The sequence below is a fragment of the Dermochelys coriacea genome, chromosome 22 (genome assembly GCF_009764565.3).
Source record: "Dermochelys coriacea isolate rDerCor1 chromosome 22, rDerCor1.pri.v4, whole genome shotgun sequence".
In the NCBI taxonomy this organism is placed as follows: Eukaryota; Metazoa; Chordata; order Testudines; family Dermochelyidae; genus Dermochelys; species Dermochelys coriacea.
In genome coordinates, this window is record NC_050089.1 from 5,964,539 (window position 1) to 6,082,415 (window position 117,877).

Below are 117,877 nucleotides of genomic sequence, written 5' to 3' on the forward strand. Positions count from 1 at the left end.
CAAATGGAAAGCATGGGCTCGCATGGCCCAGCTAGATTCTGAGCCGAAGGGCTGTGACGGGGGAGGCTGGAAAGTTAGGGTGTAAAGTATCACATTCTAAATTACCCTCTGCATGTGTCAGGGCCAAACTCCCATTAAGATTGACAGAAACAGGATCACATCCCAAAAAAAGTGACATTTTCTCCTAACTTACGATCTCTCCTCACTTGGTTAATCATATATTCAGCTGGATTCTCCATCTGTTTCCCTGCCAGGGAGCTTCATCTTCTAGGTATTTATACTGTGTCTATAACCAGGGTATCTGAACGTGAGCTTACCTGCTGTGCCACTCAATGCATCACTAAGGCAGAAGTTCCTCCTCAGGACACAGCACTAATTTGCTTAAATAGAGGTTTGAGCTGTCTCTGCCTCTGAAGTGACTGCAGTGGTCCCACATCAGGACCCTAACCGGCCCCTAGATTTTCCAGAGCCCTATCTCACTTGGTATGCATGCCAGGTCCAATACAGCTTCCTCCTCAGCTATCACCTGGCTCCCCTATCACCCATCATGCATACTGAATAATTAATGTCTGAGTATGGACACTGTCTCCCAGGCTATGCCATCCCCTGCTTTGCTTGCTCTGCTTCCTTCTGTTAATGTTTCAGGTCCTGCCAGCTGGGTAATAACATGGTCCTGCCTCAGCTCAGGGGGCTGGACTTGATAACCTCTTACGGTCCCTTCCAGTCTTAAATTTCTTTGAGTCTATGAAAGGACTCCATGACTGTAAAACTAAATGGGCTCTTTATTAAGAGAAATACAAGATACCACCACTGCAGCCAGCATTCTAGCCATGTGCACACAGAATGACTTTCTGGTGCCACCTCCAAACGCCCCCCTCCTGCAACTTGTGCTCCTCCCTCCAAGTTCCATGCAGGTTGTTACAGTGAAACCTCTGCATTATTAGTAGTAATTTTTATTTTATGGATATGGTGCCAGAGATGTCCTTGGAACTGCAGAGAGAGATGAGACATGGTCCTTGTCCTACATCATGAATATGCAAGGGAGAGCTGGAGTTTCCCCTTTCCATTCAGAAGAGGAACAAAGCAGGTAGGGCCAGACGGCATCTGACATTGCAAACCAGCCCCAAACTCAGACAGAACCATGTGATAGGAAGACAGGTTAGCACTCTGACTGGTGAGTTGTAAGTGATGTGAGAGTTCTGGTAGGGCCTTATTGGGTAGCAAAGGTTATGTAGGTTTATAGCCTTGAGAACAACAAAACGTAGACCTAAAAGAGGGCAATAAAACCAATGAATGTGAAGACACCCCTTTAATTCAGGGTTTATTAATAGATTAATATATACATTCATATGTTCATGGAGTTTAAGGCCGGAAGGAACCATTATGATCATCTAGCCTGACCTCCATAATACAGGCCAGAGAATTTTATCCTGTGATTTCTGCATTAAGCTCCTGGTTGAATAAGAGCATACCTTTTAGAAAGAGATGTCCAATCTGGATGTAAAGACTTCAAGTGATGGAGAATGCACCACATCCCTCAGTAAGGTGTTGCAATGATTAATCACCTTCTCTGTTAAAAATGTGCACCTGGTTTTTAGTCTGAATTTGTCTAGCTTCAGCTTGCAGACATTGGATATTAAGGTGCTACGAGCTCAATCCTGTATCATTAATTAAAGCCAACAGGACTGTCTACATGGATGCAACCAATGCTAGCATTACCCAGTTCAGGATAGGGCCCCATAACATTATCCCACTGGTCTTCAGAGCTTCTTTGCAATGCAAACCTCACAGTGGTGTCCTGGTAATTGTCTTTTGGAAATTAATATGCAGCAGAAGTGAGAGGAAAGTGCAAAACCATTGCATTACTCATTGGACTTCGCTTTGTGAATTTTTCTTCAATTATTAATTATTATTATTATTGATGAGTTTCCATTTAATTAAAATTCCACTAATGAACCCCCCTCCCCTTTTTCCCTGGCTCCATGCTAATGAGGGCTCTGGACTTCACAGTCATTGAAGAGGATGAACGAATTTGAGAACTGCCATTTGTTTTTCTCATTAATAAAGAGCCATCCATGGAAAGAAACCCCAAAATACCATCAAAATCTTCCTTTCTGCTTTTTACTCAAAACAAAATGGATTGTGAAACACCCTTTGGAATGGCACACACAAATGACACAGCCACAGGGCATCCAGCTTGGTGGATGAGTGCCAAATGACATTATGTCATGGATTTTTTTTTCTCTCCCAAATTCACCCTGGCTCTTTTCTAGCACTTATCAAAAGTCACTTTTATCGAGAGAATGTCTGTAGAGCAGGCAAACAGAACAATTCCCAGATTTACTTCACTTGGCTCAGCTCTTCTTTTGATTGTGGAGCATTCGTTTTATTTATTTATTTTCCATTAAGGTGGAACAGTTCTAAACGTGGGGGCCCAGAGACACATTTTTACTCACTCCAGTGTAAATCAGGAGTAATGCCATTGAATCCAATGGGTCTGATACTCCTCTCACTCTGGTTTAAATCAGGAGTGAGTCCACTGAAGACAGTGAGGTTCCCAGGAGCGGCCCTTGCTGTTTGCTGACCAAGGCAGAAAACATTTTTGTCTCCCCCGCCAAAACCAGCCAGCCAGTAAGTGGAGCAAAAACAGCCAGCCAAAGACAAAGGGTGTGGACGGGGAAAGGAGCAGTGCAGTGGTAGATGGTAGATGATGCCCAGGGCAACCACCCTGCTTGCCTGCCCCAGAAGGTCCACCAGTGCAAACTACTCTTAAGGAGAGGAGAATAGAGCCTTGGGTTTGTTTGATTTGTATTGGATTTGGCTTTAGTGTTGTCTCTGTCATTTCTGACTCGTTTTCTATTGACATTATGCAAGCTGAATAGTAAGAGGGATGAACGTTTTATTTTTTTAATTAAATAATTACATTGCATTAAAAGCAAGTGCCCAATAAACAGTAACGACAGCAAAATATCTGTGTGTAACTAACAATACATTCTGAAAACGTACATAGTGCATTACTCATCCTGCTCTCTTTTATGCCAGTGCAGATTCAGAGTAATGCCACTGACTTCAGCTGAGGTACTCCACATTTAACACTGCACTATTTGGCCCAATAACTAACCTTCTTGAGAGGTAGAATTTCTGCCTCATTTTCCACATCTGTAAAACAAGGAGAAAGAAGTGAAGTCAGGAAAGGAACCAAAGAGTGTTCAGTATGCTGTTCTAACCTTTGAACAACACTGCACACCTCATAGGAACATAGATACTATAATCTTGTCTCAGTCTGTGGGAGCTGCTTAGGCCAGGGACCTCATCATAGTTTCTGGAACTAGGCGTGCGGCGGCAGCACCCCCTGGCTTGAAGTGGTTTCCATTATAGACGGGGTTTACAGTTTGGTTCAATGGCTCTCAGGACCCCCACTATACAAATTGTTCCAGCATCCCTGCACCTCATCTTACTGTCCGTCAAGTGTCCTGACACAATTGGCACTGTGTAAATAACAATCAGGTGGCCCTTTACATGAAGCTCATTTGCTTTGTGTCTGTTATTTAGGTCATTAGATTTCAAATCTTTGTCCAAATTCAAGTTAAGTGTTACCAGCAGAATCGGCAGAATAAGGATAGACAGAACCCAGGCTTCCTGGCTCTGAATCCCTGCTCTGGCCACTAGGCAACATTCCTGAAAGCATCCTGGAAGTTCTCAAACTACCAAACAACCCTCCTTTAAGGATTAATATATGGAAAACAGAGATGCTTATTCATTAGGAGCTTGATCTTACTACCATTGAAGTCAACGGGGCAGCTGCCCCTGACATCACTGCTGTAGGATCACTTATTTAGACCCTGACTTAGCAAATTACTTAGGGTATGTCTACGCTACGAAATTAGGTCGAATTTATAGAAGTTGGTTTTGTAGAAAGCATACAGTCGAGTGTGTGTGTCCCCACACAAATGCTCTAAGTGCATGTAGTCGGCGGACTGTGTCCACAGTACCGAGGCAACCGTCGACTTCCGGAGCTTTGCACTGTGGGTAGCTATCCCACAGTTCCCGCAGTCTCCACCGCCCATTTGAATTCTGGGTAGAAATCCCAATGCCTGATGGGGCTAAAACATTGTCGCGGGTGGTTCTGGGTACATATCGTCAGGCCCCCGTTCCCTCCCTCCCACCATAAAAGCAAGGGCAGACAATCGTTTTGTGCCTTTTTTCTTGAGTTACCTGTGCAGACGCCATACCATGGCAAGCATGGAGCCCGCTCAGCTAACCATTACCATATGTCTCCTGGGTGCTGGCGGATGTGGTACTGCATTGCTACACAGCAGCAGTTTATTGCCTTTTGGCAGCAGACAGTGCAGTATGACTGGTAGCCGTCGTCGACGTAGTCCTGGGTGCTCTTTTAACCGGGCACCTGGGCAAACATGGGAGTGACTCAGCTAGGTCATTTCCCTTGTTTTGTCTCATGGCGATTGAGTCCTACCAGCAGTGCACTGTCTTTTAATCTGCAGCCAGCAGAAGATGATGGCCAGCAGTCATACTGCACCATCTTCTGCTGAGCATCCAGAAGGTGATGATAGCTAGCGGTCGTACTGCACAGTCTGCTGCCAGCAAGATGTATAAAGATAGATGAAGTGTCTCAAAACAAGAAATAGACCAGATTTGTTTTGTATTCATTTTCTCCTCCCTCCCTCCCTCTGTGAAATCAACAGCCTGCTAAACCCAGTTTTGAGTTCTATCCTTGAGGCAGCCATTCAGTTTCTCGCAAAGCCACCCCCTTTGTTGATTTTAATTCCCGGTAAGCCAACCCTGTAAGCCATGTCATCAGTCGCCCCTCCCTCCATCAGGGCAACAGCAGACAATTGTTCTGCGCCTTTTTTCTGTGAAGACGCCACACCATGGCAAGCATGGAGCCCGCTCAGATCACTTTGGCAATTAGGAGCACATTAAACACATTATCCAGCAGTATATGCAGCACCAGAACCTGGCAAAGTGAAACCGGGTGAGTAGGCGACATCAGCGCGGTTATGAGAGTGATGAGGACATGGACACAGACTTCTCTCAAAGCATGTGCCCTGACAAAGTGGGCATCATGGTGCTAATGGGGCAGGCTCATGCAATGGAACGCCGATTCTGGGCCCGAGAAACAAGCACAGACTGGTGGGACCGCATAGTGTTGCAGGTCTGGGATGATTCCCAGTGGCTGCGAAATTTTCACATGCGTAAGGGCACTTTCATGGAACTTTGTGACTTGCTTTCCCCTGCCCTGAGGTGCAAGAATACCAAGATGAGAGCAGCCCTCACAGTTGAGAAGTGAGTGGGAATAGCCCTGTGGAAGCTTGCAATGCCAGACAGCTACCAGTCAGTCGGGAATCAATTTGGAGTGGGCAAATCTACTGTGGGGGCTGCTGTGATGCAAGTAGCCAACGCAATCAAAGATCTGCTGATATCAAGGGTAGTGACCCTGGGAAATGTGCAGGTCATAGTGGATGGCTTTGCTGCAATGGGATTCCATAACTGTGGTGGGGCCATAGACGGAACCCATATCCCTATCTTGGCACCAGAGCACCAAGCCAGTGAGTACAAAAACCGCAAGGGGTACTTTTCAATAGTGCTGCAAGCACTGGTGGATCACAAGGGATTTTCACCAATATCAACATGGGATGGCCAGGAAAGATACATGATGCTTGCACCTTCAGGAACTCTGGTCTGTTTCAAAAGCTGCAGGAAGGGACTTTCTGCCCAGACCAGAAAATAACCACTGGGGATGTTGAAATGCCTATAGTTATCTTTGGGGACCCAGCCTACCCCTTAATGCCATGGCTCATGAAGCCATACATAGGCAGCCTGGAGAGTAGTCAAGAGCTGTTCAACTATAGGCTGAGCAAGTGCAGAATGGTGGTAGAATGTGCATTTGGATGTTTAAAAGCGTGCTGGCGCAGTTTACTGACTCGGTTAGACCTCAGCGAAACCAATATTCCCACTATTATTACTGCTTGCTGTGTGCTCCACAATATCTGTGACAGTAAGGGGGAGATGTTTATGGCGGGGTGGGAGGTTGAGGCAAATCGCCTGGCTGCTGGTTATGCACAGCCAGACACCAGGGTGGTTAGAAGAGCACAGGAGGGTGCGGTGCGCATCAGAGAAGCTTTGAAAACCAATTTCATGACTGGCCAGGCTACGGTGTGAAAGTTCTGTTTGTTTCTCCTTGATGAAACCCCTCGCCCCTTGGTTCACTCTACTTCCCTGTAAGCTAACCACCCTCCGTACCTCCCTTCGATCACCACTTACAGAGACAATAAAGTCATTGTTGCTTCACATTCATGCATTCTTTATTAATTCATCACACAAATAGGGGGATAATTACCAAGGTAGCCCAGGAGGGGTGGTGGAAGAGGATAGGACAAGACCACACAGCACTTTAAAAGTTTAAAACTTATTGAATGCCAGCCTTCTGTTACTTGGGCAATCCTCTGGGGTGGAGTGACTGGGTGGCCGGAGACCCCCCTACCACGTTCTTGGGTGTCTGGGTGAGGAGGCTATGGAACTTGGGGAGGAAAGTGGTTGGTTACACAGGGGCTGTAGCGGCGGTCTGTGCTCCTGCTGCCTTTCCTGCAGCTCAACCATACGCTAGAGCATATTAGTTTGATCCTCCAGCAGCCTCAGCATTGAATCCTGCCTCCTCTCATCACGCTGCCACCACCTTTCAGCTTCAGCCCTCTCTTCAGCCCACCACTTACTCTCTTCAGCCCGCCACCTCTCCTCCTGGTCATTTTGTGCTTTCCTGCACTCTGACATTGTCTGCCTCCATGCATTCGTCTGTGCTCTGTCAGTGTGGGAGGACAGCATGAGCTCAGAGAACATTTCATTGTGAGTGCATTTTTTTTGCCTTCTAATCTTCACGAGCCTCTGGGAAGGAGAAGATCCTGTGATCCTTGAAATACATGCAGCTGGTGGAGAAAAAAAAAGGGACAGTGGTATTTGAAAAGACACATTTTATAGAACAGTGGGTACACTCTTTCACGGTAAACCTTGCTGTTAACATTACATACATAGCACTTGTGCTTTCTTTACAAGGTTGCATTTTGCCTCCACCCACCGCGTGGCTAACAGCGGGGAACATTTCTGTTCCGCCATAGGCAAACAGGCCAGCAGGAATGGGCACCTCTGAATGTCCCCTTAAGAAAAGCACCCTATTTCAACCAGGTGACCATGAATGATATCAGTCTCCTGAGGATAATACAGCAAGATAAAGAACGGATGTTGTTTGAACACCAGCAAACATACACTGCAATGCTTTGTTCTACAATGATTCCCGAGTATGTGCTACTGGCCTGTAGTGGTAAAGTGTCCTACTATGGTGGATGGAATAAGGCTGCCCTCCCCAGAAACCTTTTGCAAAGGCTTTGGGAGAATATGCAGGAGAGCCACGAATGCCAGGGCAAATTAATCATTAAACATGCTGGCTTTTAAACCTTGTATAGTATTTTAAAAGGTACACTCACCAGAGGTCCCTTCTCCGCCTGGTGGGTCCGGGAGGCAGTCTTGGGTGGGTTCCGGGGGTACTGGCTCCAGGTCCAGGGTGAGAAACAGTTCCTGGCTATCGGGAAAACCGGTTTCTCCGCTTGTGTGCTGTGAGCTATCTACAACCTCATGATCATCATCTTCCTTGTCCCCAAAACCTGCTTCCGTGTTGCCTCCATCTCCATTGAAGGAGTCAAACAACACGGCTGGGGTAATGGTGGCTGAACCCCCTAAAATAGCATGCAGCTTATCATAGAAGCGGCATGTTTGGGGCTCTGACCCGGAGCAGCCGTTCGCCTCTCTGGTTTTCTGGTAGGCTTGCCTCAGCTCCTTAAGTTTCAGATCTCCTGTTCTATCCATGCTGGAGCTCTTTTGCGATTCTGGGACTCCATCATGGTCACCTCTGCTGATGAGCTCTGCATGGTCACCTCTGCTGATGAGCTCTGCATGGTCACCTGCAGCTTGCCGCACTGGCCAAACAGGAAATTGAAATTCAAAAGTTCACGGGCCTTTTCCTGTCTACTCGGTAGTGCAACTGAGTTGAGAGTGCTGTCCAGAGCGGTAACAATGGAGCAGTCTGGGATAGCTCCTGGAGGCCAATACCATCTAATTGCATCCACAGTACCCCAAATTCGACTCAGCAAAAACGATTTCAGCGCTAATCCCCTTGTCGGGGGTGGAGTAAGGAAATCGATTTTAAGAGCCCTTTAAGTCAAAAAAGGGGCTTCGTCATGTGGATGGGTGCAGGGTTACATCGATTTAATGCTGCTAAATGCTCAACACCTACTGTAGACCAGGGCTTAGGATTTAACTACACTTGAAAGCTAATTTGGATTAAGGGCGGGTCTGAATTAAATGTGCAAGAATTATTCTGGAATAACTCCCTGAATGGACACACTTACTCCAGAATGAGTACATTCACACATGGAGTTGTTCGGAATAGTTGTTTTGGAATAGCTATTCCAGAAGAACTCCATATGTAGACAAGCCCTTAGGCACATGCTTAATGAAGTCAATGGGACTTAATGTCCTTACGTTCTTTGCTGAATTGCCTTAGCTTGTCTTATCAAGGAAGCAAACAGGAATCTAAAATTGGGTACTGGTGATATTGACAGAAGCAAAGAACAACAGAGGCTAGTAAAGCAAAAGGATTATAATGTATAAATGATCCTGAAACACTTTCATTAGAATTCTCTGCAACCTGCCACAGGAAAAATAGCCAGCAGTTTAAACTGTGCAGTTTTCTCTGCTTAGTGACTGCGTCTAAATTCCATTAAGGGTAGCAGGTATTACACGAATCAAAGAGACATGTATACCTACTCCTAAGTGTTCTCAATTTACAAAATCCTCTCATTTAAATTTAAATAATGTAGTTATTGCTTGTTGGATAATATCACTGGAGTATCTCACCAATTAACTATCTTATTACTAGGTTTCAGAGTAGCAGCTGTGTTAGTCTGTATTCGCAAAAAGAAAAGCAGTACTTGTGGCACCTTAGAAACTAACAAATTTATTAGAGCATAAGCTTTCGCATCCGATGAAGTGAGCTGTAGCTCACGAAAGCTTATGCTCTAATAAATTTGTTAGTCTCTAAGGTGCCACAGGTACTGCTTTTCTTTTTATCTTATTACTACTCTCTCTCTCTCTGGTGACCAGATTTCATAGAATCATAGAATCATAGAATCATAGAATATCAGGGTTGGAAGGGACCCCAGAAGGTCATAAAAGGCGATTAGATTAGTCAGGCATGACCTTCCCTTGGTGAATCCATGCTGACTGTTCCTGATCACTTTCCTCTCCTCTAAGTGCTTCAGGATTGATTCTTTGAGGACCTGCTCCATGATTTTTCCAGGGACTGAGGTGAGGCTGACCGGCCTGTAGTTCCCAGGATCCTCCTTCTTCCCTTTTTTAAAGATGGGCACTACATTAGCCTTTTTCCAGTCATCCGGGACTTCCCCCGTTCGCCACGAGTTTTCAAAGATAATGGCCAAGGGCTCTGCAATCACAGCCGCCAATTCCCTCAGCACTCTCGGATGCAATTCGTCCGGCCCCATGGACTTGTGCACGTCCAGCTTTTCTAAATAGTCCCTAACCACCTCTATCTCTACAGAGGGCTGGCCATCTCTTCCCCATTTTGTGATGCCCAGCACAGCAGTCTGGGAGCTGACCTTGTTAGTGAAAACAGAGGCAAAAAAAGCATTGAGTACATTAGCTTTTTCCACATCCTCTGTCACTAGCTTGCCTCCCTCATTCAGTAAGGGGCCCACACTTTCCTTGGCTTTCTTCTTGTTGCCAACATACCTGAAGAAACCCTTCTTGTTACTCTTGACATCTCTTGCTAGCTGCAGCTCCAGGTGCGATTTGGCCCTCCTGATATCTTTCCTACATGCCCGAGCAATATTTTTATACTCTTCCCTGGTCATATGTCCAACCTTCCACTTCTTGTAAGCTTCTTTTTATGTTTAAGATCCGCTAGGATTTCACCATTAAGCCAAGCTGGTCGCCTGCCATATTTACTATTCTTTCGACTCATCGGGATGGTTTGTCCCTGTAACCTCAACAGGGATTCCTTGAAATACAGCCAGCTCTCCTGGACTCCCTTCCCTTTCATGTTAGTCCCCCAGGGGATCCTGGCCATCTGTTCCCTGAGGGAGTCAAAGTCTGCTTTCCTGAAGTCCAGGGTCCGTATCCTGCTGCTTACCTTTCTTCCCTGCGTCAGGATCCTGAACTCAACCAACTCATGGTCACTGCCTCCCAGATTCCCATCCACTTTTGCTTCCCCCACTAATTCTACCCGGTTTGTGAGCAGCAGGTCAAGAAAAGCGCTCCCCCTAGTTGGCTCCCCTAGCACTTGCACCAGGAAATTGTCCCCTACGCTTTCCAAAAACTTCCTGGATTGTCTATGCACCGCTGTATTGCTCTCCCAGCAGATATCAGGAAAATTAAAGTCACCCATGAGAATCAGGGCATGCGATCTAGTAGCTTCCGTGAGTTGCCGGAAGAAAGCCTCATCCACCTCATCCCCCTGGTCCGGTGGTCTATAGCAGACTCCCACCATGACATCACTCTTGTTGCACACACTTCTAAACTTAATCCAGAGACACTCAGGTTTTTCCACAGTTTCGTACCGGAGCTCTGAGCAGTCATACTGCTCCCTTACATACAGTGCTACTCCCCCACCTTTTCTGCCCTGCCTGTCCTTCCTGAACAGTTTATAACCATCCATGACTGTACTCCAGTCATGTGAGTTATCCCACCAAGTCTCTGTTATTCCAATCACGTCATAATTCCTTGACATCACCAGGACCTCCAGTTCTCCCTGCTTGTTTCCAAGGCTTTCATTTCATTCTGGCCTTGCAATATTTTACACACAGATCATTTGCACATGTAATATTTGCTCATTATCATTTGTGCATAAACTGTTGTGTGATCCGCATCTTGCCCAACATAGGAAAATGAACCAAGAACTAGAAGCACAAGACTTTAGGGTAAAGACCGAATCTCTGTAGCAGGAGGCTGTAATACTCACATCCTCTACGGTTTGGATACATACACACTGACTAGTGGGTTACATACAGTATTGCACACGTATAGATGGCATGCTAATCATTGACAGATGGCAACATGTAAGGGAGAGCCCTGTATATATTAGCTAAGGGCAGTCACTCCAGAGATTTGATTTGCTGAGAGATTGTGGGTTTGGGTTTTTTTGGATGCATTTGCAAGATTTTTAAGTTCTTGAGTGCTCCAGTTTATAAGGTGCCTGCAGCATTAAGGCCCCTAGTGCAAGTTCTCTTAATAACAGTTCCCACAAAGAAAAGGGCATTGATTTGCCAAGTCCAGGTAAGGTGTCTTCATAGACTTTCAGGATGTTGACTCTGATTCAGCGATTCTAAGTAAATAACTTACAAAGCTTAGGGTAATAAATAAGTACACTCAGATGAGCCAGGCTTGGAGGCTTGAAGAGCATGGAAAAGCTCTCCTCCGTCAGAGATCAGACGCATGATTCAGAGGAGTATTACATTACCAAATCATGCATAGAAGCTCAGGAGGGTAATTATCTCACATTTACGTAAGATCTCAAAGCCCTCAACAAACTCTATGCCCAGGAAGCACTTTATCCATTACTGAAGGGTAGCCACCACTGGGGTGAAATGCACCAACAGTTCACAGCAATACTACGCAAAATTGAAAGTGCAAGAGGATTTTAGGTAGACAAAACATAGGCTATGTCTACACTTGAAGCTGGGGGGGTGATTCTCAGCTCGTCTAGGCATACTTGTGCAAGCGCTCATCAGGTCTGGGTGGGTTTGTGCTCACAGCCTGGGGACTCCATGCCTCCACTCACCAAGGCCCAGGAAAGCTACTATTTTTAGCACATTGGTCCAATGACAGCTAGCATGAGTATGTCTATGCAAACTGGGAATCACACACCCTGAGCGCCAAATGTAGACATGGCTGTAAATTGCTTGAGAAGTACAAAAGAGTTTTCATTATAATGATTGATTTTCTGATCAAAATATGCAACATCATCAATTTTTGCATCTTTTGATGCAAAATGAAGCCCATTCACAACATTTTGTGGACACAGATTTTCACAGAATAAGAGAATGGCCACAGTTTTAACAGTCCTCTTGTGCACTTTGAAGCCATTGGTTGATTCATTTTACCGTAGTCCAGTCAGCTTCAATGATTCAATTTGATCTTTAGACTTTATTTTTTAAATTTTCCCCCCACTATTGATTTCAATGAGAATTAGGCACCTATCTCACTTAGGCACTTCGAAAATCCCACTGGATGCTTATCTGCATCTTTAGGCAGCTAGGCCCAGATCTTCAAAGTTATTTGGTTGCCTAGCTCCCATTGATTGTGAATCGATGGCAATTAGTCACCTAAATGCTTTGAAAATCTGGTCCCAAGTCCCTTTGACTTGCAAAGAATGTTAGGCTTTTAAGGCCCTAAATCAAATTTGAAAATGGAATTTAGACTCCTAAATCACTTAGACTTTTGAAAATTTTACCCCAGGGGACTTGCCTATGATCATATAAGAAATCAGTAGCAGGGCCAGGAATTGAACCCAAATGTCCCCAGTCTGAGTCTACCATTTTAGGCAGGGATTTTCAAATCGGGCTAAGTGAGTTAGGCACCCAATGGCCATTGAATTTCAGTGGGATTTAGGTATGGTTAGATTCCTATGAAAATCCTAGTTCTAACCACAAAACCCTATTGGTTTCAGTGCTATTAAATTCTATGGGACTTTTCCATAAAGGATTGGCTCTAAGCTTTGGCATTTGAAACAACTAGCTCCTAAGTAACGCGGTGAAATGGGAAAGTGGGACTACCTTAAGTGGCAGAGACCAGCATGTGTGTGTGGAGAAACCTTTGGGCTCTGACTGCTAATCAAATAGTCTGGAATATGAATTATACAATGACACAGAATTTTAAAAAAATAATTTTAACACACAAAATATTAAGTCATTCATATTCTCTGCAGTTAATTTATCTGTCATTAATAGACTCATAAACTATTTGACTCAGTGACAGCTTGAAAGGAGAGAATGCCAACTTTTCCTGCAGGTGTGCATCTGTGTGGAAGAGAGGAGCATTTGTACGTGCAGCAAGGGAGGTAAAAGAGAGACTCACAAAGGTTGTGAAATTGGAGATGGGAGTGAGAGGTTTGGCCAGCAGTGCTAGAACAATTTTTATAGTGGGGGAGCTGATGATGGAAACCATGTATTTGTTGTTTGTTATTACTACTTCAAGCCAGGGGGTGCGCAGCAGCACCCCCATCACTTCTACTTCCAGCACCACTAGGTTTGGCAAAGAAAGACTAGCCAGAATTTGTAATTCTTAAAGATGGGAGGAAATGTTTCAGAAGATCCTGCTGTCAAAAATGCCTGCTATCCCAGTCATGAGTCAGGTAGCCTTCTCAGACCGATGCTAATAAATGGCTCCGATTCAGCACACCGTCACTATTCAGCAGAGCATATCCTTAATTTTAATCATGAACTTCTAAAGTCCCATTGAGCTCAAGTGCTTAAGTGCTGTGTTGAAAGTCCTGGAGTCCAAAAGTCCACTGACACTCACAATTACGACCCCAGACTGAGTCCATCTAATGGCCATGAGTCACTGGGCCTTGGAGCTCAGAATACTTGGAAACTGACCTGGGTGAAGACAGATCTGTTAAGTCCTTTTAAAGGTCAAAGGGGGTTATAAAAACCAGACTGAATTACAAGCAAACTCCTTGTCTCCTATTATGTCAGCCTGGCCAGGTATCAGAATAATCCAAGAATGTTAGAAGTCTTATTAGATATCAGCTGTTTCCTTTGTTCTTTCCTCTCAGCCCAAGCTGTGCAGCCTCAGATTGGGTATCATGCTCTTCTGAAGGGGAATGGGAGAAGTGCTGCCTGGAGAAGCAGATGCTGGGATTTGGATTGGACTTTCATGGGAGTGAATCAAGCACAGCAAACAAACTGGGTGTGAGGCAGTTCCACTCAGTGCTGGGGACCAAATTCATTTCTGATGTTGACTTCACTGGAGTCAATGGACTTACAGCAGGAATGAATTTAGGCCAGCAAGCAGCATTTTGGGCCTAATTTGTAGATGGCCTGTGGCCCATTTGCCCCTGTGTATCCCAGAATTGCCCAGTGGTTAGGATGCCACTTTGGGGAACTTGAGTTCATTCCCTGTTTTGCCACAGGCTTCCTATGTGTCCTTGGGCAAGTCATTTAGTTTCTCTGTGCCTCAGTTCCCCATCTGTACAATGGGGACAACAGCACTTCCCTACCTCATAGGGGTGTTGTCAGGGTAAATGCAGTAGAGATTGTGATGCGGGCCATATAATAACAACATGGAGCTCTTATAAAGGAGGTTAGCATGATTAACCCCATTTCACAGATGGGGAAAACTGAGACACTGGAAGGGAAGTGACTTGCCCAAGGTCACCCAGCACCAGAGCCAGGAACAGAACCCAGCTTTCCTGAGTACTAGGCCAGTGCCCTTAATCACTAGCTGTACTATCTCAATCTAAGTACTATACATAATAGCTGGTGCAAAGGGACTGTGTGATAATGGCATGTCTCCCCCCCCCCCACGCCCCAGAAGGTGCAGAGCCCCTGGAGAAGGAGTCATTGGAGGGCATGCTGAGATGTGGAAGGTGTGGTTAGGATGGTCCTAACCCCAGGCTCTTCCACAGCTGTCACAAGGCCCATGAGGAGTTTGGGCAGCTGGGCACAAGCTAGGGTAGCCCTCAAGGGCAGAGCCTGATTTAAGGACTGAAGGGATGTGAGTGGAGGCTCTTGCTCTTTGGGGTCCCTGCCCCAGAGGGGCAATTCTCAGAGGGGCGTGCAGGCCAGTCAGAGCCTCTGTTTGGAGACCTGCCCAGACCGCTTTCCCTTGAGATCCTTGCAGCTGACAACACCTTTGATCTTCCCGATCTGCACTGGAGAACCTCCCCCCACTTCCCCTGGTCAGGGTGTTTTCCACGAAGCGAAGCGTTGGCAAGTAAAATTGCCCTCTCTTCCCTGTCGATTTAAGACAGCCTCCTCTTAAAGCCTGGGAGCCCATTCTGGCCGCAAGGCTCAAATGCTTTGACTCTTTTGGGCTCATTAAGGAAACAGACAAAACTCTGGCTGGGTCACTTATCCCAGACAGAATTTAGCTTGACAAAGCATATTACAAGGGAAATATTTCAAAACAGGGTTCACTGCTGCTTTAAATGATTTTTTTTTTTTTGGCTCACATAATCCAGCTGTTTCCATTAGGGAGTGAGACAAAAGTATGTCAACTTGGCAGGGGGAATCAAGTGGGTCTTTCTGAGCCTGAAATTCACATGCTATGGGCTACAATTTCCAGCTTAAAAGAACCTGGCTCATTGTTCAGCATTATCCCTCTCATATAATCCCTCCAGGGCTTGTGGGCCTGCAACATCTTTGGAGGTATTTGGATTTCACTCCAAAGGATGCTTTTCTGCAGAGGAGGGGAAACCGATAGGGCAAACTTTTCAATAGCAGCCACCACTGGGTCTTGGTATTTCAGTGTTCATGCGGCCAACTTGTGTCATCTTGGATATGGTTTTCAAACATACTAAGCACCCACCCAGATGAAGAGCGTGGGAGCTGTCGGTAGTTATGAGGCCCACCGAATAGAAGGAATGAAAAGGTGGTATAAGGCTACCTTCCCCTTCCCACAGTTCTATTTTTGATTCAAGTGCAGGGATGGAAGCACTGAGAATCAGGCCCAAAGTATCTAGGAAATTAGAGGAAATTCATTTGCTATGTCACTTGTTAGGACATTGGATTTCAAGGGACTGATTCTCCTCTCACTTACTTCAGTGTTAATTAGAAGTAATTCTACTGAAATCAGGGAGAGGAAAACCAGGTCTCCAAAATTTAGATGACTGATCTGTGCAGGCAGGTTCTAGAACAAGCATCTAACTAATACAACAGGCCAAAGCTGTCTCTGATGTAATTCTATTTAAATAGATCCCAGCCTCGAAGCGCTGCAAGAACTAGCCCCCGTTGTATGGAATTCCATGTCCAGGACAGATCTCAGTACAGCAACACAGACTGCCACTGTATACACACTGCACACATCACACTAGTGCAGACTGAAGTGGGACAAATCCCTGTCTAATTTCATTACAGCACCATGGCAGACTCCAAAATTATTACTGCAGTGCAGCCTAGTGGCACTGCAGCAGTACACACCAAAATGGTGTTGAGCTGTTGCAGTGGTACAGATCGGTGTATTACTAGGATAAAGGTCCCAGAGCAGTATTTGTCCACTGATACACATCTCTGTGTAATTCACCCAAGGAGATAAAAGAGTCAGGGATTGGAGTGGTCAGGTCTCAGTCCTTATCGTCAAAACGCTCCCTGGCTTGGCCCCAGGATATGTAAAAGATATTTTAAATCTCCAGGACAAAGACCATGGCAACAGCTACATGGTCAGATGAACTAAGGACCATCACAAACCTCACTATTTCCAATCCAAGTGCAAGGTGCATTTCTTTGACCTTGCCTTCTCTAACAACACGTAACAGGTATATTTATATTTATTAAAAAAAACCAAAGGCACACATTACCAAAACAAGACGCTCCGCTGCACATGCTTCTCCCTCTGGGGAGAGGATGACAGAACAAATGACACAGGACAGAGGTATAGTCACGCTGCCTTATGCACAACCGGCAGGCACTCAGATACTATGCTGATGAGCACAGTTCAAAAGCCTCTATAGAATAGAATAGAATAAAATACAGTGGTCAGCAGGCATGGGTGCCTCTCTTTTTGAAGTGAAGCTCATTTCTCTCAACCCCTTCAGCCCATTCTTTCCCCCAAGTTCTCCCCCAGCACAGCAAGAAGGGAATAGAGGGCCTGGAGACAGAAATAATTGAGAGACCTTGAGCCACTAGGTGTGTGGGGTCAGAGGGACAGGGGTTAGAATTCCAGTGTTTCCTATCCAAGGGATTCACACCCTGGTTGGTGCATTCCAGGAATGAGAGGCAGGCTGGTATGTGTCTCTAAGTCAATGCTCAGAAGGTCTTGGCCCAGGGCTGGAACACTTGAGACAACACGGAAGTTCAATGGAGCAAGAAGACATAGCACCAAGAACCCTAGGGGAGATCATTAATATAGGGCAGCAGCTCACACAATGTTTTAGGTAACTCTATTCCCTCCCAGGCCCTTGTGCATACACAGCTCAGGAGTCTCTGTTTTGTTCTTATTGCCCACAGGGTTTGGCAGAACCCAAAGGGCAGATAGTAAAGGGCTGGACCATCATGGGGTTGTAATATTCAAAACCTGCACCTATCCCATAACAAGCTGACTCGTGGAAATGAGATCTGAGGAATGTCTGCTAGGTCATCTAGCCCTTAATGTGCCAGCTCAGCATTGTTCCCTATGGGTCTATCTACACTGCAACTAGGTGCAAGCCTCCCAGCCTGGGTAGTGCACTAAAAATATCCATGTGGATGTTGTGGCTTGTGCTGGAGCTCAGGCTGTCAAGCCTGCCCAACCCCCTAGGCTTGAGACCTCCAACCTCCACCCTGAACCACAATGTCCACACTATTTTCAGTGTGTTATCTTGAGCCTTGCTAGTGCTACTCTGTCTACTTGGGGCTGCTAATATGAAATCAGTGGTGCTGCAATGAAGATAATTGAAACCACTAGCAAAAAGGCTGTAGGCACTGTTAGATCAAGACAGTGAAAGGCAGGTTCTCTGCATTTAAAGGTGAGCAAAGCAATTACAGGCATAGAGGCAGAAAGAGGCAGGGAAGTGAGCCAAAATTCAAGGGCACGGCCAGCTGGGCAAGAGCAGATAATCAGGTCTTATTCTCAAAGCCTCACGATAATGAAAACCAAAAACTGTGGCTTGGCTCCATTCCCATCCGCTTTTGGAAAGCAGATAAAGGGTAGAGGGGAAAGCAGCAAACATAGCTAAGGCTTGGGTGCCAGAACCGGGAGAGAAAAGGAAGCAAAAGATACAAACAAACAAAGTTTAGGACCTGGTCCTGTGAGGCATGCTCAAGTGAAAGTGGAGGGCACTCTGCAATCTACATGTGTAGGCTTTTGATGATCTGCCTTAGTTCATGCAGGGAGCTATCACTCCAACATATATTTAATTATGGATGCATTTGTAGGTTTGTTACATACATCAATTGCCCTCCTAATTTAGGGTTTTTTAGTTAATTTGTTATTGGTGAAAAGTACCAGTAACAAAGCAGACCTCCTGCATGTCATGATATATGGGATCACAGACCTTCTTAAACAGAAAACAGTGATAATTATGGACAGCCACCAGGCTTCCACACAGCTTGAGTTCCATCTTTGTTTCCCTTGTTTACCAGGGACCATATCCTGTCTGGAATGCTGTACAGCACACAGAGACATCTAATGGCTGAGTAATATACTGCAAGTAAAATATTATTGAAACTAATGTTTAAAATCAAATTTACACAAGTTAAGAGGGAAGGCATTGTACATTTGGAGTCAGGCTTGAGTTATGAGAAGTTATAAGTATCGGTTACAAGGTTCATAGGATACACACATAGCACATAATCAGCATAGACCCAGATTGGGGTGTGGGAGTTTTTAAAGTGTCAGTGAATAAGTGATCTCAGTTATGCCACCCACAGAATGTAGTATTACACTGCATACCATCCTGTCAATGTACCTTAACGATGACTGGATCAACCACCTTTATAGGAAAGAATGGCAATCAGTCTCTGTGGCCAATTTAATTCTTGGCCTCTTGACTGAAAGTGCCAGTAAGGTGAGAGCCACTTAGCATCAGCGGAGATGATGCATTTTATGACTAATTAACTTTTTCATTGGTCACAGATGAATTTGAACCAACACACCTTGGAGACACTTCTAAAATTTGCAGCGAGTTCAGACCAAATCCCTGGTGGAAGGAGCTTACATTTTAACTGTGACCTTAATATCTGTTTACAGGGAGCCACCAATTCATCTGGTCATGGGTCTGGCCTAGCAGCATGTCCCGTGCAGGTTGGGTGGTGAATTCTATTTTCTTCGAGTCCCATGCGGTTCCCTGTGCAAAGCCCATTTGCTGTGTCTTTGTGCTGGGGTATCTTTGTGTGTGTTCCACACACTGACTGCACAAATGCTTAAGCAAAGAGCAGTGCTCTTCTGTATTCAACTGTAATGTTTCATTTTGTGCCTAAAATTGAATAAATGAAAGCTAGAAGGGGAGTGAGGGAAATGAGCGCAGGACAGATAAAAGGAATTTCACTTTACAAATATGTAAATGTCTCAAACGTGCCATTGGCATGTTGCAGCAGACAGCTTAAGCCGAGAGAAAATTCTTTGGCAGTGACATCAATTCAACAGTAAGTAATGCATTTTCTAGCATTGAGATTCGATTTAAGGTCTCTCTTCATTGAGTGGAATGATTGAACGGTATATTAAAACATCAGCAAATTAAACTCCTTTTGCTAAAGTCCTGTCTGTTTATAATTTGAAAGTTTCTTTTATTTTGCCTTTAACTGCTGGTTCCTTCCCATATCCACAAGTCTGATAGAACCACTGGTTTAAAGTTTAATCCCTGTCTCTTATTGGAATTAGCCACCACTTCTGCTTTAGAAAGTGAGTTAGGGCTCAGTCCTGTTAGGGTATTTAGGCCCAGATCCTCAAAAAGTATTAAGGTGACTAATTTTCACTGATTTCAATGGGAGTTAGACAGCTACCTTTAAGGATCTAGGCCTAAATGGCTCCTGCAAAGTATTGAGCACCCACCACTTCCATATTGGGTAATCGGCACTTAACAGGATCGGGCTCTTATATTTGGAACAAGCAGAAGTCTCATATGGACTGGATTCCAGAGCATTAAAGTAAGAAAAGGACAGTTTAGTGTAAGTATCTCTGTGAGCTTCCTACAACGAGAGATATTAGGAAGAGGAGTGGAGGCAGCCCCATCACGCGGCACATTTAAAACTAGCCCAGACAATAGGGCACAATCCTAGACTAGCCAGGATAGGGGCTAAAAGATCTTTCTCAACAAGGAATCTGGGAATGACTGAGTCAGGTAGAACAGCACTGGATGTGCTCAGCTTTGGTGATGCAGTTGTAGACATGCCCCAATCTGTGCCCACGCAGAGGACTAGTTGTCTAAAAGTAGAGTAAATCAGACAATTAACTCTGTCTCTCTGTAGCAGGGTAGACACCTGCTCCTGCCGAGGGGTTTAGAACAGCCCCGGAGAGGGCTGGGGCTGTGGCTTAGAAGCTGGGCTGACTGGGGAAGTGGTCGCAGCTGGGTCATGCCCCAATCAGGCCGCAGCTGGCCTGTGTAAGAAGGCCTGGGCAACCAGGAGTAGTCTCTCTCTCTCTCTGCCTTTCGAGGGAGAAGGGTCTGGCTGCTGGGGAGCTTGAGAGAATACCTGAGGTACAGCAGGGCTGGGGGGAGGCTGGGAAGCTCCAGCCTGGAAACCCCCCAGGCTGCAAGCCAAGAGTAAGGCCAAGTAGGTTCTGGGGTTGTAGGGGGTAGCCCATGGGTAGGCAGAGGCAGCAGGTCCAAACCCCTTCGCCTGTGATGAGTGGCTGATACACTGCAGTCTGCCCAGAGAGCGGGGCTAAGTGATGACTGACAGTAGCCAAGACTGAGGTGAAGGGGGGATAGTGGGTGGGGGGTTCCCCTGGGTGGAGAGACCCTGAGACTGAGGGGCAGCACCCCAGACAAAAGGGAACTGGGTCTGGGAGGGACATGGGGGCCAGTGATAGGGGGATCACCAGACGGCAGAGAGTGCTCCAGAGGCTGGTGAGCTAATTCCCAAGGATGACCAGCAGGAGGTGCCACCGGGTGAGTCCACTCTCCAAATCAAAATAAGATTTTCAGCTGGTGTAAATTGTCGTAGCTCCATTGAACACAGTGCAGCTATGATAATTTATGCCACATGAAGATCTGCTCCATGATAGCTAAATTGCCACAAGAAATTGGAAGACTCCAGAATAAGAATCCTGAAGAAGAGCTCTGCATAAATTTGAGTCTCTGACCAACAGAAGTTGGTCCAATAAAAGATATTACCTCCCCCACCTTGTGTATCTAATGCCCCGTGGGTCTCAGGGCTACATCACTACTGCAGATCCAGAATAAATAGCATCTCTCCAGGTTGCATGGGTGGGTGAAGGTGCCGGATTTTACTTTTTGGGTTTTGTTCCTGGGATTACACCTCCATCTGAACACCACTAATCAGATCTCTTTCAGCAAGAATTTCCACACCCTGGGTCCCACGTCTGAGAGCATTCTGCCCAGCACTTAATAGTCTGTGAAGTACAGCTGACTTGGAGGCTAGTTCAGGGTGATGAGGACCCAGAGATAGCCAGGTCCCAGTCCTCTAAATGCTTTTTCAGATTAGGACCAAGACTCAGAATTTCATTCTGAAGTGAAAAGAGGCAGCGGAGTTCACAATCTGCGGGTGTGACAGGTTTGCATTGACCTTTGCTCTGCTGCCGGCTGCACCAGCTTCAACCATCTCATGGCAAATGAAGTCAGTCCCAGACAGAGGGAGTTGCAATGTCTCACCTGGAGAAGGCTAAAACATAGATCACCATGGCTGGGCCTCATCCTGGAAGAAAGGGCTGAAATGTCTAGCCAGCTGAAGATGGAAGAAGGCATTCCATTTACTTAATCCTGCATGACAAGGGCCAGGTGGGTGGGGTTTGAATCAGATGACCGCTTGAGGTCCTTTCCAGCCCTACATTTCTGTGGCAATCTGCCTGTCCATTAATATTTTAACTAACTGACAGAAATCAGACATGGTTTCTGAAGGTCAGAAGCACATTAGCTAGAGCTGGATGATCCCATTTGGTTGAAATAAGAATGGGAGGAATGGACCTGAACTTTTCTGCAAATCTTAAAGCAAACAGAATGTTTTCTTTAAAGACGGATAAATGTTTGGATTCTAAATGTTGTGAAGAGCGAAGGAGACATAGTTTAAGCCAGATGGAAAGTAAATTGTGGTTTGCTTCTCTCTGCATGTTTTTAACCTTAACAGATGGGCTGAAATGTTTTTTCATGAGACTTCCAGAAGGGAGAAGTTATAGAAGCTGCTGGAGAATTTATGGCTCCCGGTCTTCAGCTCCTTGCTCTGAAGTGTAGTTATAAATAAAGTTTAAGTTGGTATTTCAGAACCACTTCCTGCTGCTCAAGGCTGTGGATTTGGTGAAAAGCGAAGTTAGAGCTGATGGGTTTTGGGAGATAGGTCTGGGTGGGAGCTGGAGGGATGGAGTCATCCCCCACCATGGATCCAAGCTGCAAAGCAGCTAATTAGCTGCTAGAGAAGTTTCCCCTAACTTGTGATTTTGGCTGATAAACTCCTTAACCATGCTCCCTGAGTGGCCATTAAAATGCCCTCTTATGCTGCCATGAGTCACCACAATACACTGTAGCACATGGTCTTTCCCTGGCCTTCCTAAACAGATGTTGATTGGTAACACAGTGGTTCTCCTGCTGCTTCTGGGGCCTTGTGTGTCCTGGCACTCTAAGACTAGAGATGCAAGGTTTCAGACTAAGTAAAGCTTTGTAGCAAATTACAAGCAGATGAAATTTAGGGATTCTTTAAAGACACTGGATTATTCCAGGGGGTTGATAACAGCAATATAGATCCTCTAGTTCCTTGATTCTATTGCAGGCCCTTATAGCACAGGGATTATGAGCAATTCCCATCTTACAGGGCTTCAATGGCTTAGTGGTCTCAGTCCATTTTCCAATGGTTCGGTATACTCATCACAAAACCCACCCCTAAAACTGGCACCATGGTGGTCCATCTCAGTGGAATGGTCAAGGATTGACATGACTCTTCTAGACACAGTCTCTCCCATTCAGGACTGAGACATCAATAAGGCAGTGTGTAGGGAAAACTTCCATTCCTGCTACCCAAATGGTCACCTGTTCTATCTGGATTCTCATTCTGACACACAGCATCCCTGCAAGGAAATGGTCTAGGGGTGTAAGTATTTTAGCTATGGTTGTTTATCCTCTTTTGCCAACAGGAAAAGAGAGCTTTTGGTGGCTGTAATGTCAAGGATGTCACATTTGCATGCTGTGCCAGATCCTCGCTTGACAAATGGGCAAACCAAGGAACAGAGAAATAGCATTCCCCAAGTTCGCACAGCTCACCCAGGAGTAAAACCCAGGTCTCTAGACTCCTAGCCCAATGCCTTATTCACTAAAACTAGGCCACCTTTCAGAAAATCAAAGCCCAAGAAATGGAATTGCCAAAAAATTGTACAATAATACTACTTGGATTAGATCAAATTCAAATAAGCTCCAAAAGAAAACTCCTTTTTAGAAATCAACTAACCCTAAATAATTCAGTTCTGCTAACACAAACCATTTTTCTGCCTTATTCTTGAATTAGTTCAAATTCTTATCAGTGTTTTATAGAATCATTTCAAAAGGAGAGGGGGAAAAGTTACTTAAAAACAAAGTCAAAGGCTCCAACATATGTTCTTGGCTGGTAGAATTCAAGATGAGGGTTTTAAACCTCCCGTGAGAGTTCCCTTTCACAGCTCTCCCCTAATCCTCTGGAAATCGCCTGTTCTCTACAGCTGTTGGTTATCCAGATAAACTATTTGTTCAATTATTCTTGGCCTAGATGGTGCGGCCTACCTCAAAGGCTCTCAGCTTCATAGCTCAGCCTAATTCAATAGCCCCAGCCCCTCACAGAACAGCCTAGAGCAGATGGGGCCTGTTTCAAGCCCACTGTGTTCCGTACAAGACTGCCCCCCCTCATCATCCCCAAGGCTTTTAATCTCTACAAGGATAGTACTGAGGTGTCTGAAGTGCCCTCGTGGTGGAGGGCTGGGACGGGAGGGAACCGTTGTAGTGTCGGAGTGCCTGGGTGATAAAATAATTACAAATGAAAGAGAGATTATCAGAAGCTGTTGGGACAAATGCTTCCAAAATGGTTTCTGAAGTGCTGGCGGTTCCTTCTAACAGGAGAAGTCAGCTGCAGCTGCTGTCTCCATAGCAATCCAAAGAAACACAGGCCCCACTGGGAGCCTGTTATGAAAATGTGAGACCCGACAAACAGCTACTCAGGGGGAAGAGATGACAGACCGGGTCAGCTTTGCATCATATAAATGGACTGGTAATTAACACAATTTTTTTCCACATTTGTCTTTCCCCCACAACTTGGCTTTTGCAGAAACATTAAAACCCGACTAATAAATGGCTTACAGCTGTTGAAAGATGAATCCTGCCTGGCTCTGACTCCAGGGATCACTGGGTTGATCTTCCAAGGGTCCCAGTGTCAAGCTCTTCTCAGACAGACACCACCTTCCCCTTGCTACAATTTCCCTGGTGGGCTGCCATCATTTCTCCCCACTTTGACCTTACTGTGATTTCCAAAGGCCCCCCATTCTGCAAAAGTGCAAGGAAAATGCATGGACAATCGAGATGCCAGGACAGTACATAGAACATGCAAAAGTGTCCTTGATTATGCATAGTCCTTGTATGAAACCCTGAATGAGTTGATCTTTGCATCACATATGCATGTTCCTTGCATTTTTGCCAGTATGAGTCTCAAGTCTTTGCATTAAGTTCAGGCTTGTGGCTCTGTTCTGACAGCAAGGCTAGGTCGCCCCCACATAGACCTGCCAATGTTGCTTTCCGCTCCACAGAAGGGTTTGTTGGAGCTCTTCTACCCAAGTACTAATTCAGCCTAGCTGCCTTGACAGAATCAAAACACAAGGTGCCATAGCTTTATTCTCACAAGGTGGCATGGTGGGTTATATTACATTACATTTTCTATATCCACAGGGCAGTAGTGGAGTGGAGTCAGTCTTGGTGCATGACTATAAAAAGCTCGAGCTGAAATGTTACAAGCAAATAAAAAAAATGCCTCCCCTGTTTATTTATAGCTATGAGGTAAACAATTACTGGGTGTTGTGAAAGGTGACAATCCCCAGCTCCGGTCAGGCTGTCCAGGGCAGCATATTTTTATTGAGGCTGAGGGTTAAATATAGTGCCTAATGTTTTTTGGATTTCTCTGAGACATAAGAAATGCATGGATGAGTGATTGGTCTCCTGTGTTGGTTGAATTAGGGGCTAGTCCACAGAGATGGGATGTGTTTCGGATGTGGGTAGAAAGCAGCCAGGCTGGGATATGCTGCCAGCAATAAGTGGGAGGCTAAACAGATGCAATATGTGGAACAACTGCAGCCTCGGTGGAATGAAATGGTGGCTCAGAGAGAAAGTGTGAGCAATGTAATCATAGAGATGTAGGGTTGGAAGGGACGTCAAGAGGTTATCTTGTCCATCCTGCCCATTCTGAGGCAGCAACAAGTATACCTAGAGCATCTCTGACAGGTGTTTGTCTAACCAGTTCCTAAAAACTTCCAAGGATGGGGATTCCACAAACTCCCTAGCTAACATGTTATAGTGCTTATAGTTGAAAGACTTTCCTAATATCCAATCTAAATCTTCCTTGTTGCAATGAGCGAACCTCAGACGTTTCAGCGAGTGAGTCCAGAAAAGTACCCAACATTTCAGATCTCTTTGTTGTTGTGATTTATTTTGTATTATGGTAGCCCGCAGGGCCCCATGTCTTGGATCAGGGCCTCATTGTGCTACGTGCTGAGCAAACACAGAACTAAAAGATGGTCCCTGCCCCAAAGAGATCTGTCCTGGGGTCTGTATACCCCTTGCTGGCTCGGCGGCCAAAGGACTAACAAATCAGCTGCCTGGATGCTCAGCCAGAGCTGATTGGCAGCCCCACAGCAGCGGTGAGATTAAAAGGGGTGCAAGGCAGGAGGGTGGGGCAGTTGTCAGAGAGACTGAGGGACTGCAGGTTGAGGATCCCTCCAGCAGGCTGGTGAAAAGCTGCCAAGCCAATCGACCCAGCAAGGGAGGGGGGAAAGGAGAAGAAGCTGGGGACACTACAGAGAAGTAGGAAGTAGCTCAGGGAACAGCAAGGGATGGAGAAAGACTGGTTCTGGCTGTCGCAAACAAGCGCCCTGAGCTGGAACCCAGTCACATGGGTGGACCTGAGTTCCCCTACCTACTCCAGCCAGTGGGCTCTTAAAGACGACACTCGTTAACCCTGAAGAACTAGGACTGATTAGCCCTTAAAGCTTCCCCATTACACTAGAAGAGACAGACTATTGAGGACCAGGCCAGGACGGGGTTCTGTCCTTGACATTGACTTGGCAAAGCAGAGTTGGGTATGATGGCATAAGGGAGCACAGAACCAGGCTGCTGTAGCTCCCTGCCCCACCACAAGAGGATGCTAAAAGATAAGGAGCCTGTATTACAAGATCACAGTCCAAGACAAGAGACAACAGGTGCATACAACAGACAGAGATAGCACAAGAATACGACACAGCAGTGGTCACACTGTCTAACACACAAAGTGCTCAGTCACCTTGCTACCCAGGTGATAATTCATGCCTGGCCTAACCCTCATTCGAACTGTCAAGAGAACAGGCTCTCTGATGAGATTTCCTTCCAGTATGTTCTGCTCACTGTTGAGCCAGATGCAGCACAAACAGCCTTTCCTGGTCTTCTGAATCTGATGCCCAAGAGCAGCTGTTGGTGCAGAGGCAAGCAGAAGAAAAATAAATTATCCCGACCTTTTCAAATTTAGGGGGGGAGGAGTAGGGTGCAAAAAAGGGGGGGGAGCTGAAGGAGAGGTTTTGGCTTGAATTTTGGAAGATTTTTGGATTATTCTTAACTTGTCTGATTTGATTAATCTTTTCTCTAATTACCAGCTGAAAAGAGGAAAGCTTCAGAAGGCAGATCAGCAGATGCAACATGGAGATACAAACTATTGGGTACCCAAACTATGTGAGAATAAAGATGGGCTAAAGTCCAGATCCAACCCCTCCCATCCAAATGTCTGGGAGCGTTTCAGATCTGGATCTGAACTTTGAGACACTCGCCTGCAGTTCTGCCCCTGCTTTGTGTGTGAAGAAGAAGACATCTCCTGTAGAGACAGAGTCCCATGCTGCAATGATACACGCGAGTTGGGGTTGTCCTGTGTTCATTCCTTTTTTAACTACAGAACTGTTAAGGTTACTTTCCACAGCAAGACAATGGGAAACAGGCCCCTACCCCAGCCCCTTAACCCTGCCCCTAAAAGAACCCCTGATCCCTGACTGATTCCACGTCTTCACCCAGCATTTTCAAAATACCCTTGGACACAGTTTGTGAAGCCAGGTGAACAAAATCTATAGATGGTACAATAGCCACACTGCAGATCCCATTTCAATGCCCCCCGCGGGGCCCGATAGCACCCTGGCTTATTTGAAGCATCCCCCACGACCTCCTCTCCTATCCCACTTTTAAACATGTCCTGCTCCTCTGTGTGCATTTAAAATAAAGCAAAACTCACTCATGCCAAGTTTGTGGCATTTGCTGATGGGAGAGCAGGAATCAGATCAGACAGAGTCAGCTGACGCCACTCTGTCGCATGCTGGGGATAGCTTCCAGGCTTGCTGTGCAGGGCTCCACCTGGCAAGCTGAGTTACTGAGTACTCGACTCTCTGTGACCTCTGCAAAGCACAAAAATATTCAGAGAACCTCTTGCTTGTAAGTAATTGGAAGATCACTTTTTCTTTAGCGGGCATGTATATCCCCACCTTCCACTCCAAATACACACACATTCCAAAGCTCCTGGTGACCACCTCCTAGTCAAGTACCCTGCTTTGGGCTTTGCTTACTTTCTGTTCCCCAGGCGAGATCCAGTGATACTTAAAATAGGAGGAAAAGCCTTGAAAAGGGAAGGTGGGAGGGGAAGGAAAACCAACGTGTTTATCTTTAGGCAAAAGACTGAAGGAATTATAGCTGAGATTATCAGAGATGCCTAAAGGATTTTGAAGCCCACTAAAATGAATGGGAATCAGGCCTCTAAATTGCCCATAAGGCTTTGACAATATCAGCCTACAGACTTAAAGGGTTTTTTTATTTATAGTATGCGCCATGTTCCTGGAAAGATGCATAACCGTGAAAGACAAGGGCTCATATTCCCATCTCACTTCCACCAGTGTAACTCTACTAGGTAACATTTTCAAAGGCACTTAAATGACTTGCATGCTTTTGAAAATTTTACCCACTGACTTCACTAGTGGTGCTCTGGACTCACACCAGCTGTAGCAGAGAGCAGAATCTGGCCCACTGTTATTAAAAACCGTTGCTAAAATTGATTTGAAGATGCCCCCATTTCGGGCATCAATCTACACATGCTCATCCCCATTTCAGCCATCTCTGAGTTGTGTCCATGTGAATCCAGAGTAAACTCCACTGACTGGTAAAGTTTTCAAAAGTACCTGTGTGACTGCAGGCTTGTCTACATGGGACGTTACTATGCAGCAAGCTGGTGTGTTGTAGATTCACACCCTGGCTTGCCATGCACTAACCCCCCAGGTAGATAAGCCTTTAGAAGCCAAGTCCCATTTTCCAGAAGTGACTGAGGCACTTGTGTCTAATTAGTATTGCAAGTCAATCTTTGCGCGCAGCAAACACCTGACTAGGGTTGTGCGGTAACAGATAGCACTAGAATCAAGGACGATGACCAGTGCAGCTACAGAAACATTGCTCATGGCCATTCCTGAAGAGAAGCCTGCTTGGGGAGGAGGTAGGGTTAAACCATGGGTACTTTCAAGGGAAGGGACAGAGCTGCTGGCTCTCTGTGGCCCTGAAGTACTCTCACTGCTCTGTCTAGGATCAGCCAGGGAGATCATAGATTCAGTTAGATATTTTAAGGTCAGAAGGCAACATTAGTTCATCCACTCTGTCCTTCTGTATAACACAGGCCAGAGAATTTCCTCTCTGTATTGAGCCCAATACCTTGTGTTTGGCTAAAGCATCTTCCAGAAAGGCATCCATGCTTAATTTAAAGTCATCTGGTCCTAGGTGGAGCTGGTGAAAAAATGGTAAACGTGTCATGAAGAGTTCATTAGTTTCATTAATTCTTGGATGTTAGAGACCACCTAGTAGATCCCTGGCCAATGCAGAACTTTTCTTCCCTTCTCACATCTGCTTCACCTGCAAATCTGACTGTTGTGATGCAGCAAAATGGTGGCTTGAGGCAATGTGCTGCTAACTTGATAAAGGGGCTTTGGTCTTTCTCTCCAGTTAAACTCTTACCATGAAAGCTAGTGAAGTGAAACTCTGTGGGTTCACTTTCTTTTTCCTCTTACATGTCCAGGGTATCTTGACAGGAGGATGTGGAGGTCAGAGCCCAAGTGAACATGTCTGTAGGGGGCTCCCCTGGGCTGAGTGAGACTTTCTTAAGGATGTCTCCTTCCAGCAATGTCCTGTCCCCTTACAATAAGTCCCTCCCTTACCTACATTCAAACTACAGTGTGGGGTCTTCCCTGCTTCGTCCTACCCTATTTTAAACAGGGGCTCCCAGGCATGCAGTGTTGTCTAGTGGATGGATCACTGCTCAGGAAGCCTGGGTTCTATTCCCAGCTCCGTCACTGACTTGCTGGGTGAATTTGGGCAGGTCATTTCACCTCTCTATTCCTCCTTGTCTGTTTAGAGTGGAAGCTCTTTGGGATAGGGGTGCTCTTTTACTATCTGTACAGTGCCTAGCATCATGGGGCCCTGATCTGAATTGGCACTATTGTTATACAAATAATTAATTAATTATAATAATAATCAGATCCCTTGGGGGACTATACCACAGTTTAACAGATCTCCTCATTAGGAAACCTGCTCTGATGACTGGCCTACAATTCCCTTTGCATAACTTCATCCCTTTCCTCCTCATTAACCCTGGCTCCTTCCTTGGTGTTTACACACTCCAAATAGTTGCAGATGGTTTTGATACTCTATCTCCCTTACAGACATAGTTTAGCTAAATTCATCCCCCCTGTGTTAATCCACTGAAGTCAATGGAGTTACTCCAGTGATTAATTTGTCCCATTAGGGCCAAAACCTGCTCTTACATCCTGTGCAATTCCATTGATGTCAAATCAGCCAATTTCTCAGTTACACACATGAATATGGAATCAGGGCAGTTGCTTTGGATTTAAACCAGTGTCACTGAGAATAGAATTTGTCCATATTGAATTAAACAATGTTGCAGCTCGACTTTGTGTGTGTGTGTGTGTGTGTGTCTTTAAATTTTGAGCAGGAAGTTAATGAACACTTTCTCTCTACCTCGGATGACTCATTCACTGCTTTCCTTCATTTTTGCTATGGAATTATTGCTTTCTATCAGCCAGCTTCTATAGCAGTACAAGCATTCTAGTTCCTTCTTGCATAGTTCCACGCTTCCCTATCAAAGCAGTCTCTCTGCATTAGAGTCTTGCTTGCTCAAAGGGTCTCTCACCAGGTTAATTGTTCTGCCTTGTACTCTTAATGATCTACCTTTTCTCTTGGTTCCCTGATTTCTACCTTCACGTCTATCTTCTACTGAGACAGAGGTGGTCATTGCATTGTAGTTTGGAAACCTTTAATAACTCCACTGTGGCCATCTTCTCTGCTTGTCTTGACCAAAGAAGTTTGTGGCTTCATTTCAACTTCCTTCAGTTAAATGTCTTCAAGAGAGTCTATAGGGCAAGAGGACTCTCATCAAGAACAATTGTCCCCCTCCTTACCACCGACTTTTCTTCTGCTCTCTGTAGTTGAGACTCGTCCTTGACTCTCAACTTTCCTTCCCCTCTCACATCTACTTCACCTGCAAATCTGCCCATCATAATGCAGCAAAATGGTGGCTTGAGGCAATGTGCTGCTAACTTGATAAAGGGGCTTTGGTTTTTCTCTTCAGTTAAACTCTTCCCATGAACGCTAGTGAAGTGAAAGTCTGTGGGTTCACTTTCTCTTACATGTTCAGGGCATCTTGACAGGAGGAGGTGGAGGTCAGAGCCCAAGTGAACATGTCTGTGTAGGGGGATTCCCTGGGCTGAATGAGACTTTCCTAAGGATGTCTCTTCCCAGTGGTGTCCTGTCCCCTTCCAATGAGTCCCTCCCCTACCTACATTCACAATTTTGATGCTGTGCTGCCATCCTGTAGAGCTCAGACCCATGGTAGTAACACATAGCTGCCAGATACAATTCAAGTTCACTGCAGTAGCCTGGTTGAGTTTATTCTAGCAAAGGAGGGTGAGATCTTTTAAAGTCCATCCAAAAGGTGGAAAAGATATTGTCTAAAAAGATATACAGTCTTGCTGGACTTTCAGCAAATGACAGCCACATGTGGAAACTGTGGGGAAGTGTGAATGGGCTCTGTAAAGCCATAGAACCACAGTGGAAAAATTAATACAGCTACTAAGTATTGTCCCTACGATCACAGGTGATCACACTGGATTAATATTGGAGAGGACAATAAGAATTTGGAAAAGACTACATTTAACAAAACTGAGAATTTAATGGTTCCCTGAACATAAGGGGCCACATACTCCCAAGACTGGGTTCTGGATTTGTCTTCCAGAAATTTTCCTCCTTTAACACAAGCATTTTGGGGGGTGAAGGGAAGTGGTATTTCCCCTGGGAGGCAGCCGCCTGGTTCTCTGGGGCTGGGAGCGGCCACCTGGCACATCAGGGCTGGGGGCACTGCGGCCACCCTGCCTGGCCACCTGGCGCTGGGTCTGGGGGCTGCAGTGGGGGTGCTCTGGGCTCCTGTGGGGGACAGGGGCAGCAGGTGAGCAGGAGGGGCGGGGCCTCAGGCACCAGGGGAGGGTCTGGGGGCTAGCCTCCCCCAACAGCTGGGTCACTGGTCGCCCATGATTTTGAAATGTTCTTCACAGGGAAAGTTCCTCACCCTCCATTCAAACAGAGCCCCTACTTTCTTCCTATGCACTTCCCATGTCCTTGCTTAGAAACTCTTGTTGGGATTAAAAGACTTTCTCTTGCTATTTGCAGTGGTCCTGTGACCCAGTCAAGCTGTCACTTCTCACCAACATGTCATCACCTACCATCATGACTGTAGAATCTGCAACTGGTTGGCTGAGATCTGGCTGTTGATTGGTGCTAATGAATGAGAAGCACAGAGGGGTGGCTTTGAGCAAGGCAGTCTTGCTAGGGATGAGTGGTTGAGGAGAAAAAGGGCCTTCAGCAGTAAACCAGGGTATGTGGGACTTAAAAGTGAGAGCAGGGGACTCTAACCAGCTGGAGGGCAAACCTCAGAGAGTTGGCTAAGCATCTAAAACAGGCTTTTGGGGGGCACACTTCTGCTAAGTCCTTGTTTGAGCCAGGATGCAAATGCAGCCAGATCAGCCTACACTTGTGATATTTGTTTATAGTCCTGGTGAAAACCAGTTTGTGTGAGAAGAAAAACATGCGTAGAAAAGCAAAGGTTCGAATGCAGTTTGTTTTTACAGCGCTTCAGCTTGGCTTTTGTTTTATCCAAAATGGTTTGCAAATTCCCTACAAGAAGGATGGCCATGTGGTAGGCAAGCCCTGAAGGAGCTCTCTAAAACCAGAGCCATTAGTTAGTGCACGGCTAACTTGCTTCTTCCTTCTGCTCCAGAGGTGGCCACTTTTCAGTGGCGGGTGCAGAGTGAGGAGAATGCTTCCTGTATGCATAATTGACAGCGCGCTCTGGAATCTTTCAGCCTGAAGGAGGCTGTTGTAGTAGGATGAGATGCCCGATTCCAGCTGTTCTAAGTGTGTATATAGTGAAGAAAGCCAGAAATGCTTCTTATTTCTACTGCTTGCCCTTTACCTGGTTATGGTACCATCAAGTGTCAACTGAAAGGCCCCTCCCCCCCTCACAGGGCAAATGGGTTTTAGGACATGCACATGGAAGGCAAGGAATGCAGGAACAAGTTCAAAAAGCTACAGCCACCATCCTGACTGCTATTGGGGATCAGCCCCTCAGTCTGCTGCCCAAGGAGCAGCTGTCAGCTTTTTGCTGGTGAAGATTAACACCCTCCTTTACTGAGATTTCACCCTGGGAGGAGTTTTTGGTCACTGTGGTACAGGGCGACTTGTGTTCCATCAGATCTTACTGGGAAAGATCAAATGCACCAGCCAGTTGGAGCTAAAGGCCAGGAAGCGCTGTCCTGGCAAGGGGTCCAGGAGATATAGAGCAGGTAGAGGCAGCAGGTGTCTGTCCTGAAAACTCACCAGCTTCAAGTCTTGATGGATCTCATCACTGGGCTCAGAATTAGATTTTAATCCATAAAGGAGAAAATCAATCTTTTCTCTCCAAGGCTGCAGAAGGTCCCCATACAGAGGAACCATGACTGCTTGCTTGAAGAGCCAGAGAGAGCTAGCGGGAGCCACATGGGAAGTGTAAAGCTGACCTCTGCAGGGCACAGGAGTGAATTTGCAACCTAAGGAGGAAGGATTCCTCTCCAAAGTACCCATACCAGCTCCTCAGGCCAGGCAGAAAGGACTGGATTGGCCCTTGAACATAGGTAATAGTTGAGTTCTCTGTCCCTGTAGGATCCAGCAAACACTGGAGCTGTTTAAGGATGTAAGGATCAGATCTTACAGAGAAGGAAGCATTTTTAAAAATCACCTCTTAATGGCTAATAACAGTCTGTAGCAGCAGCTCTAGCAGAGACATGACTGTGCTGTCACTGTGCTTTGCTAAGTCTCAGAAATGAGACATAACATTATGATTATTAGGAGTGAACTGAGCCTACTGAGCTTTCTCTTCTCCTTCAAATCAAAGCTAAGACTCAGGGCCTGATCCTGCCCTGAGTACCTCTGCAAAGAGAAGTAAAGGGCTGCCAAGCTAACATTCAACATCTTCTTTGCACAGAGGTGACAGTGACTACATGATGTGCCCATCTATGAAGATGCATGCAGGCCTCCAGTGATCTCTCTTCAGCCTGACCCAGGAGAGAATAATGCTCATGGATGCATGAGGAAAGGCTGGTGAAACACAATTACTGCCTGTCATGGGGCATATTCACCACTTGCAGCAGCTCCTGCTGGCCATCTTGGGAATTAGTTCTGCTAGTCTTGCGCTCTCCCTCCAGGGGTGTCTTGTCTCGATCTGCTGTCCTGCTCAGTCCTGGAGCTGCAGTTTTCTCTTCATGGCTTGGCCCTCCAGCCAGGTCACTAAAGTCCTCCCCTTCTGGGGAATTCACAGTTTTTCCAGACCTGCTGTCCACTCCAGTGCCTTCGCTATTCCCCAGTGGTTGGTAGGGGAACCCAGGCCCATCCTCTACACTGGGTTCCAGCCCAGGGACCCTGTAACAAGCAGCTGCAGTCCTACCACTTGCTGCTGTCTCCCAGAGCTTCTTCCTACATCACTAGCAGCTCCCAGGCTCTCTGAGTTTTCAGTCTCCAACTCCCTCCACCCAGGGCACGATTGCAGTCAACTTCCTTTCAGTCTTTCCCAGCAACAGCCCCTGCCTGTTCCTGCACAGGTGAGCCTGTTTCCAATCAGTGGCCTCCTAGTAGCCTCAGGCTCCCCTGCTTGCAGCCTAATTGGCTGATTGGGCCCACCTGGCCTAACTCAGCTCTGACAGGGCTCGTGTGCGGAATACACCCCGTCACACTGCCCCAGAGTGTATTGGCTTGAAGTAAAATCCTAGCCCCACTCTAGTCAGTGGGAGCTTCGTCACTGACTTCAATGGGACCAGGATTTCACCGTCTCCAATGTACAATTAACTAGGGGCATTAGCGTTATTTTTTCCCCTTCTTCTTCTGACGCAGCAGGTGTTAGCCGCTGTTGGGTCGGAATGAGGGACAAGAGGAAGCAGTTCTCTCATGCTGTACATGGCAGAGCACAGGAAAAGACATGATAGTCTCAAAGGGTCAAATGTGGGAATTGGTTCCACATACTCTGAACTGGCCAGATAAGAAGACGTCACACACTCAGCACTGGTCAAGTCACTCTCTAACCTGCCACACTCCTTCTCAGACATACAAGGGAGCCTGAAATGTCAGGAAAAAAAACAAATTAAGCTGTTGGAAAATTTTTGAATAATAAATATTTTTCAACATTTTTTATTCTTCAAGGTGATTTTAGTGACAATTTTATTGAGTGATTTTCCCCCAAAAATCACTATCAACAATTTTTTTATTTACCAGAAACTGGGTTTTCAGTAAACAAAAAATTTCAGGATTTTTATCCCCAAAGCAAAGGGTCCATTTCAATGTGTGTTTAGAATCTGCTCTGAGGTTAATAAATTACTTGGGGTCAAATTCTACTCTTAGACCCTTACAACTCCATTGTCTTTGTTGAGGTTGCATGAGCCTAATTGAGAGTATGGCTTGTTTTATCACATGTACCTAGCATCTTGCAACCCAAGGACACCAAGTCTCCTTACAACTGTGGCCCTATCTTATAACATGTAACCTCTAAACAGAGTGTTGTGTCCTTGCAGGATCAGTGGTCTGCACACTTGCTAAATGTTGCAAGACCAGGGTACAAAACTGCTTGCCCATCCACCAGAGAAATGCTGCCAACCAGGGGGTTGGATACTGGCTATTCAAGGCAAACCATACACCAACGTTTTTAAGAGGCATTTAAGAATAACACATCCCATTGAAATGATGTGATACAGTGGTGCTTTGCAGAAGCAGCCATTTCCCCAATAACATCTTTCTTCACATAACTGCTTGTTTCCTACTAACCCTCTCTAGGATAGAACTGTCCCTATATAGAAATGTTTTCTCAGCATGCCTTTCTGGGGGGGTGATCCTTTCAATTTGTCAGAGAAAAGCAACTGCTGCTCTAAAGTGGCCACTTGGCAACTGGCTGTGGCGTGCTGCATCTCAGGCCTGATCTATACTAGGAATAGGTCACTATAGCTACATCTCTGAAGGGTGTGAAAAATCCACACCCCTGAGCAACACAGTTAAACTAATTTAACTCCCCCGTCTTGGGGAGGTGGATTACTTATGCCCGACAGGAGAACCCCTCCCATCACTTTAGGTAGCATCTTCACTGAAGCGCTACAATTGTGCCACTGCAGCGTTTTAAGTGTAGACAAGCCCTAATTCTCTTCCAGCTGCTAAATGCTCTCTTAAAGGTCCCCCATTTTAGTCCTAAAACTCTCAGTGCTCAGCACACATCTACTGTCCTCTCACTTTCACTGTGGGAAATAATTGACATTGGAAAGAAAGACTTGTCGAACCGAGAAGCTAGAGTTCTAGCAGTACAGGAAGGTATCCTGCAGCAGTTTCCTACATCAGTAACTGTTTTGCATCCCCTAATTTGAGTCTTTGTCAAATGCTGTATGTATCCCATCTTTGAGCTGTTGCAGGGTGAGAAAGGGAGCTTCTGACCCCCATTTGGTTTCCCTTCATTTTTCTTTTCTTACTTTCAAGCAGGTAGAATGTTCTGACAAAAGCAGGGAGAATGAAGAATGCCCTCTCCTGTGGGCATCTATCCATGACCCCTGCTCTTCTGAAAAGTGCCAGCCGGTCTAGCTCATCTCCTCAAAACTAGCCAAAGAGGGCAAGTTTATGACTGAGTTACTCTTTGTTCTAATATTGCTATGCTGAAAACATGAGAGAATGATGGCTCAGGCCTGGATTTAGTGAGAACCTTGTGGTGACACCAGTCTGCATCATTCTGGCAGCCAGAGAGAACCATGGACCCCGTGGCTGCGTCCAGCAGCCTCAGTACAAATCCATTTGGCATTCCTGACAGCCGAGTCCTCTCTCTTCTTTACCATGAATATCACTGACTCTCCATCTCCCAATTAAGTTGAGAGAAATTGTGGATGCTCAGCACATCTCAGGACCAGGGTCCAAAAGAGGTAACCTTGATCCTGACAGTCAAGTGATGACGAGACCTTTTGTCTGAGTGGACACTGGGGATAACATTTCTGTTCCCCTATGCACCAGAGGGTGGGACCCCCGGATTAGTTACCACAGCCTCAATGTCTGTGACCACACAAACTCTTTGGGAGTCACCCGGTTTTCTGTCATGAGAATGATGGTTTCTTTTCCAAACCTCCTGTAGCAGGTCGTCCTGCACGATTTGCCTTTCAACAGCAGCTCAGACATGGCCTGAAGATGTGTCAGTGTCTCACCTGTAGCAAATAGAGATCTGTTGTTCAGCTTTTCACAGCCAGAGCCTTGTGAATTGCTGGGCAGGCTGTTGAGAGATTCCCGAGTTGCTGGAGATGTTGGCTTGATTCAAAATCTGGAACTCGAGATGGAGGAAAACTAGCTATGCATCAAGTCCTACTCATGCACCATGCCTGAGTCTCTGGGCTTGGTGCCAGGGTGAGGGAAGAGGGAGATGGTTTCTACTGTGCTTGCGGGAGTTCCCCATGTAGGCCAGGGTGCAGTCCTGAGCTTCTACAACTGTCCCACTGCCACACAGGTTGCAATGGCCAGTGGTTCGACATAGCAGCAGCACCTCCCCAAACTCCTTTCTACAGGGACAAGGAAGGAACACTCGCCATGGGCCAATATAGATCTGCCGATCAGGCTTCTCAAATCCACCTTTCCCCAAGGCAGCATGATTGGTATAGTTCTTTAGTAGTGGGGGGGGGGGCGGGATGTTTCTAAAGCCATTAAAGAGAGGCAGGATTTGCCCTGGAAAAATTACCCAAAGAGGGTTTGGAGGGGTGGTAATGAGTTAATTTTGAGGTGTGGACCTCAGAGGGAAATTGGCTGTAGAATGAAATTCCACAGCTGCTGCTTGAGCTATTTAGAATGAGGCTGGGTGAAGTTCTGGAGAGAGCCGCTCTCCGCTGGCCCATGCGGGAGGAAGGCATTGGATGACCCACTCGGCTGCTTCTACCTCTGACTCTTCTGATCTCAGCCCTGAAGTGGATTGTACTAAAATGTGAAATGTGACTTGCCTGATGTCCATGTGCTGGAGTCAACAGTGCACTCGATCCAGCCGCCCTTGCTCACTGGAAGGGAGGGCTCAATGGACCCGTATAGGGGTTAAAATACTGGGGAGCAAGGGCAGTGCAGCTCCCCCTCCTCTGCTGGAAGTGGAGAAAGAGTTCCCCGACCCTGATTTTGCCAAGAAGAGCTCCCCATCCTCCTTTAATGGTGCAGTGAGAGCACCCCCTCCTGTTTTAATCCACTTTAACCACTGGCCAAATTCTTCCCTCTAGTGCAGTCAAAATGGGCAATGCCTTTGTCCCACTGGAGTCACTGCAGTTACACAGAGACTAACCCTGGCCCCTGGGGTCTACCCATGCACATATGAGCTGCAGGCTCTGGGCAATAGGAGAGAAGAGCAGAATTAAGCAGAATGACGTGGCCCGTAAGATGGCTGGATTGAGAGCTGTGCAGAAAGCAGATAGGCTTATCTCTTTTTGGGCATTTCCCTGCCTTCTCAGACTCACGACTCCCCCTTCCCCAGCTGCCGGCTCCTCAGCTTTTGGGGATTGTAATGCTCTCTGTCAGGACCCTTTTCAGAGCCTTGAGCACTGGATCTCATCCCATGCTCTTCATGGTTTGCTCCCCCCGGTCTGCCTCCCCTCGCTGGCCCAGCTGGGGGGCACCTCCACTCCTTGCTCTGTGCGTCCTTCTCCACCTTCAAAGCAGTTCAGCTGACAGCAGTGTGCCTGCCCCTCTATTAAACAATTTAAGGGGTGGGAGGCAATCATGTGATAAGATATTAGCCCTCCTGTTAATCAGCAGCCCCCCCGCCCCATTCCTCCCTCTCCTCCATCATCCTCCAGCGAGTTCCTAACAGCTGCTTCCTAAATCTCCCGAGCTCCAGGAATTGTTCTTGAAACAATTCGTCAAAACACCATTAGTGTGTAGGCTCTCTCTGCCCGACCCCCTGTTCCCCCCCACCTCCCAGCTCTTCTGGCCAGGACAGGCTGGCGCTGAGGCACTTTGAAGCCTCCATTTGCGTCGGGCTCGGACAGCTGGGCCTGGCTTGAATCCCCTTGGTCCTTCGGGCTAAGCCAGCATTTTAAAATAGTCCCCCTTTGCAGTGGTGACAACTGCGCAATTATTTTAGACACTGTTTACGGACCCGCTGGGTAACCCGAGCTCTCGGACAATGCAATGGCATGGCAGGCAGAGGGGGGTCAGTAGCAAGGACCCCATTTCTCAGCCTAATCAGCAAGCCCCTTATTTCTTATAGAGGCGGCAATGGATGCTGTGGAAGTAGAGTCAGTTACACCCTTAAGAAGCCACTAAGTCTAAAGAATATAAGAGCTCTGTTTGCCCACCACCTTCTTTTTAAAGGCCTAGTGCTGCCTACCCTGACACACAACATCTCTCTTTAGGCAACTTAAAAAACACATATTTCACTGTGTGCTTTAAATTCCATCAACGTGTAAAGCTCAGGCAGTGCCCAGAGACACATGTGCTGACTGGAAAATAAACAAAGAATATAAATTTTGGGCCCAGCCAAGCAGGCAAAACTCCCATTGACTTGGTGGTGGATCGGATCTGGGTTTTGTTAAGTTGGTGCATCCTGGCTCTTCGGAGCCTGTGCAGAGGCTGAAGCTGAAAAGTTTGCATCTGAATAATAATTTCCATCACAGGACAGTCTGGTTGAGTCCTTTATAGAGCTCATGCTGCTAAATCTGGCTGCAGTATAAATTTCTCCAAAGGAAAGTTTGGATCTGATGTTCTGGTTCTGGCTTATCTATATCAGGCACCTGAATATTCCAGCATTCAAGGAAATGCACACGATGTTCGGGTATATTTATACCATGGGCATTTTCATTCTTACACATATAGAAGAATTAGAACTTCATGTAGAAGTCTTTGTTTAAAAAAATAGCATTGTATGTGAGAAATAGGAGGAAGGAAGCATACATAATAGACCATATAGCTGTGGGGAGTGGTCTGGTATTTGTTTAAGAAGCGGGACACCCTAATGGTATCATAGAAGCAGGTGGTCAGGTGTTTTATAGAGGATGTAGCTCCTTACTAGAAGCCAAAAGTCTAAATTGTGTAGAACTCTGCTACATCGTACTTTCTGGATAGATGTCATTATTCATTTAGCCAGTCCTTGACTGGCTATAGATATGCTGATGTCCAGCAAACGGCAACCCCTCTCTCTATGCCACCAGTAATGCAGCATATGTGATCCTGCATTACAGCAAGTTAAAAGCTGTTAATATTTCCAAAGGCCCTGCTGCTGCAAGCACTAATGTGGTGTGTGGCACAAGGTGTAACCTTCAACACAAGTGTGAGCAGAATCTATGTGTAGGCACGGTGAAGGTTAAGTGCTATGTGAATGACACAGGCACTGAGGAGTCATAAGTCTCAAGTAGAGCTGGCTGGAACATTTTCAACCAAATTACTTGATGTTGAAGCTAGCATATTTTGAAGAGATGTATCATCTTTGATGAACTTTTCACCAGGGAGGTTTCTGGCGGAGAGACATTCTCTCACACTCTATAGCCTGGTGGGCACTGGCCGGGGATGTGGGGAACCCAGCAGCAAGTCTCTGCCCTGCTGCGTTCAGTAATCTGGGATGAAAAACACTGCTCTGAATCAGGCAGAGCACAGATTTGCAGCTGTGTCCCCCACATCCCATACCAGTGCCCTAACCAGGCTACACAGACACGTAGCCTTCCTGAATCAAACAGAGCAGGCTTTGAGCTGAAAACAGACATTTCAACACAACTCCATTTTTATGACAACATTCCAAAGGTTTTGGTTTCATTCCAATGCGGAACAAAAACAAAATTTCAAAATCTCAAAAGTTGGCACAAAACAGAACTGCAGTCCTCTGATTAGGTCTTGTCTCAAGCCTCCTGCTCATCAGTTCCCTTACTCTCATGAGCATGGGGAAGAAAATGAATGGGACATAGGCAAAAAATGATTCTCTCTAAAGAGACATGCTTAAGCCTGATCCTCACTGAGCTCAAGCGGTACTTACATGCCTCCCATGCACACCGCATGCCTGCTATGCCAAGCAGAAGTGATGGGAGGAGCTTTCACGCATGCACAATCCAGTTCCCTTGCTCAGCATTTTATAACCTCACTTTTGTATGTGCAACACTCCGCAGTAGCGACGGGCAGCAGCTAGCTTAAATATAACCTCATCCAACATGTGTGAACGAAAGAGGTTTGGAACCTGTGCAATCATCATTATCCATCCTAGCTCAATAGCAGGTGACCTTCCCCCAGAACATGGAGAGAGCAGGACAAGCCCATCACGAATGCAGTAACATGATGGTCTAATGCAGAGATCTGTACAGATTGTGTATGTGTGAGCAGCAGGTGTGGGGAGTGAGTTTCCCTTCTGGAAGGTAGATGAGGAATGTTTAATTCACTGTCACTCCTGAATGCACCTCAGAGGCCACATTCTAGCTTCCCTTCTCGTCCCTCAGTCACTGTAGGTACCAGCCAGGTGCTCCTCTTTCTTCCAACTCCAGGCCCACCATGCCACGTTCTATGAGGAGAACATGAGGGGAGGAGTTTTGCCTGTGTCTCCTGGTCAACTTTAGGGGGAAATGCCCCAGCTCCTTCATAACAGTAAACCCTGTGCCTCTGACATCAGCAGGATCAGCTCAAAATGCTTCCTAGGTATCTCCTTGTAATCCTGGCAGCCTCTCTCAGGTAGGAAACTGGCTGAGTGGCCGCTTCTGGAGCTGGGCTGGGACTGGAGACTGGGAAGCAGGAATCTTGACATGAATCCCATCTTGGTTGCAGACTCAGTGTGTGATGCTGGATAAATTGCTTCCTCTCCTTGTGCCTCAGTTTCCCTCTTAGTAAAATGGGGACAGCAATGACCAGGGTATTGCAAGGTGGAGTGAGGGGAGAAGGTGGGGAAGAAAGCAGTGTTTCTAAAACTCCCTGGGATGAAAGGCAGTTGTAAGTGAATAGTGTTCAAGGAGAGACATATTGGTCACAACTTCAGTAGGAAAAATTATCTGAAAGGGGCTTTTCATAGGAATAACTGGCCAGACTCTGATCTCAGACCAGTGGTAAACTCAGAGTAGCTAAGATCAGGCTCTATCCCTACATATCTGTCTATTCCCCAGCCCCAATATTCACATCATCAGCACCAGCCCATTCTGATGTGGTAGCCTACTTTGATGTCGCAGACAGCTAAGGTATTTTTGTAACCCCGCAGCACCATCTAGTGTTCCTAACTTGGCACTAACATAACTAGTTTCAGAGTAGGAGCCATGTTAGTCTGTATTCGCAAAAAGAAAAGGAGGATTTGTGGCACCTTAGAGACTAACAAATTTATTTGAGCATAAGCTTTCGTGAGCTACAGCTCACTTCATCGGATGCATTCGGTGGAAAATACAGTGGGGAGATTTAAATCTCTATATAAATTTAAATCTGTATATAAATCGCCCCACTGTATTTTCCACCGAATGCATCCGATGAAGTGAGCTGTAGCTCACGAAAGCTTATGCTCAAATAAATTTGTTAGTCTCTAAGGTGCCTCAAGTACTCCTTAACATAACTAGGTTCACTTTCAATCCCACCAACCCACACATGCTCTCCTCCAAACACAGACTGCAAATACACCCTCAGCTCAAATCTCTGTGTTAAAGTGCTCTGAAGAGCTGAACGCTGACTAGCCGGCTGGCTTTGGGAGCAGCAGCCCAAGGCGGATGGAATAAGCTGCTTTTTCTTACCCCTTCTATAAGGGTCTGCTGTGCTCCAGCCCTAGAATAGCACCCATGTTTATTTGTTGGCATCACCTTGCCCCACATGGTAAGAAGGAGAGGGAGTTCAGATTAGATTCCACTAAGATATAAACTGGCAGCAGGAAACTAGGACGACAGGGAAAGCACTGGAAAGCAAGCAAGAGAGAGAGAGAGAGAATCCCCATCCACATCACCCCCCAAAATAACTAAAGACTTCAGGAGAGGGGCACATGAAAAACTCACAACTTTCCATTTGTACAGCCACTTTCATTCCATGAAGGGTTAGGAACTAAGTTTGTAAGACAGGTTGTTTATGAAGGGTCACATCCTTAGGGATCAGTAAACTTCCAGACAAACTTTGCCTTCTTTGTAAGCAAAGGTCCTGCCAAACAGCAAGAACCGGAACATATAATGGGATTATGAAACAGACATTCCTCTTCCTTGCCACAGAGCTGTGCCCTGGCTCCACTCATTGCTTTGCTGAGAACTACTGCTGAGAGTGTGGGGGTGGGAATGCATGACTGTAGGAAAAGGCAGGAAGACAAAAACCACAACCCATGGGGGTTTGTCCTTCCTAGTTTTCAAACCCAAGCTCATTTATCCAGCAAAAGGATTGGCGCTTTTCCATTTTGTACCCAATAATAAATAAATAAATAACATTAAAACAAGCACTTTGCCCGACGGTAGAACCTTCTAGCTGAAAGTATTTAGCTACTTCCTAAGGTCTGTGAAGTTTGATGAATGTTTAGGGACTGAGATACTCAGCTGGAAAGTGCAGCAATCTTCCAAAGGAGTATCTCATTAGCATAGCCATGCCTATGCAAGTAACATGATACCTACCAATTTTCTGTACACAGCAAGATTACCTCTTCCAATGAGATCTTGATCTTATTGGGGACTTAGGTGCTAGGGCAATACAAATACCCCCTAATCAGACTCACAGAAGAATCTCATTGCTTAACATGCATATTTCTAGCAAGTGACTAGGTAAACTCACAACCCTCATTCAAGCTGTGCAAAGGAAAAAAATCACCAGCAAAATAAAAAACAAACATTTTAACCCCATTTTCAAAAAGCAAATGACTGAGTGTTTTCATGTTTAAATGTTCACTTGGGCAGAAAGCTGTTTTCCTCCCCGCTCTCCTGCCTAGCAGAAAGATGAAGCAAGGCCCAGATCATAAAGAAAAGCACTCCTCTTCCTTTTTGGGGGGAGGACTTATATCGACCCCAGAAGGCAAGCAGCATCTAAATTACTGTTTTTCGTGCTGTAGCATGACCCCAAGTCTGTAGACCCAGGCTCTAAGACTCTTTGCTGTGGGTTTTAAATCATAGTTGTTGACATACGGTCAGAGGCCCAGCACAGAATCTCAGCTCTGGTTTCTATCAGGTCCAAGTAGCATTGCCTCCCCAGCATCCAAACATCCTGGGTCAGGCTCCCCACTCCCAGATTCATGGGATTGGCTTAAAAATCTTGAGATTTTAAAAGAAATACACATTTGGAGTGCTCTTTATTTGCCTGCTGTGGTTTGCATATTAGGCATTAGGTTTGCATATTTTCAAAGCTTTTCTCAGCAACAGCTAAAACTTATGTTTTTATTAAAAAAAGAGAGAGAGAGAAAGAAAGGAGAGATTCTTGAAGTCACCTGACTCCAGGAACTGGGGTTTTAAAAAAGGCACCAAATATTGGAAGACTCAGACTAAGACAGTGGGAGCTGGCACCACCACAAGACTCTGAAGAAAATTGTTTTCCTTTCCTATTTAGCTTGCGTGATTTTCCCATGAGACAAATACAAAGCTTCAGATGAGATATCTAGACCGTAAGCTCTTTGTGAATGAGACTATCTTTTTGTTCTGTATTTGTACGAAACCTAGCACAATGGGGTCCTGAGCCATGAGTGGGGATTTTAGGTGCTACCACAATACAAGTAATAGCAAAACTGGAACACTGCAACACTCTAACCCCTATACATAGAGAATTCTAAGCCTCATATCCCTGATAATTAGTATAAGACTCTAACATCAGTAGACAGGAGCCATGAGCAGCTGTGAACAGAAAAATCCAGACACTAGCCACTGTGCAGGTTTAATTTAACTTTCTGTTGGAGATAAGAGCCCTGAATGAGACAGTGACTTTGATGTGCCCTCTCTCTTTGGATTTTTAATTGGACTATCAAAAATATTAATGGACTATCTGGAAACATTATAAACACTTTTACACATTAATGATACAGACCAGAGTATGCTTAAAATGAATTCTCCACCCAACTGCTCTTCAGCGAAGCTCGGCTTTGCAAACCTTGCAAAGATGCTTGAGGATTTTTAGGCCACCCCATCAGTCACTTAAGGTTTTTAGCCTCATCCATAGAGACCTTGGGAGGCCCGAGAACTTGAGAACTGTCTTGTAGAGCCAGTATGTCATTTTTCAACTGTACTCATCCTAAAGGAAAGGACAAGGATCCAACAGCAGTGGGAGAAAATGGAGGTCATTTTGGTTCCCACTGGTCAAAATATGGTAAAGAATTTTTATGGAAAGTTTTGAAATTGATTCTGTTCCATGGGGAGCAGGGGTGTTTGTTTATTTAAAATATTTCAAAAAAATATTTGACATTTGGGATTTAATTCCCCCCTTATTTTTTGTTCCCTTCTTCTTTTTCCATTTTACCACTAACAAAGATGAAAACCTGCAAACAAAAATGTTTCCTTTTTCCATGTTGTTGAAGGATAGAAAAATTTGGGAGAAGAGAGAAAATTCTTTTTAAAAAGGCCTTTTTTAAACAATCGGCACCATTCCCCCACATATATACCTTCATTTGAGAATTTCAGTCAGCTCTAATTTTGATTTATCTACCCAAAATCTGGGTCTTGTCTAAACCTGACTTTTACACAGCATCTAAGGCCTCTTGGGGAAAACTGGAGACAATCTTGCTATTCTCTTTCTCTGATTACCATGTTGTTTAGTACAAAGGACACATTTGAAATTGGAATTTTTATCCTTCAAGAATTCATCCGCTTGGCTGCCCTAAGATATTGCTGTAGTCGTATCACCCCTGGCCTGCTTGCTAAGCAAAAGAATTTTTATGTCACAGAAATCTAACTTCGGAACAGGCAGAGAGTAACAAATATAAATGTGATGTAAAGTTACATAAAAACAGGATTAAAGAAGTGAATGGAAATAGAGAATCAAGTGTGTCTGATTCAAAGTTTCCCCATGGCGCAACAACTACATTTTAAAATTCAGTTGCAGTCCAAAATACAATAGATACTTTCTTGCTCAACAGAACTGCTCATTGTATCTATCAACTTCACTGCACAAAACAATTCCTGTTAGCACTGCAGTTCCAAAGCAGCCATCGGTGAGCGAATTGCATTGTATTCCACCTCTGTCATCAATACTATTATCTTCTAAGTCCTACTTGCAGAATCCTTATTGCTGCTGGTGAAGTAAGTTCTTTCCCTAGAGTGTGTCAAATTCAAGGCCTTTCTTCCTAGCTTCAAGACATTCAGTGGTCTGGACCCAATGGTCTGGACCCCCAATGGGCTTGCATCTCACATTTTACAACATAATCTGTGTCAACAATTTAAGATACCAAAAAGAAAGCTATTACATTTTAATAAACTTCTCCCTTCTTCTTGAAAAAGACGTGTGAGTGGGAAGGTGCCAGGCCTTGAGAGTTCATTTATGGAATGAGGCAGAAATATTTAAATTCCCTTACTGCATCTAAATGATAATGTCTACTTCCTTGCTACAAATTCCCTGAGGCAGGTAGGTTTGCAAGCAGTGATACAGTATCTGTGCACTGATATGTGAAAGTGAATTACAGCTATATCTGCCAGCACAAGGGTTTTCAAGTACCACTGTTACAAATAGGGATAATACTACTTATCTCTCTCCCAAGGGTGTTGTGCGGGTTAATTATTTAACCTTTGTAAAGTACTTTGAGAGCCTGGAATGAAAGACTTTGTAAGTACACAGTATTATAATGAATGAACTCTGTTTTCTAGGATAGCTGGCCATTTATCTTTAAGAGTCTATATGATCTTTCCAAAGTAACTTAGTATCAAATATTCCCCGCTAAGAATTTAAACACCTTTTAGCTATATCTGTTTGTTCTCCACTCAGATACAATTTAGATTCCTTTGTAGCTGTCCTTTTAGTAAAGATCAGTCTTTGATTTTAGCAATGGAGAACTTGAAACCCGAGGCATTTCCCCAGTTTAAAATCTCTAGTAATGCTTTGTTGATTCTCTTTTATGCCACCTCAATATTCCTGCTCCAAATCCATAAAGCACAATCATCTGCAAATAGAGTGATACCTATGCCAGGATTTATTCATTTTGGAAGATCATTTATCATAATATTAAATAAGGTCAGGCTGTTAACACTTCTCTGTAGTGTACCATTTTTAATATTATCTTAATATAACTTTCCCAACTCTGACATATCCAGTCTTTTGACTCAAAAATTCTCCCATCGATCCATCCATCCTTCCTTTTATCCCTATTGTACCTATGCTTTCTTTATTGCACACCAAAATTGGTGTGCTGGGTTCTATCCAAAGGATAGGGGCCCTGTTCACTGCTGTTCTGTACTCAGAATGATAGTGGTTTACATTCACTTTTGACTGGTATAGATTTTTACACAAAGTACTGGACAATGGTGAATCTGATCCCGTTCTCATAGCTAAGAACCTCAAGGTAATCCATGTGGGAGCCTGGTAATTCAGTCTTTTGAATTATAAGAAAAAAAAATAGAGATCTGGGGTGAAATCCTGGTGCCATTGAAGTTAATAGCAAAACTCTCATTAACTTCAATGATCCCAAGATTTCACCCTTATTTGTTTACAAAAAATGTCCTTTTTTATTTAAAGAACGTGTCACAAAACCACAGACTCGTGTAATAATTGAAAAGTAACAAAGCCTTGGAAGAAAATTAGATCCTAAATTAGAATGTCCAAGATATTCATGATTTAAAATACGTGGCTGAACTTTCAGAGGTTCAGGACCTCCTGCTCTGGGATGCCTGGGGGCTCAGAACATCAGGATCTTTCCAGTGCTTTATAACATAATAAAGCCAGGGTTTATTTCCACCCCTCTCTTCTGTATTTTGTTTTAAGTAAAAGGAACGTGACACAGAAACTATAAGACCATCACCCTAAACTTGTGCCAAGGGACTGGCCAGGCTGCATCCAGACAAAGTGCACATCAACAGCACAGGACAGAGGAAATACACAGGCAGAATGTTAGAAGTAAGTGTAAATATTAGGAAATTTGGGGTAAAGGAAAATTCTCCCAGCTTCTTATGCAAATAACCAGAAAGCCAGGGAGGCTCCAGCCATAACACTAATTAAAAGCAGGGGCACCCATTGACTAGAAGGGGTTTCCTTTTTTTTTTTCCTCCCCAGAGGTTTGGGCTAGGGAGAATGGGGCGGAGCCTTGTGCCTCCACAGTTCCCTCCCTCACCTGTGCCTGCTTGCTCTGCGTCAGCCGCTCACCTGTATCCAGAGAGCGACAGGTGCGCTTGGGGCTGGAGTAGCAGGTAAAGTTCTGCGGGTGAGCGGACTGAGAGCTGGGCAGGGGAGAGCTAGGTAGCTGCAGCTTTTATGCTTCGTCTTTAGAGACCGCTCCCGGGATCAGGAGAATGAAGAAAGGGGGTCTCCTGAGTTGGGAATTTTCTCCATGTTTAGAGGAGTGGAGCAGAAGCCCTCTCTCTTATTCCCCCACCCAAGAGGGCTGCGCTCTGCTCTCTAAGCAGCCTGGGTCAGGTAGACGCTCCGGGATACAGTTCCGTGAGCAGGAGATTGCGTATCGCGGAGATGGGGGAAGGCTTTGCTCAGGTGAGCCTCATGCTAATGCCCTGCCCTTCCCTTCCCCTCTAAAGTCATAGCTTTCCCTATGGAGGGCAGGAGGTTCCCTCCCCTTGGATCCACCCCAATGTCCTAGTCTCCTGCACAAGCCCCCTCTATCCTCCTCCTTGGGTTTCAGAAAGCAGCAAATAAAAGAGCAAGCACGACAAGGCAGACCCCTGTGGTGTGGGTGCTCTGATGGTGACTCTGCCTGTGTGTGTGAGCCCTGCACTTCCTTTCTCCCCTACAGAGGGGTCCCTGGTCTGGGGAGTGTTTGGTTTGCTTTTGCTCTCGCTAACCTGGGGAGGTGGAACAGTGACCACCCCGTGTATGTAGTGGTAGCAAACTGATCAGGGAGTCTAGTGGTTAAAGATCTAGGAGCCTGGCAGCTAATAACTTACAAGAAAGAAACCTCTAAACAATGTTAGTCGGCTGCACTAACGTACCTCAGGCGAATGGCAATTGAAAGCTTTGGAAGCAGGAGAGGAAAAGACCAACTTTTCAATGACATTACAAGTAAAATGATACTTTCTGTCCTTGGCCACTTGGTCCTTGGACTTGCTGAGGATCTGCTCTGTCACTGGGCTAATGTAGCTTTATGATTCTCTTTCTTTAATCCTGATTCTTCTGCTCTGTCTTCAACCAAACTAATGAGATGGAGCCTTTTCTTCTAAAGCCTAGAACAAAATCTAGACCAGATCCATATGTTGTAGAGCTGCTGGTCTGAAATGCATTTGCCCTCAGGCACTCTCTCTGTAGCATTGTTCAGAAATGTGTTTTATTCTTTTACAGTAAGTGAAAAATAAACAAATGCTTCTAGAGCAAAGAATAGCAGCAAGATCAGAGTCCAGAAATAACTCTTATCAAAACTTGATACTAGTGGCAGACTTGCTTCAGCAAAAATTCTGATAGGAACAAAAAGGAAGGATAAAAAGTCATCCCCGTCATCTATTAAAATTGGTAACAGATCTCTTTTCTAGCATAAGATACAACATCTGATACAGAGTAAAACCCTAACTATGTACTGATCTCAAATGCTCATGGAAGAAAATTGCTAACAGCCTAAATTTCTCGGGTAGCATCTATGAGCAGGCTGCATGTGTGCACCCCCTTTCCCCAAAAGTGAATTTCAGGCATTTTAGATGTCAATTATATAATTAATTTGATTCATTAGGGTTTTTTTTTTTTTTTTTTTTTAAACTGAAGACTGGAAATTTTCAGAAGCAACTGTAGAAGGAAGGAAAGTTGCTCCACTGGTCTTGCAGATTTTTTTCATCAGCCTAATTAGTTTAAGTAATACCATAACTGTTCAAAACCATCACAATTCTCCCTGGGTGCAGCTGGAGGAAAGGGATATATGCAAACCTGTGATTAATAGCATGAAATTGTGCAAAGGGGAATATTAGCCTTACAGGGAGCACTAATGAACAAACAAATAGTTTCCCAAGGGGAGAGGTTGAAGTGTTTATATGATTATAGGTGTATGAGAGAATTTGCTAACGAATACGGCATCATCCCAACATCTAAATTTGATGTTGCACAAGGAGGATTTCAAGACAGGTAATGGGTGAATGGGGCAAGAGAAGGAAACAAGTTTAGGAACAACTTAAGTTTGTGTGAGTAGCTTTCTCCACACATCTCTTGTTGGTTCCTTTTATCATCTTTTTTTGTTCTCTTTATAAAAGTTGGGGGATATATTCTCACCATTTGTCTGTCTTCTCCCCCACATATTGTCCCACTGCATGAAGGTCCAGTGGAAGCACCTTTCCACCCTCCCTCCTAGAGCATCCAGGGATTTCCCTACACCCCCCCCCGCCACCCAGTTGTGGTGTAAACCCTGCCTGAATTTCCCCAACTCTTTTTTCCTCCTCCTCCCCCCAAGTGGTCAACTAGTTACATGCAGTGTTTCCAATTTCGTCACTGGTTGGAAATGTGAATTGGAATTGAAACATTAATACACATTTAAAAACATATACAGTGTATGATAAAATACTTTTACCTGAAAAAGTAAAATAAGTTTGAAAAGTATGAACAAAGACTAGCTTCTTCACATAGCTGTTGTGTTTTCTGACAATGCTGGCACATTTGTTTCAGCAATGTTGGCCAACATTATAATTTCAAATTATGATTTGTAAGCAAGATCTGAATGAGCTCCCCTGACAGCTAGTGATGAGCCAGGGGAAGGCTTCAGGACCAGACTATTTTTATGAACTCACCTACTCTGCCTAGGTATCCGCTTGGGCAGCACGGCTCTGTCTGCTGATCAATTTTGGCTGGTGTTGGGTTACAAATCACTTTAGAATCATAGAATATCAGGGTTGGAAGAGACCGCAGAGGTCATTTAGTCCAATCCTCTCCTCAAAGCAGGACCAACACCAACTAAATCATCCCAGCCAGGGCTTTGTCAAGCTGGGCCTTAAAAACCTCTAAGAATGGAGATTCCACCACCTCTCTAGGTAACCCCTTCCAGAGCTTCACCACCCTCCTAGTGAAATAGTGTTTCCTAATATCCAACCTAGACCTCCCCCACTGCAACTTGAGACCATTGCTCCTTGTTCTGTCATCTGCCACCACTGAGAACAGCCGAGCTCCATCCGCTTTGGAATCCCCCTTCAGGTAGTTGAAGGCTGCTATCAAATCTCCCCTCACTCTTCTCTTCTGCAGACTAAATTTATAACCCCAGCTCCCTCAGCCTCTCCTTGTAAGTCATGTGCCCCAGCCCCCTAATCATTTTTGTTGCCCTCTACTGGACTCTCTCCAATTTGTCCACATCCCTTCTGTAATGGGGGGACCAAAACTGAATGCAATACTCTAGGTGTGGCCTCACCAGCCCCAAATAGAAGAGAATAATCACTTCCCTTGATCTGCTGGCAATTCTCCTACTAATACATCCAATATGCCACTGGTCTTCTTGGCAACAAGAGCACACTGCTGACTCATATCCAGCTTCTCATCCACTGTAATCCCCAGGTCCATGACCCCCACATTTTGGTATTGAATGTGGGGGTCATGAAATGTTGTTGCTCTTATTGTATGAGGAAAGGGCAGCAAAACTGTCCTTAGCCTGCCCTGATTGAAGGGGTCACCCTCAATGCTTAATTTTTGCCAGGGCTGAGCCTTGGCAGTTCATAGATCCAGGCTTGCTACATCAGTTATGAAAGTAAAAACCTTGCTTGACCCCCAGCTCCTTTTTCATTACAAATTAAGCATTGGTCACCTGCAAGTGAACTGCACTCGTGAAGCAAGAGGTTTGGATGGCAGATCCCAGTGGGGAGAGGTGGGTGGTGTGGGACAGGGGTTTTGCTTGGCAGTATGGGCTGTGCCTAAGAGTCACAGGCACTATTTGACTTGCCTCCTCCCCTATTTAAAGATAGAGCTCATTAGGCTCCATAGTCTTTTTGTTTTGTTTTTTTTTAAGTCATCACTAGAGCTGAAATCATTAATAATCAGGTCTAAGTGCTTTTCTGTGGAAATGACAGTCCAGCCTGCACTCACTCTGTGGTTCTCCCACTGAGACCTGAAATCACTGAGTGCGAGGCAGAACTTCAAGAGAATGACTCGCAGAGGTCACGGTGGCAGCAGAAGGTAATGGTACAGGGCCATCAGCAGTGGAGTGAATGGTGGCACAACAAACAGCAGCAGCCAGAGTGAGTGACCAGAGCGAGTGGTGAGCAGCTGGACGAACGAGCATGATGCCTTCTCCCAGGGTGGGAGGTGAACTCATGCGAAAGCACCTCTGAACTCCGGGTCTTCACTGACCAAGGACATCAACTATGAGTGGGATGCAGTAGAGGGAGAATGGAGGAGCGTGTGAAAGGAATATTTGTTTGTTGGACTATGTTTTAGTGACTTTGCTCCAGAATGCTAGATTTGTGACTAAGAAACTTATATAAATACACATTTCCTAGTAAGCCAAGATTTAAAAAAAAATATATTGCTATCTCGAGAGGTCATTATCTTGGGGAGATTTTGTAATAAACATTTTTATTATAATTAATTTTAATGTAAGAACAGCCATACTGGGTTAGACCAATGGTCCATCTAGTCAGTATCCTGTCTTCCAATAGTGGCCAATGCCAGGTGCTTCAAAGGGAATTAACAGAACAGGGCAATTATTGAGTGATCCATCCTCTGTCATGCATTCCCAGCTTCTGGCAAGCAGAGGCTCTCAGGGCAAGGTGTTGCATCCCTACCCATCCTGGCTAATAGCCATCTAGTATCTAGTTCTTTTTTGAACCCGGTAATAGTTTTGGCCTTCACAATATCCCCTGGCAAAAAGTTCCACAGGTTGACTCTGTGTTGTGTTTTAAGAAATACTTCCTTTTGTTTGTTTTTTAAACCTGCTGCCTATTAATTTCATTGGGTGACCCCTAGTTCTTGTGTTATGTGAAGGAGCTTATTCACTTTCTCCACACCAGTCACGTCGTATCTCCTCTTAGTCCTCTCTTTTCCAAGCTGAACAGTCCCAGTCGTCTTAATCTCTCCTCCTATGGAAGCCGTTCCAGACCCCTCATCATTTTAGTTGCCCTTCTCTGTACTTTTTCCAATTCCAATATATTGTTTTTGAGATGGGGTGACCAGAACTGCACGCAGTATTCAAGATGTGAGCATACCATGGATTTATACAATAAAAGTGGAGGAGCTTGGATTGCCAGACCGATCAGCGAAGCCAATGCTGACAAACTATGTGAAAAGGCTGTAAAACACACATCCTCTGGACTGCATCGACATGCAGAAAGCCTTATAAGCCAGTCATTGTCAAAGCCAATTTTAGAAGTACTTAATAAGGTAGTTAAAAATGCTGGAGACACAATTTATTCAAACAAACATGGCTGTCACATCATACTTTCTCTTTAAGCAAGAGATACCACATTCTACACACTGGAGGCCAATGTGAAGTGCATTGTCATTTGTTAACTCTGAAGTTGGACACTGGTTCTGACCAAAGACCAGCAAATGCTCACTATTTTTCTGCGAGAAACTCAACTGACATGCTTAGAAGCATGTGGTGCAACAGTGAAAGACTCCACGGTTGAAAAAGTGAAGAACTCTCACCACATTCAGAAAATGTGCAAACATGGTTGATGAATGAATCAATTCAAATAGGCGTCAAGTATTAAGTCACTGAGTATGTTATCTTGATGTCAATCGTAGGTCAGTAGATGAATTTCTAGATGTTCAGGTTATAGAAGACACGTAGGCTGAAACTCTGACAACACTCGTCTTAGAGTTAAATGCTTGTAAATTGAACCTCAGAGAGATGGCTGCTTGTGAATTTGATGGAGCTGCAAACTTCTCTGGAAAACATAGTGAAGTACAAAGCTTGCTCAGAGAAAAGAGCAACTCTAAACTCTCCTATACAAACTACAGAGGCTGTCTACTCCAGCTAGCATTAGTACGAGCTACAGAATCTTCAACAGGCATTTAATATCTTCATTATACTCTTTTTTTTTCTCCCCCCAGCAAGAGTCCAAAAGGAAAAAGTCATCTTGGAAAATATAGACAATACACTGGGACTGAAGTTCAAATTAGTCCAACCTGGGAAAACCCGCTGGCTTTCTCATGAGCGATCCTTCGGTATTGTCTTTAAAATTACTTCGACCATTATTATTGGCTTTGGAAACTATCTTCCGAGATGGGATGGATCTAAGTAGTGAGGCTGGTGGACTGCTTTTGCTAGTAACTTCAGAGAAGACAACTGCCATTCTCTCTCCTGTAAGTCCACTGTTGAAACCACTTGGGTAATTATACAATGCCGTCCAGGTATTTGCTACAGTAGTAGTAGATCTCTGTCCAGCAATAGAAACTACACTTGTATCAATCAGAGATGTCTATTGAAAACACACTGGAAGAAGCAAAGACTTCAGTTCAGAAGTTGACTAATTAGGGCACTTACACTAACTCCTTAAATGAAGAGGACAAAAAGTGTGTAAGCCAGCTGAAAAAGTAAAGTATACAGACTTGATTCTTACATATCTACAACACCAACTTCTGGATTCTATCAACCTCTACGTAGCTTTTACAGATGCCTGTCTTATAAAACACTGACAGTTGAGTGGAGTGAGGCACTCCCTGCAATAGGGCTGCTATGTGACCAGGACAGAATAGAGAATTTGAACACAGAGTGGAATATCATACGATGAACAAATGTAGATTTAACTTCAACTTCTTCTTTATCATTGGTAGTAGTTCAACTTAATTTTTGTGTTATGTTTCCTGGGATGAAAGAAGTAGGAATTCATCTCTTTCTAGTCCCAGTCACAACAGCTATAGTTGAGCATTCTTTTTCCTCATTGGATAGAATTTTGTTCTGAAAGAAGTTGCCTTCTGTATGATCATGACCATATCATGAAGGACTAGAAGTAAAGTACTGGACACATGAGAAGCCACCAAAAATGAATGCACTGCATTCAAGAAGTTCATTAACAGAGTTGTGCAAAATTACAACAGGAAACCAAGATGAATGTAGACATAATGCTACATACTAGACTTGTGTAGCCAACTTTAATTTCTGAGATTTAAAAACATGAGTTAAATTTAATAAAATGGTTGTGAACCATTTTTCAATTTTTACTATGGTGCCATACTGTCTACCTTCACCCTAATGGTCTCACGCCTCATCGGTCCTCACTACTCCCTCTAATTTCAATTCCTGAGGAAAACACTGAGAGCGTCCCAGCCTATGAGGTTGCACTATACGCTGACAAAGAGGAACCAGACACTTGGTGGGAACATCTGGAGTATAGAAACTACATGGGGAAGGAAGGCCTCTTCTACTTCAGTTGCCCTAGTGTTACTACTCCCTGACGGCTGTGGAAAGAGGAGCAGTATCCTTCAGGGGCTGGAAGTAGGGAATAATACTGCACTGGCAACTGGGGGCTTGCAATAAATGAAGTAAGTGAGCCTGCCATGTGTAGCTGCCTCTTGTAAAGCAGAGGCCAAACAGAGCTGGTTTGTGAGCTAGGTCCTTTTTCCTGGAAGCTGCCATCTTTGCTCTAGAATCTTAGCTTTCACCTAACTTTTCTAATGCCATCTAGGAGTAACCCATACAGTGATGTCTTCCAGAGCCCGCAGACAGCCTGGAGCAACAGCCCCAAGAAGTGTGAAATGCTGCCACCCATATTAGCTCTGAGGAATGATGAGAATGTCCTTGTCAACATTAATTACTTCACTGTAGCTCAAAGCATGCAAAAAAGCAGTGGGATGACTCTGTTACCAAGATCTGTGGTGAGTGGCATCTCATAATCACCTCTCCAGTGGATGCAACTTAGTTTATGGATGGAGCTCGGGGGGGGAAGTGACACTACTCTTTTTCCAGTTGACTGGTCATCCAGTGAGTTGTTCATAAACAAGTGAACAAAAAATAACCCCTAGAACCGGCACAGGTTATTAACCATTATTCCTATAGAATAACTGTTGACTCGTCATAGAGTTTAAACCCAGAAGGGATCACTAGGTCATCTAGTCTGACCTCCTGTACATCACAGGCCACCAACACCACCCGGCCCCTGCACATTAAACCCAACCACTGAAAGTAGGCCAAAATATTACAGCCCCCAGAAGACTAGACTATTAGGTGCCACAGGCAGAGAGTAGGAGGGGCTGAGGTGCACCACTGCCCAAGGTCATTAAGTGATCTTACATAGATGATCCTGGCAAGTGACCTACACCCACATGCTGCACAGAAAGGTTTAAAACAAAACAAAACAAGCTCACTGCCAATCGGACCTGGGGAAAAATTCCTTCCCAACCCCACATATGGTGATCAGTTAGACTCCGAGCATATAAGCAAGAACAAACCAGCCAACCACCTGAGAGGCAGAATGCCCGGTGCCACCTCTGTCCCATTTCCAGCTGTTACAATTCCTGATGCTTCAGAGGAAGGAGGGTTTTTTTGTTTTGTTTTTTAAAATCCCAGAATACAGGGGCGGGGGGAAAGGAATCTCTTCCGGACTTCCATAGATGTCTGGCTGAAACTAACAAATTTATTGGAGCATAAGCTTTCGTGAGCTACAGCTCACTTCATCGGATGCATCCGAAGAAGTGAGCTGTAGCTCACGAAAGCTTATGCTCTAATAAATTTGTTAGTCTCTAAGGTGCCACAAGTACTCCTTTTCTTTTTGCGAATACAGACTAACACGGCTGCTACTCTGAAACCTGGCTGAAACTGTGGACCATGAGCTTTTAGGAACATAAGACATAAATGGGAAATGAACCCCAGGGCTGTTGAGCCCTGCCCACTACCATCACATGCAATCATGTCATACACTTGCACTCAGATTTGTTCAGCATGTAAATAATAAAAGTGTACTCATTTCTGGGGGCAGAGAAAGGGTGAGCAGCTCTCATATAAAAGGGATTTAGTTCTTTTTCTGTTAAGCTGCTGGCAATTAATGACCATCAATAGAGGTCACTGCCATCTGCATGGCTTCAAACCACGCACCTACGGAAATTCAAACTTTCCCTTTTATTTCTCATCTTTCCCACCCACCTTTGAACAAGTTTGCAGGTAAAGAATTGAGAGGCTCTTGGAAATCATACCCTCTCCCTAGTAAAGCACTTGCCTGAGGGGAATGAAATTGTGAGAGAATGGGAGGCTTTGTTGAGCTTTGGGTCCCCCTAGTAGATCAAAGGATCTCTAGTTAAACACTCCAGGTGTATTTCAATTAGTACCAAGTCTAATTACTGTATGTTTGGAACAGATGTGAACAGCGCAGTATTGCTATACAAATTCAGGTGAGCAGGAGTTGAAATAGTCCATTAACACCTAGGTTTGATTGGCTTTACTTTAGAAGCTGAATCAAACTGGGTGCTTGTTGCAAGAGATGCACTTGCACCAAGAGTGGCAGAACAGACACAAATCTTGTCTGAAACTTTCCAGCAGCTTTTGCTAGTGAAATGTATGAGTGAGCTAAATTCATGTTGAGGTTGGAAGACTGCCTGTAAATCACTTGAATTAAATGTCCAGCAGTTCCCTTAAGACTGCTAAAATGATCCTTCTAACGCCATGCACACACACAAGAGCCATAGGCACTGTTCTCAACCCGACATGGTACTCCCATCAACACCAGTGTAGATCTGCTGTAGGGCATGGTCTGTATGTGAACCTACGTGCATGATTTTCATATTCTGAGTGAGATGGGAGCATGCGGAGTGGGTCTCTGTAAGCTATTTGCTACAGTGGCATACTGGACTTTGGACTTTATTTTTCACTGTACACAGCCAGGAACCAGACAGATTGTGCAAGATGAAGTGTTATTGACAGGCTAAAAGAAACTGATTCAGGGAGGATATGTGCAGCTGTCCAGTAAAGCAGATGAGACCCTTGGAAATCTCCAGAGGCTCCAAACTTGGCCATGAAGAGGTCATCTGAGGCAGTTCTGGTGAATTGGAAGAAGCAGGAGAGAAGCCTAATGACCCCGGGGAAAGCTGAAGCTGCTGCATGACAGTGCTGGGTGGGAGGAGAAGGGTTTGCATTTCACTAAATGGTGGGCGGGGGGAACAAAAGATGAGATGTTTGCCTGAGTGATCTATCTTGAGATGGGAGGAGTGTTCCAAAGTGATCAGGAATGTGGAGTGAAATGGAACGGGGAGGGGCCAGAGGGATCAAGGTGTCAGGAGAGGAGAGGTAAAGGAGAAGGGCAGAATTGGGGCAATTGACTCTGGTGGTGGCAGAAGAGGGGGTGAATGTAGGACTGAGTCGTAGAGCAAGGAGGTGGGAGATGGGGAAGGGCAGAGAAAGTGGAACTGGTGGTGGGAATATAAGAGAAGGAGGGCAGCTGGAGAAGGAGGAGGTGCAGGGAGCAGGAAGAGACTGACCCAGAAGAGATGCATTCAGAAGCAGGGGTGAGCAGTAGCTGGCTATGTCCAGACACTGCTAATTCCTTGGGAGAACGGGCAACAGCACAAGAAACAAACTGAGCTGTGAAAGTGATCAGAATAGAAGCCCAAGGTCAATGATTAAGGCGACTAATAGCATGATACTGTAATAAACAGGCAGTAGTGCAAAGTTCGGTAATTAAAGTGAGTGGAGAAGCAGGTATGCGATGGAACAAGCAGGTAAACTGACTAATAGAGTAAGGAGAAAATCAAGTAAGGGCAAGGCAATTTCTGAAAAAGCAGCCTCTAATTTTGGGTGCTCAAGGTGAGATGCCTTGGGCCTGTCTCTCAGGAGATATTGAGCACCCACCGCTCCATCTGAAGTCATTGGGCGTTTTCGCTTATGTCTAATGTGGTAGTGCCAAGGACCCTAGACAAGGATCAGGGCTCTGTTGTGCTTGGGACTTTACAAACAAATAACTCAGACCATGGAGCACTGGGATTTAGACAATAGGCAAACGGTGAACGATGAGAAAAGGTAAAAGGTAACAGCAGAGACAAGTGCATTCAGGCATGTTTGTATTCCCAGTGGTTACATATTCCAGACAGGTTACTGTGCCCTATTCCCTGCTGCAGAGTAATCAGAACAAAGACTCTGCAGGGAAATGCTTAACAGCCTATTGCTTTTTTGTGCTCACCTGAGTCTCTATTGACATTGGCACACAAACACTGCAAGCAGTTCTGTGCTGTGCAGGATGAGTCAGGACACATGATCATTCTATTAGTCTCAGGGTGGGGTCAGTCACGTGGGAAAACGTTAGTCCTATCTTGGTATGCTTAAAAATACACTGAAGATCATTTTCTACTCTCCTACAAATGCATATTGATTCTGGAACAGGTTGTGCACAGTCTGTTTAACAGGGCACAGATGTGGCGTTAACATTCCATGCCTTGATGTGTCTGTGCATCTATTAATTATGATGAGGTGATAACATTCTGGCAGCACCCATTTTATGGGGCACAGCTTTAATTGCCATTAATGTCCAGCTGCTAGAGCTCTCATACAGGCTTATTGTGTGGTCATCTATTTACCCAGAAATCTTGTATTTTCAGCCATCTCCATGGTGTATATGTATGTGGCCTCTTTATAGCAATTTGGGTAGGTGGTTGGTGTGTCTCCAAGGAAAGAACATGCTTATTACATAAAACTGTTGGATTGTACCAATATTGATGGTAAAGAATTCTCTGTTTGGCTCATTAAACACAAAATGCAAATGTACTCATTTGCCAATAATCTCTTCCCTTCAGCCATGGAGTGAGGCAGCTCTTTCATTACTTTTGTAACAGCTGTCCACAACGTTGCTGTCAAATATGCAGGAAAATAGTATTTTATTGAATGGGCTTATTCCATTCTAGGAGTAAATATCCTCGTAGAAGAGCTACTTGCAGGGATAGCAATATATCTTTATTGGCAGCTCCTATCTGGTGGTTTTGTAGGAATAGAGCCCAGGACCTCAGCAATGGAAGCAAAGTCCTCTACCTCTTCAGCTGAAGAAGTAACTGTACAATAAACAGTAAGAAAACTAGAGGCAGCACTGAACAACGATCATAACGCTCAAGGCTTGTCTACGTGAGAAAGTGACACTGGTTTAACTGATTTATACCAGTGCAAGGCTCTCTGTGAATACCTTTAGTTCGGTGTAAGGGTGGCGTATTTTGCTCTACCTTAAGTTGATTGGGGACACGTTTAAGTTAAACTGAAATAAGCGTCCACATGGGGATTTGCACTGATTTTGTGGTATTAAGGGTGGGGCTTTCCAGAAAGATAATCTAGACAGGTGCTGTGAAGCTCTTGTTCACCTCGGTTGGAGTACTGTGTCCAATTCTGGGTGCCACGCTTTAGGAAAGATGTCAGCAAATTGGAGAGAGTCCAGAGAAGAGCAACAAAAATGATAAAAGGTTTAGAAAACCTGACCTATGAGGAAAGATTTTAAAAACTGGGCATGTTTAGTCCTAAGAAGACTGAGGGAGGATCTGATAAGTCTTCTTCAAATATGTTAAGGGCTGTTAAGAAGAAGATGGTGATCAGTTGTTCTCCATGTCCACTGTAGCTAGGACAAGAAATAATGGACTTATCAAGGGAGATTTAGGTTAGATATTAGGAAAATCTTTCTAACTATAAGGGTAGGTAAAGATCTGGAATAGGCTTCCAAGGGAGGTCGTGGAATCTCCGTGACTGGAAATTTTTAAGAACAGGTTGGTCTAGATTTACTTGGTCCTGCCTCAGTGTGGGGGGCTGGACTTGATGATCTCTGGAGGTGCCTTCCAGCCCTACATTTCCATGATTCTATGCCCAGCCCGTTGGAATAAAGAATTGCTCCTGGAAGCACCTTAAGCACTGAACACCACAGGTTTAATTAAATTAATTTAAAAACCAATTTAAACTAAGCCAGTGCAACTTTGCCATTTAAACAAAGTCTCAGCCAGTCAAAGCCCTACAGTGATGCAACTATTTTAAAATCTTAGCCCCAGACATCCTCTACATGATGGGAAACCCACATGGGACCAGAATCTTTAGAAGGATATTGTGGATTTTTGGCCGTGTTGGTTGGTTGGTGTTGTATTACCGTAGCACCTACGAGCTTCAGTCATGAGCCAGGACCCCATTGTGCCAGGCACTGTATAAACACAGAACGAAAAGATGGTCCCTGCCCCTGTTGAGTAGTGGACTGGAAAGGGCCCTAAAATGTGAGGATGTTGAGTCCTCTGCTGGTGCTTAGAGCTCTCTGCACAGATGGTCTATGTTTCTGCACTGCCTCCTAGGCCCCGCTACCCAGCTCCATAGCAACACAGCTCTGATGGAGCCAGGCTGCTGGGAACTTTCCAGTCAGTGCCTTGGAGAGCCTATACTAATGGTATTTTGTGTGAAATCCCTGTGGAGTTCGTGAGCTGTGGGGATGGGAATGGTGAGTTGCAAGGTCAGATCCAGCTCTGAACTCTACAGTTCAGCCCCATCTCATCATCACTTGCTATTGAAATAAACTAATTCAAAGTAGCAAGATATATATGGCTGCTGCTTACTATTAAATGCAAGTCTCTTTTTGAGAGAAAGAGAGAGAGACTCTAATAAACAGAAGAGAAACATTTGGGTGCATTGAGTTTCAGCTTCAGCTATTAATTAAAAAAGCCTAATTGATCATCCTGGCACAGCTGATCAGTAATTATGCCAGATGGTCTTCCTGACATATGCTCAAGGCTAGATCAAATAGCTAACAGTTTCTTCACCTTGTTAAGCAAACTAGCAAAAGGCAAACAGGAACATACTGTATTTAATTGCTACAATTCTCCTAGGAAACCAATCCCCTGATTCACCTAAGTAACTGGATGTGCATATGCTCCGTGACTAAGTGAAACACTGGGACTCTCAACTTGCTGTTCTCTGTGTTAACAGGTGAAAAGTTCATTCTGTGATATTGAAACTGTGGTGCTATATAATAAAGCATGGTCATACATCAGATTGTCACTCAAGATCTGTAACTGTATTATCCCTCCTGTCACTCTGTATAAACTGAGGGATCTGTTTTACACCTTTCTTTTTTTATCCCTAAATCTTACTGTACTTCATTCTGTCTTTTGAAATCCTCTTTTCCCCCTCTGTTATAACCCCAACCCTTGTCCATCTCTTGCTTTGACTGCTGCAACTGCCTCTTCTCTGGACTCTCCACATCCCATTTTGTGCTCACTCGAGTCTATCCAAAATGGTGCTGTCAAAATCATCTCTCTCCCCCACTCCGCCCTCCCGATGATCTTACTGCTAGTGTTTCTTTGCATCTCTTCACTACCTTCCATTCATGCACCAAGTTCAGACTTGTCTTTACCTTAAAGAGCTATGACCTGCCTATTTACAATTTTGCTCTCATTCTTCCTCTGTTCCTAACCATCCTCTTGGTCTTTTGTTTTGCAGCTAGTCAGAACTTGCCATGCCAAACACAAATAGAAAGCTGACCTCTGAAATCAGTTCTCTTCTTAATCTATCATCTCCATTTTCAAAAGAATTCTGAATTGTACACTTTTCTGTGCCTGGTTAGGATCTTGATGCAGAGTATCTTACAAATAAAATTAATTATACATTTAACCTGTTGCTTGGTTAGCGTTCACAGGCTAAATCTGATTTTCTTAGACTACATCAGGATGCTCACTGAGCCTCTTGGACAAATCATTTTCAGTTGATGTGCTGTCTTAAAAACACTTCATCAGTCATGTCATGTTTTTGCTTCCAGATCAGATGACAATTTTTAATTGTGGAATGACGCTGTTATGAATTTCTGAGTGAATAAGTAGTGCTGAAATTCACAAAACTTTTGGTATTCGCAAACATTCTCACAAATACCCAGCCGTTTTCTGAACACTTGTGGGTAATTAACAAAAGACCACATGGTTCGTAATAAACAGAGTTTGGTGTGTTTCATCATGGAAATATTACTCTTTTTCTCTCCCTCCCCACTAGAACTAGTCAATAGTAAGGATGCCTGTGATGCAACATATGTAGAAGGACCAGTTCATTGCAGTGAATATTTCAGGCCCCCTCTTCTGCAGGAAGTTCAGCACAGCAGCTTAGTAAGCAGCATTGGTGCAAGATTTGAGGGGTAACTTGCATGAGGTTAGAAAATGGCAGGGAGGAGTTATTGCAGTTGAGTAGGGAAGATGGAAGGTAAAGGGTGGGTGGGCCGAAACTGCACCAATAAGGGGAAGTTTTGAAGGCAATTCCAGGTGTTTATTTGGTGAAGGGGGAGACTGGCAAGAAGATGTGCTAGATATGGCAATTTCTTGCAATATCCTTGAAAAAAAAATTGCATTAAGTTTGTGTTGTTGTGGGCAGGGATTGTATTTAACTTCTCCAGGGGGGAGATGTGCCTCATGTAAGAAATGGGAGTTCAAAAGACTATCTTGAAAATGTGCCAGACGAGTATGGATTTTTAAGACAATAAGTGTGAAGTGGATTTCCTGGGGCATCCCTAGGGAGAGGTTAATGCAAATTACCCAACTCCAGTCATGCAAAAATCTAGTCTTTTAAAGCTTTACCCTGAGGAGAGGGTCTTTGTCTGCTGATTACCTGTTACTTGAGGCCAAGATCAAAGGCCCAAACTGCATAAAGAAACAGCTGATCTGCCCAGTTTTTGTTCTGGTTCTGAATTCAAGACTGATACAAACTTGTAACCAGCAGGGAAAACCCAGTTGTGGGTTTTGAAGGACTAAAACCTACCAAAGTCCGAGGTTGGAGGTCAGTATGACCTTTAGTAAGCTTTTTAGCATGCGAGTAGGAACTTCTAATGCATTTTCTCTGTGGAGCTTTTATCTGAAGAATAAAAGTGCTTGCTTAGATGGAGCTCTGACTGCGGGTTATATACTGGCCGTAGCATTTGGAGAGAAAGCAAAGCACAGATGCTGGCCTGGTTAGGCAGTCTGGCTTGCTGGGGATATCACAATGCCAATCCAGGGAACTGTGCAGTCTTAAAATCCCTTGTCAGGAGTCCGTGAGACTCAGGTCTCTGCCCCAGAGAGATGACTGCTGGGAGCCGGAAACTTTAACCGGGAAGCCTCAAGGGACAGTGGAGGGGGAATACTGGTGCATTTGCCCTGAAACTGTGACGGAAGAGACGTACAAGGAGGGGGGAAACGGGTAACAAGTTTGGGATTATAAGTGACAGATGGGCTTCGTGAGCTGGTCTGGGTTGTGTGGAGGACCCAGGGTGACAGTTTTGAAATACAGTAACCAGGCCAAATAAGAAGTGATCTATACCTTTTGGAAGGTCTAATTTAAACATGTAACCTCACCTCTGTGCTTCCTAGTTCCACTCATCAAGGACTAAGAGTCAAAGCTCAGAATAACATGAGGCCATTCTTGCAAGGGGTCAGTCCAGCCTTATTAATTACCTTGGGTCTGCTGAGGCTCTGGACCATTTTGAAGTTCACCCATCAGCAGGAAGAGTCAGTGGCCACTGCCTTTTTATACAAAGGACTCATCTCTGTATTTTTCCCCATAGGCCCTCTCGTCTCAGGCTGCTTTCAGCCAGCATCTTCCTTTCTTTTGTAACAGAAAAGTTGCTGGTCCTGTACTCCCACTGGCATCTGGCAGATCTTCATGTTTCTTTGTGGCCACTGACTAATCCCGATTATTCCAGGGAGCCAATAAAAGCAGGTGTGTCAGGATGGCCTCAGTGCCGTGCTGAGGTCAATGCCAAATGCCTCCAGGGCAGGCTGTGGGTAGTTGTGAAATGAGCCCCTCCCATGTAGTATTCACCTTTCTGCTCCCTCCCTGGATGGAGGTGGAGGGAAGGAACACTGGAGCAATCTCACACCCAGCTTGCATTATAGTTGGCATTTCTCAGAGCTCCATCATTGTCACATCTGTCTGCCATTGTGTAACATCTGTTCCTTCCATATAAAGACCTGCTTTGTCCCTTCTGTTTAGAGTCACTTGCTTAACAGAAGTCCTAGGTGGTTACTTCCAGCAGTAAATTGTTGTGGTCAATCTGCAGCTTATACATTAGAAGACCCAAGGAAACCAATGAGTCTTGCAATGTACCTTGAAGGATGCAAGATTCAGGCTCAGCTTGCTCTCTGGTGTCAGCAATTTCAACAGTTTGGGGGCCTTTGCTGAGAAAGTTAATTGGAGCCCAGGCTCCATCAGCTGTACTATTGCATTGAACTAAGTGGCCATTGTGGGGTGTGACTAGACAGAGACACTCCCTGACACAGCCACATTTTTCGAGCCAATTTAGAGCTCTATAGATAAGGGCAAAAGCTTGAAATGGACCTGGAATTGGATCAGCAGCCAACATAAAGTGTGGAACACTGAAGACATGAGCTCAGGACTCTGTTTAGATTGCTGGTGGACTGCTCCATTGCAACCTTTCCAGAAATTGTTCACCAGTTCCAGAGTAGGTGTAAGGTCATTCGTGCAGCACAGGGCTAGCTCTGCCTGTCAGCCACCCACCCAGTGGATCATTCCTCAAAGTTCCTTCCTTCTCCCACCCTCCTAGCTAGGTCTGTGCCACTCCTTCTGATCAGCCTTTGCTCTGCGTGAAATACATAGGATACATACCCTGTCAAGCATTGATGCAAAACGTGAGAAGTCTTGCTCTTGTAATTGACCTATATCAGGGGAAGGAGAAAGGGGAAATAGAGCGATGGGTGGGTCAGAAAGAAGAAGCAATTAACAACACAAACCCACTTTGCCATTGGGCTCTCTCCTGGCTACGATGAGGTCTTTCCAGTCATATGTCAAATGGTTATGACTGCTGCAGTTCCTTCCCCAAACTATTCACTGTTGCCTTGCACTGTTAAAGTTGGCATATTTTTCCCGAGGTGGCTACGCTTCTCTGGTAGGCAAAGTGATCTCCCTGCAAGGGTACAGGCTTATCTTTTTGTGAAACTCTTGGGGCATCTTTACCATAAAACATACCATAGAAATGTAAGTTAGTGAAGTTGTGCAGAACCAGGGAGAGTCCATTCACTGATATCTGAGCTTTCTTCACTGTCCAAGTCCTGCCACATGCACACTGGGCTGTGGGTACAATATATAATACCCAATTCTTATATAGCACTTTTCACCCACAGAGGGAGGTATCTTTGCCCCCTTGTAACAGATGGGGAAAGTGAGGCCCAGAATGACTTGCCTTAAGTCATCCAGCAGATCTCAGAATAGAGCTCAGGTCCTCTGTGTCTCAATGTAGTTCTCTAACCACTAGGCAAACTTGTCTTCCAAGCTTCTGAGCTTTAGGGGTTCATTTCTCATTCATTGTTTGTGACTTTTTACGTAAATCATGGTCATCTGTAAAACTCAGCATCAGGCCCCTTCCAATATTTTGTGCATCCAGAGAGCATGTGAGCTCTATAAGCCCTTCAAAAGAACAATCTACAAAACTGCAAAAATATGAAAACGCTGGCAATTAGTCAGTGTGTATTAACACTTCTCTCCCACCCCCACCCCCACAACTATTCATAAACTTTGGCTGAGAGTGAGGTTTTATTGACTTTGAATCTAAAATAAGAGGAAACTCTGAATAAAAGGAACCAAAGCATCCAAAGGACGGGGGAGCACAACACTGGGTAGCAAAGGCAGGGCAGATTTCAGCAAGAAGCAGATGTTTGGCCAGCATTCATGGCATTGGAGTGTCGAAGATACCAGGCATTCTTGGATGATTTCACTAGTACTTGGGCAACACTGAATCCCATTATGCATTAAGAGGGACATTTCACTGTTGGCTAACTGCTTTCATCCCTGCAGCCAAAACAGGGTTTCCTGTGTGAAATCAAAGCTCTGTTTTGTTGCATAGATTTAACAAAATCAGCTGCAACAGCAGAGACTAAGTACAAATAAAAGTGATTTCCCCACATTCTTGAACAGCTTCCAAATTCTCATCAGTAAAACCAATGAGAGCATATTTAATTGCCTCACAAAATGGGCTTTGGTCTCTTTTGCCAATGGTGAGGTCACAAATGGGCAGGGACAGCAGAAAGAATCTCAGGGTATGTCTTCTCTAGCCACATTAAAGCGCTGCCGCTGTGTAGTCATGGCACCACCTCTGCGAGGGGCATAGCTACCAGCGCTGGTGCGCTGTCTACACTGCCACTTTACTGCACTGAAACTTGCAGTTCTTGGGGGGGGTGTTTTTTCACACCCCTGAGTGAGAAAGTTGCAGCGCTGTAAGGGTGCCAGTGTAGACAAGGCCTCAGTTCCTCCAGCAGCTAAGACTCTCTCTTACCTGGTATATGCTGGTATATTGACTAACCCTTCTGGGAAGTAGTCTATATAGAGAGAGAACTAACTTGAGCAGTTCACAGACAGGGAGAAAATTCTGTGTCAAACTGGGATTTGTTAAATTAGCCATTTTTTTAAATTTATGATACACAGCTGTCAACACTAAAATTATTTTCTTGTCTAAGTATTAAGAGCTGGTGACAAATACAAATGGTATGAGGATACTGCTGAATTTAGACAGCATTGGCTAGGAGTTAGTGATATATATGTATTGTTATAAAATTTGTTTCACCTTTTTTTCAGTTCATCCCATCTTTCTTCATAGTTTTGTTGTTAATCAAATGTAGATAGTAAATCATTTCAGTTCTCTTAATCCTTTTATTCTGCTCAACCACATTTCTGAGTTGGTATCTGTTTTTTCAGCTCTATTCGTGAAATAAGTATATTGGCTGCAGTCAAACTCTGAACAGGAATATACCTATATTTAATTTCAGCAAATAAATTCAATTTTTTCCTAAAACCATAATAAAATGTTTGGTGGATGGATCCCTGAAACAGGTCTTGCATTAATTTTGTAGCAGACAGGAACATTTCAGGTTGGAACAGAATTTTTTTTTTAAACAATTCCTTTCAAATATGTAGTAGAGTAACAAAGGCGGATGTGTCTACCATTGATGCTTATATGGCCCCCATTGCCAGGGTGCCAGTGTTTAATGTATTTATCTTCACATCACCCCATTCAGATAGTGGGAGGTGCTATTATCCCCATTTTACAGATAGAGCACTGAGGCACAGAGAAAGTAAGTGTCTCACCCAAGGTCACACAAAGTCTGTGGCAGAGCAGATGTGCCACACTGGTCTTCTGAGTCACAAGCTACTGCCCTAATCTCTGAACTATGCTCCCTTTCTATGTAGCTGTGTAATTTATGATAGCATTACTTGGGTTATCAAAGTACAAGGTATGCTTGTTCAGTTCCTCATCCTCCTCCCTGCCTCTTGTTGGGGAAACTTAGTATTTGCTATTTGGTATTATTCTAATTCTACATAGGTAGACACTACCCCTGCAGATGAGAGGAGTGCTCCCACTGGCGTTGGTAATTCACCTCCCTGAGAGGCAGTAGCTAGGTCGATGGGAAAAATTCTTATGTTGAGCTAGTACTATCTACACTGGGGGGTTAGGTGGTCTTAACTACATCACTCAGGGGTCTGAATTTTTCACATCGCAGCGTGCCTCTGCAGCGTGTCTGGTGAAGACGCTCTATGCTGATGGGAGACCTTTTAGTTTATGTCAGTGTAGCTTATGTTGCTTGGGGGGGTGTGGTATAAATTAGGCCAATGTATGCTGTAGTATAGACATAGCCCTAGTGATTTAGAGTCATCCTGGTCAAGCAGAGCATGTTGTACTAAAGGAAACAAACACCTCAAGAGAATGCATGTCTGAATAAAACCACGATGACAGCACAATGAAACCATGCATCTGGAAGCTTACTACTAAGAGCCACTGAAATGTTAACAAACAATGCCATGGATGTAGCATTTCAGTCAAGCAGTAATTGCCTGGAGCTATACAAAGAACCACAGGGGAGTGTGCAGCACATGAGAGCGTAGAAGCTGAATATCCAAAGCCATGTAAAATATGCTATGGCCTAGAGGAAGCAATAGTAGCTGGCACCCAGCTGATTTCTCTTGTTGAAGATTTGAGCTTTGGGAAACAGATTATTTCTTTAAATTAAAAATCTCTGTACAGCATCCAGGGACGGTAGTTCTTCACACACCATGAAAATCATCAGCGTTTGGTCTTAAACAAATAATGTTTGTAATGGCCTCCTTCACTGGCTCATATTGCACAGTGAACCAGTGGCTCCTGTATTTAGATTTATTTTCTTGCCAGCATTGGGAAGAGCTCGCACCACAAAAGTGACCCGGTGTTTCTACTCTGAATAGGTCTTTTGTGTAGCTGCCCTGCCTGCTCTGTTCTTATTTGGTTGTTTGCAAAAGCCACAAACTGGATCAGAGGCAATGGGTTTGGATGAATTGTTGTCTGGAAGGGTTTATTGTCAATGAATGCATTGTCATTCTTTTCTTACCCTTGCGTGTTTCCCCTTTGAAGCTTTTGCAAATCTGCCACGGTACCCTACTAATTTGGCAGCTCCATCCTAGAGCTTCGTCCTTGCCCACAAGCCATCCTTCAAAATAGGCTTCAAGAACTATATCACGTTCAAACACAGACTAGCGAGATGCTGAGTGACTCAGACCCCTGAGTGATGTAGTTAAGACCACCTAACCCCACAGTGTAGACAGTACTAGCTCAACATAAGAATTTTTCCCATCGACCTAGCTACTGCCTCTCAGGGAGGTGGATTACCAATGCCAGTGAGAGCTCTCCTCTCATCTGCAGGGGTAGTGTCTACCTATGTAGAATTAGAATAATAGCAAATACTAAGTTTGCTGGTGAGATGCTTCTCTTGTCCTTAAGGCACTATACAGTGAGGAGTGACATCAAGACTGCATTGCCTGCCAGGCAGTTTGGATGTGCTGTGGATTCCCAGGGCTACCAACAAGATGGCTTGTTTCAACTTCTTGCATGCTTTCTCCTCTTGCAGTGATGCACTTGTTCCATCACCCGCACAGGTGCACGTACACCACAAAGCTCAGAAGCTCATCTGAGTGGTACTTTGCAGTCCACAAATATTCAGAGCTCACAGGTCCAATATACCCTGGTGGAGCCTCTAGATAGTTTCATGCTAATCTCTACCCATGCTACATGTAAAAAAGATCCATTCTAACTCTGTTTTGTTTTGTTTTGTTTTTAATGCTTCTTCTGAAGGGATATTGATCAGTTTCAAAGAGGATTCTTTTCCTCTTGGTTCCAGAGTCACAGGGGCCCAAAATCCCTCTGCAAATGGCTCTGCATCACTGATCATGATATACAGTATGTGATCAGTATCTGAGTAAAGATTAGCCTATTCCTGGTAGCTCAGCCAGAGGGAGGCACTCTTTTCTTCTCTGGTAGGGGCACTGCTGGCAGGGCATGAGGTTACCGGTTAGTGACTGCGCTTGGACAACGGGGAATCTGCTTAATGTATCTGCCATACCACTGCCTCTTAAAATGACAATGTGAAAAGCAAATATTTGGGTTGTAAAATGATCTTGAAATAGATGTGAAAACAGAGCTCTCTTCCTGAGCTAGCCGTGGTCATGCCCCATGGGCAAGGCTTATTTGCATTGTTAGGGAGATTGTAAAAGCCCTTCTCTCAATGGTCTTTTTTATGCATCCAATGAAGTGAGCTGTAGCTCACGAAAGCTTATGCTCAAATAAATTTGTTAGTCTCTAAGGTGCCACAAGTACTCCTCTTCTTTTATTTCCTTGTCTTTTAGCACCAGCAAGTAGATCGTGATGGCAAATTTCAAAGGTCATGCTCTCCCAGGCAGCTTCTTCCTACTCTTTGGCCTCTGGTGGTCTGTGAAATACCCCCTGAGGTACTTCAGCGAGAAGGTGAATAAAAAGTCCCATAGAAACCACTGTTGCCAACGCCTGGATGTAATTGAAGGAGTGGTCAAAATCATCTTTGCCCTAATAGGTAAGGATTAGAACACAGTGCATCTCCGACCACCCAAGACTATTCACCATGCTACAATTATTGTCTGACCTTTTCACCCACCCTACAGCCCCTTAATTTCATCAAAAGTAAGGGTAAATTTGATCCTACATGTAGAATGTATAAACAAGGCCCAATGAACTGCACGCCACCAAGTGTCTCCAATGGGTGACATGAAACATAAGAACATAAGCACGGCCATACTGGGTCACACCAAAGGTCCATCTAGCCCAGTATCCTGTCTTCCGGCAGTGACCAATGCCAGGTGCCCCAGAGGAAATGAACAGAGCTGGTAATCATCAAGTGACCCATCCCCTGTTGCCCATTCCCAGCTTCTGGCAAACAGAGAGAAACTCTACCGGGCCTTTTTCATTCTCTCCAGCCTGGAGAATGTTCTGTCTTCAAATCTGTTCCTCAAAGACATTGCCAGACTGGATCAGACCACGGGTACATCTTGTCCATTGTCTGTCTCTAACAGTAGTCAGAACCAGATGAGCCAGAGAATAGTGCAAGAACTCTGCAGCTGGCAGATCTAGAATAATATGTCTCCAAGATAGGTTTCACCTTGGTCTCTAACAGAGATTGGTTTAAGCTGTAAAGCACAAGCTTTAATCTCCCTTCCAAAAATTTTATTGTCACTAATTATGATAACTGGATCCATATAAATATCCATTCCCTTTTTGAATCTTGTTACATTCTTGTTCTTTGTGATTTCCTGTGGCAGTGAGTTCCACAGTCTAATCACACATTGTATGAAAAAGTATTTCCTTTTCTTGTTTTTGGATTTCCTTCTTTATAATTTCCTCCCTTAAAAGAAAGGACACGTAACCCTGTATTTGTCTCTGTCCAGGAATGCTGGCTGAGCAGTTTGTCCCCGATGGCCCCCACTTGTATCTCTATAGTGGCGAGAAACGCAGCTGGATGAAGTTGATGAACTGGCAGCACACGACCATGTACCTGTTCTATGGACTCTCAGGTGTGGTGGATGTGCTCACTTACTCGCCACTCAAGGTGCCCCTTGGACTGGATCGTCTTATGCTGTCGGTGGCTGTGTTTGTTGAAGGTTAGTAGCCTGATGGCAAACAGCTAAGGCTGAGATTCCCAAAGCTGCTCAGAGGATTTTGACAGATACCCACTGAACCTAATGGGAGTTGGGGATATAGGTGCACTAGGCAGCTTTGAACATCTACCACTAGGAGGATAACTAGATTGTAAAACCTGCTAATGTGCTGAGGAAAAGCAGTTAAGAGTCTGCAGAAACTACACAAAATATCACTGGAATAAACTCTGTTAATTGGATTCTGAAATGGCTGGAAACATCTCCAGATGTTGCTGGAAGCAGCTGGGTTCAGGGAGAAAGTTTGGGGATCTCATAAATACAAAACACAGGAAGAATCATGAAAGAATAATTAATGGTGAGTTGCCGAGAGACACTGGATCTTGCCAAGTTCTGAACTTCAGCAAAGTTGGGATGAATTGGGGCATGGGGTGTTACTTAATGTCCACCTCTAGTGAGATGTGAAGGGAAGCCACCACATCTAAATCAGAGGAGACCTCAATCGGGCTTTATTGTACCAGAACTTTTTTCTGCAGTGAAAGGGATTTCTTTGTGTCTCTGACTATGAGAAGGTTTGAAGACCACAGGAGATTTCAGGTTTCCTAGCTGAATTCATGTCAGATGGAAGTAGACAGAGTTGAAGACTGAAATTAAGTGGCCAGAATCTGGAAGCGCTGGTCAGGGCATGGCTTTAGAGCTGGGATCAGGATGTGTCACACTATTATCACAACAGGGAGTGGGCCAGTCACTTCTTGCACTGTCACTAGAGCGAGGGCCTTTCTGATGCCCAGCAATGAATATCAGGCAGGTGAGCTCTTTGTGTAGAGATAAGGGAATATAATGTAACTGACACCGATAAAGCTAAAGATCCTGCCATTATTTCAAGAGCAACTGCCTCATGATTACTAAGAGGCTTTAAAACCATACGATACTTGAAGTAGGCTGGCATGGATTCCTCAGATCACAATGGTTTTGTGGTATGAAGCGGGAGGCTCAGTTCCCTTGCTACCATAAACGGCTGGTAGATGCTACTGTTGCCTCGCATCTATAGAGTTTTATCCTTGTGTCATGTGTACCCCCAGAGAGCAATTAATTCCACTGTAGGCAGCGTCGGTCTTGCCTGCTTTCATCACACCTGTCAAATCCAAGTGGCCTATGCACTGGCTTCAGGTCAACACATCATGAACCAGGATTTCAGGCTTCACTTGACTTGAACAGGGCAAGCCAATGGCCATGTGCAAATGGAGCTCCTGTTGGTAGTGAATCCACTGTGTCTAGGAACATCTTGGGATTCTTTTCCTCCTCCTCCTATTCCCATGACTTTAAAGAATGCAGAACAGAGATTGTGTGTGGGGGGGAGCGGGGAATAGATATCAATGACTTTTGACATGGAACTATTCAGACACTGAAATGATTGTTTGCAAAGGCTTAGGATTTAAAAGGACACTGTCCATGCTAATCTCCATTTGCAAGCTCCTGGAGGAAATAGTGAGGGTTAAACTAATGAAGTACAATAGATAGCAAAAACTCAGTAGTGAGGGGACAGACTGCTGGTGGTGATGGGAGTTGATCTACCACCTTCAAACAGGGACTGCTGTGCCATTCTCTTTTCCCTTGCTTCAGTCGTCCGTATGCTCGGCTCAAGGCTTTGAGACAACTTCTTGTTGCCTTGACATACAGGCTATAATTGGGAAAACTGGCCTGATGGGGTTCCAGGGCAGCTTGACTCAGTTAATATGTCAAGATTTCTTTCTGCCTGCCAGTGCCATAAACTCACATGTGTGTGCATGCACATGTGCAGTGGGAGCGGGGGAACAGCGGGCTTTGTGCAGAGATCTGCAGCTGAAACCTATTAGTTTTGCTGGTGATGTGTGAACCAGCAACTATCACAGGATGGGGACCTGGAAGACCTGGGTTTGATTTCCAGTCTGCCACTGCTCTCCTGGGTGACCTTGGGCAAATTGCTTCGCTTCCATGTGCTTCAGTTTTCCCATCTGTAAAATGGAGATAATGGAATGGTGGTCCTTCGAGATTTTTATTTATTTATTTATTTTTGATGAAAATTGCAATGCAAAATCTATATGTTCCTTACTAACAATGCCGCTCTGAATTTGGTATGAATTTCGACAGGTTTTCTCTTTTATTATCACGTCCTTCACCGCCCCATGCTAGATAAGCACATCCACTCCCTGCTGCTCATCGCCGTGTTCGGTGGGGCCTTCAGCATCCTGCTGGAAGTCTTCCTCCGTGACAACATTGTCTTGGAGCTCTTCAGGGCTAGCCTCACCATCCTGCAGGGAACCTGGTTCTGGCAGGTCAGTTCTGGTTCAACACCTTCAGATTTGTTCTAAGACTAGGCATTGGGGATGGGGAAACGTGGTGTGGGGGAGGGATGTACATCACTGTACATACAAATCAGTTGTCACTAAAGGATTATCTTTCAGGGTTTACTTGGTAAATGCTCCAAAACCCGTCTATGAACAATTGTCCTGAAAACCTACTAGCCCCAGGTCCTTTACTATAACCATGGATCATGAAATAACTGATTTTCTTTGCTCACTTGTTTTTTTTTTTTAAATAAATAAATAAATAAGAGAGAGAGAGAAATTACTTGCTGTGATCAAGAATTTTTGCCATGTTCTATAGATATTGTTCCTTCATGTTTGTTGCACGTCGTGGGGCCCCACAATATTCCCTTTATTATAGTGGGAAGAAATAATCCACATAAGGCTCTAGAATGGCTAAGTAACTGCTGTGTGGTATGCTAATGAATTTCAAATGCATGTTATGCAAACTCCCATAAGGATGGTTCAGCATCGACAGTACCAAAGGGTTAAATATGTACCTTTAGAACTAAATGGAACACAAGATAACTGGTCATGTTCTTTCTTTGATTCAGGATAGGGAACCTCCTTTCTAATAAAATCAAATGTAAAACAAAAGTTTGCCAAGCAGTTCTAGTAAGCTGGTTAATTGATAAGGATGGTGATTTGATAGTGAGCCCAGAGCCGTCCGCTTCCAAGTGCGGCATTTACTGCTGTACACGCTTTTCTTTGGTGCTCTTCACCATTGCGTCTGAGCACCTTGGGCACCTTAATTTATCGTCACAATGCTCCTCAGAGATCAGGGAGTATTATCATCCCAATTTTGCAGATGGAGAAACTGAGGAACAAAGATTCTAAGTGAGTTATCCAAGGTCACATAGCAAGTTTGTGGCAAAGATGGGACTTGAACTCAGGTCTGCTGAGCCCCAATCGGAGCTTGAGCCACAAGTCCAGCCTTGTGCATGAGTGGGGGTCAAGCCACACCATTAGTGAGGGAAGCATTGTAATAATGAGGGTGAAGTAAAGTGATGTTAGAGGTTGGAGGGTTAGGCATCTACCTCTTTCCCCCCCCCCCAAAGGTAACAAATCATTTTATTCTAACCAGATTGGGTTTGTGCTGTTCCCACCATGGGGAGGCCCAGCCTGGGATGAGGATGACCATGACAACATCATGTTTGTTACCATGTGCTTCTTCTGGCACTACGCGACTGCTATTCTCATCATGATTGCCAACTACGCTCTCACTTACTGGTATGTTAGTGGTGGGAGGGCAGGGGAAGAAGGGGAAACAATTGGAGCATGACGTATAATGGGTCATATCATTACCCGCAATACAAAGTCTTAGTGGCATTAAACATCTTTAAATTTCAGGGCATGCCGAGAGGCGTATCCTTCACTTGCCAAATGCACAGATTCAAAGCAATGTCAGCAAGCCTCTAAAGTTGCTTCTTGAAGTCTTAACCATTTTTATTTCTTTGCACTGGGTGCTGGCTGGCAATTGAAAGTGAAAGTTTAATTTTTTAAAAAATGTATAGAAGAAACAACAGTCAAAATATTGTTGGGAATATGTAGCACTTGGCATTGCAATGTCGATTTCGTTCTACGGATTTCAAAGCACTTTAAAACAGCAATGAAATCTAGATTCACAGCACCTTTGTCTAGAAGGCAGAGCAAAATAATGCCAACCCCAAATATTAAAAAATATAAAAAGGATTTAGCCTCGAGAAAATCATGATTAGCTTAAAAAATCTCATTATTTCAAAAAATAAATAAATAAAGTTGGGGTTCTTTTTAAGGCTTCCTGGTTTCTGAGCTTTCCTGGTACAACAGGGTCAGCTTTCCATGTAATCAGGAGGGCTATCCATCTGTCTTAAATATTTGTATGGCCCCAGCACTATAATACCTGAGTGCCACACAGTCTGTCTTTATCCGGACAACGCTTCACTGAGATAGGGAAGTACTTTCATCTCCATTTTACGGGGGGGGGGGGGGGGGGAGTGGGAACTCATGCACAGAGAAACATGAGTTGTCCAAAGTGTCACAGGCTAGAAACTTTTTTTTTAAAGATGGGAATCTCATATTCACTCCAGCAGCTGGGGCTTAAAGAAAAACATGAATTATCACAAGACCTGTGATAAAATCATGAGAGTTGGCAACACTGAGAAACTGCCACAAGAGATTAAGGGATATATATATTTTTTCAGCCTAGCTGAGACCTGGCTTCCCTTTTCACAGCTGCTATTTGCAGATATATTTTTATGCCTACAAAATAGGTTTGGGGCCAGATTTGTAAAGGTGTATTGGTGCCTAAAGATGCAGACAGTGTCTTTGAAAATCCCATTAGGTGCCTATCAGCATCCATAGGCCCCTAAATAGCTTTTAAAATATGCCCATGTGAACTATCTAACCCTCAGATTTGGACTGAGGGGACACTCTGATTTGGGCTCAATACCAGGAGCACAAAAGTGGTTGTTTACACCACTATAAGTACAATTTGTGCCTGCGACAGGAAGAACATCTTTCTGAAAACTTGCCCCTTAATGAAGTGTCTGCTGTCACACTCAACATTTGAGACTAAGCTCTGTAATAGAAACATGGTCTCTTGACTTCCAGCCCTGTGCTGAAACCCAGGTGCATTCTTCCTCCCATGTCTCACCATACACGCAGAGAAATATTTCACTGTATCACAGCTGAGGTGACCATATCCCATCTGTACTTATGTATGGAATATCGAATCCCGCTAATGGCTGCACCAAGCAAACACAGCCACACTGGACAAGCCCATTTTGTCTGAGCATCTTGCACTTGCACAGCCAGCCCTGCAGTGGCTACATTAAATGCAGTGTTTGGAACGTGCAAGTGTGATGCTCCCCAGGGATATCCAGGGCTGTGTGGCACCTCGCCGCCACCACCTGCCCTTAGCATGAGGCAGCCTTGTCTCTGCCTGGTGTGGATCAGTTCCCTAAAGGCATCAGCCTCTAGCAGCCCAAGCACTGCCATCCAGATGTCACTCTCTCTGTACAGGTTAGCAATAGGCACATGCCAATCCCTCTGCAGGGAATGGCCCGAGGATCTGCTACAGAATTATCAGGCCTGCTATTCCAGACCCATGCAATGCCTGTAATCCCTCTGCAGCCCCTGGATAGTTGGCATTAGAAGACTGATCAATTTCAAGACAAGAGTGGAACATTGTGATCATCTGGTCTGCCCCCCTGTATAACAGAGGCCACAGAACTACCCAAAATAATGCTTAGGGCACTCTGTGTGTGTATTGTGGGGTCTTCCTTTTGAGGGCACTCTCCAGGAGTATCAAACAAGGGGCTCGCTGGGGTAAGAGGTGAAATCTGCCTATACAGCACTTGGTGGGGGTGTCATTCCAGGATAGATGGGGAGGGATCTCTTCCTCCCGGACACAGGGTAAGGCGCTTCTTACAGAGAGGCGACACACCCTATACAGCCCCCATCTCCCTATATGGTGCCTAATATTATAGTTCATCACACATGAAGCTGGGGTCTTTCTGAAAGTCATGAGGCTCAGTGCCAGAAAGTCTCTTCTGGCTGGTGGGGTCCCTTTTGACAGGGAATGGATTCGGGAAGGCGGGGGCATTGCTGCTTACCGGTGTTCATGCAGCTCAGCCAGGCTTCGCCTTCATTCCTCCTCAGCACCTGGTTCGTGGGTCACAGCACGTGAAAAACCTGATGCAGGGGAGAATAGAGAAATCATTCAACATCACAAAATAACACAAACCACTGCCACCCATGCAAGCAAATTCTTACCCATGTATGTAATCCTGCCACCCTAATATTAGTGGCGTGCAGAGCAGCACTGGTGGGTGGTGGTTTCCGTAACCATGACTATTATTATTTGTGTGTTACAGCTGCATTCGAAGATGTAAGAGAAACAATGGAGAAATAGATATTGGACTTGGGGTTCGGAAGCAGAAAAGTGACAAAAGCTCCCATGTTGCCCTCTTAAATGGATCGGATGAGGAATGACGATGGTGCACCTTGGCTGATATCTCTTATTTCCTAAAGATTATGAGAATCAATTTTTTTTAATCGGAGTAATATTTATATTGGAATATCAAGAAGGAAGATCCTGCAATTTTACTGCTGAACAGTATGGACAGACTCAAGATGTGATCTCTGCTCTCCTTCTGTAAATTCCCTGAAGCCCTTTGGATCTGAAATATCCTACTTCTGAGCGATTTCTTTAATGGCAAAATTTAAACGCAGAAATTCTAATGTCAGGACAGTTTGGCTTATGGGATCTCGGGTCTATGCTGCTTCCATAGTGATGGACCAGAGCCTGCCAGGTACATTTTCAGAGTGAATGGGGGGCTGACCTGTGATGATCGAAGCTGGAGAAACCTCCAGACTGGGCTTCAATAACTGCCACAAGTACTCCTTTTCTTTTTGCGAATACAGACTAACACAGACTAATACAGGCTGCTTCTCTGAAATAACTCTAGTGACACCTTGTGGAGTGAAGGATTTGGAAGGGTCACCCCAAGCAGGAAGAGCACAGGTCTATGCCAAAAAATGTGCACTGTCATTGTTCAATTGTACGCTATTGAAATTTTGTACTACATCTATCAGCTTAAGTCTTTTTATATTTTTGAGGCAAGCCTTACAAAGACTGAAATGATAAGAAATAAAAATCCTACTTGACCAGGTGTCCGTAATTCATCAGTTTATAATCTGAGTATTGCACAGCAGGTACTAAACATTACCTTCTTACTCTTTGGCCTGTCTATCTTCAAGTTCTATACTGCTGCCTATGACAAGAGTATGAAAAGCCTGCCAGGTAAAGTAGATTGGAATAATAAGGTCCCTAATGGATATCCCAGAGTCTGAGGCAATCTGAATGCAACCTCAGGTTTTTGACAGATGTAAACCATACTCCTGAAGGTTGGATAGGACAAATATGTGTGTCTCATTCCAGTGCTGCACAGGCTGCTTTACAGTCTAGCTGTCCTGCCCAATGAACGTTGTTTTTGGGATATGTTCCTCTTTCTCCTGCTTCTTAAATCCCATTCCTGATCTCAAGCAATGATTGATTGTGTATGTGTGTGTGTGGTGGGGGGGTTTAAGATGCCATATAATCCTCTGAAAGAGCTGCTGAGCCAGGTCCCACTGCAGATATGAAGCTATCTGGTCCACTTCCATAATATCCACTTTGCTGTGCCAGCCTGGTGGGTGGAGGTGCTGTGAAATCAGCTCTGCAGCTATCTGCTGGGTTGCTGAGCAGTGAGTCCCTGTGAGTCTGTTCAGGCATTGCTGGGAAATCAGCTCTGTGATGCTGTTAGTCGGCTCTGACGCAGTTCAGCAAATTTACAGGTCACAGAATCTCCAGGTGGGGAACTCGGAGTAAAACCAGACCCTTGGACAGAATCCCTGCTTGCTGGGATAGTGATTCTAGTCTCCAGAAAAAGGGTTCTGCCCCCACTTCCTTGTTGAACTTGAGTTTTGTTGCCAAAACCCAAGTCCACTACCCATAAGGTCAGGCTCACCTGCTTCTGCCAAGGCATATACTGCACAATGCTTATGTCCTTTAATGAATACAGCAAAAACCTTTTATTTATAAAATCAAAACGTAAGTTCCAATCACAGAAACAAAACTTAGGTGGAATTATGGGTAAGCAACATTATAATTAATGTAAATAATGATAGTTTTTCCCCTTCTCTAGAGGGAGCAGAGTTTCATCCCTCTGAATCTTCAGGCCCTGAGGCTTACACTATTTTATTATTGGGGCATTTGTCTCTCTTATAATCTGACTTTTCTGTCACCAACCTGTGTGCCTCCCTCTAGCTCTGAGAGAACGAGGAGTCCCTTTCTGGGCTGACATAGGGATAGGCAGAAAGTCATTTTCCCTGTGATTAGGATACTGTAATGAACTTTCAGTTGTTGCCTATACCAGCAGCTGCTATGTGTCTGGTCCCTTCTGACATAACAAAGAGAAACGTCTGCCAAGGGCATTAAAAGAACTTGCTGACGAAACTCTATTCTTTCTTCAACCTGCCTTTGCCAGATAATTAGATCCAGAGAGATGCTGGAAATGCCACTCCCTAGTTCAGATAGGAATGGTCTGACACTGGTTGTGGGGAGGCTGAGGGAGAATTTTAAAAAAATATTTGCATTGCAAACATCCAAAGTTCAAATCCTTATATCCTTGGATATGAATGATGCTCTGCCGTCACAGACTACAGTGTGTTTTAATAACTGTTAGGAGTAGAATGAAAATTGATTTTGTTTTTGTCCTGGCTTAACTGAACCATCTATTTATTTTACAATAGGCTCAAATTATATCTATCTGTAGATGTATGTTTATGCACCCAGGAAAGGCATGGCCTGCATGTTAATGTCCTATTGAGCTTGTGTGCGCATGGTGAGAAGACTTTAATGCTGTCTAAAGAGTCTAGAATCGGAACCTTATTGCTAATTAACAATGTAGCAAAAAATAACAGCATACCTTTACCTGAATGCTAGCTTTCCTACTCTCATTTTTTCTTGTTTCCACTGAACAGCTTTATTTTGCATTCTTGAATACCAGGAGAAGCATGAATGAATTGATGCGTAAAGAATCAAGAAACAGCATCTCCTCCCAATTAATCCAGTTGACAAGAGCCTTAACTGTAAGCTGCAAGGATTAGAACTATTTTATACAATAGGCATTTTGTAGAAACCATTTCCCCCTGCAGTAATATGTTTGGAATGGAGTACTTGTGGCACCTTAGAGACTAGCAAATTTATTTGAGCATAAGCTTTCGTGAGCTACGATGAAGTGAGCTGTAAGTGAGCTCACGAAAGCTTATGCTCAAATAAATTTGTTAGTCTCTAAGGTGCCACAAGTACTCCTTTTCTTTTTGCGAATACAGACTAACATGGCTGCTACTCTGAAACCTGGAATGTTTGGAATGTTTTACCTAAATAAGCTACATCATTCCTTTCTCCCTTACAGTGATACAAAACTTGCTGTGAGCATCTTTCAGAATTTTGTTTCTTCTCTAATCATAAGTAAGCCAATATCCAAATGGGGACAAGCTGAATTACCTAAATTGCAAAGGGGTGAAAATATGCTTAATTGAACAATATGTAGAACTGAGGTGACACTGCAGAGTGTTTCTGCTTATTTTAAAAAATTTAAAAATTAAATGACCACATGATGGCAGCAGAGGTTGGAAGAGAAGATGGTGGTGTATATTGCACAAATGACTCAAGATTTTACATGATAGTCACCTTGCATCTCTCCTCTCCCAAAAGAAATGATTGAATTCTATTTTCATAAGATAGGATCAAGATCAAAATTGATCTTGGTTTTTGAAACATTCATTGGATTTACTCCACTCTTTGTGAGAGCTCCTTAAAGTGAGAATGGTCTTTCTACAGTTCTTCAGGGCCATACATGCTGCTGTCGATCAAACAAATTGCTTTATCTGTCACTCCCTATTCTCATCCAGCATCTTTTTCTATCCCTTATCACAATCTGGTCACAACTGTAGCAAAGCGCTTCTTTTTCCTCTGCTGTTCCTATCATCTGGAATAATTTCTCTTCTGCCTCATTGACTCCCCAGTTCTAAAAATGTCTTAAGATTCATCAGTATAATGCTTGCTAATTTGTTTTCTCTCTGTGAAGCATGTTGCTTCCAAAGTATCATCACATCTAGTGACTGGGAGAAGGGGAGGGAGGAATTAGCAATGGGAGGAAGAAAATATGCAATCCCATCTACTGCCTGTTAGACAGCATCTCAAAAGGGATTTCTAACTTTCCCAGGAGAGTAGGACATTTTATTTCAACTATGGGCCCACTTTGAAATAATCTAGTATATTGAAAAGACCCTCTCAAGTTCTGCTCAGCACAAAAAGCCAAAACAATGACCAAAGGTGCTTTTCTTTTCCCCCACCCCCTTCTCTGGACATCCAGAAGCAGCTAACTGATTCAGCCAGACCCCTGTGGTTGCAAAATGCAACCAATAGGTTTTTTTAAAAAGATGAGCTCCCTGCCCCAACCCCATCTCAGTTAAAGGGGCTAATATTTCCTCTCTCTGTCTCTCTTTCTTTTTTTTTTTTTTAAACTGTTGTTTCCATGCCTGCTGAAAACAACTTTGTCTTATCTGGACTGAGCCTCCTAACAGATCACTTTCTTCCAAGCCCCATCCTCTACACAATTATTGACAAAGCTGAGTGACACCACATTGCATGAATCCAATGACCTGGAGACGTAGAGATGAATATCCTAGCATACAATAATGTACCTCACCGGTAAGCATGTGTTACAGATCCCACTCTGCCCAGTCTGCAGAAAGAGAGAGGTTTACCTCTTTATTCAAGATGTAGCCAGCTCATGTTTTTACCTCTGGTTCAATCCCTGGTGTTTTTGGCCAAGTTGGCAGCAATCACAATAGCACTCAAGCCCAAACCATCTGTCTCACAATTTTCCCTAGTCTTCGTATAAACTGGAAATGGGGGTATAGCACTTTCCTCTTGATGGGAAGTTTTAGGAAAAAACAAAATTACTCACTGGACTCCATCTAGCCTAACCTGCAGAGAGACTCCATTTGCCCCGAAGACATGTTGTCATTGTGAAAGGCAGCTAATGGGCCTGAAGAAACCAGCACAGACATTTTGATCACTGTCAGAAGATAATCAACCACTGACTAGTGCAGGTCCAGTTCTGGACTGTACTACACACAGGTCCAATTCTGGACCGTAGAGGATCAAGGAAATCTGAGGACTACAAATGAAGCAGACCTGACATCACTACAGCCTTTTCAGTCTTCTCCAAAAAAAGTAAGATTAAAGAAAAGGAGATCCCTGGTAAAAATGTCCACATTAAGAGATGTTTCCTGGAGCATGAGTCTGATTGTTCATGCTGTTAATCTCCCCTTTGATAAGGCAATGTTTGATGGTCAGTCTCTCAATGATAAACCTCACCAAAACATGGATCCAAATTGCAATCCAGAACCTTAATCTCCCTAATTGCATCCAGGACCTCAGAAGCTGATATTGGTCAAAAGCTAAGGAGAGGCATTCCTACAGGTGTTTCCCCTGCCACAGGTCTGCTATTGCAGAAAGGAACTAATAGAGTGCAAATCAAAACAACTTTATCCAGCCTGCATTGTTTATACCATTCCCAAAACATGACTAAAGTAAATAGTGAACTAACTGGATTCCACAGTTTAAATGCTAACATCAGCCACTTACTTTGAAATCTTATGCTCAACTATTTGTTTACGGTTGATTTAAAATATACTAAGACACAAACCCACATTAGCCACATTTTATGTCTGCTTTCTTATTTCTGAGGCCTGGTCTACACTGCATGATTAAGTTGACGTGAGCTGCCTTGTGTCAAACTAGCTGTGGAAGTGTCTTCACTTAAATTTGGCTCCTGCTGACATAAGTGCCTCTCTACGCTGATTTAGTACACACCTTCCCGAGTGGGGTAGAGTCACAATCAAAGTTATTAGGTTGATGTAGTATCAGTGTAAACACTGTGTTGTTTACATTGACTGTTACTGGCTTTCAGGAGCTGCCCCCCCGAATGCCCCCACATTGACAATACAATCGATACAAGAGCTCCTGGTGAGGACACGCACGGCCGACACAAGGAGCCAAGTGTGCTCACGCACAAGCAATTTAATAATGACGGTAGCTGTATGCCAACATAAGTTAAGTCGGCATAATTTTGTAGTGTATGCATGGCCTGATTTCCTTCTCTGATGGGAACATCTATGTAGCTAATTTATCCTTCCACAGAAGGCAGACACAGACTTTAATACATGTGATAATATCCTTTTCCCCGCTCCCCCCTTTAGACTCCTGTAGACTTACTTGGGGTTGCTGTAAGATCACATTCCAGAGCAGTGGCTGGTGTTGCTACTACAGGTGCCTGTTGCGGACATGAGTAATCCGATAATATCGGGTAGGAGGATGTTGCTGATCATCTTAAGATAATATCAGTAACATTAAGTCTGACTCACTTTCTTAATCTTAACAATATTAACCTTCAGAAAAAAAAAGGGCAATTAAGTTGTAAACCTGTTGTTGCTCCACCTGAAGGCAATACTGCAACAAGTCTAATATTACTACAGAAAGTCCATGTAGTACTCATTTCATGTCCTCAACTAAAGATAGGATCCACCAACACCTGCCTTCACTGCCTCTTTTATGCAAGATTGAAATCAAGGTGTAGGAAGCTGAACAAGTCCTGCCCACGCTTATACCACTTGTTTCACCTATTATATTGCCTGTTTGACAGGCCTGTGTTAGCAAGAATAATTCACACTTCCCTAGCATCCTTCCATCTCCAGAACTCAAGACATTTAATTAACCTTTACTTAAACCTTTAATTAAATCAGCCTCCCCATTCCCCTGTGAACTAGGCAAACATGATCGCAATTTTTTTTCATTAACTTCAAGTATGGCCATCTCAGAAGGGTAGGCTGGGAGGAGAATTGAGCTCAGCATAAAACTTCAGTGGACGTGCGGCTGCTCACACCAGTGGTGAATTCAGCCTCTGGCTTCTCAATTCCCAGTTCTGTTACTGACCAGTCTAGGACCAGGGACATGTGCATTAATATCTCCAGGTACAATATAGTGGCGGTATTGTCCACCTCATGTTACCAAGCTGTTGTCAGAACTTCACTTTGGTTTTTATTATAAAAACATCCTTTTTGTTTTTTTAAAAAATGGAGCTATTTCATATGCCTTGCCCCAGCCTGGGAAAGTCCTTCAGTCAGGTCTCTTTCCCACAAAGGAAAGTGGAAACTCGGCCACTTCCTGTCTTTACAGCTGATTGAAACACACCATTGTAGAGTCACTCTTTTATGGAAACCTATCCCAGCATGTTTTGCTCATCACTGGCCCTTTACATTTGGCAGAGAAAAGTACCTTAAGCCTGAAAGTGTCAATTTGGCAGCTGGCTGCTGCTTATTGCATCTCCTTTCCTTCCAGCTGTTAGGTCTTCCTCTTACATTTCCCTAATAGTGGCTCAACCTCAATTTTACCACCTGTGAAATGGGGTTAGGTCCCACCTGCTTTCCAGGGAGGGGAGGTGGAGGCTTAATTAATTTAATGTTTTTTAAATGGGCATGAGATTGGCAGCTGGAAGGCACTAAGGAAGTGTGAGACAGGACCGGGACTCAGGAGAGACCTGGGTTATAGTCCTGGCTCTTCAATTTAGCAGAGAAATGTATATCACTGGCTGGAAGTTAAAGCAGGACAAATACAGGCTGGAAATAAGGCATAAATTTTTAACAGTGAGGGCAATTCAGCACTGGGGCAACCTATCAAGGGCCATAAGGGATTCTCCATCACGGGCAATTTTCCAGTCAAGATTGGTTTGTTGTTTTTTTTTCCCTAAAAGCTCTGCTCTAGAAATTATTCTGGGGCAGTTCTCTGGCCTGTGTTGTACAGGAGGTTAGACCAGATGATCATAGTGGTCCCTTCTGGCCTTGGAATCTATGGGTCCATTCATCGTGACCTCCCTTTGTAAAAATGCTTTGAAATCACTGCTGGAAAAGCGCTCTGTAGGAGCTAGGTCATATTATCTGTAGAAGGGGAAATGAGGCCCAGGGAGGCTGTGACTTGCTCAGTGTCACTCAAGAAGTGTAAGGCAGGGATAGGATTTAGCTCTTCCCCAGGCAGTCTCGCTGCCACCGCCAGTAGTACCGTACCTGGCACGGTGTCACTGATAGCCACGTTGATCGGTGGTAATGGGCAGCTGCCCTGTTTGTGGTGTTCAGGTCCCTATGGAGGTTGAGGCACCTCTGAGGTAAAACTGGCAGGCCTCTGGTGCCAAACAGCAGGGCTGAGAGAGGTTCCCTCTCCACACCGGAGGCTCCAAGTTGTATGTTCTCTGTGCTGGGGATGCCAGGCCAGCTCTCTCTCAGTGTCTTAAAGGCTAAGCCTGGGTGAAGCCACGTGCAGGGGTGAGGGATGGGGTTCTTTTTCTTTCAAGCTTCTTGTTAAATCCCCCCTTGCTTTCACCTGCTTCACTCTGCCATGCTGGGTTTCTCTCCAGTTCAGGCTAAAAGAGCTGGCCGGCCTCCCTTGTGCAGAGAATTCATCGTGGCCCGAACTGTCCCCCTCACATCTGGGAGTAGAGAGAGACTGGAAGATGTGGAACTCCACTCTATGCGAGGCCTTCTTCCACTGCTGCTGTTTGCCTGAGGCACCTGCCACCGCTTCCGCCTTTCCTCTTGGGTAGGATAGTTGCTTCAGTGGTGTTTGCTGTCCTCTCCACCCAGCTCAACAGCTCAAAGTCTCTCCTTCCCAGCCCTCCACTCGCACCCCTTCCAGCCTCACCAACTGGATTTCCTTGATTAGTCCCAGATGGCCTCCGCTGATGCTAGTGCCCGTCAACTGTCATGAAAGCAGAAGTGAATGCTTTCCATTTCCCAGCTGTGTTGCTTAGCACCTGGGGTGCTGACAGCGCTAGTGTCCCTGCACGCTGATGCGGCGGCGAAGTGACAGAGGCTATCGCCTCCTGGGCTGTCCTCACCCTCGTGGGTTGCAGTTGTAGCCATGTTAGACCCAGGATATTAGAGAGACAAGGTGGGTGAGGTAACATCTTCTATTGGACCAACTTCTGTGATGTTACCCTCACCTTTGTCTGCCCCCACCATCCGCATCCCAGTGAGGATAGGCACCTGTGGTAAACACAGACCACTAATAATTGAAGCAGCACTTGGGAAAGAAAGGTGCTTCCTCAGAACCTGAGACTTATTGCTCTCGTTCCAAAGCTAACTGAGGTAATAGCTACAGGCTAGGCCATTGGTAGGAGATGGCCTAGTGTTAGTAGTGAAGTGTTGCTTTGGGTATTTTACATTGGGTGGGAGGCTTCCCTGGCCATCTGTACTTGGATTGCATTGAAAAATGCACTAATACATGGCACGTACGTGCAGTACGCTTCAGCAGCCAGCTCGTTTGTAAGCCTCCTGGTCTCTGGTTAAATCTTACTTTTGGTCCTAAACAAAAGCATGAGAAGCATATTACCACGCTGCTTTGTATTAAAACACCATAGAGGGGTGTGATGCTCTGTAAGTAGAAAATAAGACCAGGTTCTTGCCCTGAGGAGCTTACAACCTTTTCTATATGCAGCCCATAAAGATTTTGAGGGGTCAGAAAGGAGCTTAAAAGAGCACTTTGTATTTACTTGTGATGTTACACTCATGAGACCTTTGCAATTGTTTAAGTAGCTATATTAACTTGTCATCTTTTATTTAATGTGGCTATGATGATACCAAGCAGCTGCTCAGTGGAGGGTTAGTGGTGGAATGTTAGATGAAAGAAGTGAGTACTTATAGATAGATTAAGAGGTCTTTATAATTGAATCTTCATAGAAATGAATGAGTGTTTTGTTTATGATGGAGGGAGATTTTACAAGTTCTCTGCTTCAACTTATGAAACCCTGGCCTGAATTCTCAGTTATATTAATTCCTACCCCCACCCCCTTACATCCCTCTGGCGGTACACCTGCTTCACACTGTCAAAGCCATGTGATGGGGCATTAACGTAATTGAGAATTCAGGCCCGAAAAATTTTGCAAGCTTCCAACTTGTAACGCTACTGAGTTCTCCCATCCATTTGAACTGCAACAAACTTGACTAGTCAGAATACTGACCAGGCTCTCTTCAGTCATCAAAACCTGAATATGATGTAACCTGAGTAAGCCTGGTTATCACAAGAACAAAAATTTAGTGTTGGGTTTGTTTGTTTTTTAATTTTATGGTGAAATGCTAGAAGAACGTTAATTTTCCTTAGGAAATACAGCAGCAAACAGGTGTCAATCATTGTGAAAACTGACCTTTTCTGATCTGGTTTGAAGATGTTTAGGGTGGAGCATCCGGATTGAGAGTCACCTCCCTGCTCTACTCCTCCCCTTATCTGGGACTTCCATCTCACTTCTCCTTGTTGCTGCTGCTGCTCACCTCTGGAGTGCGAGTGGGAACAGGTGCACCTCACCTCTGCAGCAGGAAGGAAGCAGGCAGTGCAGACAGCACAGGTAAATTCCTCCTCCTCCCTCCCATGGGGAGATGCTGAATGATCTCTGTGTGAACCAGGCTTTCTGAGCTTTCTAAGGTCTAGGGAGCTGGAAGGAAGGGTGATCTAGATGCAAGGGGGAACAAGATGGGAATACGTTTCATGCTGCTGGGATGAAGAGATGGAGGTCTGGCTCGGGAGGTCTTTTCGAGTTCCCATGGTTAACCCCTCTCCTCCCCCCCCCCACCCAAAAGAGTCACCTTTTGAGGACTGCCTGGCTTTTAAACTTAGTGATCTTTAGTGAAAAGGATCTTCCATCGATTGGTTTTTGGAGGATGTTGGAGGGCTATGCTGAGCTGAAGGTCCCTCCTTCCTCAGGGATCCCATCCACCATCCTAACCACTGGGTGAGATCAGCCAGCAGCTCAACATCCAGAAAGCAGATGCTTCCAGGGGTGTGTGCATGGCAGTCAGCCAGCTGAGGAGCTCTTTTTCTCCTCTTGGCAAATTATCCGCAAGCAGGCTCTGATTGTTTTTTATGAATGTATGTGAATTATTTATCATGGCGGTTCTCATTATAAGTGCTGTGATTGGTCACCAAAAAATTCACATGATATTGCCACGTCCCCTGATGGGCTGACTAGAATCCTTCAGAGCAGAGAGCAGGCACTTGTGGTACCAATAGTCATGGGTACGTACACATTCAGCTATTCGCAGGGATAACAGCTGTGTCCCCTCCTCCCATGCAAATGAAACCCTGTTCTTGGGAAAGGGGATGTGAACCTTGCCAAATTGGAAAGGGATTTGCAATGCCCTGTGAATGTTCATGACTAAATGGGCCCACTTGAGCTCTAGAGCTTGGCCAAAGGGCTTTGTGACTTAGGCTGGTATTTATCAACACAGCTGGGCAGGTTCCAAGACACTGTCAGTATTTCAGGCCCCTTCCACAGATGAACTTAAGGGCTGCTCAGATCTTAAGGCATTGGTTCAAACTCCTCTCTAGAAATAACTGTTGTTCATATTGTCCCATCTATCGCTTCTCCTCCCAAACAGGCACCTATCTTCCCCATTGGGGGAAGAGATTGTAAAGCCCTGATTAATTTTAAATGCAACAAAGCACATTTCTCTGCACAGACTGTTGCACCAGAGCCCTGTTATGAAGTAAGCAATAAGCTGAACCCATCTCTGTTAGGTGAACAGGTCCTGGGGTATTTGAAAGAGGGGAGAAGGCATATAAAAGAGAGCAGGGTTTGAAGCTGAACAGCTAAAAAACAGAACACGGGGAGACTGTACACAGGAGTCAATGCAACGATGAAACGCTCTTTAGGGCGATAATGCAGGTGTCTTATACGACTATCAGGCAAATGACCTCAAAATCTCAAAAGCATTGCAGTCTGCCAGAACAGAGAGAAGGGAAACTCAGGTAACGATACCTTTTGATCAAAGCCATATTCCCAGTCTATTGGAATGCAGATTAGTTCACTGTAAAATATGACCCAAGTTTTTGATTCTTTGCAGCTGATCTGGATTTGTTTCTAAACTACAACTTGCTTAGGATTTAGTCCATCATTTTCCCCATGGATCTATATCTAAATTACACAGCTGACAAAGCAGGAGATGAGATGGAGTAGGTTTCACAGATAGTGCCATGGGGCTGGTTGAAAGATACTGTGTTTATTTGTTTTTAGTAAATTTGAAAGTGTCTGACCTCTGTGCTAACCATAATTCTTCTTATAAAAAAATAAAAAAGAACCTGTCTTTCCAATTGGTGTGCCTCTAAACTATTATCTGTCAAAATGGTGAGTTCAGAGTCCAGAAAAGGTTGTATTTATTATAGGTACAATACCTAAAATTATGCTAAGTGTGTTAATGAACAAATAAGATGTAGTTTCTGCCCCTAAAGAGCTTACATATAATTTTACAATATGACACACATTGTGTTTAATAGACTCTCTGCTTTCAGATCCCTCCCTAAAAGTCACTTCCTTTGTCTTCGCTTCTGCCACTTATCTCCCCTCTGATGCAATTCATTTCCTCTCTGACCCCTAATTATATTTGGGGAAACAGCAAATACAAAACAAACACCTACAGTGTACATGTCCTGCAAGAATGAAAATACAGTCTTCTCTTGGCACTGATTGACTTTTTTCTCCTCCCCTCTCCAGGTGTTTTCCCCTTCTCCACACTCCTGACCCACTGTCTATAATTATCTGTCTAATTTGGAATGTAAGCTCTTTGAGATGGAGATGTTGTCTTCCTATTACTCTGCAAAGCATCTTGTTCACTTATGGCAATACATAGATTGCTCAGTGCACAGAGTTGTTAAAAGACATGGCCATCTTCAATAAAAACGTAATCCTCTGCATGCAAGATAATCTCATTCAGACCAACTACTCTGAGTGGTTTAAAACATTCCTTTCTGTGTCCATTAATTCACACTTACTATTTTAAATTTTATTTTGCCATTCTGGCTGCCCATTAAGGTTTTTAAATTCTTTTTGTCATTCTTCACAATCCTTCTCCAACCTAAATATTTCACAGCAGCTTTTGCTACCTCCCCATTCACTCCATATGCCAAAAGTTACTGATAAATATGTCTACCAGGCTAGATCATCATCCGGCATAAATTAACACAGCTCCATTTGGGTCAAGGGAGCTATGACCATTTATGCCAGCTGGACCACAGAATACAATTAGTTCTAGTATTGATTTCCAAGATACCCTACTATTCACCTCCGTCCACGATGAGAAATATATGGGTATTCCTGTGCCATGTCAATGGGGACTTTTTTAGGTGTTACTTTTAAACTGAGACCCATCATAACTCATTGTACATAGGTGTTCTAAGTAAGAATCAAAGGTAGGCCCTGGTGGTATAAAGGACAATGCTTTTATCTGAGCATATAGGAGTAAAGATGATCCAAAACCAGAATCACTTATTTTAACTAACTCCACTTGGAGAAAATGAGGCCAGAGCCAATCTGTCCTGACTTGGGTTTTGCAAAACACAAACCCAACCTTTTGAGGTTTTATAAAGCCATCCTCATCCCTAATCTCCAGTACCTGTCCATACCACACCCTATCCTAATTTTGAATTGCACACCTAACTACTCCTAGCATGGGAGGACTTAGAAAATGTGCCAAGGTGTTGTCGATCTAGATTCTGACAGCCCATGTGCTCAGGATTCTACAAACATTCCATAAGGATAATCACTGTCCCAAGAGGTTCACAGTATAAACTGGACACTAACATATGATATACACAGGAAAAGTTCAATATCATCAGAGTACAGTGTCTGTCTCTCTTTTTGGTGGGTTATTATTAGTCTTAGTGGAAGAAGGGTGATAAAGATCTGATGAAAGAGAGGAAGGTTTGTGTGGCACGAAAGGGGATGTGTTTTCCAGTGCAAGAATGACACAGGAGAATGCATGAAGAAGAATGGAAGGGTACAAAAAGGCAAAAGGAAGGTTTAAGTAGCAGGAGGGTACTAAGAGGAAATGAGACTGTCCCAAGAGAATATTTATTTAAAGCACAGCATGTGAATTGTAGCAAGCATTTGAATGATAATTCCTTGTACATTCCTGTGCTCGCTGCACTAGTTTCTTGGACCTCTTGCTAGATCTTGAGTGCCAGTTAATATTCCTCAAAGTGTTCAGTTTCCCAGAGCCTGGCCAGAAATGCTCATTGGATCTCAACAACTTCTGTTTTGATTTTGGTTTGGTTTGTTTTATGTCAACCGGTTCCCACCTCTGGCCTTGCTCTGTGAGTCCAACACAGAAAACAATGCCCTCAGACATTAACTGTCTCCTTGTTTCTGAAGATTCAATCTCTAACTTTGGTGTCAATGCATCTCACATGCATGATGTGAGAATCACGCATGGACGTGCCAATGTAGTCATTGTTACATTTTCCATATGTGCTCTGTGATCCTTGCATTTTTGTACATGGGATTCTAGGCTGTTCCCCAAAACCTGGGATGTCTGGTCACCTTAACTCTATAGGAATCTGATTTGTTTATCTTGGTTGTTCAGTATTCAAGTTTTAATGAAGCCAAAGTTCTCTGGAGCGATTTAAGAAATCACATCCAACCTGGCCTGCTGGACTTGCACCCTATTAATTACTTTGCTTGAAGGGAGTTAATGTTCCTAAAAAATTTTCCTACTTGCTTTTTGCCAGAAATCACTTTGCTTCCTTCCCATTTAAAAAGCATCTGGCTGCCCTGCTCTTCTGTAAATATTATCAATGGAATGGTCTAAATAATTAGTCCTGCCACGAGTGCAGGGGACTAGATTAGATGACCTCTTGAGGTCCCTTCCAGTTCTATGATTCCCATAGCATTAAAAAGCCTCTGCCATGGGCAATCCATTTATTATGCAAATCCTTCCCCCTTCTCCTCTAGTGGTATCATGGCTCTTTCTGTATTTCTTTTCTAATCACTGTTGATCACCACTCTGTTATAAGGACAGAGATGTGCTTTGGGATTTCACAGGAAGCCAAGTGCCTTGGTGTGACAACATTGCAGACTCCAGGACACTGCATCTAGAGAGGCAAGGCTCCTCTGAGTCATCCTGTTGTCAGGGTGATCAATGACAGGGTGACTTTGAACATTGTTTTTTATCCTTTCAGGCCCAGGTATCCAGCAAGTTGGCTTAGTGATGTCAAGCTTCAAAGGCAATGCCCTTAGGGGCACTTTCTTCCTGGTCTTTGGGCTCGGGTGGTCTGTGAAATACCCACTAAAATACCTAAGCCGGACGCTGAATCCAGACAGTCAGGCAAGTCGCTGGATCCAGAAACTAGATATCCTCGAAGGGGCAGCCAAAGCTTTCCTTGCTCTAGCAGGTAAGGATGGACTATTAGTCACTACTACTTTCCACAGTAGCCCAATGGCCCATAAAAAACCTGCCATTCCCATGCTGCAAGTATTCTCTCATCAGAGATTCTGTGGACTTGCCCCGTGGCAGAAAATGGATGATTCTGTTTTCAGACGCCTTAGTGGCCTTCATTTTAGCATATTATATAGAAGTCTTACAGCAGCCTCAAAAACAACCAGGCAAACCCTACACCATCCTACAAACATGCTTTATGAATTGCATACCAGGAAGTGTCTCCAATGGATGATCCTAAACAAACTCCATTGGGACTTCTCATTCTCCCCAGCCTGGATGATATTCTGCATCCTATCCTCATTTAGAAGGAAAAAAACATTATCTGTATTTGCCTCTGCTGTCTAGGGATGCTGGCTGAGCAGTTCGTCCCCGACGGCCCCCACATGGGTCTCTACAGTAGAGAGACCCACAGTTGGGAGAAGCTGACTAACTGGCAGTACACGACCATGTACCTCTTTTATGGCCTCTCGGGCGTTGTGGATGTTCTCTCCTATTCCCCGCTCAAGCTGTCTCTGGGACTGGATCGCCTCTTGCTGTCTGTGGCTATGTTTACTGAAGGTGAGTAGTAAGTAATGACAAAAGGGCTGAACTTTGGCTGACTGAACTTTCAAATGACAGAAAATTGGTTGAGATACATAGCTGGAGATCTAATAAACTGCTTCACCAGTCACTGGATCACATTTTGATGGGATTGGATATGAAACCGTGGCTGGTGCCCAGGTTCATGTGAAAAGTCTCAGAGCCTCAATTGAAGCTCTCAATGCACGTGGCCCAAGGTTTGAACCTGCAATGAATCCTGACAAGTTCTGTGAGGTTTTGTGTTCTTGTTGTGAGCATTTTTCCTGGTTCTAATTACACGCATCCAGCAGGGCAATAAAACAGTCCCAAGGCCTTTTGTTTTTGGTGGTGCAACATCCCAACTCAGCCATATTGTGTGGACAACAAAGGCAGCAATAGTAATTGTAGATGTCCACTACGTGACAGCTAAAGAGGGGAACCAAACTTTGCTCTAATTACCAGAAAGGCAGAACCAGCTTTGGAGGCATGGGAAACAGGCGTGCATAGGGCACTGCCTGCAGCGATGAGTTGGATATTTGGAGGCTATGCATATTTTGCAGCCACTAGATGGCAGTGGTGGTTTAGGGAGAGGAAGCTCCTTCCCCTCTCCCATGGTCCTGTGTGATTATGGTGGAGGAGGTTGGTTGTGTTTTAGGACCTGATCCTTCTCGTGGTGACTTATGGTGGTGTGTAGTGACCAAAATGGAGCTTCTTTTCCTTGGCTTGATCCTTGACAGGGAAGAAATTTCAGTATAAAGCTCATAGTTAGGCTCCGAGACTTGGACTGACTCTTATTGCTGCTTCCTGTTTTGGACATGGAGTGGGTACTGCAGGCACACCCATCTGATGCCCTCTTGGGCAGACACTATAGACTAGGGCAAAAGAAGCTTTAAGCTCTGACTTGCTGGAGGAAGCAGATAGTCTTGGGGTGCTATTTTTTAAGCTTGGTGCTATGGGGTATAATGTTCTGTCCTCCTTGCTCCCCATGATTGAAGATTATCAGAGTGGGGAGCTCTCACCTGATTTGTCCCATAAAATTCAAATATCCATCTTTGCCTAATGGGTAGGTAGTTGCATATGCATAAAGCAGAAAAACATTATCTAGCTATTGCATTAAATGCAACCCACGCTTCCTATGGTCACTGATGATCCTCTTCACTCACTGTCTTGATACAATTTAATTATTATGTAATGTGGTTTGATTTTTGGCAGGTTTCCTGTTCTGTTTCCGTGACTACAATAATACTGCTCTGGATCAGCACCTCCACTCCTTGCTGCTCATCGCTATATTTGGTGGAGCCCTTTGCGCCCTGATGGAAGTGTTCCTGCGGGATCACACCATCCTGGAGTTCTTCAGAACCAGTTTCTTCATTGTCCAGGGATCCTGGTTCTGGCAGGTCAGTTGTTCTGATCTGATGCTTTCAGCTGAACTATAGGTTTGGAGGGGACAGGGAAAGGAGAGAAGGCAGTGATGTTATTGTTTGTATTGTGATGGCACCTAGAGCCATTCTGTTAGGTGCTGTACCAACACAGAACAAAAAGACAGCCCCAAAGAGCTAACATTACTCATTATAGACCAATGGTTAGTATCCTTTAATTATTGGTGATCTTGTTGAGTGTTTCTTAGTAAATACCATGTAACCATATAGCTGTTCATTCTTCCAGATAATATTTGGTAATGACATTGGGCCAAATTCTCTATTACCTTCAGTGGATTTACTCCAGGTGTGAATTTTGCCCATTGGGTCTTTAAATCATTTAGCTCCTACTTTGGGAAGGAATGTCCATCTGTGTTTGTATTGCTTAGCAGCTCTTGTAGTACAGTTCCCCTTTGTGGGGAAAGGACATGGTAAGATCAATTAAAAAGGCATTTTAAGTCATTGTCAAAAGGATTTAATCTCTGGATTCTGTAGATTGGCCTGAATATTTCACCACATAAGCCATAGGTTTCATGCTCTTCTCTTGCACTGCAGCTACTATATGGAGACGAGTATATATGCAATATTGACCACTGCAAGTATTACAAAATCTTGAATTGGGTGTCCTCCCTCACCCTTCTCCCCCCCCCCCCCAGCAAATCAGGAGTAGAAAACCCACCAAATATTGTGAGACTTGCAATATAATTGTGAAAGTTGGCAACGCAGTACAGTATATGTATCTCAGGCCATGTCAAAAACCCATGAGCTGTAAGACCTGCATTACCAGAAATTAATTTTTTCCAGTGGACAGGCCACCAGATGGAGAGTCAAGAGCCCAAGATTCCTTACCAGCTCTGCCTGGGATGCACTATACTAGCTTGGGCAAGTCACTTTGCCGCTCATTGCCTCAGTTTCTCTCTCTGTCAAATGGTCATAGCATTCACCTGTCTTTAAAAAAGTGTTGTGAGGCTTTGTTAATGAGTTAAACACAGAATCATGTTGCCTGACTCCAAAGCCATTGTTTTAACCACTCTATATAATATTTCTTGTCTAGAAAACCTCTCTAATCTTCTTGTGTCCAGCAGAGTAGACTAGACAAATTCTAGTGCTCAGGAGAAGGATTTGGGGGAGGGGAGGGAAGGGAGGGCTAGGTTGAGGTTTGCCCCGTGTCAGTCCTTCTGTTCAGAATTGTAAAGGTGAGCGTATTCATTCCTGGCATCCAAAGAGTTAATAGAAACTGATGTAACATTAACAAATCCCCCTGTTTAAAAAGTTTGTCAAGCCAAGAGGTTGTTGCAAGCAGGGAGAACTGGTGCGGGCAGTGGTTTAATAGTGAGCCAAGAGCATTCTGCTTCTAGTCAATGGGTGGATTTGTCCATTTCTCAACTAAATGCTAAGGTTTCCATAATAACTGAGATGTGCTAGCGGGGCTGATACCTGTCTTTCTCTGTAAAATGGTTCATCTTTTCTTTTTCTAACCAGATTGGGTTTGTGTTGTCCCCACCGTGGGGAGGGCCAGGCTGGGACCAGACCGACCATGGAAACTTCAAGTTCCTCACTATGTGCTTCTTCTGGCATTACGCAGCTGCTCTTCTGGTCACAGCAGCCAACTCTGTTTTTTCTTCTTGGTATGTGGTGGGGCGGGGCAGTGACATTCCAGGACTAGACAACAATTTGTGTCTACTTTATAGTAACTAGTCATTATTTGTCAGTGGCTGATTGTTTGTGCAATAATTAGAACTACTTTAATAGCACTGCAGTGTTATGCTGATTAACCTGTTCACATTTCACTGTGTGCACAGAATTCTGATTAGTACCAATGGGAGTGACATGTACGTATCAAGTGCAGGAGAGAATCAAAACAAATAAGCACCTAAAGCTGCTGCTGTTTTATGGTTTTATGCTGTTTTATGGAAAAACAACCTGTTTTTATGGTGGGCGCTTCCATAATAACTTAATTATTGTTGTTGCTTGAAAATATTTAATTGATTCTCTCATTGTTGACACTGGTAGCAGTGGGCTTTTAGGGAACAAACAGTCTGACTAGCTGAATATACCAGGTTAACATAACCAGACTAAAAGCATATGCCTAAATTAAATGTTCTTATGGGAGAAATGATGGTGAAGGATCCCATGTTACAAAGAGTTGAACAGTTTTTAATGTAACAAAGATAGCAGGGTTCCCAGACCATTTGAATTTGTGTAAATGCCTAGTGACTTTACACAAATCAGTTACTAAGCTAGCTCAGTATTTTATCATCAGGCCAGTGTGCACATTAATATTTTTATTTTCCTTTTTTTTTTAATGCAGGTACAGAAAGGCATGTCAGGCAAACTTTGGAAATATCGATGTCGAACTCGACTGTGGGTTTTGTTTACGGAAAACCAACCAAAGCCCTGAACCCGTCCTCCTCCCAGAGGATGGGTTGGATGAAAAGTGAGGACTTGGCTGACTTCTCTGCTTTCCTGAGGATTGTCCCCCTTGTTAAAAGCACTTAAGATGAGATTTTTATTTGCCATTTTAAATAAAGTCGAGACTTTACAAGGGGGTATCTAAGGTGGGAGAAAAGTGTGCACAATGTCCCATTATGCAATATGTACAGAACTAAGGTGTAAGAATTTTCTCTCCCCGCCCCCATCCCTGCAGATTCCCTTTAGAGCTGAAAAGTGTGCTGATTTTTTTTTTCCTTTTTAAGTTATTTTTTAAAATAATACTGTAGATATTGGGTGTAGACATTCAAATGTTATGACTACACTGCATGAGCAAGTTGGCATTTGGAGTCTCATATCTACGTGGTCGGCTAAGCTATTTGCCCCTCCTTCAACTAATCCAGTTTCCGAATTGAATTGAGATTTAGCATTGAACTGTAGAGTTGGGAACCCTAGATGGGCATTTCATGAACTACACTGAAATGGGTTTGAGCAAACCCCTGGATTACAGCTAGAGTACTGGGAGATATACAGGAAGGTCATCATTCTCTTTCGTGTGTTAATATGATATATTTCATTGTTTTTTGTGTACAGTATAATTTAATTATATAATTTTCAAGTACACGTGTCTACAAATAAAAAAGTATTTTAAAAAGGCATGTTTACACACACTTCTTGAGCTAATGCATAAAGAAGGAAAAAAACTTGTATAAATTTTTTTTTCCATCCTAAACGTTTCTGAAATTTAGCTCACCACTCCTCCCAACCCCCTGCCACTCTAAATATCAGGGGAAATTTCCAGGCTGGGAGCTCTTGCTATGGAATAGTCTCCTATAGGAAGTGATGGAGGTTTCATCCAAAAAAGAAGTGCCACTCATACTGGAGGAATCACTGAAAATTGTGCTACAGGACTCATTGCTGCACAAGCTCGGGAGCATGAACTAGATGTGCTGGGGCTAGGTAGGCCTTTTCTACCTCTGCTTTCCATGATTCTGTACACTTTGGAGTGGGAACAGAGAGAAGAGAAAATGAAGCAAGCAAGAAGGCCATTGTGCCTGAGCATTGCACAAGCAGAGATTCAATTAGGTGGTGCTTATCTGCCAGCCTATCCAGACTGCTAATTAATGTATGGAGCAGGGGGGATTTGTTAGAGGCATGCAACCCTCCTTGTGGCTATGGATATAGGCAGTATCTGCATGTTCCTACTACAAGATCTTTCTGCAGCTTTCAACACAAAGAGCTGTTGACCTGCCTACCATGCATGGCACAAGCCGCTTGAAGTCATATCACCGAAAAGAGTGAAATTACAATGCAAGCTGTGTATGTTTTACTCCTCTTCCCTGAAGGCATGCCTCTCCACCCACCACAACTGGGCAAAGTGATGCAAAGCCCCAGGGTCTTGCTCAGCACGTGAGCCATTAGCTAAGTTGACTTGCTTCCTTCTCTGGAAGATAATGTATCACTTCATTCTAACCAGATTGGGTTTCTGCTGTACCCAACGTGGGGAGGGCCAGCCTGGGACCGTACTGACCAGGGAGACATCATGTTCATCACCATGTGCTTCAGCTGGCACTATGCGGGTGCTCTCCTCCTTGTTGCCAGAAACTACGCCATTGTTTACTGGTATGTGGTGAGACTAGGCCAGGGAAGAATTGTTGGATGTGCGTATATTACAGAAACTAGCCAGGGTTTGTGACCGTGAGCCACAATAGGTACAAAGCTCTCTAAATTCCCTTAGACGGTACAGCGAGAGCGGTTAGCTGAGTTCCGTATCTTCGCTTGATGCAAAGCAACAAACTATGTAGACTTGGACATTATTTGACTGGTAGCTGCTTATTGAAAGTCTGAGGGCAATCTGAAAAAGCAAGCCAGAAGATACAAAAGTTGCAAGAAGAGCAGGGAATAGCATTGATTTACTGCTGCCAAAAGCATACATTCCAGTTGTTGTCTTCTCTAGGTCATCCAGTTATTTACAAATTGTACAAAAAGTCCTGTTAACCTTGAACAGAGATGGGCAAATTTGCACCTCGGCAGTTCTACATACAGAAACCACTGATTTTAATGTTATGGTCAAGAAACAGTTCCCTCCTCTTAGCCTTGCTCTCTGTATTTAGTCATTGCTCAAGCCTGTCTCAGAAGATCCTCCCATCCCTATTTCAGATCCTTCTGGCCTACATTTACTGCTTCAAGGTAGTTCTGATGTCCTTAAGCACCTCAGCTTCTTTTCCCATCTCTTTTTCAATAGAAATACCAATGCATTTTCTGTCCTTGAAAATCTTCTCCTTATTTCCGACCATAGCTGAGTGAAAAATTGATTTTTTTTTTGATTCAGTTGCTGAGCGGAAAAAAAATACTGTTTAGTTTCTAACTGAAAGTGAAGGTTTTTAGTTTTTCTTGCCAAATGGAGAAAACAAAAACAAACAAATAAATTGTTTGGTCAAATGAAATGTTTTGAATGTGAATTCAAATTGCTATTTCATTTTAAAGTCATTTTTTAAAAAAAATGACAAAATGGTTTATTTAAAAACTGGAGATCCTTTTTCCAGATTTTTTTTTTCTAACCAAAACTATTTGCCAAATTTGACCTAAATTCACAGATAATTTTGGTGCCCAGAAAAATGCATTCTTTGGCAAATTTAGTATGCACTGAATTTTTTTTTGCCTTTCTCTACTCCTGTTATTGGTGTTGCTGTTTAAGGGGTAGCTGATTTGGGGGCTTTCAGATACACCTGTAGCACCTCTTCCTGCATCTTGACATATTAGGCCACTTGGGTGCCTAAATATGCAATTCAGTGTCTAACTTTAAGCATCTATGTGTGAAAATTTTGGCAAATATTCAGCATGAATTTAAGCCCCTCTTTTGAGTCTCAGTACTGCAAGGTGCTGAGCTCACTGGCTCCGCCCAGTAAAACATTTAAGCATATGCTCAACATTAAGCATGTGAGAGTAATCTGATCCAAATCAATGGAATATTTATGGCCTTAAAGTTGGTCACATCCCTAAATGTTTCATTGGATGCAGCCAGAGTACTTTAAGTAACTTCTATGAATTATTGAAGTTTTGCTTCACTTAAAATCTTCTTGCTTACAAAGTCAGACATAAAAATACAGAAGTGATACAGCACATTATTAATGAAAAATTGCTGACTTCCTCATTTTTACCATATAATTATGAAATCAATTGGAATATAAATATTGTACTTACAATTCAGTATATAGAGCAATATAAACAAGTCATTGTAGGAAATTTTAGTTTGTGTACTGACTTCGCTAGTGATTTTTATGTAGCCTTTTGTAAAACTAGGCAAATATCTAGATGAGTTGATGTACCCCTTGGAAAACCTTTGCACATCCCCAGATGAGAATCACTGGTATAATGTGCTTCAGTACATTGTTCAGGTAGAAATGCAAAGGTTAGTTTACACGTACAGCAGGCAAGTCACGAAGTGGTTGTGTCCAACATAATGTGGACTACATCCCCAAATGACATGTCAACACTACATCTGCAGCTGAGTCAATATCTGATTAAAATACAGTTGTCCAGTGACCCATCTAGAAAGTGTTTCCAACTTGTCATTTTGATGGGAACTTTATCTGTTTTATTAGCAGAGCTAAAGTTGGATCCATTCAAGCCTGGGTAAAGAATGTGGTCAAGGTCACATCTACGCAATAAATTAAAAATTGTGTTGTAAGTGTGTGCCCTGAGAGGTTATAATTGTGCAATAAATGGGGTCTGAGGAACATTCTTCAGATGAATATCTGGGTCTATCTCTTTTGTCACTAATAGGGATGTAGAGAGGGAAATGTGATGAGTGTAACTTATGGATGGTTTCACAACGTAACCTTGTGTGTTTCATAATAAAAATTATTGCACAAAGGTGGGAGTATGTTTTATGGTACCTGGCAAGATGGCTGCCTGATGTTGGATGTCCTTACTCCTCACCCACAAGTTTATTCTAAATTACAATCTTTTGGACAAATTGACAAAAAGTTTCTCTCATAAAAGCTAAATCTTAACTGACTGGATAAAATATCGGTAATTAAATAGAGATTCGTGAGTTTAAAAGGGACAACAAATGATCCAGTCTGGCTCACTGACCTGCAGAGTCTAACTCAAGACATAGCAGCACTGAAAATATCTGACAGAGAGATTGGAGAAGATTTCAAAGATTATTTTTGTCCTTTCTAGAGAGGCCTTCAGTATTCAATCTCATCTGGCTTATATAGAAAATGAATAACAAACTGCTGTGTAAACTAATGAGTTTAGGGGTGAAATTTATCTCCCTGAAAAACAATGGACAAATATGAAGAGAAGCAGAATGACCTAGAAAATAGATCTCATATCAGGCACCGCTGAAAGGGAAAATATTATTTGTTTGCTTCAGAAATTCCTCCCTGAAGTGCTTAAATTGGGCCTTCAGCTGCCCCCACAGAGTCTGTCAGATCTGGCTGAAAAAAGCGGGAAAATGATAAACCTATGCCAATCATGTCTAAATGGCTAACTGTGAGTCATAATGAGATACTGAATGTTTCTAGGAAAGTCCAGGAAATATGACAAAATTGGCTATAAATTTTATAGCCTTATTTGGTTGGTTAGTTGGCTTTATTTATGTTATTTATTTATTTAGTATGAACGGACGTGAAAAAGGGCTGCCTTTAATAGTCCCTCTTACAAGCTGTTTTGAACTAACATTAGATATGAAAACGTTACCCAGATATGTTAATATGAACCTGGCGGGTCTCTGCAGGATTTTACAAAATATCAGCAGAGATGTGGCAGTCTAAAATCAGAGCTAATCAAAATAACAGTATAACTTTTTGACTTAAAAGCTCCTCCAACAGTTACATTTAATTCTTGTCTACTGCACTCTATTCCTAGGTGAATGCATTCTCGTTAAACTTCAGGTTCATCAGAGCTTGAGCAAATAATTTTATTCTAAATATACTTTCAGAATATGTGAAATAGAATATTATTTCAAAATGCATGAATTTACCACTATTATCTGCCATTATAAACAAATAAAATATTTGGGTACGAAGTAGGGTGACCAGATGTCCCAATTTTATAGGGGCAGTCCCAATTTTGGGGTCTTTTTCTTATATAGGCTCCTATTACCTCCCACCCTGTCCCGATTTTTTTAACATTTGCTGTCTGGTCACCCTAGTACCAAAGCAAAGTATTTACATGATATTTTATTGATTATATGGTTCCTTTGAACATTGATTTTTACTAATAAAAGATAAATTGTATTTATACTGATTAAATAATTTTCATATATTATACCTATTTTTTCATTGTATCTAAAATTTGGTTGGCTTACAATTAATGCCATTATACATTACTTTAGAAGGTAAATCTATGATGCTAGGTCTTAAAATGCAGTTTAATAATTACAATATTTCTATGCTAGTAGCATCTAGGAGCCTCAGTCATGCACCAGGGCCCCATTGTGCTAGGTCCTGTGTGATGGGGGCACGTTCTGACCCTGCCTGCAATAGAAAGTGGACTGACCAGTGCATGTGAGTAGTTTTGGTATTTAAAATCCACACCCAGTAGGATATGTCCAATTGTATGCAGAGGGCAAGAGATTACTTGTGAGAAACTCGGGCAGAGAGATTGGATAGGAAATGTTGCAGTGTTCCATCTGAAGCATCATCTGTGTTGGTGCTGAAGTAGGTCAACAAATCTTGTAAACGTCATCATCCTGACAGGTAGCATCTTGATCAGCTCTTTAGGGCAACCTTTAGTGTCTGGGGGGGGCTAAAGATCAGCTGGTTGCCCTTGCTTGATTAGTCCCTGGTCTCACAAGTTAAGTGGATGCACTCAACTTTGTATTGGTAGAACCTTTCCTGTATTACAGCCCAGAGGGGAATAGAATAGCTAGACAGCCACTGGATTTTTCGGTGGTGTATGAAATTTCTGTCATGCAGGCCAAATTAGGTGAAAGTCTTGGGCCCTGAGGGATTTGTTGACTACTGGCCTTGCACTGAATGATATGAGGTTGTGAAGGCTTGGGGCTTTTCTGTTTTAGCTCTGTGTGGGTTGGCTGTTTGCTGGGTGCAGTGGTTTTCAACTAGCTGTCTCGCTAGTGTCTCCTCTATAGGTTTCTTCATCCTATGGTTGGATTGTGTTGAGGAAAGATGTAGGTTGGTGACCAGGCTGATTGTCTGTGCTGGTGAGTTTGTGTTGCTGCAGCTACCTACAGAGCAGGAAGATTGTTCAACTCTCCAAAGGCTTGCACTTGACAAGTTGCTCTCTATCAAGAGTTTGTCACAGGAGAGATCCAATTATCTGATAGTAACTCCTCTGTGGCTTTGGAAAGTCACTTGCATTATGAAAAGCTTATTGCAGATGTGTGCATGAGGGAGGGACTCACACAAGATAGACCCCATCTACTTAGCTAAACTACCATTCAGCAGTCAGTGTCTAGATGTTAAAATGATGGAGGCAATAGAAATGGCTTAGAAAGCTGACCAGAGAACAGACACATGGACTGGTATTTCCAGTAAATACTTAATACTTTCAAGATGTCTACACAAGCTGTTTGGAACCTCAATAGCTAATTATTACCTGCACCCACTGTCCTATAAAAAAGAATTTTGATAAGATCTTCATAGAATCATAGAAATGTAGGGCTGGAAAAGACCTCAAGAAGTCATCAAGATAAACATCGTGTGCTCATGGAACACCAAGCAAGCCTAGACTATTCCTGACAGGTGTTTGTTTGACCTGTTCTTAACAACCTCCCTTGGAATCCTATTCTAGAACTTAACTATCCTTATAGTTTAAAAGTTTTTCCTAATATTTAACTTAAATCTCCCTTGCTACAGACTAAGCACATCACATTTTGTCCTACCTGCAGTGGACTTGGAGAACAATTGATCACAGTCCTCTTTATAACTGCCCTTAACATATTTGAAGACTGTTATCAGGTTCCCCTTTCAGTCTTTTTTTCTCAAGATTAAACATGCCCAGATTTTTTTTTAACCTTTCCTCATAGGTCAGGTTTTCTAAACCTTTTATCTTTTTTGTTACTTTCCTCTGGATGCTCTCCAATTTGTTCACATGTTTTCTGAAAGGTGGTACCCCGAACTGCACATAGTACTCGAGCTGAGGTCTTATAAATGCTAAGTAGAGCAGGACAATTACCACCAATGTTATACATACGACACTCCTGTTAACACACCTCAGAATTTTAGCCTTTTTTGCAATTGCATCACATTATTGACTCGTATTCAATTTGTGACCCACTATAACCTTCAGATTCTTTTCAGCAATACTACCACCTTGCCAGTTATTCTCCATTTTGTAGTTGTGCGTTTGATTTTTTCCTTCTAAGGGAAGTACTTTGCGGTTGTCTTTATTGAATTTCATCTTGTTGATTTCAGATCAATTTTCCAGTTTGCCAAGATCATTTTGAATTCTGATCCTATCCTCAAAAATGCTTGCAACACCTCCCAGCATGGTGTCATCCACAAATTTTATAAAAATTCTCTCCACTCCATTATCCAAGTCCACTAATGAAAATATTGAATAGTACCAGACCCAGGATAGTCCCCTGTGAGACCCCACTAGATACGCCTTCCCAGTTTGACAGCGAACCATTGATAACACGGTCTTTCAACCAGTTGTGCACCTACCTTCTAGTAATTTCATCTAAACAACATTTCCTTAGTTTGCTTATAAGAATGTCATGTGAAACTGTGTCAAAAACCTTACTAAAAATCAAGATACATCAATATGGGGTATTGAAAACCATGTTAAAATTGTGATCTTTCATTTTATATTCTCAAGCATTTTCCTGGTCTTGCTTGAAGACAGAGGGCTCTTTAGAGAAGCATGAAATCAGAGACCAACAGTTTGCAGCCAGCCATCTTAGAGTAAGGTGAGGTGGGTTATGCCTCTCTGTTTTAAGGAGCAGCCTGCTTTCTCCATACCTCTCATTGTTTCAAGAGGCTAAAGTGAGATGCAGTACCACTCGGGCTTGGAACATCCACCCCTCCGTAGATAGAGATGGAGGGATGGACTGACCAAATTTGATTGGCATTGCAACCTAGCACATGGGGATTGTGATCACCACTCAGATTTGTCCAAGCTGTCCCTCCATAGACAGAATGGAGGCCAGGCCAAACATGAGTGGCACTGAGACCCCATGCATCAGGTTGCAATGCCACTTATTTTGGGGGCCCTCTCTAAAGGGATGGTCTGAGACAAACTGCTCTTCCCCACCAGGCAGCCCTGTATGCAGGAAATGTTCTGCTTCAACTAGGACGGAGGGTCTTGGGGGTCAAAGTAGGTCTGTGCCATGAAACCCAAGACTGTTGGGAGGTCTCTCTCCCTCTCTCTCTCTCTCTGTTTTGGGTTCTTGTGAGTTGTTCTGAATTCTAAGAAATAAAGTCATGTTACGTTGTAACCTTCTAGCAAGAGTATTTTATGTTTTTACCTAACCTACCTCTTCACCATGAAGTGTAACAATCAGAACTTCCTGAGTTTGGCAAATTCCATTGTCATTGCTGTGCCCATGTCCAGTGAACATGTGTTTCTGGCTTTGTCTTGATTCTTTAATTGTTTGGTCTTTCCAGAACCAGGCCTACCTCTGGTGTGATTCTCTCATTGTTATCATTTCTCTGTTAAAGTGATTGGTTGTTTTGTTTATATTAAACTGCTACATTCCTGGATACTGCAGACCCTCTATTGTTGTTTCTCATGCATCATGCTCGTTAACTTTCTTTGCAGCACCACGTTTACGTTTATCTGGAAGCTAAAAAAAAAAAAACATTACCACAAAGCAGCATTTCCCAACGCGTGAAACCTGAGTGCCATTGGAAAAATGAAATGAATTGCACCTCTCTCTCCCTACACCTTATGGTGTTAAAGGTTTGGGCATAACACTTTATACATCTTCTGTACCCCACCCCGCCCCGGGTATTCCTTTATGTCCCACCCCCAGGGGGAGACACCCCACACTTGGGAAAATGTTGTAATAAATAGTCCTACTCTTTGGTATGGTTTAGGCCAGTGTGGAAGAGCAGTTGGAGGCCTCTGAGAAACTGGGAGCAGACGACTACATTTTTTTTTAAACTGGGAAAGAGGTTAGTAAAATGAGCCCCAAGCAACAGATACCAACACCTGGGTGGGTTGAGTGGTGTGGGTGAGGTTGGGTGCGGTATGGAGTCTTTTTTGCCGTGTTCTTTCACAGCCTCACCTGCAAGTGCCTCTGCTGCTGTTGCTCAAATCCAGATTGTTACAGACACGGAGTCACCTTGATCGCTGCAAGAGCTAGGCTAGGAAGTGAGCACCTGGCACAGGAGAAATTTCCCCGCCATTATCCTCCAACTAGAAAGGGGAATGTCCGTGTCTATTTAAAGGGCTAGGGCTATCAGCCTAGAAGCACTCACAAAAGCAAGGAGACGTATGCTTTCTTTAAGGAGACTGGAGACATCTCAGAAGAATCAGGGTTTGTGCTGTCGTCAGGATTATTTCTTGCCAGGAAAGGATCTGGAGAAAAAGAGACCTCTAGGTAAGTCGGCATGAAGTGGTGGTAATTAGGCGCAGTGAACCCAATGATTAAATCCCACCCCCACTCCCCTAGGGAATTTCAGTCCGTGTTTGTTCCCAACTCAGGATGTTATTTTAGGCTTGTAAAGCTAGTTTGAGTTCACAAACCTTTCCTTCCCCCGACCTTCTACTATTAAAAAAACAAATGGGAAAATCCCACCTTTATTCCAAAGCTGATTCAATTTTTCATGCCTTTCTATCTGAAGGAAAACTTGGGCTGTGTGGAAAAGCGGATCTTCCCCCCATCAGTTGCCACAAGTAGGTGCTTTTTAGATAATGTATCGTTTCCGTTAGGATTTTGTCTTTCTCCCCATTTGCTCTCTTTTCTCATGCATTTGTTGTTTGCATTTCTTTAATGTGGTCCGCAATCTGCTCTTTTCCCACCTTCTCCTTCACAGTATCTTTCTCTCTTAACTCATCCCTTCGCTTCTAGAGTGGATTTGAGATGGAGCTGACCTCTTGAACTCATGCCATTCAAGGTGTGTGTGAAATTAGATGGAACAAGTTCACCCATTCCTAGTTTTGATCAAAGGTATTTATTGGTTACAATACTCTTGTCTTTCTGCTTTCCTGTTTTGTTGGCTTTGGGAAGGCTTTAATTATGGACCCTGGCTACATTTGAATTTAATTATTTTTAACTAAAGTTCATCTGTGCCTACTGTCTTGGATTGGTATATTTTTTTAAAAGTCAAGCCATGATCACATGTACCAGTTAAAGAACAAGAGTGTGGTGGGTTTATGAATGTAGTCTTGCTATCTCTTGCAATTTTATCATGAATCTTGTGATATTTCATGTTTTTCTTAAGGTTCCAGCTCTTGGAAGTATGTGACTATGGAAGAATCTCAGCTTTCATTTAAAAAACAAAAACAAAATAAGTTTCTAGTCCTTATGGTTGCAGAAAAAAGCATGAAAATGTGAACTGAATGCAGCCTAAAGGATTCAGATACCAAAAGGCAAATAAAAATAACCCCAATTTATCACTTCTTTTAAAAAAAAAATCTCATGATTTTTAAGATAATCTCCTAATTTTTGGGCAGTCTGACTGATGACTTTTGATAGATTACATAGAGATTTTTTTAAGGATGGGAGGATGTGAATCATTTAACCCTGGTAAAATGGTGGAAGAGGAGTGAGGGGCTGCCATTGTTTTAACAAGATGCCTCATAAAACATTTTACCATTAGGAGCTCAGACAACTATGGCAAAGGGCAGCAGTATAAAACCCAAATATAAATAGTCACTTCATGCTTCTAGGGTTCGTACATAAGTTGTTTGCCTCACAGATCCAGGTGCCCTGTGAGTTGTCTCTGTGATGGGAACTTTCCAAGGACACGCCCTTCCAGGAACTTTCTTCCTGCTCTTTGGGCTCTGGTGGGCTGTGAAATGCCCGCGAAATACCTCACTCAGAAGATGAAGCCCTCTGTCTGCACAAACCTGCCCTTCCAGAGACTGGAGCTCCTAGAAGGGATGGCCAAAGCTTACTGTGCTCTGCTGGGTAAGGACAATTATCTTCTCGCTTTCAGCTTCTGGGATTACCTCGCTCCCAATGAATAATTCAAAAGAATCCATGTGTCATACAATTTAAAGCCAGAAGAAACCACAGTATCATCTGATCTGATCTGACCTGTTTATCACAGTCCACCAACACACGTACAGCACCTGCTCACAAATCCAACAATAATTGCTGACAAGAGTCAGTTATTTTATAAATCCTGCAGACGCACACATGCTTGGACTCGGACCGGGCTGTTGCTGGCGCATGAGTGATTTTAGCAAGATTCTTCTCTGTGGTTTCCCCCTTTTCCCCTGCACGGGAGGTTGTGTCCAGAGAAGTAACATTTTTAGGGAATGCACGTGTCCTAAAATTTCTACATCATGCAAGGTTTGAGTCCTGCTGTGCCCTTGATCTTTGTGTGACCACTGAATATAAATACTTTAATTTCTGAGGCTGTAATTCCAGTGATATAGTTTGTCATCCCCACAATAAAACCATAGCACATCCTCGCCAACCCAGACAGGAGTATTCTTAATTTAACTTGTTTCCTTCTCCCTTGTGTGGGGCAGGAAAATGGCAGGATTATGTGGGGCTGAAGAAGGGGCAGGGGAGTTAGTCAACTGTGAAGTAGCCAGAAATCAGTACTCTTTAATACCCAATGAACAGGGGCATGATCCAAAACAAAACAGAGTGAGTGGGGTGTACAGGTAGGAGACTGGGTGGCTTAGAAATGGTTTAGCTTGAAATCTGTCACTTCTAGAATCCTGAGTCGTGTTCAAACAAGTTTGGTCTCATTCCAGTCTATAGTGAGCTGTTGTTGAGCATATAAAAAAACCTGGCACAACTGGCAGTCTGTCTATCTAGCAGATGTATATCTCACCCATCACGATAATATCGGGATTTATTTGGATGGATATACCCTCACAGCATCAATTTGAAGTAGTTTCCCTTTATACAGACAGGGCAATTGAGGCTTAGAGAGGTTGAGTGACTTGCCCAAGGTTACATAGGAAGTCTGTGGCAGTGCCAGGAATTGAATTCGTATCTATTATTCATTTGGGTTATGGCAGTGCCTAGAGGCCCTAGTCATGGATCAGAGCCATAGTGTGCTAGACTCTGTACAAATTCTCTTTTTTCCCCCAATCCAATTCCATAGATGCATGACCATCCTTTCTGGGCCTTTTGAAAAGTCTCATGGCTGGAGTAGCAAATTATAACTAGGATACATTCTCACCCCTATTTGTGGAAACCCCAAGACTGGAATTGTAGGATTTTGCTGCAGTTTGAGATGGCAGGGTGTAGGTAGAGCTGGGGTAGGAAGGAAGCTTACACAGCATCTGGCTGCAGTATGCCTGGCTTTTGCCACTGCTATTTGTCCTTCACATTCAGAAGCATCAGCTCAAACAATAAAACAACAGAGGGGTTTTGGGGGGAGGAAGAAGGACCAGGGCAAAATCTGAAACTGAAGCCTCCTACCCTTCCAAAAAATGACCACTGAGGAGAGGTGGGGGCAGGGTTGGAAAGCGAGTCTGCCTGCACTGACCTCACAGTGGCAGTTCCTGTCCTGTGGGACTAGGGCCTTCTCCTTGCTGTAGGCATTATGATCTGATGCATGGCATTGCAGTTTGGGGGCCTCTTAAATGGGGGTCCTGAGGCAAAAAGTGCTCCCTTTGCTCCTCCCCCTCCCCTGGGCAGCCCTGCAAACACTGACTGATGATACTAAATAGATTTCTCAATGCATTGTTAAAGTCACTCTAACCTTGAAAACGTTCTCCCTTCCAACATGCCTCCACTTGGAAGAAGGCCCAACTCATTGTTTGCCTCTGTTGTTAAGGAATGCTCCGTGAGATGTTTGTAACCAGTGGTCCTTACCGACATCTCTACGATAAGGAGGCCCACAAATGGGTGATGCTAACCACCTGGCAGCACACAACCATGTACCTATTCTTCGGGATCTCCGGCATAATGGATGTGCAAACCTATTTCCAGTTCTGGATACCCCGGGGGCTGGATCGCTTCATGGTCTCCATGGCGGTGTTTATTGAAGGTTAGTAACAACACCGATAAAAGGCTGAGCTGTTTGCACGATAGCAGGGCTATCAAATACCTGTCACAGTGATGAGGAAACAAGTCAATAGAAGGGGATCTTCAAATCCAGTTCACTGAGTGTCTGACTAATTCTTTGTGGGGGGATGGAGGGGGGTCTGTGGTAATGGTAAGTTTGCAGATATCACTCAGCTGAAGCTCTGTGTAAGCTTGAAAGCTTGTCTCACCCACCAATAGAAGTTGGTCCAATAAAATATATTACCTCATCCACCTTGTCTCTCAGATACCATATAGGCATGCTTGTAGTATCTTCCTCCTAGCACACTGTGATTGCCCATGTGTTGTCAGGGGCATAGGCAAAAGCCTCTCAGGTTCCTACCTTAAGGTAATAATTATACCATAATTATTTAGGGGCAACATCCTATTTAATTGAAGTGTTTCCTTAAGATACTCATCTTCAGGGTGAGCACAAGGGAAGGCAAGTAGGAGCATGGGCAGCTAAAATCTTGCATATTTTTAGATAATGCCTATGGAAAATACCATTATCTCTATTTTACAGAGGAAGGAGACGAAGAGTAGGGGGTGTAAAAATTCTTGCGTCAAAACCACTGTGGGCCAGTGGATTAGGTATGGTTCTTTGGTCAGCAGACCTGTGTTATCAAATTGTTCTTCCAGCTCTGTACAATGAGGGAATCCTGCTAGCCCGGCAAGGGGTTCTAGAAGAATCCTACCTTAAAAATGTGAGTTTACTCAGTTTATGGAAGAGATCATATTTCACTAATAGCTGCTCTGTAGGAGGGCTGGACTTTCAGGTTTGGTAACTTTAGGTCAAAGCAGCATCTGTGATATTTTTCCAACAGAGTGAAGATTCTCTTCCTGTAACATAGTATATGCCCTTACTGCCTCTTGGATTCAGCAAGGGATTTCCCCAGCCCTGGGTGTGGTTCCAGAAACATGAGAAGAAAGACCCTGATGTGTACTCTTGAAGTTTGGGTCAATGAAACAGATTCAGATAATATGCTTTGTCTACTACATTAATGCCCAAATCTGCCATCATTAGCACTTGTCTGATCTTCTTCGGTGTCAACCTTCTAATGCGTAGGTAATGCTTCCCCCTTTGCATTTTACCTTCATTTCAGCTTAGATCTGCCATAACTACTAGCTGTTATTCTCTGTCATCATTCTTTGCCCGAGTGCAGGATGCACTGTCTTGGCCAATTCCACAACATCTGTGCACTCTCTCAAATAAGGCGCTGGCTGCTGGCTTGAATTTTTCCCCCCAATTATGATAAAAGCAATGAATGGCAGACACACAGAAAGAGGCATTGATCAATTACTTTTTCCTGAGGCATAGGCAGGTCATGGTGGATTTCTCCTGAGAGTCTCCAACTATGTCCTTATACTCTAGCATATTTATTCCTTTGCACATTAACTAACCATCTAACTAAGAGTAAGCATTGTGTCTGATATAACCTGTACAATATGCAAGCACAGACTTCAGTTCACATAACTTTTGCTGTCCATGATATTTTTATATCATCATGTCCCTTTTCCAATTGCTCTGTTTACTCTAACCATACCACTTAATGTAAGTATGCAAAATACTCCGATCACTGCTTCCTTGAGACCTTTTGCCATTCCTCCTGCACGCTATGTATTCTCAAGAAGGGTAAACACTTAGGTCAGTTTCTTGGTCCAGATGATTTGATTGCTAGCTGGAGGTTCCTCGAGGTGGAATGCTGTACTGATCCATCACTTTGCAAGGTGGCAGTTAGTAAAGTACTCAGTGTGTGTCTCCACTGGAGTTGAAGGTGTAATTTTCAGCTTGGGTAGACATATCCATGCTAGCTCTGATCAAGCAAGCATCCTAAAAATAGCAGTGTAGCCATGGCTTCATAGGCAGCAGGATGGGCTTGCTGCCCTGAGTGCATACCTAGGGTCTCAGACAGGACTATAATCAGACCGCTAAGCAGTCCCACTGCCCATGGAGTCACAGCGACACTGCTATTTTTAGTGTGCCAGCTCACTCAGATGTTAAAAACATGGGAATGTCTATCTGAGCTGGAAATTACACCTACATCTCCCTTGTAGACATACCCATAGTAGCAGAGGGATGGGTTACCTCTAAAGGAGATCTGTTGGTAGAACTAAGTTAACCTCTGCTCCCGTTTATAACCTTAGGAGTGAGGTGAGGAGGAGGAGGATGCAAACCTTGCCAAGTGTGGTGTTCCCTGAAGCCTGACGCTCCAGCCCTGCCAGATCTATCTGGAATGGCACTAACCCAGTGGAGACATTTTGTCATCAAAGTTATGGGTGGGGAGACCCATGGTACTTTGGGTGGGTGGGTGGCAGGGAGTCTCTGACACCCCCCTCCCAATAAATTAAAATGACCGGGGTCACTGAGGTATGTCTACACTGCAGCAGGAAGCGAGCCTCCCTGCCTGGGTACACACATTGTGCTAGTGGGGCTTGAGCTAGGGCACTGACTAGAACAGCGTGGATGTTGCCAGCGCAAGCTGGAGCTCGGGCTCTCAAGCTAATAGGAGTCTGTCTCCCTGGGTTAGGAGGTTTGCTCCCAGCTGCACTGTAGACATTCCCTGAGGGGCTCACTTTTACCTTTTAAGTACTGTCTTACCAAAGTAGCTGCTCCCAGTTTATGATAGACCCCCCCACACATACTATTTTCAGATCTCTTTAAGCACTGGAATCACAGTCCCCCAAAGTTCCACAGAAGCCGTTGGCAGTGTGGTGATCTCTCTTGGCATGTTGTACAATCAGCTCTCACAGCAGTATTTGAGCACCTCCCACTTGAAATATATCACAATGACAAAGTCCCTAGTGACTCCTCCTCTGGCTCTGAATAGTGCTTTCCCCAAACATCCCCTCCCTCACTCTGCCTTCCAGATTTCCAGTCCCTCTTGCCCCACACCTCATCCTCCCCAATGCCAAGCTCTCTTTTCCCCCTCTCCCCCGCCCCAGTCACATCTCCTCCCCAAATCTTCCTGAGCCTCTTTGCCCCACGCCCAGCAACTCCAGCCTGGCCAACATTCTTGTGATTTGATCAAATGTCTCCTCTTTTCTTCTTAAAGCTCCAGGAGTTGGCATCATGCTATTGCAAGAGACTCCCAGCTTTCATTTAACTACTGCTACTAATTAACTAATTAATTAAGTTTCTACCTCTTGTGCTTTCAGAAAAAAGTTTTTGAAAACATGAAGGGAGTGAATCCTAAAGGCTCAGAAGACAAGTAAAAAGAATCTCAAGTTTATTACTTTGTCTTAAAAATAGTGATTTAAAAAAAAATCTCATGATTTTTCAGGGACGTACTCACCTCTCCCATACCACACCCTACTTCATGAAGGAGGAAGGGGTTGCTGCAGCTAGCTCAGCGCCCACCCCCCCCAAGCTGGCTGGGATGCCTCTGCTCAGAGCTAGGGCTGGGAGGTGAACAGCTGATGCAGCACCAGAAAGCAGCCTCCTGCCTGCCCAGTAGGAGGGAATAGAGTGGTCCTAGGGGCAGCAAGTTTCAACTTCAGTGGCCTCCCCTCTGCCTAGCCATCCAGTGATGAGGGATGGATAAAGCAGCCTCAGATTCCATTCTGCCTCCCTTCCTCCTCCTAGATGTGGGCTGAAGGTTGGGGGAAGAGTAGGGGGAACAAATTCCTCTTCCCTGATGAAAATTGAGTAAAAACTACATCCATGCATTAATGGGATGAAACACCATGGATCTTCTTCCACTCAAAACCACAATAATCTGTCTAGTTTTAAAATAGTCATTACAGATTGGAATTGCCTTTCCTAGAACTGGAACAGACACAGTGATCCTCCCTGGAATGACTCCATTTAAGTTGGTAAATTTTATTCAGTGTAACTAAATGATTCATTGTTTAGAAAATTATTTCACCCACTCCAAAAGTCACACAACTTCCAACACTTCGTGCCAAATCATGAAGTCCTTCCTCAGTTTTTACTGAGTTCTTATCGGGGTCAAGGAAAATGGAGTTTTGTTGATATAAAGACTTCAGAATTTTTGACCCATTATAGTTACAAGAATCACTTCACCCAACAGTGAAAAAAATCCGCCTCTGGGCTGAAATAGAGCAGCTGTTACATAGTGCAGAACAGGTCCAACTATATGGGCTCTTTTGTTGATATTGTAGGGAGGCGGTAGTTCTCTTTCTTCCCCTCCCACCCCCAGAAATCAAGGAGAAAATCTCAGAAGAGCACCCCTCTGGTGTAACTACATTAATCAGACCTATCTAACTTGAATATGCTCTACAGATATGTAAAGTAGTCCTGTCCATGAAGAGTTCCAAATCCACAGATCACAGAATTATGACAAGTATACTTCATTAATTGCAGACCAAGTTCCAGGGGCCCATGGTGGCTGATTGGCTAGAAGAGGAACAATGAACCAGAATTACATAGTTTGAATTTTGGCAGGTTGTCTCTTCTACTTTCATGTCCTGCAATGCTCTGCGCTGGATCAACGCATCCACTTTCTACTGTTCATCAGTATATTTAGCGCTGCCATCTGCTGTCTGCTGGAAGTGTTCAGAGGAGATCACCCCATCCTGGAGCTCTTCAATGTTAGCATGGTCCTCACCCAGGGATCCTGGTTCTGGCAGGTCAGTTGTCCAGACCAAGTACTTTTGGCTTATGTCTATATCAAGCTGTCGGAGGTTGCTATCCCTTCCCTCCATTCACGGTATAAATTTCAGGGAGCATTATCAGATTTACTTAAATTGCATGACTGTAGTAATTCTTCCTTCTCTAGGTCATAGCAGATTTCTCATATATTTACCTTCAGGTTTAACAGAAAGCAATAATCACGTATGGTATTTGAATTACTGAGTAAGTGCTGTTCCAGCTGAGAATGCTCATGCTTATCTGTATGTTGCTGTATTGCATGAATGGGCAGTCAAATAAGCATTTGTGTGGTAATTAGCTATCATAAAAAGGTTAATTCTGTGATCACATTGTCTGATCACGATGTTATTGTCCTGGGGAATATCATGAATGTCTCATAGCATATAATTTTCACCAGGCACTCAGATGCTATAGTGATATGGGCCCAGCGCTCAAGTTGTCGCTGGAACACTGTGGTAACACTCTCTTTTGGGGAGCCAGAATGGTGTACTTCCAATACTTTTGTTCCAGCACTTTGTTGTGACACTTCTTATTTTAAGGACTCAAGCACTGTACAAGTCACATAGCTATCTAGATAAAAGCTATGACTAATTATAAATGTACTTCAGGTCCTGGGAAGACCCCTGAACTGTAAAACCGCAAGTGCTTTGAGATAGTCAGATAACATTTGGGATATCTGTATAGTTTTTTCTGTTGTTGTTGTTGTTGTTGTTGTTATTAACTGGAAGCAGTAACTGGTGAAGCCATGGCAGAAATGACAATGGAGTAACAGCAGCTTTCTCAAAAAACAGGTTTAATATATCAATTTAATTCCTTTTTCTTCTAAATCCCTTTCCTCAGCTCATGTTTTTATTCCTCTCCCTTCCTTTTTAACTGAAGTGGAGGGCAATGAAACACTGTAAATTATTTTTCCTTCCCCCCGCCCCCAATGGAACTGAAAAGCCATTTGTGTAGTTGTTGTGCCTTGGGCAGTTGGAATGGGACCATCAGTGATGCCACATTCTGGTGCAGAGCTGACACTTAAGCTTAAGTGTTCAAAAGTAGCCACTGATGTGAGGTGGTTCAATCTCTGACACAAACACACCCGACACAAACACTTGCCCATGCAAATTTTAAATTCTGTTTTGCTGAAACACTCATGCATGTGGTTTTGTACATGCATGCCAGTAAAATCTTGATCACAGAACATTTATGGAAAGGGAAGGGCACGGTTGAAGGAAATTAATTTAAAAGCTTGATAGCATATTTGTGAAAATGCCTTTCTGCAATATCCATCCACCTTCAATTGTAAAGGGAGGAGGAAGAGGTGGAAGGATGATAGGCATTGGGTGGGCTGATATGGGCTTCTATATATGAAAGATAATATATCATTTTATTCTAACCAGATTGGGTTTGTGTTGTACCCACCATGGGGAGGGCCAGGCTGGGACTAGACTGACCATGATAACATCATGTTTATCACCAGGTGCTTCTTCTGGCACTATGCAGTGGCTCTACTCTTCACTGTCTGTAACTACACTATCATTTACTGGTAGGTGGTGGTGCTGGGCAAGGATGGTAGAATATTTCATGTATTATACAGTAAGTAGCCAAGGCTTGTGTTACTGACACACAATCGGTACTGAGCGGTTTCAATTCCATGATACACTGAGGGGCTTATGTTTTGCTTTGAGTGTTTGCTGCTTTTATAGAAATTCTGAGGCCAATCACACAAGGCAATGAGGAAAACATGCTTTATAATAAGCAGAGAATACCATTGAATTGCTTAACCCTTTTCATCATGGCCAATACTTCAATGCATCCCAGCTACAGTCTTATATGTGTGATTATATGGAATATTGGGAGGGTTGGCCTCAGCTGCACTGAAAAAAAAAATCTCTGGCGAGGAATTGTGAGCTGAAGCAGTTAACCGACAAGTCAACAGCTTTTGGACTATGGTCATTTCAGGACGTATGGGGGAAATACCAGCAAAGAGCCCCACGTATCATATTACATTACATTTACCTAGACAAATGTGATGAGAGTCCAAAAATTACTTTAAATACAGAAGGGAATTTTGAGCCTCTAAGTAAATCCTTGGTGAATTTATCCATGGTGGGTGAAATTCAACCCCCTGCAAGAGGGTCAGTGCAAAACGTATACGCCATTCTAAACCCACTTTACCCTTTGAAAGAAGTCTAAAGTAGGACTCGCCGTTCGTTGTGCCAGCCCTATGAAGGGAAGTGAATTTCATGCTTTGTGGTGTGCATCCACGTTTTGTTTTTTAATTGCACCTGGTCAACATTGGTTTGTTACAGCTGCCTTAAGAGATGCACGAGAAGCTCTAGAAGCACAGAGAATGGAATCGAGATATAGAAGTTAGACACCTGCTCCTACACTGTCCTTCCCGATGGATCAGATGAAAAGTAAGGACAACAAATCCAAGTAACTTTTTTTTTTCCATAAAGATCTTTAAGTGCAAGATATTTTTCAAGTAAAAAGACAATGTACAGGTGTTCCTGCAAATTGTAAGTATGTTTGAATGCCCTCTCCTTTCCCAAATCATTTACAAATGGATCCTTCCTGATTTCTGGGGACATGCATGGTTTCTGAAAGTAACTGTTTGCTATTGTATGTGTCTGGGGCGGGTATCTAAGTTATTGGCTATTGCTTCTGCTCTCTGAATTGAAGACTGAAACTTTTAATCAGAAGACATATAAGTGAATAGCAAATAATCCACTTTTCAGTATGAGTTTTTCCGACATGTGATTATTCATGTGATTATTCATATTCATTATATAAAATTCATTAAAATGCTCAGAATTTGCAAATATTTTCACACACACTCTATGGATGTCCGGATACCCTTAAACAATAAATAGGCAGAAAGGGACCTTGTAGATGAAATACTAGTTTGGAACTCAGAAGTTGTGGGTTCAGTTCCTGACTTTGCCTTCCTACATGCCTTTGGGCAAGTCTCTCTATGCCTCTCTATTCCCCAGCTATAAATGTGGATACTTCCTTTCTCC

The 117,877-nt window shown here is 44.0% G+C and overlaps 2 protein-coding genes, 1 long non-coding RNA gene and 1 pseudogene across 5 annotated transcripts; all 4 read left to right on the plus strand.

The window, feature by feature from the left end:
- Window positions 1-20,352: 20,352 nt before the first annotated feature.
- LOC122457207 lies at window positions 20,353-27,397 on the plus strand. Its single transcript, XR_006276642.1, has 3 exons — window positions 20,353-20,492; window positions 23,972-24,122; window positions 26,743-27,397. It is a non-coding gene; the product is annotated as an uncharacterized LOC122457207 (long non-coding RNA).
- Window positions 27,398-47,834: 20,437 nt separating this feature from the next.
- Window positions 47,835-78,231, plus strand: LOC119846740 (transmembrane protein 45B-like). Of its 3 annotated transcripts, XM_043501040.1 has the most exons (7): window positions 48,007-48,271; window positions 61,451-61,550; window positions 70,242-70,444; window positions 71,313-71,525; window positions 73,650-73,834; window positions 74,949-75,094; window positions 77,722-78,231. In XM_043501040.1, the coding sequence occupies exons 3-7, from the start codon at window positions 70,261-70,263 to the stop codon at window positions 77,837-77,839; spliced, it is 846 nt and encodes a 281-aa protein (XP_043356975.1). In that variant the 5' UTR covers window positions 48,007-48,271; window positions 61,451-61,550; window positions 70,242-70,260; the 3' UTR covers window positions 77,840-78,231. The 3 variants fall into 3 exon arrangements, with proteins under 3 accessions (XP_038236702.1, XP_043356975.1, XP_043356974.1); XM_038380774.2 differs by lacking the exons at window positions 48,007-48,271; window positions 61,451-61,550 and adding an exon at window positions 47,835-47,973; XM_043501039.1 differs by lacking the exon at window positions 61,451-61,550.
- A 79-nt stretch (window positions 78,232-78,310) lies between these two features.
- On the plus strand, window positions 78,311-97,770 carry LOC119846750 (transmembrane protein 45B-like). The gene is made up of 7 exons (XM_038380805.2): window positions 78,311-78,408; window positions 80,372-80,479; window positions 92,457-92,669; window positions 93,062-93,274; window positions 94,487-94,671; window positions 96,175-96,320; window positions 97,004-97,770. Exons 3-7 carry the CDS (start codon window positions 92,486-92,488, stop codon window positions 97,131-97,133), a joined length of 858 nt encoding a protein of 285 aa, XP_038236733.1. The 5' UTR covers window positions 78,311-78,408; window positions 80,372-80,479; window positions 92,457-92,485; the 3' UTR covers window positions 97,134-97,770.
- A 10,222-nt stretch (window positions 97,771-107,992) lies between these two features.
- On the plus strand, window positions 107,993-117,224 carry LOC119846578 (annotated as a pseudogene).
- Window positions 117,225-117,877: the final 653 nt, after the last annotated feature.

Excerpts from the sequence above, each read along its gene's own strand:
- LOC119846740 (XM_038380774.2), top strand. The coding sequence starts at position 70,261 with ATGGCAAATTTCAAAGGTCATGCTCTCCCAGGCAGCTTCTTCCTACTC. Across the intron at positions 73,835-74,948 it reads AGGGAACCTGGTTCTGGCAG|ATTGGGTTTGTGCTGTTCCC; the intron begins GTCAGTTCTGGT and ends TATTCTAACCAG. Across the intron at positions 75,095-77,721 it reads AACTACGCTCTCACTTACTG|CTGCATTCGAAGATGTAAGA; the intron begins GTATGTTAGTGG and ends TGTGTGTTACAG.
- LOC119846750 (XM_038380805.2), top strand. The coding sequence starts at position 92,486 with ATGTCAAGCTTCAAAGGCAATGCCCTTAGGGGCACTTTCTTCCTGGTC. Across the intron at positions 94,672-96,174 it reads AGGGATCCTGGTTCTGGCAG|ATTGGGTTTGTGTTGTCCCC; the intron begins GTCAGTTGTTCT and ends TTTTCTAACCAG. Across the intron at positions 96,321-97,003 it reads AACTCTGTTTTTTCTTCTTG|GTACAGAAAGGCATGTCAGG; the intron begins GTATGTGGTGGG and ends TTTTTAATGCAG.